Source organism: Gossypium arboreum, chromosome 8 (genome assembly GCF_025698485.1).
Source record: "Gossypium arboreum isolate Shixiya-1 chromosome 8, ASM2569848v2, whole genome shotgun sequence".
Classification (NCBI taxonomy): Eukaryota; Viridiplantae; Streptophyta; class Magnoliopsida; order Malvales; family Malvaceae; genus Gossypium; species Gossypium arboreum.
In genome coordinates this window covers 120,350,164-120,494,342 of record NC_069077.1, presented here as the reverse complement: position 1 = coordinate 120,494,342, position 144,179 = coordinate 120,350,164, and the positions used below count along the sequence as shown (strand labels likewise).

General features: G+C 34.4%; 5 protein-coding genes, 1 long non-coding RNA gene and 1 other non-coding gene across 9 annotated transcripts; 2 read left to right on the top strand and 5 right to left on the bottom strand.

Annotated features, from left to right (window-relative positions):
• The first annotated feature begins 33,902 nt into the window (after positions 1 to 33,902).
• On the top strand, positions 33,903 to 36,913 carry LOC108481921 (uncharacterized). Of its 2 annotated transcripts, none has more exons than XM_017785006.2 (2): positions 33,903 to 34,668; positions 36,548 to 36,913. In XM_017785006.2, the coding sequence occupies exons 1-2, from the start codon at positions 34,165 to 34,167 to the stop codon at positions 36,548 to 36,550; spliced, it is 507 nt and encodes a 168-aa protein (XP_017640495.1). In that variant the 5' UTR covers positions 33,903 to 34,164; the 3' UTR covers positions 36,551 to 36,913. The 2 variants fall into 2 exon arrangements, with proteins under 2 accessions (XP_017640495.1, XP_017640494.1); XM_017785005.2 differs by having other exon boundaries at positions 33,976 to 34,668; positions 36,566 to 36,913.
• Positions 36,914 to 58,276: 21,363 nt separating this feature from the next.
• On the bottom strand, positions 58,277 to 58,382 carry LOC128280354 (small nucleolar RNA R71). Its single transcript, XR_008270534.1, has one exon. It is a non-coding gene; the product is annotated as a small nucleolar RNA R71 (small nucleolar RNA).
• Positions 58,383 to 75,660: 17,278 nt separating this feature from the next.
• LOC108480683 (probable polyamine transporter At3g13620) lies at positions 75,661 to 77,320 on the top strand. Its single transcript, XM_017783758.2, has one exon. The coding sequence runs from the start codon at positions 75,838 to 75,840 to the stop codon at positions 77,227 to 77,229; it is 1,392 nt and encodes a 463-aa protein (XP_017639247.1). The 5' UTR covers positions 75,661 to 75,837; the 3' UTR covers positions 77,230 to 77,320.
• A 6,725-nt stretch (positions 77,321 to 84,045) lies between these two features.
• On the bottom strand, positions 84,046 to 113,962 carry LOC108483655 (probable CoA ligase CCL12). Its single transcript, XM_053017958.1, is given in 14 exon segments — positions 84,046 to 84,372; positions 84,750 to 84,956; positions 85,182 to 85,280; positions 85,429 to 85,554; positions 85,625 to 85,841; positions 85,925 to 86,019; positions 88,616 to 88,911; positions 89,040 to 89,167; positions 89,591 to 89,631; positions 112,303 to 112,504; positions 112,616 to 112,650; positions 112,653 to 112,883; positions 112,971 to 113,100; positions 113,506 to 113,962. Coding segments are annotated over 14 exon segments (2,235 nt in total). The 5' UTR covers positions 113,820 to 113,962; the 3' UTR covers positions 84,046 to 84,258.
• LOC128279374 (uncharacterized) lies at positions 97,928 to 99,204 on the bottom strand. Its single transcript, XR_008269424.1, has 2 exons — positions 98,904 to 99,204; positions 97,928 to 98,153 (listed from the first exon to the last, which is right to left on the bottom strand). It is a non-coding gene; the product is annotated as an uncharacterized LOC128279374 (long non-coding RNA).
• On the bottom strand, positions 109,927 to 112,272 carry LOC128279373 (uncharacterized). The gene is made up of 2 exons (XM_053017957.1): positions 110,375 to 112,272; positions 109,927 to 110,138 (listed from the first exon to the last, which is right to left on the bottom strand). The coding sequence occupies exons 1-2, from the start codon at positions 110,691 to 110,693 to the stop codon at positions 110,104 to 110,106; spliced, it is 354 nt and encodes a 117-aa protein (XP_052873917.1). The 5' UTR covers positions 110,694 to 112,272; the 3' UTR covers positions 109,927 to 110,103.
• An 8,252-nt stretch (positions 113,963 to 122,214) lies between the features above and the next one.
• LOC108480270 (glucan endo-1,3-beta-glucosidase 4-like) lies at positions 122,215 to 127,874 on the bottom strand. Of its 2 annotated transcripts, none has more exons than XM_017783199.2 (5): positions 127,412 to 127,874; positions 126,310 to 126,450; positions 124,221 to 125,468; positions 122,768 to 122,795; positions 122,215 to 122,680 (listed from the first exon to the last, which is right to left on the bottom strand). In XM_017783199.2, exons 2-5 carry the CDS (start codon positions 126,371 to 126,373, stop codon positions 122,542 to 122,544), a joined length of 1,479 nt encoding a protein of 492 aa, XP_017638688.1. In that variant the 5' UTR covers positions 126,374 to 126,450; positions 127,412 to 127,874; the 3' UTR covers positions 122,215 to 122,541. The 2 variants fall into 2 exon arrangements, with proteins under 2 accessions (XP_017638688.1, XP_052887440.1); XM_053031480.1 differs by having other exon boundaries at positions 127,309 to 127,413.
• Between the last annotated feature and the right edge of the window lie 16,305 nt (positions 127,875 to 144,179).

The window sequence follows — 144,179 nt, the reverse complement described above, 5'->3', positions numbered from 1 at the left end:
AATGAATGGATAATAATCTCCGTTTGGGGATACCAAGACGGCCCCGATTCTATTGCCCACAGCATTTGACGCCCCATCGAAGTTCAGTTTCCAGGGAAGTTCTTCCAGAGCACCTTCTTCAGTGGTAGCAATACACATTAGGTCTTCATTCGGAAAGTCGAAGTTCAAAGGCTCGTAGTCTTTCAAAGCTCTACTGGCCAGAAAATCTACTATTGCACTTCCTTTTACTGCTTTCTGGTTCACATAGACTATGTCGAATTCAAAAAGCAGAATTTGCCATCGGGCCATCCTTTCATTCAAGGTTGTTGACTCCATCATGTACTTTAAAGGGTCCAATTTTGATATGAGCCAAGTGGTGTGATACAACATATACTGCCTCAACCTTCGGGTTGTCCAAATTAGGGCACAACACAACTTCTCTATCTGTGGGTACCTTGTCTCACATTCCGTGAACTTTTTACTAAGATAGTAAATGGCCTTCTCTTTCCTTCCTGACTCATCATGCTGACCAAGTACGCATCTCATGGAATTCTCAAATACTGCCAAATACAGTATCAATGGCTTATTAGGGTTAAGTGGCATTAGTACCGGAGTGTTGGATAAGTACTGTTTGACCTTATCGAAAGCCCTTTGGCATTCTTCATCCCATTCACCTAGGTTGAGTTTCTTGAGGAGGTGGAAAATCGGGTCACATTTCTCGGTTAATTGTGAAATGAACAGAGCAATGTAATTTAATCTTCCTAGAAAGCCTCGAACTTCTTTCTGAGTGCGCGGCGAGGATAGCTCTTGTATGGCTTTAACTTTGTCTGGATCGATCTCGATCCTTTTCTCACTAACCATAAATCTGAGTAACTTTTCAGACTTGGCTACAAAGGTACATTTGGCGGGGTTGAGTTTTAGCTGAAACTTCCTCAACCTCAAGAACAATTTTCTCAAGACTTGTATGTGCTCATTCTCTGTTCAAGACTTAGCTATCATATCATCGACATAAACCTCAATTTCTTTATGCATCATGTCGTGAAAAAGGGTTATCATGGCTCTTTGATAAGTTGCCCCCGTATTCTTCAGCCCAAACGGCATCACCTTGTAGCAGAACGTGCCCTACATGGTTACAAATGTGGTTTTCTCCATATATTCAGGATGTATCTTGATCTGGTTATATTCGGAAAAACCATCCATGAATGAAAACAGTGAGTGTCCTGCAGTGTTGTCCACTAGGGTGTCGATATGAGGCAGTGAGAAATTGTCTTTCAAGCTGGCTTTATTCAAATCTCTGTAGTCCATACACATTCACACTTTTCCATCTTTCTTAGGGACGGGGATGATGTTGGCTACCCAATCTGAGTATTTTACCACCTTCAGGAATCCGGCGTCGAACTGCTTCAAACCTCTTCTTTTATTTTTAGCAAGACGTCGGGTCTCATTCTTCGGAGTTTTTGCTGAACTGGCTTACATTCTTCCTTTATAGGAAGTCGGTGTACCACGATGTCAGTGTTCAACCGGGGCATATCTTGGTATGAACATGCGAAGACATCTTTGAATTCTTGAAGTAATTCAATGAGGTTTCGCTTCATCTCCGTAATGATACATGTTCCGATCTTCACCTCTTATCCTTCTCCTAAGCTCACAATTTCAACCGGTTCTTTGTGAGGTAGGATCTATTTCTCATCTTGTTCTACCATTCTCAATAAATCAGGAAATAGGTGTGACACCCCGTACCCGATACCGTCGCCGGAGTCGGACACGAGGAGTTCACAGACTAAATTCGGTTGTCACACAGACCATTTCAACATTTCCAGACAAGCTGGCTAACTGCGTCACTGTCACCTTAAAAATCATATCTTGAGTTCCAGAACTCGAAAACCAGTTCTGTAAATTTTTCCTGAAGCTAGACTCATAATTCCATCTACACATTTTTTTCTAGAATTTTTGGTCGATCCAATTAGTACAGTTTATTAGTTAAAATCTCCCCTATTTCAGGGTTTGACTACACTGACCTTTGTGCGTTACGACTTGGATATCTTCCTGTACAGGGCTCCAAAACTTATGTCGTTTGTTTTTAATGAAAATAGACTCAAAGGGGAATCTATACATATAAGGTATGACTTCTAATTGTTTCTGGATAATTTATGATAAATTTTCAAAGTTGGAGCAGGGGATCCAGAAACCATTCTGGCCCTGTTTCGCGAAATCTTGAATATCTCTTAAAATCCGACTCATATGACCGATTTGTTTCTTCCATATGAAAGTAGGTTCATCAAGGTTCAATTACATAATTTATTCACTATTTAATTCCATTCCTACTATTTTTAGTGAATTTTTCACATCACATCACTGCTGCTGCCAGCAACTATTTTAAGGTAAACTTTACCTATTCCATGATCCTCCATGGATCAACTAAGGTTTGTCATACATTTACCCAAAAATGATCATGAATAACCATGTCAAGAGTATAACACCGAAAATAATCAGCCATGGCATATGGCCTAATGTGTGACAACCCGAATTAGGGCCTAATCGGAATAGTGGTTTCGTGACCACAAATCCGAGATAGAAATAATTGTTTTATAATTATTTTGGGGTTTATGATATGATTGCATGATTGTGTGAAAATTTCGTGATGAAATTCTATGCCTAAAGTGCTTAAATTGAAAGTAGGGACTAAATCGAATAAGTTGCAAAATTTGCATCCCGAAGTTTTAGTATGAAATTGTTTTGGAATATTAATTAGGAGGTCTTAAATAGCAATTTGACCAATTTTAAGTTCATGGACAAAATTAGGACATGGAAGGAATTTTGAAAGTTTAGTAAGGAGGGCATTTTGGTCATTTGGATATTAAATGAAATAAAATGGGAAAAATAACACAAAATTGATCATCATCCTCCTTAGTTGCTGCCGAATTCTCCTCTCTCCATAGCTAGGGTTTCTTCAATTTTCAAGCTCCATAGTAAGTGATTCCAAGCCCGCTTTTAATGTTCTTTACGTTTTTGGAATCCTTAAGCTCGATTAAGCTTATGCTAGTAATAATTTAACCTAGGGTTCACATTTGGAAAAATACCCATAGGTGAAATTTGTGTATTTTGATGTTTTATGATAGAATATGAGGTTTTAAATTATGTTAAATAACTTGTGCTACTCGGTTTTAAGTGAAAACGAGTAAAAGCAAGATAATCGGTAAAAATACCTATTGTTCATAACTATATGATAGAGTGAGAATTTGATGTTGTTGTAGAAGAGAAAATGTTCAGCATATCATAAAACATAATAATAAGGGCTGAAATTAAATTCCGAGCCTAGGGGCAAAAATGTAATTTTGTAAAGTTAGGGGCAAAATGTAATTTTTCCATGATGTGATTTTTGGATTGAAATAAATAGTATGAGTATTAAATGAGCTAAATGTGTTATTATAGATCAAGAAAGACGCGAATTGATCTCGAATCTGGGAAGGAAAAAGTTTTGGACTAAATTGCAAAATTTCTACATTTTGCACCAAGGTAAGTTTGTATGTAAATATTACAATAATTTCATGTACATTCTTATATTTCAGCCTATTATATAAATATACTAGCTGATGTTAAAATATAAATCGACTATTGGAAGAATGGAAATAAATATAGAGAGAGATCCCTGTTGAACATTCGGAGAGATCGAATGAAATAGAGGGCGTAGCTAGGTCACATGTATGATGCTGAGTGCACATCATGTGTACAAGAAAGCTACAAGACACCCTGTAGTAGCTAGGTCACATGTGTGATACGAGATGTATCCCATGTAGACAAGAGAGCTACGTGAAAGATAAATGTAGCTAGGTCGCATGCGTGATTCTAAGTGAAGGACACCATGTAGACAAGAGAGCTACGTGAAAGATAAATGTAGCTGGGTCGCATGCGTGATTCCAAGTGAAGGACACCATGTAGACAAGAGAGCTACGAGACAAATAGGCTAGGTCGCATGAGTGGTACTAAGTGTTCACCATGTGTACAAGAGAGCCGAACTAAACGAAGTATGATGGTGGGGCTGTGTGCTGAAACCATTAAATATCGAGGATTGATCCGAATTGTTCAACGGGATGGTTTTGTGGTGATATTGTGGTTTGGACCTACACTTATGGTGAATGAAATGTGGTGAAAATGATTTGTGGTATATACAAATATAAGATAAAATGAGGTTAGCATAAAGAATTTGTGAAAGAGTGAAATTAGCATTAAAACTGTTTTTAGATGGTAGCAGTGACGTGATTTTGAAAAATCACCAAAAATAGGAGGAATATAATTAGAGGTTGAATGAGATGTGAAATTAAAGTTTAATGAGTCTACTTTCATATAAAAGAAACAGAGCAAGCAAAGGAATTCTATATTTTGAGATATTTACAATTGTATGTGACTTGCTCAGGATGAATACGTGATCCCCTGTTCCAACTTTGAAAAATCATTAAAAATTGTACAAAGAAAATTAAGAAATATAGTTTACATGCCTAAATTCCTTATTGAGACTAGTTTTAAATGAAATAGACTTCAGGGTTGTTTGAATTGTGTACTGAGAGAAATTCAATTTGTAGTGAACAGAGGTCAGATCAGTCGAGCTGTGTAACAGGGAAACTTTAACTAATAAACTGTACTAATCGGCTGAACCAAAATTATAGAAAAAATTAGAAAAAATCTTTATGAGTCTAGATTCAGGAAATTTTACGGATTTGAATTTCGAGTTTTGTAACTCGAGTTATGATTTATTTAGTGAATATGACGCAGCAGAGACAGCTTAATTAAAGTGGAATGAATAGTGAAGTTAAAGTAGATGTACTTGAATTGTTGTGTAAACATGTTAGATTTTTTTAATTAGTATTTACATACTTACTTACTAAGCTATAAGCTTACTTTGTTTCTCTCTTTTGTCTTATAGTGTTCTTCGCTTGCTCGGGAGTTAAGGATCGTGAAGATCTATCCGCACTATCATACTTTAGGGTATTTGAACTAAACGTTTTGAATTATGGCATGTATAGTAGGCTTAATTATTTTGTTACGTGTCATATTTGTCTAGGTTTAAAATATTAGTTACAAGATTTCTCGACCAGCTAATTTGTACAAGCCATTAAAGTTGGCTAATATTGTTCAAGACATATTTATATTTCGGTTATGTTTAATGGTATGTGTTATGTTCGTAATACCTTGTATCTGCTCCTACGATTTATAACGGTAAGGGTGTTACATTTAGTGGTATCGAGCTATGGTTTAGTCGGTTCTCGGACTAATAAAGTGTGTGTAAAAGTCTAGCTATACATGCCATAAAAATATTGTGATAGTGTGGTGACTCTGATTATTCTAAACTGTGTTTTGTTTTAATATAGTAATGGATCCTCAAGGAACTGCGGTGATGATGTTGCTAGTAATGAGCCGGCTCCCGACAAGGAGATGAGGCTCGGATGCCTTTCTCCAAATGATGAACAATTGGTATACTGAATTTATTCGAGCAAATCCAAATGCTCAACCTCCTCCACCCCTCCTATACCTCGATTTATTCCTATATTTGCATGAATTTAGTATCCAATAAAAGTTGCTCGTTGAATTTATTGAGTTTACGATTAAAGTGTCGAACCCTTAGGCCAATATGTGCTAGTTGACAAGGTTTGCAAGAATTGCCCATTAATGATTCAAGGTCACTGCTTTTCCGCCAACTTGATGTTGTTACCATTTGGTGAGTTTGACGTTATCTTGGGAATGGACCGGTTAACATTGTATGATGCTAAGGTAGATTGTAAACAAAAGACACTAGAGTTGAAATGTGAAAATGGAGAAATTCTGTGGGTTGAAACAGATGAATCAAATAAATTGCCTATGGTGATTCCGCACATGTCTGCATAGAAATACATGAGAAAAGGGTGTGAAGCTTATCTGGCTTATGTAATGACTATTGAGTTGCCCCAACTGAAATTTGAATCAGTGCCGATAGTCTGTGAGTTTCGGATGTATTTCGGAGGAATTGCCTGAGTTGCCTCCGAATAGAGAGATAGATTTTGCTATTGATTTGTTGCTCGCACCGCACCGATCTCGATTGCTCCATATACAATGGCTCCGATGAATTAAAAGAATTGAAGGCTCGATTGCGGGAGTTAATGACAAGGGATTTGTGAGACCGAAGTTTCTCTCCCTGGGTGCTCTGTATTATTCAGAAGAAGAAGGATGGTTCAATGAGACTTTGCATTGATTACCGTCGACTTAATAAGGTGACTATAAAGAACAAGTACCCATTGCCGAGGATTGATGATTTATTCGATCGTTAAAGGGGCCACAGTGTTTTCAAAGATTGATTTGAGGTCCGGTTACTACCACCGAGAGTTAAGGAGTCGATGTGCGAAACCGCCTTTAGGACAAGGTATGGACATTATGAGTTTCTTGTGATGCCTTTCGCTTAACAAATGCTCCACTATATTTATGGACTTAATGAATCGGATCTTCCGCCATATTTGGATAAGTTTGTAGTAGTGTTTATAGATGACATTTTAATTTATTCTCGAGATGAGTCCGAACATGCCGAACACTTGAGAACTATATTGCAAATCTTGAGAGAAAAGAAACTGCTTGCCAAGTTTAGTAAAAGTGAGTTCGGCTTCGTGAAGTCGGATTTTGGGGCATATAGTCTCGGTGATGGTATTCGGTGGATCCAAGTAAGATTTCTGCGATCGTTGATTGAAACCGCCAAGAATGTATCCGAGGTTAGAAGCTTTTAGGCTTAGCCGGGTATTATAGACGTTTTGTTGAAGGATTTTCGATGATTGCCTCTCCTATGACTAAGTTGTTGCAAAAGAATGTTAAGTTTGAATGGATTGATAAATGTCAACAAAGTTTTGAAAAGTTGAAAGCACGATTGATGAAGCACCAATTTTAGTACAAATTTTGAGTCGGAAAGGAGTTCAGTAATTTATAGTGATGCATCATTGATGTGCCTTGGATGTGTGTTGATGCAAGAGGGTAAAGTGGTAGCTTATGCTTCGAGACAGCTTAAAACCGCATGAGAAGAACTATCCTACACATGATTTGGAACCGTCATTGTTGTTTTTGCCTTGAAGATTTGGCGACATTATTTGTACGGTGAAAATGCCGAATTTTTACCGATCACAAAAGTTTGAAGTACTTGATGAATCAAAAGGATCTCAATCTGCGGCAATAAGATGGCTTGAATTATTAAAGGATTATGATCTAGTAATTGATTATCATCCGGAAAAGCAAATGTAGTTCTTGACGCCTTGAGCGTAAAATTTCTTTTTACTTTGAGAGCCATGAACACGGGTTAGCATTGTCTCGATGATGGGTCAATCTTAGCGTAAATGAGAGCTAAACCGTTATTTCTCCAGCTTGATTTGTGATGCTCAAAAGAATGATAGTGAGTTGCGGATCAAGAGAACTCAATGCGAATCGAGTTACAACTCGATTTTCGAGTTGGACCGATGATTGTTTGATGTTTCGAGACAGGATATGTGTGCCAAAAACGATAAATTGATTCGAAAATATTACATGAGGTGCACAATGGTCATTTATCGCTTCATCCCGGTAGCACAAAATGTATAATAATTTAAAGAAGTCAGATTGGTGGCGTGTATGAAAAGGACATTTCAATTTGTAACCAAGTGTTTGATCTGTCAACAAGTAAAAGTTGAACATCAAGTGCCTTCGTGATTACTTCAACCGTAATGGTGCCCGAGTGGAAATGGGACAAGATTACCATGGATTTTGTAACCGGTTTGCCTTTAACTCCTAAAAAGAAGGATGCTGTTTGGGTAGTGGTTGATAGATTAACAAAGTCAGCCCACTTTATACCAAGACGCACTGATTACTCACTTGATAAATTAGCCAATTATATGTTGCTGAAATTGTGAAGTTGCACGGAGTACCTATGTCTATAATATCGATAGAGATCCAAGATTTACCTCGAGATTTAGGAAAAAGTTACAAGAAGCTTTGGGTACAAAATTGAACTTTAGTACCACATTTCATCCACAAACAGATGGTCAAACAGAAAGAGTAATCCGGTACTCAAGATATGCTTAGATGTCGTGTTTTAGAATTTGGAGGTAGTTGGGAGAAATATCTATCTTTGATTGAGTTTGCCTACAATAACAGCTTATCAATCAAGTATACAAATGGCACCGTCACGAAGCCTTGTATGGTCGTAAGTGTCGGACTCCTTTATATTGGACCGAGCTTAGTGAGAAATGATTCATGGAGTTGATCTAGTTAAAGAAACCAAGAGAAAATAAAAGTAATTCGGATTGCTTGAAAGTCGCTTCAGATCGACAAAAGTCATATGCGATTTAAAAGAAAAGAGATTGAATTTCGTGGGTGATAAAGTGTTCTTGAAGGTGTCACCATGGAAAAAGATTCGAGATTTAGTCGAAAAGGCAAGTTGAGTCCGCGTTTTATTGGGCCGCATTTGAGATTCTTGAGAGAATTGGACCAATGGCATATCGGTTGGCCTTACCGCAGAGTTAGAAAGAATTCATAACGTGTTTCATGTATCAATGTTGCGATGTTATCGTTCGATCCTTCACATGTGATTTCCCAACGAAATTGAGATTCGATCGGATATGACCTATGAGGAGAAACCAATAAAGATTTTGGCTCGAGAGGTTAAACAGTTAAGAAATAAAAGTATAGCTTTAGTGAAAGTATTGTGGCACGACATGGGATAGAAGAGGCTACGTGGGAACCCGAGGAAACTATGAGGAAACAAGACCCAAACCTCTTTCTGGTAAGATTTTCGGGACGAAAATCTCAAAAGGGGGAGAATTGTGACAACCCGAATTAGGGCCTAATCGGAATAGTGGTTTCGTGACCACAAATCCGAGATAGAAATAATTGTTTTATAATTATTTTGGGGTTTATGATATGATTGCATGATTGTGTGAAAATTTCGTGATGAAATTCTATGCCTAAAGTGCTTAAATTGAAAGTAGGGACTAAATCGAATAAGTTGCAAAATTTGCATCCCGAAGTTTTTAGTATGAAATTGTTTTGGAATATTAATTAGGAGGTCTTAAATAGCAATTTGACCAATTTTAAGTTCATGGACAAAATTAGGACATGGAAGGAATTTTGAAAGTTTAGTAAGGAGGGCATTTTGGTCATTTGGATATTAAATGAAATAAAATGGGAAAAATAACACAAAATTGATCATCATCCTCCTTAGTTGCTGCCGAATTCTCCCTCTCTCCATAGCTAGGGTTTCTTCAATTTTCAAGCTCCATAGTAAGTGATTCCAAGCCCGCTTTTAATGTTCTTTACGTTTTTGGAATCCTTAAGCTCGATTAAGCTTATGCTAGTAATAATTTAACCTAGGGTTCACATTTGGAAAAAATACCCATAGGTGAAATTTGTGTATTTTGATGTTTTATGATAGAATATGAGGTTTTAAATTATGTTAAATAACTTGTGCTACTCGGTTTTAAGTGAAAACGAGTAAAAGCAGATAATCCAGAAAATACCTATTGTTCATAACTATATGATAGAGTGAGAATTTGATGTTGTTGTAGAAGAGAAAATGTTCAGCATATCATAAAACATAAGAATAAGGGCTGAAATTAAATTCCGAGCCTAGGGGCAAAAATGTAATTTTGTAAAGTTAGGGGCAAAATGTAATTTTTCCATGATGTGATTTTTGGATTGAAATAAATAGTATGAGTATTAAATGAGCTAAATGTGTTATTATAGATCAAGAAAGACGCGAATTGATCTCGAATCGGGGAAGGAAAAGTTTTGGACTAAATTGCAAAATTTCTACATTTTGCACCAAGGTAAGTTTGTATGTAAATATTACAATAATTTCATGTACATTCTTATATTTCAGCCTATTATATAAATATACTAGCTGATGTTAAAATATAAATCGACTATTGGAAGAATGGAAATAAATATAGAGAGAGATCCTGTTGAACATTCGAGAGATCGAATGAAATAGAGGGAGCGTAGCTAGGTCACATGTATGATGCTGAGTGCACATCATGTGTACAAGAAAGCTACGAGACACCCTGTAGTAGCTAGGTCACATGTGTGATACGAGATGTATCCCATGTAGACAAGAGAGCTACGTGAAAGATAAATGTAGCTAGGTCGCATGCGTGATTCCAAGTGAAGGACACCATGTAGACAAGAGAGCTACGTGAAAGATAAATGTAGCTGGGTCGCATGCGTGATTCCAAGTGAAGGACACCATGTAGACAAGAGAGCTACGAGACAAATCGGCTAGGTCGCATGAGTGGTACTAAGTGTTCACCATGTGTACAAGAGAGCCGAACTAAACGAAGTATGATGGTGGGGCTGTGTGCTGAAACCATTAAATATCGAGGATTGATCCGAATTGTTCAACGGGATGGTTTTGTGGTGATATTGTGGTTTGGACCTACACTTATGGTGAATGAAATGTGGTGAAAATGATTTGTGGTATATACAAATATAAGATAAAATGAGGTTAGCATAAAGAATTTGTGAAAGAGTGAAATTAGCATTAAAACTGTTTTTAGATGGTAGCAGTGACGTGATTTTGAAAATCACCAAAATAGGAGGAATATAATTAGAGGTTGAATGAGATGTGAAATTAAATTTTAATGAGTCTACTTTCATATAAAAGAAACAGAGCAAGCAAAGGAATTCTATATTTTGAGATATTTACAATTGTATGTGACTTGCTCAGGATGAATACGTGATCCCTGTTCCAACTTTGAAAAATCATTAAAATTGTACAAAGAAAATTAAGAAATATAGTTTACATGCCTAAATTCCTTATTGAGACTAGTTTTAAATGAAACAGACTTCAGGGTTGTTTGAATTGTGTACTGAGAGAAATTCAATTTGTAGTGAACAGAGGTCAGATCAGTCGAGCTGTGTAACAGGGAAACTTTAAGTAATAAACTGTACTAATAGGCTGAACCAAAATTATAGAAAAAATTAGCAAAAAGCTTTATGAGTCTAGATTCAGGGAAATTTTACGGATTTGAATTTTGAGTTTTGTAACTCGAGTTATGATTTATTTAGTGAATATGACGCAGCAAAGACAGCTTAATCAAAGTGGAATGAATAGTGAAGTTAAAGTAGATGTACTTGAATTGTTGTGTAAACATGTTAGATTTTTTTAATTAGTATTTACATACTTACTTACTAAGCTATAAGCTTACTTTGTTTCTCTCTTTGTCTTATAGTGTTCTTCGGCTTGCTCAGAGTTAAGGATCGTGAAGATCTATCCGCACTATCATACTTTAGGTATTTGAACTAAACGTTTTGAATTATGGCATGTATAGTAGGCTTAATTATTTTTTACGTGTCATATTTGTCTAGGTTTAAAATATTAGTTACAAGATTTCGACCAGCTAATTTGTACAAGCCATTAAAGTTGGCTAATATTGTTCAAGACATATTTATATTTCGGTTATGTTTAATGGTATGTGTTATGTTCTGGTAATACCTTGTATCCTGTTCCGGCGACGGTAACGGGTAAGGGGTGTTACATAATGATCAATTAAACCCCAACTATTCCTCATCCAAAACCGAACATTTATGCCATTTTCGCATGGCTAAAAGGTTACATATCAAATTTCAAACAAACATAATAACCTATACATGCCGAAATGTTCTCCTAAACCAACTAAGAAGAAAGTACCAAAAGTTGCTAGCCGGTGTGATGACTTCGACGACGGTCCCGAGCACACAAAATGGATCAAGAACCTAAAAAGCAACAAGTAAGCACACCAAATGAGTACATAACTCAGTAAGTCATAAGCATTACTCTACCGTCCAACAATAATACTCATAAGGGAAAAACGAATAATACGAAAATCAAATTTTTGCAACCATAGCGAACGATGCTAAAATCTCTTAAATTTCTTTTTGGTTCGATCTCATGCCAAGTCAGCCCCAATCGATTTAGATCCATTACCTCAAATTGGGACACACGATGCACTAGATGAATTTATGCATTCACCGCACAACATCCATTTCGAAATTTGGATAGTAGCTCAATCACTTACCTCGTTCATGCACAATTTATATCGACAACCGAATGTTGCACACATCGTGCTTATTATGTTCGCACACATAGTGCCATAATAAATCGCACACATAGTGCCATAGTAAATCGCACACATAGTGCAATTGAGATTCCCTCATGCTTCAATCTCCCAATCGGCACACCTAGTGCCTCATAAAGTTGAGCTCGCACACTTAGTGCCATACATCTCAAGTTTGCACACTTAGTGCCAATCTCGTCACCGTACTCACTTATTGCTCGCACACTTAGTGCCGAACCAAACTCTTTACACATTTCACTACCCCTTTTTCATTCAACAATATCATCTTTCCATACACATACATTTGTATACATTTCATCTCATTAAACACATTTGCATAGGTATTTCGATCATTTAATCAATACCAAATATATGCTTAATGACTTACCTTGTGTTGGGCAAATAATTCCAAGTCGGCGACTCAATGACCTTCGATTTCCCTTGTTGGACGCCTCCTTTAGGATCTTGAGCTTAAACAAATAAAGGAACTCATTCAACCGCTTTGGTACATACATTGGTATCCACATTTTAATGATCTTATGACATACGGAACAACATGGTAAAATTTTTATCTTGCTACCTTATGTTCTTGGCTATTCGGCTAATAGCCTTATGCAATTACCATGCTATCAAAAATCCAATCACACATATACAGATACATATTCGTATATTAGGTAACCACCCTTACTAACTACCCATTTTAGTTGATTTTATACAATCAAAGGCAATATCATAAATGGGTATACATATATAGCCGAATGTGCTAAAATTGATCTAACATCACCTATACCCTTGATTGAATGGCCGAATACCTATACTATCAATTATAGTATCATTTTTATTCTTTCAAACACATAGTTCCCCCTCATGAACACTTGGCCGAATTTTCTTTTCTCTTCTAGCATAGCTTTAATATTTCATACACCCCATTCGGCCCTAACCATTCACTTAACTTATGTGTACAAATTCCATCTCAAAATTAAGAGTTGCAACAACAACTAGGTTACAACAATGCTCATCAATGACCGAATGTCTAAGCACAACTATACTACAAATTTATCCAACATCATTTAACTTTGCCCCTCACTATTTTTTTTCTAAACATCAAATACAAAGTGATTTACATATATATTAAACCAACCTTGCTAGCACACAATATTCCTTAACCGAATGTCATAAACCCGAGCCACATATATCGTTCATCAAGGCCCTTCATTGGCCACATTCGGCACCCCCCCTTATGAACAAACCAATTTCAACCTTCAAGAAAAGTATATGTACCAAGAGCTTCAACTACTTTGCCAAATACCAAACCTCCAAACAATCAAATTTAATCCATGGAATGAATAGAACTTGAACTAATCACCTCATTTATATCTAAATTTCCAAGGATTTCAAAGTGCTTACCTCTTCCTAAGCATCAACCAAGCCGAATCATGCACAAAAATTTTCCCTTCTTCTTCCTCCTTCAAGTCACGGCAATGGAGAATAGAATGAGCATTTCTTCTCTTTTTTTTTTCCTCTTTCACTAACATTATTTTATCTCCAATAACCCAATATTTAATATAATATCTAATTAAGCATGTATATTGCCCATCAATATTCCTTCTTGGCCGGCCACTATAAATAAATTGGGCAATTTGACATGCAAGTCCACCTTTGAGTTAACATGCACTATTAAGCCATTTAAAATTAGCCTATCATATTTCACCATGTTTCACATTGATCCCTATTTAATAATTTCTCATACAATTGGTAAAATTAGAGAATGAAACTTCCACATGTGCATGTACACACAAAATAAGTATAGAATATAACAATCAATTATTTTTTTATGACTCGATTTTGTGGTCCCAAAACCACTTTCCGACTAGGGTCATATTAGGGCTGTCACAACTCTCCCCCACTTAAGAAATTTTCATCCCCGAAAATCTTACCGGTAAATAGGTTTGGGTATCGCTCTCTCATAGAGTTCCCGGGTTCCCAAGTAGCTTCTTCGATCCCGTGTTTGAGCCATAACACTTTCACTAACGGAACCCTTTTGTTTCGCAACTCTTTCACTTCACGAGCTAGGATACAAATCGGTTCTTCTTCATAACTCATATCGGCTTGAATTTCGACCTCAGACGGAGTGATTACGTGTGACGGGTCGGACCTATATCGTCGAAGCATCGAGACATGGAAAATGTTGTGAATCTTTTTAAGCTCAGGGGGTAAAATTAATCGGTACGCTACTGGTCCAACTCGTTCGGACACTTCATACGGACCGATGAACCTCGGACTCAATTTGCCCTTACGGCCAAATCTAAGCACCTTCTTCCAGGGTGAGACCTTGAGAAATACCTTGTCTCCAACCTGATATTCAATGTCTTTTCTTTTCAAATCCGCATACGACTTTTGGCGATCCAAAGCAGCTTTCAAACTTTCACGAATTACTCGAACTTTTTGCTCGGCATCTTTAACCAAATCAACCCCGAAGATTTTACTTTCACTAAGTTCAGTCCAGAATAATGGGGTACGGCATTTACGACCGTATAAAGCCTCGTAAGGCGCCATCTTAATACTTGATTGAAAACTATTGTTATAAGCGAATTCAATCAAAGGTAAATACCGTTCCCATAAACCACTAAACTCAAGGATGCAACATCTCAACATATCCTCGAGGATCTAAATTATCCGTTCGGATTGACCATCGGTTTGGGGATGAAAAGCAGTGCTGAAATGCAGCTTGGTACCCAAAGCCTCTTGCAATTTCTTCCAAAATCACGATGTAAATCTTGGGTCTCTATCCGACACGATAGAAGTAGGTACCCCATGCAATCGAACAATTTGGGAGATGTATAATTCTGCCAATTTATCTAGCGAAAAATCCGTGCGTATGGGGATAAAGTGAGCTGACTTAGTCAGTCTATCCACAACAACCCAAATCGCATCTTTCTTACTTGCCGACACTGGTAACCCAGATACAAAATCCATTGTCACTCGTTCCCATTTCCATTCAGGTATCATGATTAGCTGAAGTAATCCCGATGGCACTTGATGTTCCGCTTTCACTTGTTGACATATCAGACACCTTGAAACAAATTCAGAAATGTCTCGTTTCATACCGGGCCACCAAAATTGGCATTTCAGGTCATTGTACATTTTAGTACTACCCGGGTGGACTGACATTCGACTATTGTGAGCCTCGTCCAGAATCTTCGAAACAAGTTCCGAATCCATTGGAATACATAATCGACACTTGAACGTCAAGCAATCATTATCGTCAATCTGAAATTTCGATTCCTCATTCGAAACACATTCGACTCGTTTAGCGACCAATTCAGCGTTGACCTTCTGAGATCCAAGTATTTGATGAATCAATAACGGTTTGGCCTCTAATTCGACTACTAGCACCTCATCGGGTGAAACGGATAGGTGAGCATCTATCACTCTCAAAGCAACCAGTGCTTTGTGACTTAAAGCATCGGCCACCACGTTGGCCTTTCCCGGGTGATAATCAATGATAAGTTCATAGTCTTTCAACAACTCAAGCCAACGTCTTTGTCGCAGATTTAAATCTCTTTGAGTCATCAAATATTTAAGACTCTTGTGGTCCGAATAAATATGACACCTTTGTCCAAACAAGTAATGTCGCCATATTTTTAAGGCAAACACTATGGCTGCTAGTCAAGGTCATGGGTCGGATAGTTTCTCTCATGCGGCTTTAGTTGTCTCGACGCGTAAGCCACAACTCGACCTTCTTGCATCAACACACAACCCAGCCCACGTAAGGATGCGTCACTATAAATGACAAACTCTTTGCCGGACTCCGGCTGTACTAGCACTGGGGCCTCGGTTAAATAGGTTTTTAGTCGATCGAAACTTTCTTGACAGCGTTCTGACCACTCGAACTTAACATCTTTTTGAAGTAGTTTCGTCATCGGTGCAGCTATCATCGAAAAACCTTTCACAAATCGTCGATAGTATCCGCAAGCCCCAAAAGCTCCTAACTTTGGTAACATTCCTTGAGGTTTCCAATCGACTATGGTCAAATTTTGTTCGGTCCACCTCGACACCGATGCGGACAAAGACGTGCCCCAAAAAGCTAACCTCTCTCAACCAAAATTCACATTTATTGAACTTTGCGATAATCGCTTATCTCGTAAAATTTGCAACACTAGCCTCGGTGTTCAAAGATGTTCGTTTCATCTCTCGAATAGACCAAAATGTCATCGATAAACACAACTACGAGCCGATCCAAGTATGGCCTGAAAATTCTATTCATTAAATCCATAAATACCGCAGGGACATTAGTGAGCCCAAACGGCATCACTAAGAATTCGTAGTGACCGTACCTCGTTCTAAAAGCAGTTTTGGGTATGTCCGATTCTCGAACCCTCAACTGATAGTAACCCGATCTCAAATCTATCTTTGAAAACACTGAGGCTCCCTTTAATTGATCAAACAAATCGTCAATTCGTGGCAACGGATATTTATTCTTTATCGCCACTTTATTCAACTGACGATAGTCGATGCACAATCTCATGGTTCCATCCTTCTTCTTCACAAACAACACTGGTGCGCCCCATGGAGAAAAGCTCGGTCGAGCGAAACTTCTATCCGTCAATTCTTGCAATTGAACCTTCAATTCCTTTAATTCCGTTAATGCCATACGATACGGGCTATTGAGATCGGCGTAGTACCCGTACAACCGATGTCAATTCCACTTCTCGAACCGGTGGCAATCCGGTAACTCCCGGAAAAACATCCAATACTCACAAACCACTGGTACTGATTCAAGTTTCCTTTCCGTCTCTTTACTCTCAAACACATACGCAAGGTATGTTTCACACCCCTTTTTCACATATCTCCGAGCGGTCATAGAAGATATTATCGCTGGCACTCCTTTTAAATCAGTAGACTCGACTCGGACTACCTCATTATTTGCACTCCTCAAATCAATGGTTTTCCTTTTGCGATCCACCATCGCATCATGTACGGTCACCAATCCATACCAAGAATAACATCGAATTCATCAAATGGTAGAAGCATCGATCGACCGGAAAAGGATTCTCGAATTATTAGGGGCATCTCTTGCACACTTTATCAACGAATACGTATTGACCCAAAGGGTTTGACACTCGAATTACGAACTCGAGAGACTCAACGGTAGAGTCTTCTTCGGATGCTAAGGTTTCACATACATATGAATGAGTAGAGCCAGGTCAATCAATGCAATCACACTAGTATTAAAGAGAGTAAAAGTACCAGTGATAACGTCAAGGGAGGATGCCTCCTCTCGTGCGCGGATGGCATATGTTCTAGCAGGAGCACGGGTCTCGGATCGAACAACCGTATCAGATGCTCCTTTCTGATTACCACCCCTACCTCCAGAAATTCTCGGGGGCCTACCTCTAGCCGTCGTTCCACTAGGTCTTGCACCTTGCATCTTATTCTTCTCATCTAGCTTTGTGCAATCTCTAATGAAGTGGTCTTTTAAACCGCATCCATAACAGGCCCTGTTAACAGACTTACCCCAACATTCACCTAGGTGTCGTCTTCCACATTGGGGGCATTCAGGTTTCTCTTGACGATTATTGCCCACACTAGCTACCGAAGTGGCTCGGGAGTCCGTCAATGGTCGGGCTCTGATGGAAATTCCCGCAGTCGCCCTCGACTTACTAGTGTCCTCCCTGAACTTCTTTACAGCCGAGAACAGAGCTTTACTCGTCGATCTTTTACGATAATCTCTTTCTTCAAATTCAGCCTTCTTCTTCTCCTTTCCAAGTTCTTCCGCCTTGCAGGCTCGTTCGACTAGTGTTACGAACTCCTTTATCTCCAAAATACCCACTAGTAGCTTTAAATCTTCATTCAATCCTTCTTCAAATCTTTTGCACATAGCAACCTCATCAGCCACACACTCCCGAGCATACCGAATAAGTCTTACGAACTCATGTTCGGATTCAGACATCTTGTCATACGGCCTTGCTTGAGCTCCAAGAATTCCTTACACTTCGATCGATGAACCGTTGACTAATATATTTCTTCCAAATTCGTTTGAAAGAAATCCCAAGTAACTTGTTCCTTTGGGACTATGGAAATTAAGGTCCTCCACCAATAGTAGGTGAGTCTCGCAACAAGGATATAGCACACTTAAGACACTCATCGGGTGTGCATGATTTCATCAAACATTCAATGGTGTTATCAAGCGAACTCGCCCTTTCGGCATCATCAAGAACTATGGCCTTGAACTCCTCGGCCGCTTCTTAATCAAGTCCACAGGTGGTTTACTCACCTCACAGGATCAAGAATCAAGGCATTATGGGCTCTTGGGGTGGAGTATTTAAATTCGGGAATGGTTGGACAGTAGGATTGGTTCGGGCATATTATGCGACCCACTCATTCATCATGGTGAAGAAAGCTTGTTTCGCCCCTTCATCTTGATTATTCGCGGATGACTGAGGCTCAACAGGTGGTGTCCCTTGCGTAGGAGTAGCCGCTACACTTTCAACGTCATCCGCCAAGGGTCTCTCTACCCCGGGTTCCATTTGCTAATCAAAACAAAAATTTCAACCGTCAGAAGTCATCACACATTTAAACATTAACATTCGGCATGTATAGCTAGACTCATACGCACTATGGTAGTCCTAGAACCGACTAAACCATAGCTATGATACCAATAAAATTGAGACACCCCGTACCCGATACCGTCGCCGGAGTCGGACACGAGGAGTTCACAGACTAAATTCGGTTGTCACACAGACCATTTCAACATTTCCAGACAAGCTGGCTAACTGCGTCACTGTCACCTTAAAAATCATATCTTGGGTTTCAGAACTTGAAAACCAGTTCCGTAAATTTTTCCTGAAGCTAGACCCATAATTCCATCTACATATTTTTTTCTAGAATTTTTGGTCGAGCCAATTAGTACAGTTTATTAGTTAAAGTCTCCCTGTTTCAGGGTTCGACTACACTGACCTTTGTGTGTTACGACTTGGATATCTTCCTGTACAGGGCTCCAACACTTATGCCGTTTGTTTCTAATGAAACTATACTCAAAGGGGAATCTATAAATATAAGGTATGACTTATAATTGTTTCTGGATAATTTATGGTAAATTTTCAAAGTTGGAGTAGGGGATCCAGAAACCGTTCTGGCCCTATTTCGCGAAATCTTGAATATCTCTTAAAATCCGACTCATATGACCGATTCGTTTCTTCCATATGAAAGTAGGTTCATCAAGGTTAAATTACATAATTTATTCACTATTTAATTTCATTCCTACTATTTTTAGTGAATTTTTCACATCCACATCACTGCTGTTGCCAGCAACTATTTTAAGGTAAACTTTACCTATTCCATGATCCTCCATGGATCAACTAAGGTTTGTCATACATTTACCCAAAAATGATCATGAATAACCATGTCAAGAGTATAACACCGAAAATAATCAGCCATGGCATATGGCCTAATGATCAATTAAACCCCAACTATTCCTCATCCAAAACTGAACATTTATGCCATTTTTGCATGGCTAAAAGGTTACATACCAAATTTCAAACAAACATAATAACCTATACATGCCGAAATGTTCTCCTAAATCAACTAAGAAGAAAGTACCAAAAGTTGCTAGCCGGTGTGATGACTTTGACGACGGTCCCGAGCACACAAAATGGATCAAGAACCTAAAAAGCAACAAGTAAGCACACCAAATAAGTACATAACTCAGTAAGTCATAAGCATTACTCTACCGTCCAACAATAATACTCATAAGGGAAAAACGAATAATACGAAAATCAAATTTTTGCAACCATAGCGAACGATGCTAAAATCTCTTAAATTTCTTTTTGGTTTGATCTCATGCCAAGTCAGCCCCAATCGATTTAGATCCATTACCTCAAATTGGGACACACGATGCACTAGATGAATTTATGCATTCACCGCACAACATCCATTTCGAAATTTGGATAGTAGCTCAATCACTTACCTCGTTCATGCACAATTTATATCGACAACCGAATGTTGCACACATCGTGCTTATTATGTTCGCACACATAGTGCCATAATAAATCGCACACATAGTGCCATAGTAAATCGCACACATAGTGCAATTGAGATTCCTCATGCTTCAATCTCCCAATCGGCACACCTAGTGCCTCATAAAGTTGAGCTCGCACACTTAGTGCCATACATCTCAAGTTTGCACACTTAGTGCCAATCTCGTCACCAGACTCACTTATTGGTCGCACACTTAGTGCCGAACCAAACTCTCTACACATTTCACTACCCTTTTCATTCAACAATATCATCTTTCCATACACATACATTTGTATACATTTCATCTCATTAAACACATTTGCATAGGTATTTCGATCATTTAATCAATACCAAATATATGCTTAATGACTTACCTTGTGTTGGGCAAATAATTCCAAGTCGGCTACTCAATGACCTTCGATTTCCCCTTGTTGGACGCCTCTCCTTTAGGATCTTGAGCTTAAACAAATAAAGGAACTCATTCAACCGCTTTGGTACATACATTGGTATCCACATTTTAATGATCTTATGACATACGAACAACATGGTAAAATTTTTATCTTGCTACCTTATGTTCTTGGCTATTCGCTAATAGCCTTATGCAATTACCATGCTATCAAAATCCAATCACACATATACATATACATATTCGTATATTAGGTAACCACCCTTACTAACTACCCATTTTAGTTGATTTTATACAATCAAAGGCAATATCATAAATGGGTATACATATATAGCCGAATGTGCTAAAATTGATCTAACATCACCTATACCCTTGATTGAATGGCTGAATACCTATACTATCAATTATAGTATCATTTTTATTCTTTCAAACACATAGTTCCCTCCCATGAACACTTGGCCGAATTTTCTTTTCTCTTCTAGCATAGCTTTAATATTTCATACACCCCATTCGGCCCTAACCATTCACTTAACTTATGTGTACAAATTCCATCTCAAAATTAAGAGTTCCAACAACAACTAGGTTACAACAATGCTCATCAATGACCAAATGTCTAAGCACAACTATACTACAAATTTATCCAACATCATTTAACTTTGCCCCTCACTATTTTTTCTAAACATCAAATACAAAGTGATTTACATATATATTAAACCAACCTTGCTAACACACAATATTCCTTAACCGAATGTCATAAACCCGAGCCACATATATCGTTCATCAAGGCCCTTCATTGGCCACATTCGGCACCCCCCCTTATGAACAAACCAATTTCAACCTTCAAGAAAAGTATATGTACCAAGAGCTTCAACTACTTTGCCAAATACCAAACCTCCAAACAATCAAATTTAATCCATGGAATGAATAGAACTTGAACTAATCATCTCATTTATATCTAAATTTCCAAGGATTTCAAAGTGCTTACCTCTTCCTAAGCATCAACCAAGCCGAATCATGCACAAAAATTTTCCCTCCTTCTTCCTCCTTCAAGTCACGGCAATGGAGAATAGAATGAGCATTTCTTCTCTTTTTTTTTTTTTTCCTCTTTCACTAACATTATTTTATCTCCAATAACCCAATATTTAATATAATATCTAATTAAGCATGTATATTGCCCATCAATATTCCTTCTTGGCCGGCCACTATAAATAAATTGGGCAATTTGACATGCAAGTCCACCTTTGAGTTAACATGCACTATTAAGCCATTTAAAATTAGCCTATCATATTTCACCATGTTTCACATTGATCCCTATTTAATAATTTCTCATACAATTGGTAAAATTAGAGAATGAAACTTCCACATGTGCATGTACACACAAAATAAGTATAGAATATAACAATCAATTATTTTTTTATGACTCGGTTTTGTGGTCCCGAAACCACTTTCCGACTAGGGTCATATTAGGGCTGTCACAATAGGTTACAGCCTTGGTCATCTTTAAAATCCCAAGGATCTTCCATACACACATCTCACTCAAAAGGAAATTCTAAGTCGCTAGCAATGTCACTCATATCATTAATATCTGGGGACCTGTTATAAGGATGAAGGCAGATACAAAGAATCAAAAGAATTCGAAACATTTATTTATGTGGTATGATTATGAATGACGAATGAAAGAATATTTAGAAGAATGTTTAAAGAATAAAAGAATCTGAAAGTAATCATTTGTATGGTTATGAATGAAATTGAAAGGATGAGAGAATATTTGCTCAAAAATGATAATAACCGTACATTTTATTGAAATAACATTTTTAAACATCGGCCTATTTCACAAAAGATTCTTATTACTCCTAGGCCTAGAGCAATAAGTGTGTTTTGGACATTACTCTGAATCCGTTCTAAAAACTACAAGAATCTCTTTCGCAGTCCAGTTGTCCAGAACACTTCCAGGTGTGTAGGGGCAAATACCCGACAAATTTTCTCTTCCAGTCTCCTCTTCGTACATGACGTTGATGTCCAAGCTTTCTAGCCTTTCTTCTATACCTCTCGTCATTGACGTGTCTTTCTCGGGACGAATGATTCCCCCGGACACAAATGTTTTCGATATATGGGGGAATGTCATTGGTTCCCATTTGATTTCCTCCCCCGTTAACCGTGCTCTCCTTCTTTCTTGCTTCTTTTCTAGCTCCTCCTTTATTTCACATCCGGCTTAAATCCTAAGCCGAAGCGGTCTCTCTTGCCCTTTAGCATTGGCGTTTCAACCCTTTCTTGCAGATGTCTCCCAAGTCCTCTTCCGGGTAGGGCCCATTTTCCAATCGTCAACTGGAGGCTCATCCTTGTGGTTTTGGACAATTTTGGCACCAGAATCTTGCTTCCCTCGGTGATGAAGGTCACGTTAACAAATTCCAAAGATCGAAATGAACATTCGATTGCTTCGTCATCTGTCTCCAAATGGGGCGTGTTATTGCTCACAATTGCAATGATATCCTCCTCAACCTTGATCGTTGTCAACCTCCCCTCCGATACTAGCTTCAATTTTTGATGCAACAAGGAAGGAACTGCCCCAGCTGAATGTATCCAGGGCCTCCCCAACAAGCAATTGTATGAGGGCTTGATATCCATTACGAGGAAATCCATCTCATACGTGTTTGGCCTGATCTGAAGAGGTACCTCAATTCTTCCCATCACCTTCCTCTCTGTGCCATCAAATGCTTTCACGATGTTCTGGTACTCCTTCATGTGAGAGCTGTCTATAGGTAACCTATTCAACGTGGTCAATGGCAGGACGTTCAAAGCCGACCCATTGTCAATCAGTACGCCTGGCAGCGTATACCCTTTACAGCGCATGGTGATATGCAAAGCTTTAGTCAGCCCCATGCCCCCGAGTGGTATCTCATCGTCATTGAAAAAGATATAGTTGTTGGCACTGATGTTGCTAACCAAGCGGTCCAACTTGTTAAAGGAGATATCATTGGCAACGTATGTTTCATTCAAGACCTTTATCAGTGCGCTACGATGAACTTCCGAGCTTAGAAGTAAGGCCAGCACCGAGATACGGGCTGTTTGTTTACATAGTTGTTCTACCATACTGTATTCGCTATACTTTAGGAATTTTAAAAACTCCTTGGCCTCCTCTTCGTTAACTGGCTCGTTAATAGGCTTGGTTGCTTTTTCCTTCATTTCCTCGACCACTGGGGCTTTTCCTTTTGTGGGTTATGCCTCCTCATTTTCTGTATCATAACGTCTCCCGCTATGTGTATAGGAGCCCCTATCTTGGTTCCCTCTTGAAATGTTGATCGGGCTCTCCTTTCCCGACATCGTCACACTGCATTCATAATTCCATGGGACCTTTTTGCTGTCTTTGTAGGGGAAGACTGCAGGTCTTTGGATTATGACCCTTGGTGGCATTTGTACTCCAGCTTCACTATTTTTGGGTCTTGATATGATGACCACGAGGTAGTTAGCTGTTTGATTCTACGCCTTCGATTCTTCCTATGATGCGCATATATCTCCCTCTACGGGGTTTTTGGCTTCTTCATAAAATTCAATTTCCTTATTGTTCATCATGTTTTGCACTAAGGCTTTGAACTCCTTGCAATCTTGGATTTCATGCCCCACCTCGTCGTGAAACTCACAGTAGTTTCTCTCTTCTTCGGATTCTTCCCTAGAATCCAACGCGATCAATCCTCTCTTGGCCATCTCCTTCCATACCCGCCTCAACGGGGTCCTAACTTCTACCACCTCATACTTGGTCTTTTTGTTCCTACCTTCATTTATCCCATTCACTCCTTGGTCAATATGATTAGGGAGTGGGTTTCCTGCTACATTGGGTGTGGCTGGGTCGTCAAATCTCACAATCCCCATCTTAATGAGTCTTTCGACTACTTTCTTAAACGCAGCGTAGTTTTCGATAGAGTGCCCGGTTATTCCCGTGTGGTATTCACATTGGGCGTTTGTGTCATACCATTTGGGATACGAGGGCTGCAGTGGCTTCAGGTAGAAAGGGGACACCACATGAGCTTTGAATAGGTTCTGGTACAACTCCCTATACGTCATGGGTATAGGGGTGAATTGTGGCCTTTCTGTGTTCTCCCTCGCGTTGGATTCTTGTCTTATAGAGCTTTGCTGATTGGTGGTCACCGTCTTGGGTTGATTTACGGTGAGTGACTTGGACTGACCCTTGTTGAATGTGCTCATGTTGTTCACTTCACTGTCTCTTTTCCTCGGGGCCGACTTCCTGGCACTCTCTCCTAATTCTATCTTGCCGCTTCTCGCAGCATTTTCGATCATTTCCCCCGTCATCACTATGTCAGAGAAGCTTTTTGTGGTGCTTCCCAACATATGAGTGATAAAAGGGGCTTTCAAGGTGTTAATATCTCTTTTTCTAGAAGTGGCGGCTAAACTTGTATGGCAACCTCTCTCCACCTTTGTGCATACTGTCTGAAGCTTTCATTTGACTTTTTTTCCATATTCTGGAGAGTGATTCTGTCGGGGGTCATGTCTGTCACATGATTGTATTGCTTCATAAAGGCCTGAGCCAGGTCCTCCCACGAGTTAATTTTAGCTCGGCTCAGTTTGTTATACCACTTAGACGCCGCCCCGACCAGACTATCTTGAAAACAGTGGATTAATAGCTGGTCATTGTTAAAATATCCCATCATTCGCCTGCAAAACATTATGATGTGGGCTTCAGGGCAGCTTGTTCCATTGTATTTCTCGAATTCGGGCATTTTGAATTTAGAGGGAAGGGCTAAATCTGGGACCAAACTCAGGTCCTTGGCATCAATCCCTTGATGATGATCCGCGCTCTCCATGGCTTTGAATTTCTCCTCAAGCCATCTACACCACTCTTCCAATTGTTTTTGTGAATCCATCCTCGCCTTTTCTTCTTCAGCAATTTCATCCAAATTGGGAACGGGCGGATAGTTCGGGTTGTTGACAAAGTTAGAGCCTGAGCCGGCTTGGAAGTTCATCGGAATTGAAGCTCTGGCCTGAACTTGCTGGGGCATGATTGTGACAGATGGTTTTTGTAGGTTAATCTCGAGATTCATCGGTATATATGTCAGAGCAAAGCCAGGGGGTACTGGAGATCCTCATTAGTTTCCTCAGCTTTGTCTATGGGGCCCTTTCCCTTATCCATTCCTCCCAACATCAATTTGGATAACTGGGACATCATTTCGCTTTGGGACTCAATCATTTGTTCCTTCATCTCTCGCTGAATCTTGGCTAGCTGCTCTTGCATCTGAGACTGCATTTCTTCTTGCATGTCCTTTTGCATTTGCTCCAATTTCTCGAGTCTCTTATCTATTGATTTTTTCCTTATATCGTAGGGGTGCGTGGTTGGTTGGTTTTTGTTGGTTTCCAGGTTACTGAAATAATTTTTGATTAATTAATTAGAAAACTCTTATAGCCTTTAATGCATAATGATATGATGTAATGCAAATGCATGAATGCAAAGGAGGCATTAATTTTGATTCAATTGCCCTTAGAAAATTTCACTTGAAAATAAACTCTTTTACATAAAGTTGAGTTACAAATAAAATTTCACTCTAACACTCAAAGTCCTAATTTTTCTAAGTAACGAGGCCATCTCTTGTCCGCGATCCGACTCCAACTCATATTTCACGCTCAGTGTGTCTGCCTGAACCGCTAAAGTTTACAAGTAGTCTGCTACCTCCCGAATTTGGGTTATGGCTTCCCCCATAAGGTAATCTCTGTTTCTGACTTAGTCTTGTGCATGGTGAAGCTGCTCTTTCTAACGATCCTCGTTTGCCTCGAAAAACTGGATCCGCATCTCACAGTTTTACAGTGACGCCTCTAACTCTTCTATTCTTCTTTTCATTTCTTCTATCTTGCTCAAGCTTGCCCTCAATTCTATTGTGGTGTTGCGGTTTCGGTACTGATGCAGAGACTTCTCGAGTTCTGCCACTCTAGCCCTTAATTCACCTCGCTCATTTCTGCTCTCCGACAGCCTCTTTTCCAAATCTTCGTTTCGTGCTTGAGCTTCTCGAAATTTCCTTTCCCACCGGTCGGTATTGGCCTTTTCTTCTCGAATTTCATTGTGCCATTGTTCGAAAGTCTTACCTAAACCCGCAGTCCTCATAGATAGGTACAGCTTCTTGTAGTCCGTCTTCAAGCTATCTAGATCCTCTTCAGCCTTAGTTTTTCCTTTTCTCCACTTCTCAGCCTCTGACCTCTGAACATCAGCATCTAATCTCAGGTGTATCTTCTCTTCCTCCAATTGTTCGATCTTCTTCCTAAGCTCCAAACTCTTCTTCTCAAAATCTTGCCTTATAATCTCCAATTCTGATGGGGCGACTTGTAATTGTTCCCCGATAGGTCGAGTATTCTCCAAGCTTGGCCTAGGAATATTATCATTAACCCTTTTTTTAAACCACTCGTTATACTCGGGCGTTATCATGAAACTTACGGCTAACCTCTTCATCCAAAAAGTTTGCTTCCAAGCATCCGATAACTCCTGAACTCTCTTCTTGTAGTGAGCGCCCTTGAAAGAGAATTCACTCTGAGCAAGTCTGTAGGTCGTGGGTACAAACTGCCTTGACTTATATTGCCTCAAGGCTAGTAATGGACTATACCCAGTAGCTCCCCAAATTCCTAACAATGGCACCCAATCAAAGTTACCACATCGGTATATGATCTCATCAGGAACCATCCAATAAGCTCTCCACTCGATATCTCCCTCTTTGAGGTTCTAAAGAATGTCCATCCACTTCTCCTCTGAGATATTCTCTCTTCTTTGTATAGCTGCCTTTTCTTTTAATGGGGAACAACCTTCGAAAAAGACCCGATAGGAAACCTTGTCTACCTTCCAAAAGTGCTCGTGAAACCATGCCATCAACAACTATGCACATCCAATAAACCGCCCCTCGCCTGTCTTCCGACATGAGCTCAAAGATCTGAACGTTTCTGCCAATATCGCTGGTACCGGAGTGATTCCTTTCTCAAGTCAATCGAATAAGTCAATGACTGCCTCATCCATGTGCCTCAAAGCCTTAGGAAAAATTACCAATCCGTAGATGCTTAAGGCGAAGATGTCGACCCTCTTTCTTTTGTCTAGATGCATCAAGATCAAATCTCGTAAATTATCCCAAGGGATATATTTATTGTCTCCTTTTTGCTGAATCCGAGCAGTAACCCAAGGCTCGCTCATCCCAGAAATGCTCATCAATTTCTTCACGAAGGTCTGACTACTAAAAACCTGGGCATATGTCTTCCGGACCTGAATCTTTGGACACCTAAGCAGCGTAGTGTATTCCTCTATGGTAGGTACCAAATCCACTTCTCCAAAAGTGAAACACTTGTACGCAGAATTCCAAAACTGCACCAAGACTCGGAACAAATGCTTATCCATTCTAATGTCTAGCAGGTAGGATATGTCACCATAGCTTTGGTAAAATAACTGCTTGATCCCTTCATCCCAACTAGCCCAAATGTCTCTCAACTCTTGCAGCTCATTCTGTACTACATTGACGCGAGTGAAATCCTGCAACTCCGATACATACCCTTCTGCCAAGCTATCCCCTCTCTCTGATTGTAGCCTCTTCGACTATGCATGAACGGCCGCATTATCCTCGACTTTACTAAGATATTCATTCTCCATGTCAGACTTTTTAACTTAGAAATTGAATACGGATTAACACCTCCTTTAATATGCAATGTCAGGCAACAAAAAAAAAGACAATCAAAACAAAACACAGGTTAGTACCAAATATTATCGATAAAATGCAAGCACATAAACGATAATCACAACGCATATACGGTAAGTACTAAGGCTCGACGTGGCTCCACCCAAGGATAGCTTCTGAGGTTCACTATATGTGGTTTAGTTCTAGGTATAAGGGTACCCGAACCACCAGATTCCTCAATCTTCACCCGTTATAGGCTCATATAGATCGAGTTCGGTTCGGGGGGATACATTTCCCTATGACCATGCGGAGATGAAAATCTCACGAAATCATAGGTACGGATGTACCCCGGAAGCAATCCACTAGCCCATGCGGAGGTGAAAACCTCACGAAAGCGTAGCTTCTTACTCCCACTTAGAAGGTGTGACCACAGCAGTCATGCAATGAAATGCAGTACTATTCTATGAGACCCGCACCAAAACGATCATATAATCAAATGCAATCGAAAGATACATGATTTTTTCAAAATAAATTTTTCGTCTTTGACAAAAGGACAGTAAATAATCGATTTTTATGGCTCGACTCTCAACCAATCCCTAGTGGAGTCGCCAAGCTGTCGAAACCACCCTTTTTATTTAAAAAAATTTAGGTTTAATGAAAATACGGGGGAATCGACTTTTTGAAAAATAGAAATATGGAGTCGCCACTAATCTTTTTGTTTTGGTGTGATCGGGTCACCTAAGAATTTGGTTATTTTAATAAAACATTTTTGGTTTACTAAAACATCGATTGTGGTCTACGAAAATTTTAGAAAATGGGCTCAGGAGTCGGTTACGTATGAAGAAGGGTTAGCACCCTCACTACGCCCAAAATTGGTACCAAATCGATTAAATATTGTCCTTATGTCTAAAATTAACAATGTTTTTGAAATGTTGTTCCTTTTTAATAACATTTGAATAACCCGAGTTGATTGCCAAAATCTTCTTGTTTCGACGTCCGAAAATTTATAATTTGAAAATCACAAAAGGATGCCCAACTATTTGGTCCAACGAAAAACCGAAACCCAGCAAAATAGGGCACGATTCCTCGAATTTTCGAACATTGAACATTGCCTCACCTTAGAAAATACGAGTGAAATTCTGAAGGGATCTTCAATTATTTTGAGCAAATGAAAAAGCGCAACCCAGCAAGATAGGGCTCGATTCTCAAATCGCCAAACATCGAACATCGCCTTCGTTTTGCAAGGTTTTTAATAAACATGAATCAAAACCTAAAGGAATATTCGATTGTTTTGAACAAACGAGAAATCACAACCCAGCACGATAGGGCATGATTCCCGAATTGTCAAACACCGAGTATTGCCTTCGTTTTAAAGGACTTTTAGAAGACACGAGTGAAACTTTGAAGGGATATTCGATTATTTTGAGCAAACGCAAAATTGCAACCCAACACGTTAGGGCACGATTCCGCGAATTGCCAAATATCGAATCTCATCTTCGTTTTAAAGAATTTTAAAAAAATTGTGAAACTAGCTTAAAACGCATCGATTCGATTTGAAATAAGACGACATTGATCACGAAATTTGGGTTTTATAAAACCACATTTCAAAAATCAAGTGGAAAACATTGAATGGGGTAATATGTGTATGCATAAAAATACGACAATGAAAAAAATGAAGGTAATACAATCAACTACAAGAACTTAAATGAATAAGCATAACTAGTTTGGAAATATAACTCAATTTCAACCATGCATGAAGAATAATTAACAAGGCCATATGAAACAATGAATAAATAAAATGCAACGGCAGTATATATGGCATAATAAAATTATTAGAGGCACAAAATAAAATGCAAATCAAAGAAGCAACATGGGATAAAACTATTTCACAATAATAACGAATAAATGGACGTATAAAATATAAGTTGACCAACTACATGATGATTTAAATAATGTAATATAAAAGAATGAGAATGAAGATATATGACAAGACTTAATACACAAAATAGATTTATAAAACATATGTACCTGCAAGTTTGTTATAAAAGGAACATAAGATTAATAATAAGATATATATATTTTAACATAGTCTAAAAAAAATTATACATATCCTTATATCAAAACGCGTTTAAAATAATAGACTACACAAACACCTAAGCGATATAATATATAGATCTACTCAAAGATAATAATTTTATAATTACAAAAAAATGAAGTTTCTAAAATTATTTCATATATGTATATTGAAAATACTTGATAAATCACAAAGCAAAAAGGGTTTTAAAAATAGAAAAATCCATTAAAGTAGTGAATGTATTAATATATATATACATAAATTTAAAAGTAATTACATGTAAATTTGTATAGAAAATGATAATACGTATAGGTTAAAAAATGTATGTAAGTCAAATATATATGCTATTATAGGTAAGTATAAAATAATTTATATAGAACATATATACAAAAGATATTATCATAGCAAAAATACACATTAAAATACTTGGGTCTAATAATATATAGACCAAATATAGATAACGATAAAAATATATATAATAATAATTTAAAAGATATGTTATGTAAGATTATATAATAAAAGACGAGAATAAATTTAAAAGACTATATCGTAAAATAATATAGAATTAATAAGATGCATAGAATAAAATAATTTTACTATAAAGTATGTATACATATGTATAATAGCGTATATATAAAAAAAATAAAACATTACAATAGTGGTTTTAAAATGAAATAAAATTATTAAAATAATTTATAAAATAAAAAAATAGGGGCAAATTATAAAGGGAATGAACTATTTAGATAAAAGGGGGATCTAATCAAAATACAATTACAATGAATGGGCTAATTTATAAATAAAGTAATCAAAAAGGGGACCAAAGTGCGAAACGCACAAATGCGTAGGGGCCCAGAATGGAATTAATCTATGCCTTAAAACGCTGCGCTCAAGCGCTGACTTGATTGCGAAATAGAGCAAATTATAGGAAGAAATTAAAAAGCAAAAAGAAGCGCAGATGGGCTGGTTTAAACGCAGGGCAAAAGGGGAGGGATTTAATATGAAATTAACCCCTCACCGCGAAAACACGCGGATCCCAGGGGCTCTCGGGTCGGGTCGTCGGGCATAGTGTCAAACGACGTCGTTTTCTGGCCATTACATTTGGCCCAAACGGCGTCGTTTTTGCTCCTTTAAAAGGCTAAATAAGGATTCATTAAGCCGAACCCTAGCAGGACATTAGCCTCCCCCCTTTTTCTTCTCATTTGACAAACCCTAGATCCCCTTTCCTCCATTGATTCCCATTCCCCGGACAATCACCTGCACATCATGCCTAGAGGACGAGATTTTTAGCCTCTAGGTCTCCCCCTGACTTCGATTTCAACAAAGTAGAGGGTGACCCATGATGCACGTACCAGGTAAGCCCCTTTTCCTCCTTTCTTTCTCTTATTTTCTTTCACATATAAGAACCACAAATAAAAAAAAAAAGGAAACTAAAGAAAATAAAGCATTTAGAGATCTCTTAATCGGAAATCACCTTCTGTTTTTGCTTTCTATTTCTTCTGTATGCTTGAGTAAAAAAGAACCCTTATACAATATAAACTCATCGGCTTTATAGCCGAATGTTCAAAAAAAAGAAATAAAAGAATACAATTTTGTTCTTTTTTGTATTGGCCATTGTTGCTGTTGTCATTTTGTCTATTTCTTTGCAGTCTGGTCTTGTTGGCGTCGGAGAGAGCTGTCTTTGGCGTCGAGGATCTGTTGACGTGGAGGCACGAACGTTGTACGGCGCCTGGAGGCTGCTGGGGGTGTTGCGGCGCAAGCCAAGGCTGCTAGGGTTTCTGTCTTGGCTCTTGCTTTAGACATTAGGCCTATTGGGCCTGTATTTGGGTCTTGGATTTTTTAAAAATAGGTCTAGGTTATGTAATTAGGTTTGGGCTATGTAATTGGACTTTAATCATTTAATGGACTGTTATAATTTTATTTATTTTTATTTTTGGTTTGTTTTTTTGTTTTTATATAGGTCAGGCAAATTTGACCTACTACAATGATTATGATATTAATTGAATTATTTAATTGACTTTTTAAATGTATAAATAAATCTAGAGCATGAATTATGATTGTTGTGAAAAACAAAATTAAGAATTGCAATATTAGATTTTTAAGATGATGTTATTTTATTTTACAAAGCCTAAATTTAATAAAAAACTGACCAATTGAATTCAACCATAATTATCACTTTAGACATTATCAATTTCAAAAGTAAAAAAACCAAATAAAACAATTTAATTCAAACAAACCCGAATTGAATACACCCCTACATATCAACAACAGCACATGAGAGAGCTAAAAGAGCAAACCCAACAACAATACAATTTCATTATCCTTCTTTTAATATTCAACTAGTTTTGGGCTATTCTCTAAAACTAAAAGTTGTAACGGTGGAAAGGTGAGGCTTAACAACAACATTTAAGGCCTAAGCCCAATCTATTTTTTTAAGTTTGTAATGTTTTATATTATATTATTTTTATACATTATATAATTTATAACACATAAAAATTAAATATATAATAATATATAATGTTACTATAATGTAAATATTAAAAATGTTAATATGATTATATATAAAATTTTAATAAATAAAATTATTAAATTATTAAATAATATAAATACATATTATTTATTCTTTAAAAATAATATAGACGAGTCTAAAATGAGTGTGGTTAAATATTTACAAATATGAATTAAAATAAAATTTTAAACTCTTATATCGATCAAAATAAATTTAAACAAATATAAAATATGTTAATATTATACTTCAATCTCCAACTAAGCGGGATCCTACATTGAGATATAAAGTAGATAAATAAGGAAGGAGGAAGTATTGTCTTCAACTTTTGTTTGAAACGAAAAGAAAAAGAAAATAATGGAAGCGCTTGTTTATATTATAATATAAAAATGAAATTTATAATTTGTTATAATTTTAATAATTTTAAGCGCTTGTTTATATTTTTAATATTTTTATAATATTATAAATTTATTTATATTTGTTGACGTGGTTGGTTAGTGCAATCAACTTCAATGTATAAGTTTAATTGATTAAGTTGTCCTCTTTTTATAATTTTGTCATCAATTGGGATCAAATTGAAAATAATTAAAACCACGTCAATGTGGATTACACAGCAATACTGTACAGAAACAAGAAGGCCTTATAAACCACAAAAGAGCCAAACCTTCCTAAAAGAACCTAACACACAACAACACTTTAAAAAATAAATCCATCAATTTGTATTTTGCCTCTTTTACTTAAGAATGGATAAATTAATTCGCATACATTAGATTAAAAGAGTAAATTAATTTTTTATTAAAAATTTCATCTATTTCTATTGTTAAAAATTAGCATGATTAATAGAATAATCATGCATCATGCTAACGATATATTTATCTTTTAATCTTATATATAGAAACTAATTTATTAATTTTTTTATAAAAAATATTACATCTAATTTAACTTTTATTACAATAACTTACGTGATACTTTTGCTCAAAACTATAAAAAAACATGGGGGCCAGCATGCAACTCAATTCATTACCAATTAAGCCAAATCTTTGGACCACCAATATTATGTGAATGTTTTTAGTCAATGAGTGAAATTCGATATATGAGAAAAAAAATTATAATAGCTCTAATTCATAAAAACTTAAGTGGAAGCAGGTGATCCTAAGCTTTAGTATTTTATAAAATGGAAATCCTATGTCAGTTTACTATAGAAAAAAGTAATTTTATCAATGTGGCACACCACCAGCTGTGCAAAGGCAGATTTTTCTGCCTCTTTAGAAATCTTACGCCGGCTTCAACCAGCATATGAGATGGGCTTGCGGAATGTAGCCGCAACACTTGTTACCATGCTACGGTCTTCGTTAATAGATTTAATCTCTATTAGGCTCTATATTAGATGAAAAGGATATACAGAGACCGCAGACTCAAATATCTTCACTAAACTTTCATTTCTTTTCTTCCATCTTCCATCCATGGCGGCTAACCACTTCAACTCCCATCTGGGTTTAGCTCTAGCCTATCTAATCTTCCTCATTTCAATCCCCAAATCTCTATCAGTCCTTGAGCCTCAGCCTGCTCCTCCCTCTGTCTGGGATATCCTTCCTAAATTCGGTCTCCCCAGTGGGCTTCTACCAAGCACTGTCACCGATTATGTCCTCCACGATGATGAGAGGTTCATCGTCATGTTGGACAGCCCTTGCTACATTCAATTCGAGTACTTGGTCTACTACGAAAAGACCATCACTGGAAAACTGGGTTATGGCTCCATTACCGATTTGGAAGGCATCCAGGTGCAGCGGTTCTTCTTGTGGTTCGATGTGAATGAGATCAAGGTCGATTTGCCACCCTCCGACTCCATATATTTCCAAGTTGGATTCATCAACAAAAAGCTCGACGTTGACCAGTTCAAAACCATCCATTCTTGCCGTGATGAGGTTACGGGCTCTTGTAAATATTCTTCGGAATCACTTCTTCAGGTATACTCTAATTTTTTTTAGTTTGTTTTCTGTATCTGGATTCTTATAGTTAGGCATGTTTCAGCCAAACTTCCCCACTCACTCTTAGATTCCTTTCCTTTCTTATGGGAGTTAGTTGAAGGTGTTGCAGAAGTATTGGGAGGATTCCTTACTTTTTTTGCTTTAGTCCAAAGACTATCTTCTTGTTAGTATTAGTTCAATCTCCGACTAAGGCAACCCTATAATTAGTATTTATCTTGTTTCATTTGTCATATTTACAGCAAAGTAAATAAGGAAAAAAAAAACATTTCCCCAAAAATAAGCAGCCCCTCAAAACTCTGTAAGATCAGCTGTAGGGTGATACTATGTTTCAAATTTTTCTAAAGTTTTTCTATCTACCAGGAGGGTTTTTGAAGGTGATATTGATATATCCATGTCATCAAGTGTTGAGTGCAATATTAAGAGACATTGCATTCTCAAAGAGGTGACATATGTTCGGGAGCAGTCACCAACTCCAAATATGGAAAGTAAAACAGACATGAAAGATGAAAAAAAAAAAAAAACCAAATCACGTCGTCCCCTTTAACCCCTTTCTGTCTTTGCTAATGCGATTTTATTTCATTGAACTACTTAAAATGGCATGGCTTATTACATAACAATTTTACAAGCATTTACTCCTTCTGAGTAATCAAATTGTTGGGAACTTTAGTTTTCCCTATCTCTACTTCTTGGAGGAAAGTAAGGGGAACTTGAGGTAGGCAAAGAATAAAAGTATTTCGTTGAGTGAGTTGGTGTCCCGTATGCTTTATAGTCTACAGTATGAGTAAATGATTGGTCACCTGCCTGGTGAGCTGCCAGGCAGTATTAAAATGTGTCGAAGATACGCTAAAAGAAGATGAGTTTTAAAGTATTTTAGTCCTTCAAGTCTTTCATCAAACTATCTTATTAGGATTAAAATTTAATTGTATACTGGAGGCTCCTTAGATGGAGGACCCATCATCCAAGTCCAACTAAATGTGGCTATCTAATTTAAGATTCAAAATTCTTTTTCTATGTAGCTTCATGAAGATACAAGGAAAATTTTACCTGAATTCAAGTTACCAGTTCTTTCTGGAGTTGTATCATAATGGGACATTAAAGTCAAAATCCTCATCCTTTTATTTCTTTTCCTTGTATCTATGGAATATGATTCATTGTTCACATCTACAAAAAGCTATTTGGTTGCCAATTTTATGTCTTGAAACTTCTTTTGCTCCTGGATGTTTTATCTATGTCGTCAGTAGATATACGAGATGATTATGCCCCATGAATCATGGACAAATTAAGAATGTTGACATGAAAAAAGTGTATATTTTAGCATATATTCTTAATGTGGTATTAGTCATGCATGAACAAGATAAGAATGGAGATGAAAGAAGTGTTAAAATGGCAGTCAATTTCTTCAAATATTTATCTACATATACTTGATGCTTGGTAACCCACCAATAAAGGTCATCATGCTATGCGCAATCTGCATGCATTAATCTAGATTCAAATGCTTCTCTATTGTGTAATTTGATAACTTTGATTTCCTCCTTTTTGCTTGAAACACCATTCACTAGTCCACACTTTAATGAAGGTGTTTAATTTGGAACTCAAGACATCAAGCATTTCATCATAATCTTAATTACTTATTTGTGTTCACAGGGCAGCTCAGGCCATGATTATGGGCATTTAAGGGAAAACATTAGTTGTAAACTATACTCAGTTTAATGCTGATAAATCAATTAATACCTTTTCTTTCTTTTCTTTTTCTTTTTTTTCCCTTTATGCTCCTAAGAGTTCCTTTCGGACTCTGTTTTTTGTTATTTGTATGCTCCAGAGGCTTGAGATTTGAGTTTCCTTGTGGTTTAATGTCCAGTGACGTTTGTAATTTCAGCTTCCAACGCCTAGAAACGAAATTGAGGAGCTAATTACGGAGTAGGTGCCATGGAGTGGTGTATTGGCATGGAATGGAGAGAGGTACTGTGCAGACTCCAAAAGGATGGGTCTGGCATCAGAATGTGTTATAAGTAGATTTTGTAAATAATGGACGTACATATTTTAACTATAGTTTTAATGTGTGAGATCTATATTTCTTTGCCTCAATTCGCTAGGCATATAAATGGGGTTTCAGTTTTACGATGTGACCCTTGTTTGAATTGGACCAGTTGGTTAGATATCAATTTGGATAATGGTTTTGAATTATTCAGATTGAAAATTGATAAAGGATTGAACCTGTTAAAAATGTTATTTGTTTAAATTTAATTTTTTAAAATTTTTAATAATTTTTTAATTGAATCAGTTAGACCAACGAATGGACAATCTAACCAATTTGATTGTTAATCCAATTTAAAAATATTAATTTTATAAATTCTATCGAACTTAAAATTATTATTTAATTAAAATTTAAATGCATAACCGTTAGTGAGATAAACTTTCATCCCTCTCCAGAAGATCTAAATTTTTAGGGTATTGATATCCTGATAATTGAATAGCTAGTACGCTTTAACTCCTTTAATCTTTATGTTTTTGGCTCGAGTTAGTCTTAATATTTTATGAGATAAAAAATATTATAAATATTATATGTCAAAGAAAAAAGTTATGAATATGATAAGGTAAATAAAATTATATAAAATTTATTAAGCCAAAGGTTTAAAAGTTATCGTAAAAAATAAAAATAATAATAATAACTGACTTCTTATAATTAAAAATTTTAATTAACTCTTTTAGAAATTATTAGTTAATTGGTTTAACTGTTAATAATATTAACGTGGCTTATAGAGCTAACACGTAAAATACTATGTTAATAAGTTCTTGATGTGGTGTGTTATACCAACATATATTTTAAAAATTATATAAAAGACCTTAAAATTATAAAAAAATTACTAAAATTTTACTTTGAATGAATTTAGACAGCTATTGTTCCAAATTTATTTTGGACGTAAATTTCGAATATTACAAAAAAATATTAAAATGGTAAAAATTGTAAAAATCATAAATAATTATTAAAAATTTAAAAAGTACAAAACTATAAAAATCCTTAAAATTTTAAAGAAATTACTATTTTACACATCTAGAATGGACCTAGAAATTACTATTCAAAAACTTAATAAAAATTTAAAATTTGAATTAAATAGTTCAAGTTATTCAAGTTAATCGAGTTATTTGAATAAACTCAAATAAAAAAAATTAAATTTTTCAGTTTAACTCAAATATGAATTGCGCAATTCGAGTTATCTGAAAATCTAGATAAAAAAAAGGTAAAACTATGTCTTTTTCATAAATATTTATATTATCTAATGTTAAAAATCAAAACCATTAACTCGTCAGCCTTACTTTGCTTATACACTTCCCTTCCTTTCCTTCCTGAATCCCTATATCATACTTTTAATATATCATTTTGTTATCTTGTATATAGGATAGTTGTTGACGCATAATTATGCATTATCTTGACCCAAAAATAATTATTTATACATATAATTGCGGATTGTTGTATACGTTTCCTTATTGCTATAAACCACCCATACGGTAGGTAGAATAAGATTTTTGATGTGTGTCAAGTCCTTATAGGGAAAAACATTGTATATTTAGATAATCTGAAATTAGAGAAGGGGAGTTTTTCCTCTCTTTTTAAAAAAGTATTTCTTTGGTCTAGATCTAAAGCAGTCGAGAGTGCTTCGTGCTAATCTGGATCTTTACCTATGGGTGGTTCATGCCAAGGTAAAATCCAAGATCTTCCATGATATGTTTTATAAGAATAAGTTCATTCTTTCGGGTAAGGTTAATGACATAAGGCTCTATTTAAGGGTTTATGGCTAGACCTTAATGGGTTTCCTGTTCTGTAGTAGTGATTGAAACTAACCGTTAGAAAAAGGCCTAGATCCAGAATTTGGAGCTGTAAAGGAGGCATAAGTCAGGTGAGTCCTTAAACTGACTCTCGCATTTATAATATGCCTTCTAGAAATTTCTATGCTAGGTGATAAAATGATGAAAATGAAACTAATAATGTAACACCCTTAACTCGTATCTGTCACTAGATTAAGGTTATGAGGTATTACCGATTAAACTATTATTCATAGAAACGTCGTTTATAAATTATAAATCAAAATTCAGATCACATATAAGCTCATAACTCAATTCATTATCAAATCTTAAAATAAATTTAAGATATAGAATACATCACAAATAATGTATAATCTAAAATGTACATACAAAATTTAAATGTTTACTTCATACACGAAACATGGAACACATCTATGGCATCATTATTAATCATTTGGCTTAATGGATACATATGTCACGTGTATGTACAGGTTATCTCATTATTATTTCTTTGTTTTATCTATTTATATGGCATTACTACTTTAACTATTATGTTATTCATAAGTCATACGTTAAGGCAGTCTATTTCACTTTTTATGTACTTATAAACATATAAGTAATTATAACTGATCATGACCAAACAAAACTATAAGGCAAATTAAAATGTTAAATTAATAAATCATTATCGCATTAAGAATGCAATATTTATTACCAAACTCAACCGCATTTTTTTTTTTTACCATTTAGCATAAGTCCCTAAAAGAGCCCTAATGATAATTTAATATATTATCATGCAAAAATTCATTAACTTATCAAACTGGAGATAAATTGCTAATAACAATCCTTGCACACACTTCATTTAAGCGCACATGTCAAATAAATAATCAAAACAATTTTAACATGTATTTACTACTTGTTACCTTTCATCACCGAATGGTAGTACCCAAATCTAGGCTTACTATGAATTATGTCCATGCATTTACGAATCTAAAGTAAAGCATAAAAACAAATTCACATATGTATATTTCACCTTATCTCGAACAAATCCAAATTAATATAGCAAGCTTATGATCGAACTTATCCTGTCACTTACTAAATTATAATCCAACTTTGTTACTCAATCATATAGCATCACTTATAAATGTTTATAAGTTACAGCATATTTCTCCCTACCTCATGCAAAGTCACTAACCTAATTCAACATTTCAATACACAACCCATACTATATTCATCCATGGCACACAACATATGAATCAAAATGAACTTATACCATTATCAATCTAAAACCGAACATAAGAAAAGAAACAACCACAACCAAAGCACAATCAAAAACCAACGTAAGTAATTTAGCCATTTTCGCATGGCTTGTATATACATTCGTTTCCAAAATATTTAACTCCAAAACCAGCCTATACATGCCATAATTCAAGTTTAGTTCAAAGGTACCACAGCTGTAGAAAGTGTGATGATCTTGACTGTCGATCCCCGAACTTGTAGCTTGACTTCAAAATCTATAAAACAGAGTAACATATTACACAAAGTAAGCTACCACAGCTTAGTAAGTCATAAGCAATAAACAACTCAATAACATATTTCGTTCATATTAACTAAATGAAATGTATTTTTAACCATCTAAGCCGAATACTATTAATTAATCAATTATAAATCATCTTCCAACTAATAGCCAAAATAACCGCACATCCATTTACTCTTTTATACAACTTAAGAATCATCAAATGTCATCCAATGTTTATATGATAACTAAGTAGCCGAATACACGATTTATATGTACACCTGTTAAGTAACATTTCAATGATTCACATATCATTCGTTCACAAGCCAAATACATATACCAAACGCACAAATTCTTCATTAACATTACACATGATTTGTAACAAAGGTTCATAGTATTATCATACCTTAGCTCAAGTGGATATCAAGTTAATTCATACCTGGCCATTTAACTCGTAATACACATCCGTACACAATTTACCGTTGCCCAATGAACCATTCAGAATCGGATAGAACACTCAGATTATCACTCATATCGTACAATGCCAACGTCCCAGACGTGGTCTTACATGTAGCCACATATCGATGCCACTGTCCCAGACAGGGTCTTACTCATAAACACTTATCGAAAATACAAATCGATGCCATGGACTTACTCGCACACATATATCAGAATCCTATGTCATGACATATGTATCCTAGCTATTCCTAAGGTTCATACGGGGTTTTCGGACGTCGTAACTCAGTCGAATCGAATTTAGAGACGAAGTAATCAAGCCTTTCCATATTCGGCTATATCAAATATAAACTTCAACATTTCATAACAGCATGTATTTTTAATATCTAACTACAATTAAACACGCCTATTTTCTTATAAACTTACCTTGGATGTCGTAGAATGGGACGGGGCTGCTAATCGACAACTTTCGTTTTTCCCCAGTCCAAGTCCGATTTCTTTAGTTCTTGATCTAAACATATTAAAATTAATCTCATTCAAACATATTTTCATTCAATTTATCCCAAAAACACGTAAATAGGCAAATTACCATTTTACCCCTAACATTTATAATTTTTACAATTTAGTCCCTATTGCATAAAACACAAAATTTCACAACACCCATGTTAGGCCGAATAGTACCCATGCTCATAAAAGTCCCTATATTTTATCAATTTCACATTTTAATCCCTCAAATTTTTATTTTTACAGTTAAGTCCTAATTACTCAAAATCATCAAAAACTCCAATACAAAATATGTTAATCTAAAACATATCTTCCATTTTTCATCATCAAATAACAAAAATCACAAGCTATCAACAATGGCACAACTCAAAATATTCATCAAAATAAAAAATTAAAGCATGGGCCTTGAAGGTTACTAAGCAACGATCTCAAAAACGTAGAAATTATCAAAAACCGAGCTAGATACATACCTTGATTAAGCTTGAATATTGCCGAACCTAGGTTTCTTTTCTTTTCTTTGGTTATTTTGATATCCGGCTATGAGGAAATATGAGCACATTATGTTTTATCTTATTATTTTATGATATATCTTATATTATAACATTTTATTTCATAAGTTACTATTTTAACCTTAACATAAACTATTTATAATTCACCTACTCTTGACCGAATGTGTCCATGCAACATTTCAAGGGTTTATTTGCATTATAAGTACCTCCACTAATAAAGACAACAACAATTAGGCACTTTCACATTTAACCATTAAATTTTTATTTTACGCGATTAAGTTCTTTTATTTAATCGGACACCTAAACGACGAAATTAAATCACGAAAATTTCACAGATATAAATTCACTCAAAATAAACACAAAAAATAATAATTTTTTTTATATTTTTCTGACTCGGATTGTGGTCTCGAAATCACCGTTCCGGTTAGGGTCTAAAATGGGTTGTTACAAGTAAAGTATGATGTAATAACTCTAATGCGAAATGAAAGGTTTATGATCTTGCATGTATGGATTGTATGAAGTTTGATGGACCAAGTAGAGGACATGAATTTGAATAAGTATGGTATGTATATGAGTCAGAAGTATGGATATGTCTGTCATGAGCATGCCATTGTATGATGGGTCAATGCATGGTGAATCTGTGTCTGTCTCCAAAGTCGTTTAAAGGGGCCTGTTGGGACTAAAAACACGAATCTCTGAAAGGACAAGCCCATGGCACCTAAATGATCATACCATGTAAGACTATAGTTGTGTTATAGCATTATGTGAAAAGACTAAAGGAAGGTTATTACCTAATGTGGTTTTTTGCATGTCCTAGGACAATGAGGGGCAAACCTCATGAAATGTGAGCCTAGGCAAATCCTTGTTGCCTAAAACACCAGTGAAAGAAATGTCTTCATGGCAAAACTCTTGAAAGGCAAGACTTTATGGCAAACTTATTAAAAGGACAACCTTTGTAGAAAAACTCTAGAAAGGTAAGCCTTCATGACAAACCTATTAAAAGACGTCTTTGTGGCGAGAGTATGAAAGGAATGGCGAGTACTTAATGAAAAGGAAACTTTTGTGGCAATCTCTAGATTAGGAAGCCTTTGTGGCTATCTCTGAAAAGGAAGATATTCGTGGTGCCATCTAAAGAATGACCCTTGTGGCAACCATTTGAAAGAAATGCCTATATGATGAACTCTGAATGAAAAGAAAGGAACTCATAGCGGACTCTTGTAAAACGGTGTGTGAAGTCTTCTAAAGGATCAATAAGTATGGTGAACTCTAAAAGAAAAGATCAGTAAGAAGTGTTATGGCTAACCCAGTACAGTAACATGGTAAAAACAACGAGACTAGAGTGCGCCAGCATGAGTGGCGAACCAAAGGTATTTTGTTTGTAAGGCCCTTTGTAACATGAATGGTTAAGAAATTACGAAAGAACAAAATAAAGAATTGATAAACCGTAATTTATACATATTTTTACCCCATGGTTAAAACATTTTATGGATAATTTTTCCTTAGAATTGGTGAATTCGATGCTCTTAATGCCTTAATTTCATATTTTATACTTAGGCGAGTATAGGAGAGTGAAAGGAACGAGAAACGAGCCAAAAACGGGAAAATGGGCCAATGTACAAAATCAACACTGCCTGGACTTCCTCACACGGGTAGAACACACGCCCGTGCCATTCTAACAGGCTCGAGCATGGCCTGAAGTAATCGCACATGGGCATGTCACACGGGCATGTCCCTGCCGAGCCTAAGTTGAGTCCAATTCAGAAAAGGCCAATTTTGAAGGTTCTTAGGCATTCCAAAGCTTATAAATACACCCTAGTGGATAAAAAAAGGACACACAAGGAAGGAGGTAGGAAAATGCTCAAAGAAAGCCGATTGATCCATCTCAGAAGTCGGATTCATCATCAAGACTGAAGATCTCCCCTCAATTTCCCTTCAGGAGTTTTGGGTTTTCTTTATGTTTTGTATTCATTATTCTTCTGAGATGTTTTCCTTTTTAGTTATGAACTAAATCCCCTAAATACCTAAGGGGAATGAAACCTAAGACGAATCTTGTTATTATTTTCTAAATTGTATGATAAATATTTGACTTGTTCTTAATTATGTGTTCTTAATTCTTGTTTTGATATTCCAGGATATTGATTCAAGTTAAGCTCTTATTCATAGGAGGAATAGACCCTGTCTAAGAGTACATTTGTCATAATTAAGCAAAGTTGGTTGTGCACCTAGAGATAGGGTGACAAGATTTTGCCGGATTAGGATGAAACCTAATAAAGGGATCCATAGATCGAGTTAATGCAATCTTAGGGAGTTAATTAGAAAGAGATTTCAATTATTCAACCTAGGGTTAGATGTTGTTAGTCTCGAGAGGGATAATAATATAACTTAGGGATTTCTACGGATCAAGTCAAATGAATAAATCGCCCAATTCAGAGTCAAATAACAAGTGAAGTCTAGGTGGATTTTTCCTTAGGTATTGTCTCAATCAATCGAGTTTTCCAAAAGTAATTCCCCAATTCTATTTTCTGTGATTTCTTAGTTTAGTTAATTTGTTAGTTAAAACAAACCCCATTATTCTTAGGCTAGATAATAAGAAAACAGTCATTATTAGTACTTTTAGTTCCTCTGGGTTCGACAATTCGGTTTTGCTAAAGCTATACTACTGTTCGATAGGTACACTTACCTTCATCATGATAATAGTTAGTTTCAAGAACGATTCATTATAAATTTAGAAAACTTATCACACGAATATCACGATCAAGTTTTTGGCACTTGTGCCGAGGAACTAAGATATTAGGAACACTCAATTTTTATTGCTTTAGCCATTTATTTTTTTCTTGCAAGTTAATTTTATTTTATTTTTTTTATTATTTGTTAATTTCCTTTCTCTTTCTCTTGGCAGGTTTTTATAGTTTATGACTAGAAGAAACCCGTCAGGACCACTACTTTTTGAAAAAGAAATCAATCGCACAGTTCGCAGAAACCAAAGAGAAATAAGGCGAAGCTTAAGATACACAGAGAACGAGCAAGAGGATAATATTCAAACGCCAACCGAGGAGATGGCTGAAAACCAAGAAAATTCGCTACCTCCTGTGATTGCTGTTAATTAGAATCCTGCTCCGCGTACTATATATAATTATGCTAAACCTATTTTAACAGGAACTGAGTCAAGTATAGTTAGGCCTGCTATTGCTGCGAATAATTTTGAACTAAAACCTAACACTAATCAAATGATACAGCAATTTGTTCAGTTTAATGGTTTGCAAGATGAGGATCCAAACACTCACTTGGCAAATTTTCTAGAATTCTGTGATACATTTAAAATTAATGGCATTTCTGACGATGCCATTCGTCTTCGGTTATTCCTTTTTTCATTGAGGAATAAAGCTAAATAGTGATTGAACTCGTTACCACGAGTGTAGCACCCCAAACCATGCCTAGACGTTATGACCGGATCCGACATGCCACATCGAAGCGTTCAAAACATTTTATATTGTTGATACAGAAAAACTTACTTAGTGTTTTAAAAGATAATTTCATTATAGGTTAAAGTGGATGGAAGCTGTGCACCAGGTAGGAAACCGGAAAAGAGGTGGTGAGTCCATCGGACTGCTTAAGTACCAAGCTCCCTTTGGATCCAATCCTAGACATGCATACCGCCATTGCCACACCTTAACGTCATGGATATTTCTAGGAAACCGATTTGATTAAGTCATTTTTAGGAAAAGTGATTAATTTTGGAAAATACTTTCATTGCGGAAGCTTTGCTTGTTGTCGTGTTATTTTGAAATCAATTGTTGTTTTTGAAAACGCGCCCTAAAGCTATCCAATTTCAACAGTTAAAATAAGTAATACCTATCTTAGTAATACATATTAAAACCATCAAAAATAATTAAGCGGCCTTATTACATTTAAAACCCAAAACTTCAAACGTAAATAAAAGGATGTCCAGTTCACCGAAGAAAATCAAACTTTCGAGCGGGTAGCCACTTGAATTCCCTCACGCTCCAAGCCCACTATGGTTGGGGATTTCTGCGTGGATGAAAATAAAAGGGTGAGTTTGGGAAAACTCGGTGTGTAAGGAAAACCCATTCAAAGCCCAAGTCGGCTTAAGCCTATTGGGCCTAAGCCCATTCAGTAACAAAGTGGTACTGGACCGAGCCCTTTTAGATTACAATAAACCGGGCCTTAGCCCTTATTAAGATAACAAGATGGCCCATAGGCCCATTTCAAAATACATGCAACATCAATAACATATGCAAGCCCATTTGGGAGACTACTCAACCCACCAACCACTACACTCCACCTGCATGCACCCTACACTCCATGTGGGGAATAGCTCAACCCACCCAAATTTCAACACTCCACAGATTCTGACCTTTGCAGCTCATTATCGATAATTGAGGCAAAGCCTCCAAGATCGTGGACAAGCCACTTTCAGTACTTCCTCCGTCAATATCCCAATCCCATGCATCGATAATAACAACATGGCATGCAAGAAATAACAACATCAAACATGCATTTAGGTCAATTTAACCCTAGGGGTATTTCGATAATTTATCTACTAGGGGTAAAATTGTAAATTTTCACTTTTAAAGGTATTTCAAGAATTTATCTATTTTAGGGTTTTTCATGCATATTCCTACTTTTCACGTACTAACGAATCACGTCGAGGGTTCTTCTTGAATTGGGTCCTTTGGCCCATCATTCCAATTTTGGCCCATTAAGCCCAAAAATATCGAGGCATAGAAATCATGCACTTTGCAGTCCAAATTTTGCAGCTTACCAAAAACATTAATCGATTTACCTCACGAGCATTCGCACACTTGCAAATCTACAAAATACCGATTTTCGGCATTTTGACATTTCGACTTTTGCCGATCCAGACTAAGAAAGAGGGTGTTAGTTACACACCTGTTTGCGACGATATGCTGACGAGATCCACACACGAACTGCCTACAATTGGATTACTAACACGTTAATCTAACTATTCAAATACGAACTACGTATTAACCCCTTACAATATTCGGCCAACCACACCTACAGATCATAGTAAGCTTATAAGAAATCAATAAGCAACTCATTAACAAATTTTTGTCAATGTTCACCACATAATCATAATTTCACTGCAAGCTATCTTCTTGAGCAACAGTCACTAAATTATTTATAACTAGAGCTACGAAACTCAAAATAAAGTGCCGTTCATTTTCCCTGAAAATAGACTCATATATCTTCTATCCATAAAATTTTCAGAATTTTTGGTATGACCAATCAATACCAGAGTTTTCTTAAAGTTTCCCATGTTTCACTGTTTAACTAATCTGACCACTCCTCATTACGAATCAAATTTCTCATTGTACAGAATACAAAATATGTTCTCGTTTGTTCCATTTAAAACTAGACTCATTAAGGTTTAATTACATAATTTATGCAGCTTCTAACTCATCTCCCACAATTTATGGTGATTTTCCAAAAATCACGTTACTGCTGCTGTCCCCAGCAGATTTATTACCAAATCACTCTTTCACACCTAACTTGCATGCTTGTTATTTAAACATGTATATCACCAATCAATCATCACATATCTATGATTTTACTTAAGTATAATCTCCATTTCATCATTTTAAAGCACAACATGTTAGCCGATTTTTCCCCTTAGCATCTAAGGCACATGCATGCTCATTTGTTTGGCTCAACTTCACTTATCTTCCATTTTTCATCAAAAGTGTAACAACCCGAATTAGGGCCTAAACGGAATAGTGGTTTCATGACCACAAATCCGAGATAGAAATAATTGTTTTATAATTATTTTGGGGTTTATGATATGATTGCATGATTTTGTGAAAATTTCGTGATGAAATTCTATGCCTAAAGTGCTTAAATTGAAAGTAGGGACTAAATCGAATAAGTTGCAAAATTTGCATCCCAGAAGTTTTTACTATGAAATTGTTTTGGAATATTAATTAGGAGGTCTTAAATAGCAATTTGACCAATTTTAAGTTCATGGACAAAATTAGGACATGGAAGGAATTTTTGAAAGTTTAGTAAGGAGGGCATTTTGGTCATTTGGATATTAAATGAAATAAAATGGGAAAAATAACACAAAATTGATCATCATCCTCCTTAGTTGCTGCCGAATTCTCCTCTCTCCATAGCTAGGGTTTCTTCAATTTTCAAGCTCCATAGTAAGTGATTCCAAGCCCGCTTTTAATGTTCTTTACGTTTTTGGAATCCGGAAGCTCGATTAAGCTTATGCTAGTAATAATTTAACCTAGGGTTCATATTTGGAAAAATACCCATAGGTGAAATTTGTGTATTTTGATGTTTTATGATAGAATATGAGGTTTTAAATTATGTTAAATAACTTGTGCTACTCGGTTTTAAGTGAAAACGAGTAAAAGCAAAGATAATCGGTAAAAATACCTATTGTTCATAACTATATGATAGAGTGAGAATTTGATGTTGTTGTAGAAGAGAAAATGTTCAGCATATCATAAAACATAAGAATAAGGGATGAAATTAAATTCCGAGCCTAGGGGCAAAATTGTAATTTTGTAAAGTTAGGGGCAAAATGTAATTTTTCCATGATGTGATTTTTGGATTGAAATAAATAGTATGAGTATTAAATGAGCTAAATGTGTTATTATAGATCAAGAAAGACGCGAATTGATCTCGAGCAGGGAAGGAAAAAGTTTTGGACTAAATTGCAAAATTTCCACATTTTGCACCAAGGTAAGTTTGTATGTAAATATTACAATAATTTCATGTACATTCTTATATTTCAGCCTATTATATAAATATACTAGCTGATGTTAAAATGTAAATCGACTATTGGAAGAATGGAAATAAATATAGAGAGAGATCCGGTTGAACAATCTGGAGATCGAATGAAATAGAGGGCGTAGCTAGGTCACATGTATGATGCTGAGTGCTCATCATGTGTACAAGAAAGCTACGAGACACCTGTAGTAGCTAGGTCACATGTGTGATACGAGATGTATCCCATGTAGACAAGAGAGCTACGTGAAAGATAAATGTAGCTAGGTCGCATGCGTGATTCCAAGTGAAGGACACCATGTAGACAAGAGAGCTACGTGAAAGATAAATGTAGCTAGGTCGCATGCGTGATTTCAAGTGAAGGACACCATGTAGAAAAGAGAGCTACGAGACAAATCGGTTAGGTCGCATGAGTGGTACTAAGTGTTCACCATGTGTACAAGAGAGCCGAACTAAACGAAGTATGATGGTGGGGCTGTGTGCTGAAACCATTAAATATCGAGGATTCATCCAAATTGTTCAACGGGATGGTTTTATGGTGATATTGTGGTTTGGACCTACACTTATGGTGAATGAAATATGGTGAAAATGATTTGTGGTATATACATATATAAGATAAAATGAGGTTAGCATAAAGAATGTGTGAAAGAGTGAAACTAGCATTAAAACTGTTTTTAGATGGTAGCAGTGACGTGATTTTGAAAAATCACCAAAAATAGGAGGAATATAATTAGAGGTTTAATGAGATGTGAAATTAAAGTTTAATGAGTCTACTTTCATATAAAAGAAACAGAGCAAGCAAAGGAATTCTATATTTTGAGATATTTACAATTGTATGTGACTTGCTCAGGATGAATACGTGATCCCCTGTTCCAACTTTGAAAAATCATTAAACATTGTACAAAGAAAATTAAGAAATATAGTTTGCATGCCTAAATTCCTTATTGAGACTAGTTTTAAATGAAATAGACTTCAGGGTTGTTTGAATTGTGTACTGAGAAAAATTCAATTCGTAGTGAACAGAGGTCAGATCAGTAGAGCTGTGTAACAGGGGAAACTTTAACTAATAAACTGTACTAATCGGCTGAACCAAAAATTATAGAAAAAAAATTAGCAAAAAGCTTTATGAGTCTAGATTCAGGTAAATTTTACGGATTTGAATTTCGAGTTTTGTAACTTGAGTTATGATTTATTTAGTGAATATGACGCAGTAGAGACAGCTTAATCAAAGTGGAATGAATAGTGAAGTTAAAGTAGATATACTTGAATTGTTGTGTAAACATGTTAGATTCTTTAATTAGTATTTACATACTTACTTACTAAGCTATAAGCTTACTTTGTTTCTCTCTTTTGTCTTATAGTGTCCTTGACTTGCTCAGAGTTAAGGATCGTGAAGATCTACCGCACTATCATACTTTAGGGTATTTGAACTAAACGTTTTGAATTATGGCATGTATAGTAGGCTTAATTATTTTGTTACGTGTCATATTTGTCTAGGTTTAAAATATTAGTTACAAGATTTCGACCACTACTTTGTACAAGCCATTAAAGTTGGCTAATATTGTTCAAGACATATGTTATATGATGCACTATCAAATTGGATGACATATTTATATCTCGGTTATGCTTAATGGTATGTGTTATGTTCCTGTAATACCTTGTATCATGTTCCTATGACAGTAACGGTAAGGGTGTTACATTTAGTGGTATCGAGCTATGGTTTAGTCAGGTTCTCGGACTAATAAAGTGTGTGTAAAAGTCTAGCTATACATGCCATAAAAATATTGTGATAGTGTGGTGACTCTGATTATTCTAAATTGTGTTTTATTTTAATATAGTAATGGATCCTGAAGGAACTGCGGTGATGATGTTTAGTAATGCGCCGGCTCCTTTGAAGGACCGCACTGTGGAAAGTAGACACGAGACATTGAGACAAGGAGATGAGGCTCGGGATGCTTTTCTCCAAATGATGAACAATTGGTATCTTGAATTTATTCGAGCAAATCCAAATGCTCAACCTCCTCCACCCTCCTATACCTCGGGCGATTCTGTCAGAGTCTGCTCAAGGTATAGATTTGGTAAGAATGAACAAGCCTCCGGTTGACAAGATTCAAAACAAGGGGAAGAGTTTAGAGCAAAGGTCGATGATGATCCCGAGAAAGCGGAATTCGGCTTGAAAATTCTACCCGTGTATTTGATGAGCTCTCATGTACACCGAGGAATGCTTAAAGTGTCTTGTATCACTTTTGAGAGATTCGACACCACCGGTGGAAGACTTTGGTTGCATGGTGCCAAAAGAAAAAGTTACTTGGGATTTCTTCTAGGAAGAATTTAGAAAGAAATACATAAGTCAGCGATTTATTGATCAAAACGGAAGGAGTTCCTTGAATTGAAGCGAGGGAAAATGTCCATAGCAGTATGAGCGCGAATTTGTAAGACTCAGCAAGTATGCCCGGAATGTGTGTCTACCGAGGCCATTATGTGTAGAAGATTTGAAGATGGGCTGAATGAGGACATTAAAGTGCTTGTAGGAATTTTGGAGTTGAAAGAATTTGTAATATTTGTTGATCAAGCTCTTAAAGTCAAGAATTGAACAAAGAAAGAAGAAAAGTCGCTATTGAGGCCCGAGATGTCGAAAAAGACAGATAAGCAAGCCATTTCAATCTCAACCAAAGAGGTCCAAAGAGACAAACCCTCGAATGACAGGTTTCAATTGGGGATTCACACAGAGATCGTGGTAGAGCATATTCGGGTCTAAAGCTCAAGCTACTTGATGGCAAGTGTGGGTAATGTGCGACCTAAAAAGCCCGAGTGTCGAAGAATGTGGCGAGCAACATTATGGTGAGTGTTGGGGGACCGAGCGAGCTTGTTTCAAAGCGGTTCTCGTGAGCATTTTATTAGAGATTGTCCGGAGAAAGTTAAAGAAGAAAGATTTGAGTGCTAGGCGAATACCACCGCTAGTAGAGGTAGACCACCGAGAAATCTGGAGGTGGGACTAGTAGTAAACTGTGATGAAAGATTTAACGGCAAGATCGAAGCTAGAGCACTGCTAGAGCTTATGCTATACGTGCCGAGAAGATGCATCATCTTCCGATGTCATTCTTGGTACATTTTCTCTATGATACTATTGTTATTGCATTGATTGATCCCGGTCCACTCATTCCTATATTTGCATGAATTTAGTATCCAATAAAAAGTTGCTGTTGAATTTCTTGAGTTTACGATTAAAGTGTCGAACCCTTAGGCCAATATGTGCTAGTTGACAAGGTTTGCAAGAATTGCCCATTAATGATTCAAGGTCACTGTTTTCCTACCAACTTGATGTCATTACCATTTGGTGAGTTTGACGTTATCTTGGGAATGGACCGGTTAACATTGTATGATGCTAAGGTAGATTGTAAACAAAAGACACTAGAGTTGAAATGTGAAAATGGAGAAATTCGTGGGTTGAAACAGATGAATCAAATAAATTGCCTATGGTGATTTCGCACATGTCTGCATGAAATACATGAGAAAATGGTGTGAAGCTTATCCGCTTATGTAATGAATATTGAGTTGCTCGAATGAAATTTGAATCGATCGATAGTCTGTGAGTTTCGGATGTATTTCGGAGGAATTGCCAGGGTTGCCTCCGAACGAGAGATAGATTTTGCCATTGATTTGTTGCTTGCATCTGCACCGATCTCGATTGCTCTATATAGAATGGCTCCGATGAATTAAAAGAATTGAAGGCTCGATTGCGAGTTAACGGACAAGGGATTTGTGAGACCGAGTTTCTCTCCCGGGTGCTCTGTATTATTCGTAAGAAGAAGGATGGTTCAATGAGACTTTGCATTGATTACCGTCGACTTAATAAGGTGACTATAAAGAACAAGTACCCATTGCCGAGGATTGATGATTTATTCGATCAGTTAAAGGAGGCCACAGTGTTTTCAAAGATTGATTTGAGGTTTGGTTACTACCAACTGAGAGTTAAGGAGTCAGATGTGCCGAAAACCGCCTTTAGGACAAGGTATGGACATTATGAGTTTCTTGTGATGCCTTTCGCAACAAATGCTCCACTATATTTATGGACTTAATGAATCGGATCTTCCTACCATATTTGGATAAGTTTGTAGTAGTGTTTATAGATGACATTTTAATTTATTCTCGAGATGAGTCTGAACATGCCGAACACTTGAGAACTATATTGCAGATCTTGAGAGAAAAGAAACTGTTTGCCAAGTTTAGTAAAAGTGAGTTCTGGCTTCGTGAAGTCGATTTTTGGGGCATATAGTCTCGGTGATGGTATTCGGTGGATCCAAGCAAGATTTCTGCGATCGTTGATTGAAACCGCCAAGAATGTATCCGAGGTTAGAAGCTTTTTAGGCTTAGCGGGTATTATAGACGTTTTGTTGAAGGATTTTCGATGATTGCCTCTCCTATGACTAAGTTGTTGCAAAAGAATGTTAAGTTTGAATGGACTGATAAATGTCAACAAAGTTTTGAAAAGTTGAAAGCACGATTGACTGAAGCACCAATTTTAGTACTGACCGAGTCGGGGAAGGAGTTCGTAATTTATAGTGATGCATCATTGATGTGCCTTGGATGTGTGTTGATGCAAGAGGGTAAAGTGGTAGCTTATGCTTGAGACAGTTAAAACCGTATGAGAAGAACTATCCTACCCATGATTTGGAACCGGCATTGTTGTTTTTGCCTTGAAGATTTGGCGACATTATTTGTACGGTGAAAAATGCCGAATTTTCTTGATCACAAAAGTTTGAAGTACTTGATGAATCAAAAGGATCTGAATCTGCGACAAATAAGATGGCTTGAATTATTAAAGGATTATGATCTAGTGATTGATTATCATCCGGAAAAGCAAATGTAGTTCTTGACACCTTGAGCGAAAATTTCTTTTTACTTTGAGAGCCATGAACACGGGTTAGCATTGTCGATGATGGGTCAATCTTAGCGAGATGAGAGCTAAACCGTTATTTCTCCAGTTGATTTGTGATGCTCAAAAGAATGATAGTGAGTTGCGGATCAAGAGAACTCAATGCGAATCGAGTTACGACTCAGATTTTCGAGTTGGACCGGATGACTGCTTGATGTTTCGAGACAGGATATGTGTGTTGAAAAACGATAAATTGATTCGTAAAATATTACATGAGGCGCACAATGGTCATTTATCAATTCATCCTGGTAGCACAAAAATGTATAATGATTTAAAGAAGTCAGTATTGGTGGCGGTATGAAAAGGGACATTTCGAATTTGTAACCAAGTGTTTGATCATCAACAAGTAAAAGTTGAACATCAAGTGCCTTGAGATTACTTCAACCGGTAATGGTGCACGAGTGGAAATGGGACAAGATTACCATGGATTTTGTAACCGGTTTGCCTTTAACTCCTAAAAAGAAGGATGTTGTTTGGGTAGTGGTTGATAGATTAACAAAGTCAGCCCACTTTATACCAGTACGTACCGATTACTCACTTGATAAATTAGCGAATTATATATTGCTGAAATTGTGAAGTTGCACGAGTACCTATGTCTATAATATCGATAGAGATCCAAGATTTACCTCGAGATTTTGGAAAAAGTTACAAGAAGCTTTGGGTACAAAATTGAACTTTAGTACCGCATTTCATCCACAAACAGATGGTCAAACGGAAAGAGTAATCCGGTACTCAAGATATGCTTAGATCTTGTGTTTTAGAATTTGGAGGTAGTTGGGAGAAATATCTATCTTTGATTGAGTTTGCCTACAATAACAGCTTATCAATCAAGTATACAAATGGCACCGTCTGAAGCCTTATATGGTCGTAAGTGTCGACTCCTTTATATTGGACCGAGCTTAGTGAGAAACAGATTCATGGAGTTGATCTAGTTAAAGAAACCGAACAGAAAATAAAAGTAATTCGGGATTGCTTGAAAGTCGCTTCGGATCGACAAAAGTCATATGCGATTTAAAAGAAAAGAGATTGAATTTCGGTGGGTGATAAAGTGTTCTTGAAGGTGTCACCATGGAAAAGATTCGAGATTTAGTCGAAAAGGCAAGTTGAGTCCGCGTTTTATTGGGCCGCATGAGATTCTTGAGAGAATTGGACCATGGCATATCGGTTGGCCTTACCTGCAGAGTTAGAAAGAATTCATAACGTGTTTCATGTATCAATGTTGCGATGTTATCGTTCTGATCCTTCACATGTGATTTCCCCAACAGAAATTGAGATTCGATCGGATATGACCTATAAGGAGGAACCAATAAAGATTTTGGCTCGAGAGGTTAAACAGTTAAGAAATAAAAGTATAGCTTTAGTGAAAGTATTGTGGCACAGACATGGGATAGAAGAGGCTACGTGGGAACCTGAGGAAGCTATGAGGAAACAGTACCCAAACCTCTTTACCGGTAAGATTTTCGGGGACGAAAATCTCAAAAGGGGGGAGAATTGTGACAACCCGAATTAGGGCCTAATCGGAATAGTGGTTTCATGACCACAAATCCGAGATAGAAATAATTGTTTTATAATTATTTTGGGGTTTATGATATGATTGCATGATTTTGTGAAAATTTCGTGATGAAATTCTATGCCTAAAGTGCTTAAATTGAAAGTAGGGACTAAATCGAATAAGTTGCAAAATTTGCATCCCGGAAGTTTTTACTATGAAATTGTTTTGGAATATTAATTAGGAGGTCTTAAATAGCAATTTGACCAATTTTAAGTTCATGGACAAAATTAGGACATGGAAGGAATTTTTGAAAGTTTAGTAAGGAGGGGCATTTTGGTCATTTGGATATTAAATGAAATAAAATGGGAAAAATAACACAAAATTGATCATCATCCTCCTTAGTTGCTGCCGAATTCTCCCTCTCTCCATAGCTAGGGTTTCTTCAATTTTCAAGCTCCATAGTAAGTGATTCCAAGCCCGCTTTTAATGTTCTTTACGTTTTGGAATCCGGAAGCTCGATTAAGCTTATGCTAGTAATAATTTAACCTAGGGTTCATATTTGGAAAAATACCCATAGGTGAAATTTGTGTATTTTGATGTTTTATGATAGAATATGAGGTTTTAAATTATGTTAAATAACTTGTGCTACTCGGTTTTAAGTGAAAACGAGTAAAAGCAAGATAATCGGTAAAAATACCTATTGTTCATAACTATATGATAGAGTGAGAATTTGATGTTGTTGTAGAAGAGAAAATGTTCAGAATATCATAAAACATAAGAATAAGGGCTGAAATTAAATTCCGAGCCTAGGGGCAAAATTGTAATTTTGTAAAGTTAGGGGCAAAATGTAATTTTTCCATGATGTGATTTTGGATTGAAATAAATAGTATTAGTATTAAATGAGCTAAATGTGTTATTATAGATCAAGAAAGACGCGAATTGATCTCGAGCGGGGAAGGAAAAAGTTTTGGACTAAATTGCAAAATTTCCACATTTTGCACCAAGGTAAGTTTGTATGTAAATATTACAATAATTTCATGTACATTCTTATATTTCAGCCTATTATATAAATATACTAGCTGATGTTAAAATGTAAATCGACTATTGGAAGAATGGAAATAAATATAGAGAGAGATATCCCGGTTGAACAATCGGAGAGATCGAATGAAATAGAGGGAGCGTAGCTAGGTCACATGTATGATGCTGAGTGCACATCATGTGTACAAGAAAGCTACGAGACACCTGTAGTAGCTAGGTCACATGTGTGATACGAGATGTATCCCATGTAGACAAGAGAGCTACGTGAAAGATAAATGTAGCTAGGTCGCATGCGTGATTCCAAGTGAAGGACACCATGTAGACAAGAGAGCTACGTGAAAGATAAATGTAGCTAGGTCGCATGCGTGATTCCAAGTGAAGGACACCATGTAGACAAGAGAGCTACGAGACAAATCGGTTAGGTCGCATGAGTGGTACTAAGTGTTCACCATGTGTACAAGAGAGCCGAACTAAACGAAGTATGATGGTGGGGTGTGTCTTTGAAACCATTAAATATCGAGGATTGATCCGAATTGTTCAACGGGATGGTTTTGTGGTGATATTGTGGTTTGGACCTACACTTATGGTGAATGAAATGTGGTGAAAATGATTTGTGGTATATACATATATAAGATAAAATGAGGTTAGCATAAAGAATGTGTGAAAGAGTGAAACTAGCATTAAAACTGTTTTTAGATGGTATCAGTGACGTGATTTTGAAAAATCACCAAAAATAGGAGGAATATAATTAGAGGTTTAATGAGATGTGAAATTAAATTTTAATGAGTCTACTTTCATATAAAAGAAATAGAGCAAGCAAAGGAATTCTATATTTTGAGATATTTACAATTGTATGTGACTTGCTCAGGATGAATACGTGATCCCCTGTTCCAACTTTGAAAAATCATTAAAAATTTTACAAAGAAAATTAAGAAATATAGTTTACATGCCTAAATTCCTTATTGAGACTAGTTTTAAATGAAACAGACTTCAGGGTTGTTTGAATTGTGTACTGAGAGAAATTCAATTCGTAGTGAACAGAGGTCAGATCAGTCGAGCTGTGTAACAGGGGAAACTTTAACTAATAAACTGTACTAATCGGCTGAACCAAAAATTATAGAAAAAAAATTAGCAAAAAATTTTATGAGTCTAGATTCAGGGAAATTTTACGGATTTGAATTTTGAGTTTTGTAACTCGAGTTATGATTTATTTAGTGAATATGACGCAGCAGAGACAGCTTAATCAAAGTGGAATGAATAGTGAAGTTAAAGTAGATATACTTGAATTGTTGTGTAAACATGTTAGATTCTTTAATTAGTATTTACATACTTACTTACTAAGCTATAAGCTTACTTTGTTTCTCTCTTTTGTCTTATAGTGTCCTTCGGCTTGCTCAGGAGTTAAGGATCGTGAAGATCTACCCGCACTATCATACTTTAGGGTATTTGAACTAAACGTTTTGAATTATGGCATGTATAGTAGGCTTAATTATTTTGTTACGTGTCATATTTGTCTAGGTTTAAAATATTAGTTACAATACTCGACCAGCTACTTTGTACAAGCCATTAAAGTTGGCTAATATTGTTCAAGACATATGTTATACGATGCACTATCAAATTGGATGACATATTTAATCTCGGTTATGCTTAATGGTATGTGTTATGTTCTGGTAATACCTTGTATCCTGTTCCGGCGACGGTAACGGGTAAGGGGTGTTACAAAAAGAACATGAAACAACAACCATTTCCTTCATTTTAATTCATGACTAAATGCTCACAACACAACTAAAAACCAAAATATGCTTCAAGAGTTAAGGTAGAATCAAGAAGAACTCATGAACATCAAGATAGAAGCAAGCTACCATGAACTTACCTTCAATTTTCTTCCCCAAGTGACCGAACATTTAAGAGCTTTCTCCTCTCCTTTCTCTTCTCTAACTTTAGGCTATGATGAACAAAAATGGACAAAACTTTGTTCTTTTCACCCCTTTTTCTTTTAATAAAATTTCATATTTCATCCATTTAATTCTTTAATACAAAAGACATGAAATTCCAATCATGGAACATTTACCTAACCCATTATCATGGAACATTTACCTAACCCATTATCATGAAACATTTACCTAACCCATTATCATGGAACATTTACTTAACTCATTATCAATTTGTACCATGAATTATGGATATCAAGTGCTCATATTGTCTACAACAACATGATGGCTGGCCACTTCATGTAAAATGGGAGGTTTGTCATGCAAATCCTCCTATTTTGCACTCCTATTTATTTGGCCACTTCAATTTAGCCTATAGCATTTTCAAACATTTTCACATAGGTTCTATTTTATAATTTCACCCCCCTTTTTCTTATGGAACAAAAATTAACTAAAATTGGCGGGTTCTATCTTAAGCTTGGGCCTTCTAAAGGCCCACTAACATAATTAAACCTATGCCAACATTCACAGAATTTCCGAAAATTGGGGCGTTACAACGAGGTTCAATTACTACTTGGGAACAAATGACCGAAAAATTTTTATTAAAATAATTTCCACCAGCTAAAACAGCCAAATTACGTAATGATATCTCTTCGTTTGTACATATGGACTTAGAAACTTTTTGCGATGCATGGGAGAGATACAAGGACCTACTGTGAAGGTGTCCTCACCATGGATTACCTCTATAGTTGCAAGTTCAAACATTCTACAATGGTGTGAACCCTTCGACAAGACAGATGATTGATGCAGCAGCCGGGGGAACCATCAATAACAAAACACTTGAAGAGGCTTACGAATTTATTGAAGAGATGTCACTAAATAACTATCAGTGGCAAGTCATGAAGACTAAGTCAACTAAAACGGAAGGCGTTTATAACGTCGATTCGGTTACTATGCTATCAAACCAGGTAGAACTTCTAAATAAAAAGATTGATGGTTTACTTGGTTCTTTGTAGGTACATCCAGTGATGATGTAACACCTCTAACCCGTATCCGTCGCCAGAATAGGGTTACAATATGTTACCGAAGTTTATAGAATTATTATACATAATTTCAAAAATTTTCCTATGTTCATAACAAAACTGTCCACCTGAGTCATAGTCATTAAATTATTTATATCTTGAGCTACAGAACTCCAAATTGAGAACCACTAATTTTCCCTAAAACTAGATTCACATATCTTTTTTCCATAAAATTTTCAGAATTTTTGGTCTAGCCAATAAGTACAGATTATTCTTTAAATTCACCCTTGTTTCACTATCCAATAGTCCTGACCCCTCTTCACAAAAATTTTATTATCTCTTAGAAAAAATTTGAATGATGTTCTTGTTTATTTATTTTGAAAATATACTAATCAAGGATTCTAATCATATAAATTATAACTCATAATTATTTTTTACAATTTTAATGATTTTCTAAATTTAGAACAGGATTTCAAAATCATCCTGACTCTGTCTTACACAAATTCAAATATCTCTTAATATGAAATTCTTTTGCTTACAAAGTTTTCTTTATATGAAACTAGACTCAATAGGATTTAATTTCATATTTAATTTAACCTATAATTCAATTTTCACAATTTTTGGTGGATTTTCAAAGTCAGACTACAGCTATTATGTAAGACTGTTTTAGTGCAAAATATTAATGACTAAGTTTATAACACCTTTATTTCCTTTCACTACAATATTTCCTATCATTCCCTTTTTATTTTCCTTCACTATCATAATATGAACATAGTTCCTCATGTAAGAAAACTCTACTTTAACATCACAAATACCTATTACGTAATATCATATATCCTTAATTAATATACCATATGGCACATCAATATGCATATTTTTCCTTACCATACTTATACTATTTCATCCATGTGTGTATGAGAACCATTTATAACCTTATGAACTCATATGTTTATATATATATATACATCATTGCTAGCCATACCAATGGCTAACTTCCAAACATTGTGTAACATTTATTATTTCACTAATTTAGCTATACATGCCGTTTTCAAGATAAGTAAACCATTATACCAAAATTGACAGGATGATAGTGTGATGAAGTCTCCGACCCGTCTTCTACTTCTTCCGAGCTTTCAAGCACTATAAGACAAGGAAAATAAAATCTAATAAGCATATTTATGCTTAGTAAGTTCATATAACATGAATCAAACTTACCAATCATATTTAATATTTAAATCATAAAAAAGCATAATTTTCATTCATTTTGGTTATTTGCCTATTCATAAACATTTCAATCAAACACGTTAGTAACGAACGTACCAATAGGCATAGATGAGCTCATCATGCTATTGTCTCATTCCATCTCATATTTCTCATGTTTTGTTTTACTATCTCATCCGTTGAATCATTGGAATTATTGATGGATTTTCTAAGAGTACACACAAAGTGTATGTTTTCATATTTCGTCAATTCATATCCAGGATTTAGCCCTTAGGATGTTAAATCATCAAGCACTCTCTCGAGTTACATATCAAGTAACCGTAGCAAATCAGGATTATCATTTTAGGGAAAATCCTATTCACCTTGAGTTACCATAGTGAATCAGGAACAAATCCTATTCACTTTATATATTTCTAGTGAATCAGGAATAAATCCTATTCACTTTAATTTCTTTGAGTGAATCAGGAATAAATCCTATTCACTTTTAATTCTCGAGAAGGTTTGTGTCAGATTTTTCCATCCTAGCTCAATCCATTTCTGCAACACATGCAGAACCTCATATATTTCGGGAAATTTCCATTATCCATCGATCACCAATATTCAAACGGAATTTCACCCATTTATTAATTTCCAAACATGTATCATTTCTTTCATTTTACATCTATATAATTCATATATTCAATTTCATACATCATATACAATACAATACAACATTTAAATTAACATATTTACATACTCATTCAAATTATACGAACTTACCTCGATAGCAACTTGTAATCGAAATTCTTTTAATCCGATATCTTTTCTTTTCCATGATCACTTTCCTTTTTTGATCTTTCCGAGTTTATATAAATAAATTTAACATCAATTCAACATATTTCATACTCATTTGAATGCAACTCATGTTCTAGACAAAATTACTATTTTGCCCCTAAACTTTTCATAAATTCCATTTTTGTCCTTAGGCTTGGAAATTAATATCTATGCAAAATAATCCTTGTTCCAAGCCTATTTGATTTTTACATCTCACATTTACAGCACTTATATTTCATAATTCAGAATTTTTTTCTTTAAATTTCACAAGTTTACAAATTAGTCCCTTTTTACACAAAACTTTTAATTTATTCTTCAATTTAATCCTTTACCTAATTCTAACTTGAAATTCTATCAATTTAACCCCTAATTCATCAATTAATTCAACATAAACCATGTCCAAAAATCTACTAACTTTCAAAATTTCAACATATACTAAGTAGTATTTTATTCTAGGATTCCAAAAACATCAAAATTATAAGAAAAAGAACTAAATTGGCTTACCAATTGAACTTGAAACCTTAAACCCCATTTTCTCCCTTTTCTTTCTTTCCCTTTTTCTTTTCTTTCTTTCTCCCCTGTTTTTTTTTTCGTTTCTATTATGTTCTTCCCTTTTTTCTTTCTTTTGTTTCTTTTGTTTATTATATTTTAGTTATATTATTATATTATAATATCTATAATAAATAAATACATATATGTATTACAAATGTACATATGTATTTATTACACATTTACATTATTATTACCACACACTTGTCATAATTTAATTTATTTTATTTACTTTATTTAATTAATATAATATAATAATATAATAATATAATAATATTTACTTAAGTTATAAGTAAATATATAATAATTACTAATATATGTATATTATTTATACACATGGAAATTATTTTTACCACACACATGTCAATTCATGGTGTAATTTCTAATTTAGTCCCTTGAATTTTCTCTATTTTATAATTCAACTTTTACCCTATGTTCAATCTAGTCCTTCCACTCAATTGCTTCTAATTTAACAAATTCACCTATCCAAAACCTAATTAACCACACAACTAACTTCGTAATTATTTATTAAAAATATTTACGAATCCGGTTTACCAGAACGGAGTCCCGAAAATGTATTTTTATTCAATTAACTACAAAAGCAATAAAATTTTCTTATCAAAATTTTTATGCAACCTTTCTATCATAATATAGACCATGTCATAATTTTAAAATAAAATTTTCTTTTAGCTCAGATTTGTGGTCACGAAACCACTGTTCCAATTTCACTGAAAATAGGCTGTTACAAATGAAGTGCGATTCTAATGAAGGAGGAGCATGCACAGAATATCAACCCTTCAACCCTAGCATCGAGGAGGAACAAGTCCAATATATGGGTAACAATAACTCTAGATCCCAAAATAACCCATGTAATGCCCAATTTTAGCTCGGGCCCAACACTAAAAATAAACAATTTAAAAACACAAAAAGATGAAGAAGAAAACCAAAAAGATGTCCACAGTCTAGGTCTTTAGTACAAAACAGCCCAAATACACTATACAAGCCCAACATTCAAGACCCTTTTTACAAATAATAAAAAACAGCCCAAAACATTTACATTAACCCTAACCCAATACCCCATGGCCCAAAATAGAAGCATAGCCAGGAACCCTAGCAGCTTCTACTTGCGCCGCAACGACCCCAGCCCTAGCGCCACCTCCGTACGGCCTCCACGTCTTAGTACCAGCATGCCACGCTTGCAGACGGCCTTGTACCTGCAAAAGGACAAAAGAAAAGCAGCAGAAATGGTAGCAAAAAAGGACAAAAATGAATATTGTATTTTTCTTTTCGTTTCGGTTATAAAAAGAGAAATCAAAAAATTGTAAAAGGGGGACTTCCTCTAAAAAAAGGGATAAAGATACAAAAAATATATACAGAGACGATTAGCCAAAGAAACATTGTTAAAGGTGTTCCATTTTTTGCACATTTGCTATTTTTATTTATTTCTTTTTGAATCTATCGCATAAATACGTAAAATGGGAGGATTTCTACCTTGGTTTTGGTGTTGCTAATCGTTTACTTCTCCGGTTCGAAGGTGAACGGATCCTTGCGGATCCGGTTAGAGCCTCGGTGGTGGTGGAGGCGTATTACGCGCCGGTGAAACCCAACAGTCGACTGAGAATGCGGAGGGGTTGAAGAGTTTAAAGAAAAATGGGGGTTTTGAAATCTGTTTTGGAAGAACAATCAGCCAAATAAATGTTTTAGGGCAAAGTTTTAGTTTACATACATATTCAAAACGGCGTCGTTTTATGCCTGGAGTGTTGGCATTGAAACGGCATCGTTTCATGAAGAAACCCGATGACCCGCCCATGTACGATCAGACCCACGTGTTTTGGTTATTAAGGGTTATTTCACAAATGGTCCTTCCTCTTTTGCGCTAACATTTGATTAAGTCTTATTCACATTTCTATGTTTTAAATTTGCCCATGTAATTTGCATTTTGTTTCAAATAAATCCGCGTTTAAACACTGCGCTTTAGGATTTGGGACATTTTCATTTTTAATCCTCGTTTGTTCGAGCGCGTTAAGCTTTAGTCCTTCTTCTAATTGCAGTAGCTTATTTTATTTATTAATTATCTTTTTAGTTTAATCTTATTTTAATTGAGTCCTTTTGATTTGTATAATTCATTTTTTATTCTTTTTTATTTATTCAATACTTATTTTATATATGAATGTATATATATTTGAGTTATTAAGATATTCTTTAGTTTTGTATATTGTATGGTTTTAAAGATTTTGTATAATATATCTTCCAAGTTTTCTTATATACTATTAAATATATGTTGGTCATGATAAAGTTAGATTTTATTTTATATATCTTATTAATTCTATGTTACTTCACATTTATTATTTCTCTCGAATCTATTTGAATAGATATTAAAACCTTACATATATAAAACATATTTTATCATACCTTTTTTGTCCTTTTAAAAAAAACCTTTCATATTTTTTTACATTCTTTATTATGTGTGTATGGTCTATTTTGGTATTTCTTTAAAAAAACATTTTGTACATTTTTTGAATTATTATATCATATAATCATTTTAGAATTTTCTTCATGTAATTTTATGTTTAAAAGATTTATATAATATTTTATTTTCATATATCAATATTTGTATATACATATACATGATTTATATCGAATTACTTATTTGAATCCTATTTTGAATATGTTCATATTTTTAATTTTACTTATATATATTTTTATTTCTTTTAAATCCAATTTTGGTATTATATATTTTGTTTGTTTCAAATATTCTCCTATATTATTATCCTTTTGTATAAGCGTTGTTTATATTAAGCTTTTTACTTTATGGACATTAATTATTGTGGATGAATAAACCTTGTTTCAAATTATTTTTGTACAATCACTAGTTTCATATTACATAGTTAGTATTTCATATACATTCTTTTAAATATTTTTATATGGTTATACTCATATGATCTATTTGTCTTAAAACTTTCTAACATGTACTCCATTGATTCAAAAATTTATGTTGACATCCATTACTATATTTATGTATATTGTATATAATCGATAAGTTTTGGATTTAAATCTTTTAGTATAGTTTTCTTTTTAAAATGCTTCTAATAATACTCTTTTGAAATTCATTTATATATTAAAGTATACATATTACTTACTCTATATTTTTATTGTTTGATGTTCTAACTCAAATTCTTGTGCATATATACATTCCTAGTCTATATAAAATATTTGATTCTAGCACATGCTAGCTTTTATGATCAATTTATTTTATATCATGCTATATACATTATTTTGGCATATTTTTATCTATTGTTTTGTGGTGTTGTATTGTTATATTATTATTTTCTTTATTGTATTATATATCAATTATTTCCCATGCATGATTGTAGTCGGGTTATATTTTTAGGTTAATTATATTTAATTATTTATTTTGTTAGTTGATTAAATAAGACACATTATTCTTGTTCGTCGAGTATTGTATCTTACATGCGTACATTATCCCATATCATGGTTTTTCCACTCGGTTTATGAAATGGAGTTTTATAAAATCCGAATCTTTATGATTAATTTTGTCTCATTACAAGTCGCATTAATATGTTTTAAGTCATTTTTATAATTATTCATCTAAAAATTCTTTAAAACGAAGGCGATGTTCGATATTTGGCAATTCACGGAATCGTGTCCTATCGTGCTAGGTTGCGATTTCCTGTTTGTTCAAAACAATCAAATATTCTTTTGGAATTTCACCCACGTCTTTAAAAATTCTTCAAAATGAAGGCAATACTCGATGTTTGGCAAGTCGGGAATCGTGCCCTATCGTGCTGGGTTGCGATTTCCTGTTTGTTCAAAATAATCGAATATTCCTTTAGAATTTCACTCGTGTTTTCTAAGGCGAGGCAATGTTCAATGCTTAGAAATTCAAGGAATCGTGCCCTATTGTGGTGGGTTCGATTTTTCATCGGACCAAATAATTGGGCATCCTTTTGTAATTTTCAACTTATAAACTTTTCAAAGTCAAAATTTATCGTGTTTTCGAGGGTATAAAAGGACCGTGTCCTATTATGCTGGATATGATGCTATATTCCTCTGAAACAAGATAACTTTGATGACCAACTCGGGTTATTCAAATGTTATTAAAAGGAACCGCATTTCAAAAACATTTTTAAATTTCAGACATAAGGACAATATTTAATCGATTTGGTACCAATTTTGGGCGTAATGAGGGTGTTAATCCTTCCTCATACGTAACCGACTCCCGAACCTGTTTTCTCATATTTACATAGACCAAAATCGTTGTTTTAGTAAAAAGAAATATTTTATTAAAATAACCAAATCCTTAGGTGACCCGATCACACCTAAACAAAAAAGATTGGTGGCGACTCCATATTTCGTTTTTCAAAAAGTCGACCCCCCCGGTTTTTTCATTAAATTTAAAACCTTTGAAAAAAGATGGTTTCGACAACCCATATAGTAACACTTATAATGCGGGTTGGAGGAACCATCCCAATTTCTCGTAGGGCGGTCAAGGAATCAAAGGCCACAACATCCTCCGGGTTTTCAACAACCACCCTATCAACAGGAAAAGAAACCGAACCTTGAAGAGATGCTATCTAAATTTATTTTGGTGTCAGAAACTTGTTTTCAGAACACCGAGATAGCACTTAAAAATCAACAAGCGTCGATCCAAGGGCTCAAAACTCATATAGGCCAGCTGTCCAAACTAATCTCTGAACGACCATAAGGTAGCTTGCCAAGTAATACTGAACCCAACCCAAGGGAAGAAGGATTCGTTGAGCCTGAGCTAGAACCAAGGCAAGAAACTAAGATAAGCAAAGGTAAAGGTGAGGTAGACCACAATGAGCAAAAATCGGTAAGTACAGAATACAAACCTCGTGTGCCATACCCTAATGCGACAAGGAAAGACCGCTCAGAAGAACAATTTGGTAAATTCCTAAAACTCTTAAAAAAATTACATATTAACTTACCGTTTATTGAAGCTCTATCGCAGATGTCAAACGCAATGAAATTTTTAAAGGAGCTTTTAGCAAATAAGCACAAGTTGGATGAGGCGTCGCATGTGGAGCTAAACACAGTTTGCTCAGCTATTCTGCAAAATAAGCTACCCAAAAAATTAAAAGATCCAGGAAGTTTTACAATTCCTTGCTTAATTGGTAGTTTAGATGTTAATAATACATTAGCTGATTTAGGGGCTAGTAGTAACGTCATGTCCTACAAAATGTTTAAACAACTAGGTCTTGGGAAACCCAAACAGACTAGGATGAGCATTCAATTAGCAGATAAAACTATAAGATTTCCTAAGGGTATTATTGAAGATGTGCTAGTTAAAATCGATAAATTTATATTTCCCGTTGACTTCATTATTCTAGACATAGAGAATGATAGCAACATTCCTTTGATTTTAGGAAGGCCCTTTTTAGCAACTGCTAGAACGATTATTGATGTTGGCACAGGTGAGCTCACACTTCACGTGGGAGACGAAACAATCACCCTTCAAGCTCGTAATTCCGGCAACACATCAAAAATTAAAGGTGATTGTCTAAACCACTCTACTAAAACTGACAATATGGTGCAACCTACTTTGCAGGAAATGAGTTTGAATGAAGTACATAAGCCATTTTCAAGCAATAGTAGATGCCTTATTCATGAAGAATGAAGGCTACACATAAAGGAGCTAGATGAATGGCGGACGTATAAATCAAGAACAAACGATAAAACAAAACTACGCCAGGATGAGCTCAATACCTTTCCAAATCAACTTAAGGTTGGAAATAAAGTTTTATTAGATGCCGCAGATCCTCACATTGTCACTACCAAACAGAATGAAGAAATCTCTCTTATGGTACTTAGCATTTTTCCATTCGGTACAGTCGAGGTAAATCATCCTAAGTTCGGCACTTTTAAGGTAAACAATACCCGCCTAAAACCTTATTTTGATGAGATTCACAGCAGGAATAAGGAGTATAAACTCCTCGAACCACCATGACCATTCAATGGAAAGGTAAGTCAAGCTTAGACTATAAATAAGCGCTTCTCGGGAGGCAAACCGAGCACTAACTGTATTAACTTCTTTAAAATATTAGTGTTTAACACCTAACTTACTAATGAAGCTCTTGAATACAAGTTTCCCACACAGACATGGCCTAGCACATGGGCGTGCTTTATGCCGTGTGAAAATAGGGCAAAAAAGTTTTCCCCAACACGGGGTGCGATAAGTAGCCACGGCCGTGCAACATAACTGTGGGCGAAACTGCCAAAATAACACGGGTATGCGACATGCCCATGTTTGGAAACCGTGGGTAAACCTGTCAATTTAACATGGGCGTGCATCTTCATACACGGGCGTGAGAGAAGCAAACGGAGATTAACACGGTCGTGCAACATGGCCGTGTACACCAATGCGCCTAATTTCGAAAATCACGACAAGCACGGGCCAAGCTTAGAGCACACGGGCGTGCCCCACGGCCGTGTACCCCAATTTCTCTATAAACACTTATTATTTATTTTATTTTATTTTTATCCCTATATTTTGAAATTATTTTTTTATTTTATTTCCTTTTAATACTATTTTATCCTAAGTTTTTACAATTTTTATTCTTCGGCTATGTCATTACGAGTAATTATGCTTCAGTATACCTCTTAAAGAGTTCCTGATTTTATCACAATTATAAAGAGCTCCTCAGCTCATCATCACATAGGACTCGAAACTCCACTAGGAAAGGTTTTTCACGACTGCCATGTCCTACTCGACCACGACCATAACCAACTTCAGATATAATATTCTTTTGGCGCAGGACTTATGGACTAATGAACCTCTACCACCGCCGGAGTATCCTCCTCCACCCTCACGCCGATTGTTCTCCAAACCTCCAGTTCAAGGAAATTCATTCATCACTCAGGAAGTTTCACTTCTCTCCCTATCTTATTTTTATATTCTCTTCTATAGATCTATCTTTGTACATTGAGGGCAATGTACATCTTAAGTGTGGGGGGTATTCATTTTTATATCAGAAAAATCCCTGAATGATTGCCTTGTTTTCTTGAAAAGCTCTCATATCATGTTTAGGATAAATTTTGATTGATTTATGATTTTTATTGTTATATCTTAAATTAAAACATAGGCATTCATGCATTGATTATTTAAACTTTAAGACATTACAGAATTAAGCATGATAAGTTGATTTTTAAGAATTTAAAATTTTAGGTTGTTTCCCCAAGGTTAGGTATTATCTTGAATTGGAATTCACAAGTTTAAACATCAAAAAAAAAAAACCATAATTTTTGTGAGATCTTGAGCCTTTAGAGCATTTATTATTTCTTTCATGCTCACTTTCATTATAAGTGCGTCAGTATTGAACTGTTATTCTAGAATTTGCTTGATTATGCATGTCAATACCACACTATTTGATTTGATATGTCAAAATGAAAAAGGCATTTAGGATTAACCCACTCATGCCATGAAAAGCCTACCTCTACGATTAACCCTTAGTAAACTCCGTTGAGCTAACAAGTCATTTCTTGTATTACCTTTAATATTAACCCATAACTTATTATTGTTGAAATCCCCTAAATTAATTTGATCCCTATTTTTGTCGAGATTTGAGTTGGAATAATTGCTTCGCTATGTTTTATTCTTCTTTTTTGTAATTTGACTTGTTCTAAAAAAAAATTTGTATACATATTAGTAGTAGTGATCCTCTGAGCTAAAGAAGTTAAATTTCATATTCCGAGAAAAAAGCTTTGTTGTACGCAATTGTTGACTAGTCATTTTTCTAGTTAGGCAATTTTTCAATTCAATCTCGATTCTAACCATTTCTTTCAGCTTATGGCCACACCCCCTAACCAAGCCTCGTTACAACCCTCTAAAGACCTTTTGATTGATGTTTCATCTCAATTTATAGTGGTGGAGATTTGATTTTCATGCAAGCCTATGGTAATGACTTTTCATTATTGACTATTAAGTGCTTCATTTATTGTCCTTAAACACCTCAAGTGATTTTAGTGAATCTTTAGTGAGGATGTGAAACTCTGTGACATTTTGAATCAAAGGTAATTACTTAGACAAGGGGAGACACCTATGTTTTCATGATAAAATACTCAACTTGGAATGTTTGAAACTTTGATGTTCGTTTAGTTGAATTTTCAATGTATGATTACCTATGGATTATTTTGAGATATTATCGATAGAAATTATAAGTTGAAAAGAATTTATTTTGATTATGAGTTAAGGATTTTGCTTGAGGACAAGCAAATGCTTAAGTGTGGGGATATTTGATAAACCGTAATTTATACATATTTTTACCCCATGCTTAACACATTTTATGGATGATTTTTCCTTAGAATTGGTGAATTTGATGCTCCTAATGCCTTAATTTCATGTTTTATACTTAGACAAGCATAGAAGAGCGAAAGGAACGAGAAACGGGCCAAAAACGGAGAAAATGGGCCAACATACGAAATCAACACGGCCTGGACTTCCTCACACGAGTAGAACACACGCCTGTGCCATTCTAACAGGCTCGAGCACGACCTGAAGTAATCGCACACAGGCGTGCCACACGGGCGTGTCCCTGCCAAGCCCAAGTTGAGTCCAATTCAGGAAAAGGCCAATTTTGAGGGTTCTTAGGCATTCCAAAGCCTATAAATACACCCTAGAGGACAAAAAAAAGACACACAGGGAAGGAGGCAGGGAACTACTCAAGGAAAGTCGATTGATCCATCTCAGAAATCAGATTCATCATCAAGACTGAAGATCTCCCCTCAATTTCCCTTCAGGAGTTTTGGGTTTTCTTTATGTTTTGTATTTATTATTCTTCTGAGATGTTTTCTTTTTTAGTTATGAACTAAATCCCCTAAATACCTAAGGGGAATGAAACCTAAGACGAATCTTATTATTATTTTCTAAATTGTATGATAAATATTTGACTTGTTCTTAATTATGTGTTCTTAATTCTTGTTTTGATATTCCAGGATATTGATTCAAGCTAATCTCTTATTCAGAGGAGGAATAGACCCTGTCTAAGAGTACATTTGTCACAATTAAGCAGAGTTGGTTGCGCGCCTAGAGATAGGGTGACAAGATTTTATCAGATTAGGATGAAACTTAATAAGGGGATCCATAGATTGAGTTAATGCAATCCTAGGGAGTTAATTAGAAAGAGATTTCAATTATTCAACCTAAGGTTAGACGTTGTTAGTCTCGAGAGGGATAATAATATAACTTAGGGATTTCTACGAATCAAGTCAAATGAATAAACCGTCCGATTCAGAGTCAAATAACAAGTGAAGTCTAGGTGGATTTTTCCTTAGGTATTGTCTCAATCAATCGAGTTTTAACAAAAGTAATTCCCCAATTCTATTTTCTGTGATTTCTTAGTTTAGTTAACTAGTTAGTTAAAACAAACCGCATTATTCTTAGGCTAGATAATAAGAAGACAGTCATTACTAGTACTTTTAGTTCCTTTGGGTTCCACAATCCGGTCTTGCTAAAGCTATACTACTGTTCGATAGGTACACTAGCCTTCATCGTGATAATAGTTAGTTTCAAGAACGATTCATTATGATTTTATAAAACTTATCACATGAATATCACGATCAAGAATTTAAGGTAAAAATGATAGGAATAGAAAGTTATAATATCATAATGAAGCGTGATACGGGGCAATATGGAATCTTAAGGATGTAATCGCTTGAGTCAAGGGAAGGATAAGAGTAAAGGAGATGAATAAAGAATTCTCAAGTATGAATCAAGTAAAGAAAGATTTGCTCATTTAGTTCTCATGAACTTACCTTTGTGTCTTTTATGTCACAGGTAAGCCGATTTGATGCTATGCTAGGAGGGACAACACCAGGGCTACGCTAGAGGAATTGTGAGATGGGATGTTATGCATAAAGAGTGAGCTTGAGGTGACGTGATCAAGTCTGACAGAAAGCATTATAAATAATCTATTTAGAAACCTCGTAATGAGAATAGAATGTGTTTTCCAAATAAGTGTAATATATATACTTGTAAACCCTCGCTGAATGAAGAGGCATGTTTAATGTTTGTAATTAGTTACTGTATGCCCAGACGTGATCTAGCAAAGCAGTCCTATTAAATAAGATGTATTTTGTTGAAAGTTTAAACGTTTAGACATGAATAAGTTTATAATAGGAACTGTAACACCCGAGATTTGGATCCGACGAATCGGATTGGGTTAAGGCGTTACAAGCATCCTAAGGTGCATTGACTAAAACTTGTTGATTTATCGTAGAACATCAATTGGATCTAAGATTAGTTGTGTGTCATGAGTTAACTCATATCTTAACAAGTTTAAGATTCGTTCAATTGTTAAAGAGAAATGATAAAGAATGAGGCAGATGAATGCAGAAGCGGATCGTAAAGTTTGTCAAATTCACGGATTTGACTTAGGGCTTTAGATGTTTGAAAGAAACTTAGATTTTGAAACAACCTGAAACGCAAATGAATCCAAGTCAGATAAAAAAATAAAGAGAAAAATTAAAAATAAATAATCAATATGAATAAAATAGAATAATAAGACCAAATATTAGAATAATAAAAAAGAAAATAAAGAAGATAAATGGAAAAGATAGAACGTGACTTGTAGAAGTCCTAAGAAGCCTTCGAAACAAGAAGAATCTACAACCCCCTTCAAGCGGCTCTAATTTCCCTTCCACTATAGAAACTTGGCAAGAAAAAGTTTGAAAATGATTCCCACAATCTGAAAAGATTGTTAAAACTCTTTTAAAAGAAACTCAAGAGAAACTATTGAAAACAAAACTCAAAGAAAACTCAAAGAGAATTTATTAACTCAAAAGAGAAGTTGAATAATAATAAATTATTTGCTTTGTGTATAATGCAAAGGCCTATATATAGGCTAGCTAAATAAATCTAAATAAAACTCTTAAGTATACTAGAACTCTAATTAATCTAAATAAGAAGTAGTTTTAAACTAAACTTTCCTATTAATATAAAAGTCTTAAATAAATTAAACTACTTAATAATTATTAAAAATTTGGAATAATAAAGTAATAAGAGCTGATAAATACAATATTGGGCTCATATATAATAAAAATTAAGCCCAAAATTCGAATCCAATATGATTTAAACTCGAATTAAAAGCTCGAAACTCGTAATTCCTATCATAATCACATCCAAAAATTATGCTCACTCAGTCTTAATTAAAATGGTCATAAGTTGAGCTCCTAAACTTAAAATAGAGTTATTAAAAGTGAATTCGAAGCTAAGAGATAGATCTTCGAACGTCATAAAGACATCTCAACCTAGAAACGCCTGGATCCCATCCAAAAAGTCATCGCAAGTTTGAGATTTCTTAAATTTGAAAATTGGTAGTTTTGGTGAATGGAATTTAATAAATTTCACCCCCATTTGTGCATGTATCATTCACCCTTTCCTCGAAAAGATTCATTCTCGAATCTTGTTTTTAATCGAATCCTGATTTGATTTGCTTGGCCTTTGACATTATTTTTGGGCCATAAAATAGTGTGAGCCCATCACATCAATAGGTTTGAAATTGGGCTTTGAGACTCGCATAAAGAAGAATCACTCATTTCACTATGTATTAGTTCAAATTCACAAGATATTAGTGTTTAAGCAACTAAGTTCGTTATTGCTCTTCTCACGTTTTAACCGAAAAACCTCTACTCTTTCTGATGTTTACAAAAATTTCAAATTACTTTGCATTAATGGAGGATTGTTGGTAATGCAAAGGGTTGTGGGTAAATGGGTATATCCCACATTAGTTATGTATAGGCTTTTAAGAAGGTTTATATATAGCCATACTTCTCACTCTCATTGAGTAATTGGGCTATAGGCCTAACACACGTATGTTGTCGCCTGTCTGGCCCGATTCCTATCCACATGTGTCTTCGACAAGTATCGCGTGTGTTTCTTTTTGGATAAAATTCTTATATTATTTTCTAGAAAAATAATTGATTTAAAATAGATTTACTTTTTCTTGTTTTTTACTCTTACAAAAAATCTAAAACAGAAATATTTTTTGATTGTTGTGTGGAAATGGTGGGTCAATTTTGTAACTAGCCCTACGATCTTTACTCTTTTGCCCTTGCATATTTACTATTTACCCTTCTGTTACTAGTATAAATAGAGAGATGTTTTTCCTCATTTTTCACAACAGAAAGAAAAATGCAACAATCAACAACTCTTTTCTCTCTCGCGTCTTTTTCATTCCCTTTTAAATTATGTCGTTTTTCCTTAAATCACATTAGAGAAAATTTTGTCTAGGAGTTTGGGTTTTAAGCAGGACCAACTGTGACCCCTCCAAACTTTATTGGGAATTAATCCTACTGTGATTTTCTTGAGAAGAGCAATACCAATTGAGTTCCACCTTCCTTATTCAGGTGTACGAATATTGAAGCATTGTGTTAACCTTGAGGGACAACATCCATTGCACGATTACACTGATCAGGGCGAATTCGTTTCTAAGGTAGTGGTTTTTCTGTGGCGCAGTAAATTTTGATTTCTTAATTCTTGATTTATTTTTCCATTCAGTGTTAACAAATTTGTTTTGCAGTAGTATATTTTTCTAACAAATATCAGCAGATTGGTATTTGCCGTGGCGTAACAATGTTGCGGCCATTATTTTGACGACATCATCCGTCACTGCTAAAGACCTTAAAGAGGAAAAGATGAGTGAATTGAACTGGACGGAGCAGCTCGACAATGTTTAGTGGAAATTTTACAAAAAAAAAAAAAAAGAAGAGCAACTTGGGCTGAGGGAGTAAGAAAAAAGAAGAAGAAACAACAGAAAAAACAAAAGAAAAGAAAATTAATTAAAGGGAACAAAAAAATTGGGGGAGAAAAGTCAAAAAGAAAAAGAAAAGTAAGTTTTTTTTTAAAATTTTTTATATTATGACATCATCATGACATCATTTATGTCACGTATGACAATATTATTTCGTTACCTGTCTTGAACTTAATGGCGTTAGGCTCAAGTATCAATTAGGGGTGTTCAATTGGTTAACCGACACAAAATAACATTAACTGACCTTTCAAAATTTTTAACCGTTAACCGAACCAAAATTTTTTCAAAAAATTTAACTGAACCAAAAATTTTTCGATTAATTCGGTCGGTTAATCGAATTAACCGAAAATTATATGTTTTTTAATTTTTGGTTAAAATAAGTATAAAATTAACCGAATTAACCAAATTTATCGAATTAACCGAATTACCCGAATTAACCGAATTAACCGAATTATTTGTATAAAATTATATGTTTTTTATTTTTATTTTTAGTTTTAGTTTTAGATTTTTATTTTTATTTATTAAATTATTTGTAATTTTTATGATTGAGTTGGGTAATTGGGTTGGGTTGGGTAATTGGGTTAATATATATTAAATTGGGTATTTGGGTTTATGTTTGATTGGATTTGAGTGAATAGTGGGCTATTTATATATTATAATTTTTTTATTAATTTTTACGGTTAACCGAATTTTTTCGGTTAACCGACCAGTTTCAAACCTAATTAACAGTTAACCGAAAACTCAAAAAAAATTTAACCGAACCCCAACCGAATTAATTCAATTAACCGACCGATTAACCGAATTCGGTCGGTTAACCGAATTTTTTCAATCTTACTCGAATTTTGTACACCCCTAGTATCAATTTAGTTGACGAAAAAAAAAGTTCAAGTATCAATTTAGAACAAAAAACCATAAATACTAATTTGGGAGAAGTAAACAAGTTCGGGTACCAAATTTATATTTAATCTAATAATTTTGATTGATTATTGGGTTGAAACATTCTTTTTCAAATTATTTTATTATTTTAATAGAAAGGAATATATAAAGCATGCGGAGCTTCTGTAGCTCCAATCATCATGGAGGAGAGATAAAATAGGATGTGGGCTTTGTGCCTTATCAGATGTTATTACTTTGCCTTCTCCCTCAAATATTAAAAAAGGGTTTCCTCAGTATATTAAATTTTTTATAGTTATATAAAAGTTGATATAAGGAAAATCCAGTTATAGTTTAAAAAAAAAGTTTTTACAGACCATGAATCTCTTATTTATTAATGTTTTAATATGGAAAAAAGTACATAGATATTTGGAAAAAGTGGATCACATGTGACTCCCAACTTGGTGGCCCTGCCCCAGTTGCAAAATCAACCCTTCCAAATATTAAAAGTGATAAGGAATGGTGGTTATAGATATTGGTAGTTTATTCTATCTTTTAATTGTATAATTTACTTTCGATTATGAGAAAAAAGATATATTTTATTGTCAATCATACCTAAAATGAGGCAATTAATTATTATTACTAAATGAATTTTTATTTTAAATAAGGAAATACTAATAAGGGGATAGTAGGTTTCTGTCAGTTTTTTTGTCCTACCATTTCTACATCTTAAAACATAAAGAATCTAGTTCCTTCATCAATTGGCAGGGGAAAAAAGACAAAAAAAGGTTGGGCCAAGCTTGGTTAGCAAAAAGCAAATGGCAGCCATTGTTTGTCCTACTATCACAATTATATAACTCAACAACAATGAATATTCAAGATTCAAGAATCCAAACCCAATCCCACAAAAATTGAAATTTCTCTTATCATGTTGGAAGACTCCGCCCAAGACTACCTCCTCAACCAGGAAGAAACTCTTCCAACCACTACCGCCTCCATCCATAATCCCAAAAAGCTATCCATCATCCCCCTCATCTTCCTCATCTACTTCGAGGTATCCGGGGGTGCTTATGGCGAGGAGGCTGCTGTGGGTGCCGCTGGTCCCCTTTGGGCCATACTTGGTTTCCTTATTTTCCCTTTCATCTGGAGCATACCTGAGGCCTTGGTCACGGCTGAGCTGGCCACCGCCTTCCCTGGTAACGGTGGCTACGTTATCTGGGCTCACAGGGCTTTTGGGCCATTCTGGGGTTCACTTATGGGCTCTTGGAAATTCCTCAGTGGGGTTATCAACTTAGCCTCCTACCCAGTTCTTTGTGTCGATTATATCAAGTTAGTTTTCCCACTTCTCTCTTCGGGGCTGCCTCGCTATGCTGCTATACTCTTCTCTACTTTGTTCCTTTCTTTCTTGAACTACACAGGTTTGGTCATAGTGGGTTATACTGCCGTGTGTTTAGGTCTTATTTCACTCATCCCATTCCTATTATTGGCTTTGTTTTCAATTCCCATGATTGATCCTAGCAGATGGATTAGTTTGGGTAATCAAGGTGTAGAAAAAAATTGGTCATTGTTTTTCAATACCCTCTTTTGGAACCTCAACTTCTGGGATAATGCCAGTACTTTGGCAGGTGAAGTTGAGCAACCCCAAAAGACATTCCCTAAAGCCCTTTTCTCAGCTGGTTTGCTCACTTGTTTAGCTTACTTAGTGCCTCTTTTAGCTGCTACTGGGGCTACACCACTCAATCAACAAGCTTGGGTTGAAGGGTATTTTGCTGATGTGGCTCAAATCATCGCAGGCAAATGGTTAAAAGTGTTTCTTGAAATTGGTGCTGTTTTATCCATCATTGGACTATATGAAGCACAGTTGAGCAGCTGTGTTTATCAGCTTCTAGGAATGGCTGAATTAGGTTTTTTGCCACAATGTTTCTCGGTAAGATCTAAGTGGTTTAACACACCTTGGGTGGGAATTCTGGTCTCAACTTCCATAACTATTGGAGTTTCTTTTATGAACTTTACTACCTTAATTTCTTCAGTTAATTTCTTATATAGTTTAGGGATGTTGCTTGAATTTGCATCATTCCTGTGGTTGAGGAGAAAGTTGCCAACAATGAAAAGACCATTTAAAGTGCCGATGAAGTTGCCTGGTTTGGTAGTGATGTGCTTGATCCCTTCAGGGTTTTTGGTCTATATCATGTCAGTGGCTACTGGAACTGTGTTTTCAGTGAGTTGTCTGGTTACACTTGTTACAATCGTATGGTACTTTGTAATGAATTTCTGCAAATCCAAGAGGCTGACCAATGTTGAGGATGAAGATTTGGAATAGCTAGGGTGACTAGTGATTATTATAACTTATATCCCTATTCTTTTTTTGCTGATGTAAAAATTAGTTTATTATCAATTATTATGTTAAAGAATATGATTATATCCCTATTCTTTTAATTGTTGCTTATGTAAAAAAATGTGTCTACGAAAGCTACGAGTAGAAGTGAAAATATTTACACCATAGAGGTAACGATTCAAAGTTGTGAATTAAGAGGGGCTTAACTTTTTCTTTCTTCTTTTCATAATGAATGCCTTGTATTAATGTGGGACCAAAATAAAGTTGATGAGTGACGCATCAAACAACTCAATAATTGACTTTCTCACACCTTTGCTTCTGCCAATGGACAACTTATTTTTTTGTCTTCTCTTTAGGATATATCAAGTTGAAGTAAAGATAGCTAAAGCTTCAGAATCAAACAAAACAAAGGGTTTATGGAAATTTTCTTCATTTTTATTTTCACTTTTAGAAAATAATTTTTATCTTCAAAAAAAAAAAACTATGGCAAATAGAAATTAAAATGATGAAAAAACCCCCCTTAGGTATGTGTCAATCTCCGTTTTGGAGAAATGTATCCATCTAAAAACTAATTGAATTCATCTACTTTTTGTTCACTATTTCCATTAATACATGTAATGTGTTTAGTTATAATTGGTTGGATTTAAATAATATAAAAAATTATGAAAATTTTCTAAAAATATAAAAATAATAAAATTTTGAAAAATAAATTCTTAAAGATCTTTTTTTTAAAAAAAATAATAAAATCACAAAAATATTTAAAATTTACAATATCGTTTAAAATTAATAACTTTTTCAAAGCTCCATAAAATATTACCATAATTGAAAAAAATTAATATTGTATAAAAAATTCCAAAAATTATAAAATCATCTCTTCTTCGGCCTTCAAAGTTCTCATTTGAATATTTGCTATTATCACTAACGGCCACTCCGCCTGAGCTCGCACCCCAAGTTTTGTGGCGAATGTCGCGCCCTCCACTCATCAAGGCCTGGCCCTTGCCTTGACAGCCGGGTATAGGTCTTGTGCTTAAGCGCCGTCTATTTTTGGGGCTAGTTGATTCGGTAGGTGAGTTGTTACACACTCCTTAGCGGATTTCAACTTCCATGACCACCATCTTGCTGTCTTAGGCTTCCTTTAGTTCTCCATTTAGCATCAGTACAATGTGTTTTCTATTGATTTTTGTGCAATCCCAGCACAAAGCTCCCTTTGGATGACCAAATTCTAGTGCGGTGGAAGGGAATAGATCTCGTCACACCCTAAAATTTTCACTGCTCCATTTATGTCCAATTGAAAATTCAAAGTTGTTTTTGTTCTTTTTCATATATTAATAAATTGAATAAAGAAAAGTAAAAAAAAACACTTTGATGGTTAAAGCAAAAATAATAAACATTTTCCCCATTATTTTATAACAAACTAATATACGTTATTATCAAAAGAAATTTTAATTTACTATTCCTTGAATTAACTACTTTTAGATTATTTATTTTAATTCTTAATTATTTTAATTTAAAATATTAAAATTTCCATTTTATATAATAAAATATCGAAGATATATTTTAATATTTTATTAAATGAATTTATAAATTCACATATTTTTAATGATTTCGTAAAAGTAAAATAATTTTAAAAACTTCTATTATATATTATTTCTAATATAATGTCATTGATAGTTATTTTCTATTATTATCTTACCACTACAGATGCATTTGAATCCAAACACATACTCTACCGTTGTTTTTAATCTCACCGCTACAATATCTAATCTCATCGCATCAGTAACTAATCTCACTACTACCGCTGTTTTTAATCTCACTGGACGTAAACATACTATGCATCCAAACTAAGCCTTAATCGACCAACACCTTTTGTGGGTTCTAGGTTAGCGCACAGTTAGGCATCGTAACTCGGTTTTCGGTTCATCTCGCATCGTCAGTTCTGCTTACCAAAAATGGCCCACTCAAAGCTATTGATTCCGTGGTGTGGCTCAACGAAGCAGCCGTGCCATCCTACCTTTGAGAATAGGTCAAAGGCATTGCGCCCCTGATGCCTCTAATCATTGGCTTTACCTGATAGAACTCGCTAAAGACTCTAACTATCCATATTTGCAAAAAGCTAACCCAAGCCCATTTTAGGTCTATCAATATTTTTAAAAATAAAATAATATATTTATATTATTTTAATTCAATATTTATTAATTTTATAAATTTTAATTTATTAAAATATTATAAATAATTATCTTAACATTTTTAATGTTTATATCATAGTAGTATTATATTTTACTATAGATTTAATTTATGTGTTATAAATTACATAATATAAAATATTACAAACTTTAAAAATCAAGCTGGGAAATGCTAGGCTTAGGTCTTGAATGTTCAAGTCCGATCCCGACTCATATTTTAAACAGGTTTAATTTTTTATTCGATCACTTTTTTTCAAGTCTAATACTTTTGTTCAAAATCTCTTAAAATTTAAATGGATAGCGCAGTCCACAATAATTAGATTAGAAAGATATCATGGAATTTAGAAACCTACAAATTTTGAAACTTAGAAGCAACTTCATGAACTAATAAATACTTGAGGACGAAACCATGGATCACCTATTCTGCATATGCTCTTTCACCAGAGCCATATAGTTTGGAAGTATCCACCTGAGTGTTAGCGTTTGTTCTTTATATTTACATGTTTTAATATTAAAATTGTTATTATCCAATTTTTAATTTTATATTTATCTTTACTCTATTTTAATCCATAAATATAATTAATTATTATTATATTTGAAAAATATAATCTTAATTTGATAAATTTTATTAATGTGTCTTTTAAAAAATTATATTTTAAGCTTAACAAATTAATATTCATTAAATTTAATATTATAACATTAAAAGTTAATTCAATTAAGTAAATATTAAAATAAAAATAAATTTATTTAAAATCAACTTTATATTTAACATATAAAAATATTAAACAAAATGTAAGAAATAACTTAAAAGAATTAAAATGTATGGAATAAAATAATAATTTACCCAAATTGTAAAGAAGCACTTCAAATAGATAATGTCATGTGTAAAAAAACTATAATGTGAACATAATTATTTATTTATTTTATTTCCTTTTCTTTATCCTCATATTACTATATTATATATATCACTTTCAAGTACAATTACTCAATTACTCAGGGAGACTAATTTGTCCAAAATAAAAATATTGATAAGGACTTGAGAGGGTGTTTTACAAATAAAATTTTGTTTCCAAAATAAAAATATGAAACTACGTTTGTTTAACTTTTTTCACATAGTGGAATAATGAGAAATAACATAATTTCTACATTTAAATGTATTTAAAGCCTACTAGAAATTTGATATTTTGTGTTTGTGTCAATTCATCAACGTTAAAATTATTGTTTTAATTTTTTAATTTTACAAAATAATTTTAATGAAGGCAATTAAAGTATTTTTTAAATTTTCTAATTTTAAAAAAATCAATTAAACATGTTCGCTCTAATTTTTTTATTTTCTATAGAAAAATAAAAATATCTCTATTTCATAAAATTATCCCTTTAAGGGTACCGTACACTTATTGAAAATGACACTTGCAAGTGGATGGCATTCATTTGAACAAAAATAATTTGGGTGTCATCCCCACATTAACTTTCTACATGACCTGGCATCCCACTTGTGGGTGCCGTACGCAATTATTACCTATAGTTCATAACTGATTATAAAAGCAATCTCAAAGCTATGGGATTGCTTGATTTGAACTGGTGAGCTACGGTATTATTTAAATAAATTGAGATTTGGTGTGCGGAATTATTTCTTTTAGGTAGTGTATTTTTTAAAAGAAAATGTCGATGATTATAGTTATGGTTGAATGATATTTAGATAATTGAAATTAAATCGTAAATTAATATTTTAAATAAGAGGTCAATAAATTAGTTTATGCGCAACCCCATTGGTCCATCGATGAGGCTATTGAAAAAATGATAAAACTAAACCAATAATTAGGTCATACAAAGACGAATCCAAGGTACTACTATTAAGCTGAATAACAATAGTTGAACAATCCAAGTCAATAATGATGTGGTGATAATCAAGCTCTTGCGATCTTTAAGACTCCAATAATGGCAAGCGCCTTGGCCGAATGTGTAAAGGCTCCATCTAGATGTATGGTGAAAACTGCTTGAACCATGCCCTTTGAAACTCGAACCATTGCACCATAGGTTGCCAAGTGCTCCCTAGCCAGCCAAGCCGTATCAACATTAATCTTGAGCTGCTCTCCACGCGAGATTTCCCTTCACAACCCTCGGCCTCCTAAGCAAAATGGGTGTACGAATAAGGTTGTGAACGCTCAAGTCTCTATAAAAGGTTCGAACACGAATTACAGCATCTTGCGGGGTCATTGCCTTTCCTTGAGTAATATCAACGTTCCTAACATTTCAAAAATGCTAAAAGACCACCAAAAGGCTTGTAAAGGCCTCTTTGTCGAGCTTCCTCATGGAGAACTCCAACCAACCAATGGCCCTACAAAAAGTAACATTTAATAAGCTATCATCAATAGGCAATAGCACATAAAATCAGTACCTTTTTTGAGAAAGGGTAATCCCAAATGGAATGCATCATATACTTTTTTGAACCACTGCATCTTCTACATTGAGGGCCATTTGACGATGAAAAAATAACATTTAATAGTAGTGGCCAGGATGAATGACCAAATCTCCACCCAACCATCTTGATCTTGGAAAGTATCTTTAACTTTTAAATTCCATTCCAATAAACACAATGCGGTCCATATCCCAATGAGTTAAGAAGTAGCCAATTGTATCCGAACCTAGTAAAATAAACCCCATTAGGCGCATGGCCCCAAATCAAAATATCATTCACCTCATTACCGTAAGTAGGAAGAGCCAAAATCTTGTTCGTGTGGTCTTTGGCAAATAATGCCCTAACCAAATCCTCAATCCATCTATTATTATTATCCACACTTTTAAATATTTTAATTTAGGAAGATAATTCTTCTATAAAATAAAAAAAAGTATTTTATTAGTTTTCTTATAAGAATTTTAATTTTCAAATTATATAAATATAAGATAGTTTCTTACCGACCTTTTCAAGTAAAAGCATATACAATTTCTTTATTTGTTTGAACTCTTTTATTCATAATAGGTTTTGAATTTAAATATTTTAAGAAAAATATATTTTAATCTTGCTAGCACAACTACAATCAATTTATATTTACATCATAACCTAATTCTAGTAAACTTAGAATAAGAGTAACAAACAACGCAAAGAAGTGAGTCACAACAGACAATATTAAATTTTAAATACTAAATCTTTTAGATAGAATATTTAGTAAACTTATGTTTATATATTTTCATAAAAAATCATTAGTATTAGAAAGTAAACCAAGTTGTTGTGTCCTAATCTTAGCATGTCAAAAATCATTAAGTAAAATAAATACATTTAACTAACATGCTCGTGCAAATCTCAATAACATAAACATAGTGAATAAGAGTTCTTATATATGGTTTCATGCAGTATCCAATTAGTATACATCAGTTAATACCCTTTGCATGCTATCACTAAGCAATATTAATTAACTAATCATGTAATTACAAAATTAATAATCATGTAATTTATGCAAATACAAAGGGTTAGAAATAATATCCAAGTTAAAAATCCCTTATAATACCCTTTTTTTTTCAAGTTAAAAGCTACTTTAACAAATGAATTAAAAATATTATTTGTACCAAGTTTTTTTTTTTTTTAGGTTGTTTCCTTTCGAAACCAAAGTTAAAAAACAATTACTTGATAGTTGTCAGACCATTTAAATCTGATACTTGAAACTTGGTGTTGTTGTATTGTGCAGTGTCTACATTAAACCCAGCTACTAAAATCATGGAGACTACCTCTCATTTGCTGCCAATAGAGAATAATAGTTTTTGTTGGCATTGTGAATGGTTAGTATGAGAATTCGAGCTTCTTTGTTTTCTTCCATCAAGTCTGCAGTATGTGGGCAAGGGGAACACCTGAGGCATGTTGGACACATCAACGGTAGCGGTAGAGAGGACAACATCATAAATTATCCTTCATATTGTTCCAAAAATTGAATGAATCAAGAAATTGAAGATCCGAACGTTTAATCTTGAGACATGTTGGATATGGTTCTTAAAGATAAGTCACCCTACATCGTAGGATAGGAGCAGAAACAGCCCAAAGCAACAAGAAAAGAATACTCGGCAAGGGAGAATGAGAGGAAGACAAATCAAGGAAATCAAATAGAGTAAATCATGATCAGAGACCAAATCAAATATGATTTTTAATATAAGATCAAAGAATTAAAAAAAAAAATACTCCAAAAACATAAAAAGGCTGCATTTTTATCTAACTAATTATGATTTACAAATACTATAGAGCATTATGATTTATATACAAAAAGTTAAGAAATTTATTTAAATGATCCGAGATAGATTCTTTTGAAATATCCTTTTATTTACAAAACATACTTAAAATATATCATATTATAAATTAACGTCACATCATTTAATTAATTACTCGTTTTCTATCATACAGGGATCTTTGTCAGTGTCCAACATGCACGCTTCACACTTGTATAAGACATCCACCTTTCATTGTCGTATAAAATTACAAAGAGACGCAGGTGAAGACCATTGGGTTCCTTGATGCTGTACAAAAAGTGGAAAATGGTCCCAATAATGTTCAAAAATGCTGTAAAATTTGTTACTAATTTAGATTTGACAATTGACTTATTAGCTAGGCCATATTCATTTAACAATCTATAGCTGTTTTAACAACGCCTATATTTATTTATACGTACACATGATATCAAGTACCATCAAAGTGCATAATTCCAGGAACTGGAATGGAGCCATTGTTATAATACATGATGATCTCTGTTTACCTTATTTCATGTTACAAAACATAACTCGGGAGGAAGAAAATCCATATTTGGGTGTTGTTGGGTTGAGTAATATTAAACCACCACCTAAGTTTCCATTAAATTCTGCTTCGAGGGGACAGCTCCTGCTTAACTTGATCCCTCAAAACTCTTCTCAATAGTTTGTTTGAAGCAGTTCGAGGAAACTCCGGAACTATCTTAACAAAGCTCACCTGTTATCGTCAAAAACCAAAAGAGATTTAGAACATGACACGGTGGTATGGTAGCAAAGCCAAAAATAGGCTGCCTTCCTTCAAAATCGAGTCCTTAAGACCCTTGTGGTAAAATGCCACTAAAATCCAGTTCTCTTCACCTGAAATCCAGCTAATGATGTCATCTAAAACTACTTCTGCATTTAAAAACGAAAAAGAAAAACAAGCTAGACCACTTGGGAGAAGTGAAACGACATGTTCAGTAAACACTTAGATAAAATGGGGATTAACTTGGTAATTTTTAAATTTTATGGAGTTTAAATATGATATTATTAGGGTAGGTTAGGTCCCCAGACACTATAAAAATGAAAAAGATATTTTATGTCTTGTAGCCTAACCTTAAATAAAGGGTTGAGGTTGCTTTGAATAGCTCTTGAGAATAATATCTTCAACTTCTCAGGCTGATGACTATATTCTTTCTTTGGCACCACAAACATGATCAACTGTTCTGGACCACCACCCAGTGGAGCTACACTGATAGCAGCAGTCTCCAAGATGCTTTCATCAGCTCCGTCACATACACGCTCGATTTCAACAGAACTTGTCTGCATATCAGGAATGACTTGCATTTCATGCTAAAGTTGCTTTTGAGTTTACAACATTAAGGGACCGAAAGTACAGTTTCATCGATGGTAAAAGAAATGCTTCTTGAAATTCCTGGGAAGCAGACTCCAAAATGCTTGCAAAGTGTAGGTCATGAAGCAGGCCTATAGTTTAAAGACCTTCAATTTGAATCGTTATCAGATAACTAAATAGAGAGAACGCTGTACCTTTATGCCACCAAGATTCATGGTGTCATCAGCCCTGCCCTGTACGATCAAATAGCCACCAACAGTTCTTTTAAGGACATCCCCGTGCCTCCTTAGGCGCTGCCGGTGCATACATCAAAATCACGAGAATGTACAATTAAGGTGCTCCATGATCATTCGTAGTTTGTATGTTTTTTACCTTCATTGAGTATATTGAATTCTTTACTAAAAAAATTATATATCCTAAGAATGATGCATATGACCTTACCATTCCATTATGCATTGGCATTCCCTTGAAATAGACTTTCTCATGATCAGCATTAAGCAATCTATTGGTTGCTCCTAAGTAGAGAGGAAGTAAACCCACTTCACCAACACAAGCTTTGTCATCTGGCTGTCACAAAGATGAAAGTAAATGTAGTAATATACACAACAGAAAGAAACAAGACAGAATATGCTCTTACATAAGGCTGCCCATGTTCATCCAAGATGACAAAGCCTGCTGTCATTGCTGCAGTACTAAAGGTTCCGAAAGCCTGTGGCTGCAGCAAACTCCCTTGAATATACGCGGATGAAAGCTCTGTGCCTCCACAACATTCCAGAACAGGCTTGTAGTAAGACTTTGAAGAGAGCCAAAGGTCGTCGTCAACGTTGGAGGCTTCTCCAGTGGTAGCAAAGCATCTAAACATATTTATTTCTTAGTCCATTTTGTTGAGATTCCAAGTCATGAAACAACATTTATGCTTGAAATTTAAAAGAATTACTTAATCTTTGTCCAGTCTAAGCCTTCCAAACAGTTTGAACTTTTCCAAGTTTTTACTAAGCTTGGAACCGTGCCCAGAACAGTTACTCCAGCATCCTGAGCAAGAGAACAACATTAAAACCAGGTGAGTTAAGATATTAAACAGTAGTATCCAGTATTTTTTTACTACTTGTAGCATGTACCCAACATTTTTACTATAAATATCAACTTAAACCGTCAGCTACATTTCCCTATGAAGGCCTGTCCTTATCTCACCAAAACCAAGGGAAGTTCTCATAGTCTCCTGCCGCATAGCAAAAGAAACTTATTGATTTCGGCAGTCACCAAGCTGTAGCAAACTACCGGAGGTTGGAGGTTAGAGTGGACTAAACTTGTAATGTTATCCTCATAGTACAATTAGTCGGGGGGTTTGGGGATTAAGGTTACCTAAAAGTTCCGCTGTGCCAATTTGAGCTTGTAACAATTTCGGGATAAAAGAAAAATTCAATCTAACAGATTTTGAGTTTAAGAAAGATTAAAATCCATAAGAATTTAAGTTCGAAATCAATTTGGCCCAAATTCAAAATAAATTCAATCTAAAGTTTAAAAAATTGAATTTATAGCTCAACAATCATAATATATATTAATAATTAATATAATTTTATAATTATTTAATGAAAAATAAAAATAAATGGTAGTTATTTATTTTATGAAAATGTATTCATAAATATTACATATTAATATTAAAATTTTATTAAAAGGAAAAAATTAATAATAATTTTATGTTAAATTATAAAGTGAAATAAATTTTTAAAAGTTAATTGAATATAAAATATTTTTAATACTATAATTATATATATAGTAAATAATATAATTAATCACTATTAAAATCTATAAAATTTAAATTTAATTATAATATAAAATATATAATGACATAATCTACACATGATACTTTTATTGTGTTCAAATGTATTATGTATACATGAAACTTTAATTTTGATTCAATCATACACATTTAAAGAAATAAATAACTCAATTTACTTTTATATCGGGTAAATATAATTATTTGTGTATGTATATATAAACAGAAAATGATGCCATATCAATAATTATGTTGATAATTTGTGAGAATTGGATAAATCAAAATGTTATTTATAAAATTGCACATTAAACTAAAATTTTGAGATTTATTCATATATATTATAATAAAAGATGTAGTATCAATAGTTATATGTAATTTAGTATATTGCAATGCATGTGTACAATTAACAAAGCATGAAATGATATCTTAATAAAATATTATTTTATTAAATTAGATTTTAAATTGAGTTTTAACTTTTATAAATTATATTTGAATATCGGGTTTAATTTTTTTATTTTAAACTTCACATTTGGACTATAATTAGTTTATTTTGACTTTAGGCAATAATGGGTATATTATTTAGGTTTAGACAGTGAATATCAAGTTTATAAATTTAATAAAAAATATAAAAAATAATTCAATTATCAGTATAATATAATATAATATAATATAATATAATAAATAATAAAATATATTTCATCAATTAATATACATATCATATAATAAATTTTACACATAATTAACAGTTTAATTATTTTATATAAAAGAATTTTATTAAATATATATAATTTATGCCTTTTATAAGGTAAATTTGAATTGCTTTGTCATCGTATAAAAGTAAAATTAATTATTGCATTCGAAATTGAAATATTTAAAACTTAGAATATCCAAAAGTAGTTTAATTTGTTAGAGCCCTCCTGGTTCAATCCGAGCTTGAATCCAAAAAAATCCAACCCCAAAAATCTGAATCCAAAAAGGCTCAAGCTTGAGAAAATCTGAGCAAAAGGTGAGTAAAACTCGATTTGATTTGAATTTTTTTTTTGAATTTTAGGTTAATTGAATTGAGTTATTCATTTTTCTTAATTAGCTTGAATAAATAATTCGATTTTTAGAGTTTGAGTCAAGTTGAATTTTACAACTTAAATGACAAGATGATGTAAATACCCCTCGAGTCCCTAATAGTTTTGAAAATGTGCAAATTGGTCCTAAAAAACAAAAGTAGAAAATATTTATAAAAAGATTTCCTCAAATTTTATGAATATATATAAATTCAAAAGTAAAATTTATTAAAAATCTTAAATATATATATAAATACTAAACAAGTAAATTATGAAACCAAAATTAAGTTTATATATTTTAAACCTGAAATTTATCCATTTCTTTTTCAAGTGGAATAAGTGAATCAGTCAAAAGAAAAAAAAAATCCAAAACCGAATACATTTAGTTAAGGTAGAGTGGTAATCAGAAAAAGGAAAAGAAAAGAAACCCCTATCCAGACCAGTTGAGAGGACGTCTTGTGTGGGTAAAGCAGCATCATTTTATTTTTCTCTGCTAATTGTTGTGTAGAACTAGAATCTATATCGTCAGAAACATATTAGAGCTTGTGGTTTTTTTGTGTTTCATATAAGGCTATGATAGACCCAGGATTACTTAACTTCAGTTTTAATCTTCCTCAGTTGTATAATATTAGCAAGATTGCTCCTAAGATTTGCAATGCCAAATTCTGTTGTTTCGAATGAATCATTTTTTTCTTCAGATGCTATATGATATGCATATTGAAAATCAGAATTGCTTTTAGAAGATCCCTTCATAGTATTTAGTGTTTAGTGGAAAGAGAAATATAAGTATTACCTAGATAAATTTCCCAAAACCACGCCCCAAAGGAGATCCATGATACAGAGCTAGTGTTGCACCATTTAAAAAAGATGTGAAGAGTACAACTGGACCCATCACCCATCCTAAATTTGTTGGCCAGCAGTAAACATCTCCAGCTCTTATATCATTGTGAGCCCACCCATCCGCAGAACATCGTATTGGGGAAAGTTGTGTCCACGGGATGGCTTTTGGTTCACCTGTGGTTCCGGATGAAAATAGAATATTGAAGGTAGAGTCTATTGGTCGATTAACTGGAGAGTAATGATTGGATCACACACACCAAAAAAAAAAAAAAAAGGTAAACTAGTGTTTAGTTGTGTTAACCATTTTGAATGAAGGAGAATGGTAGAGATCCTTTCATTCCAAAACTTCATCCATCTAATAATATCCTAAGAATACCTTGGACGTTGACTGGCACTGGACAGGAATTCTTTCCATGATACATCTTGTTTTCTTAATTCAACGCCTACGCTGTTCCCGCTTACAGGGAGCACAATAGCTTTAAATGGATCAGCTTCCACAACGCGACTGCATAAGAAAGATTACGTGTTGAACCTCATTTCATACCTTCAAAGATGCATGGAATCTATCACTCATACACAAAGTAACTTTTAGCTGTTATTTGAAGAATTCAATGAGGAGAATGTGACCAAAGCAAGCAAGCTCACATGAATAGGTATTATATAGCTCCTTGCCCCATAGGACAAAATGCTCCCTAAAGGAACATCCCACGTAGCGAGGGTAGAAAGCTATGTTGCTCTGACTCCGAAACATGGATGCGAGAACATGACCTACAAACATCTACTATCTTAGACAAAATCTAACCATAACCGTCTTGGCTCTCTTACATGAGTCCAAGCAACATACATAGAAAAACAAAGACATGGATTTTCCACCGGCTAAAACTTGAGAGAAGAAATTGCGACATCTAAGCATGGGAAAGGAGTTTACCTGTATAGAGAAAACTTTCGACCTCCTCTTAGTATAAAATCCTAGATTGAAAGTAAGAAATTGTATCATTTCCAATACAAAGCCAAATAAAAAAAGTTTAAGCAAAGCCAGTGGGCCTATTATACATCCACCATAGCATGAGTCAAAAGAAAGTGAAATAGAAAGCTAATCACCATAAGAGCTACGCACTTAACCTTGCCTTTATCTGTCAATTCAAAATACATAAGAAATGGGGAAAACATTGGCACCTCAAGACAAAGTAAAACTAGGAAAGGAAGTTCATTGGACAGCATATAGGAAGAAGATTACATAATCCTGCATAAAAACTTTATAAAGAATGGGAGGGTTAAAATTTTTTGAGTTCAAGTTTCCAAGTGGTGCAACAATTGACGTTTCTAGTCGCAAATCAATTTGAGGTTTGTAGGGAATTTGTCCAATCATTGATATTTCTAATCACTAGTGTTGCTATAGGGTTTAATTGGACAATTTCTACCCTTTAATTTTCTTTCTTAATTGTGGAATTCTCAATGAGATAGTTAAAGGTTTTTTTTTTTTCTATGATTTGATTTTCTTATTTTTGCTATGTTGTAACAAAGAGAATCTTGGTATATATATATATGCTAGATCTCTCCTTTATTTCCTTTTTCCTTAGTGGAGGATTTTCCTTCATTATGCCCTAGTTTGGGCTTGTATATGTAATATAAATCATTGAGAAATGCAAGAAAAAATCCCTTAATATCTTCATTATTTTTTTATTCTAGTTTAATTAATTTGTTCATTTCTTTTTAGGCAAAATTAGTGGTAAAAGCCAATAAAAAAATAGTGAATTAAACCATTTATTACTTTATTTAAAAAATAAACGAACAAAAAGCTTATTCCATAAAATACGTTTTTAGGATACCAAAGTGCTTTTATTTGTAATATAGATGATTTGGTTGGATGGTTAAATGCCTATATTTCTACTCAACTTCCTTGATTATTTGGTTTTTTCCTAATATATGTTGTTTCAAGTTTCTTATTTTATTTTTAAAAATTCTTAATTAATAAGCATGATTTTTCAATTTTTAATTAACAAACATGGCGTTTAAGTTATTTTATTTTATTTTTAATTAATAATTTCTTTTTATATATACTTCGTATTTGTTTTACGGTCTATGTTCGGAGTTTGTGGCTACTCCTCCTAATAATGTCATCTCCAAAGTTCAAACATGGGTCCTATACTTCTTTATTTATATAGACAAAAAACAATAATTATGTAATTATGTAATGAAAATATTATTTTTTGGGAAAGAATCCATTTACACGGAGTAAAACGTGTAAAACTATAGCTGTTTTACACCATTTCAAATCTCTTTGTATGGTTAATATTTTAATGATCAAATCATTGAATCAATCCGATATTTTTATCATATTAATCTACAATACTCAATATATTAATGTATATTTAACGACTGAATATTTTTACATAAATTAAATAGTTTAATTTCATCAAATTTTATATGCATGATCTATATGAATAAAATACTAAATTCAACAGTTAGATCATTAAAATATTAATAGTACAAAAAGATAAAAAAGGGTGTAAAACAGACTTTTGTTTTGAAAACATAATTATCCCTCCTTAATTTATATATATAATTTTGTTAAATATATTTTATTTTTAAAAATATCAGTTAATTTTTATATAAATTTTATATGTTAAATATTTATTTTTCGTGTACATTATGAGTATGGTAAATCCTAATATAAAAATCAATGAATTACTTCAAAAATCGTTAATTTTAGTAAATATAATTTTTATATGTGAAATATTTTTCCACATACATTGTGGGTATGATAGATTCTAATATTATAAAATCAAATAATTACTTCAAATATCATTATTATTTTTATATGTAAAATATTTCAAAACAAAATTTTCTTTTAAATATCATTCATTTTATATGTGAAATATTTCAAATACACATACAAAAATATATAATACTAAAACTTGTCACACTATAGAAAAACAAATATTTCACATATAAAATTTATATTTACTAAAAATAATGATATTTGAAATAATAAATTGATTTTCTATATTAGAATCTACTATACCTACAATGACCAAAAAATAATAAATATTTGACATATAAAATTATATATAAAGAAAAATAAATTTAAAAATCAATTGATGCTTTTAAAAATAAAATATATTTAACATAATGATATATAAAAAATTATTTTCATGGTATTATTCTATCTATATGAAAAATAAATTAAAAACTTAAAAGCAAGTTTATTAATTAAAAACTTGAAAATAATATGTTTAATAATTAAAAACATTAATTAAAAAAAAAAGGTGACCGCAAGGAGGGGCAAAAAGTTGGTAGGGCTACGAAGAAAGTTCGGCTATGGGAAGAAAACCCTCTTGACCAGGATAATGTTATTATGGAAGTAGCTGGGATGGACAAAATGTTCTTTTGAGACAAAATCCTAAACCAATATGGGGAGAGCAAACTGTTGGGTGAGAGCCTTGAGAAGGATATTGAATTGATGAAGGGTGATGTTACTAATAATAATGGAGGAATTCCTTCAATTAATTTTTCTAATCAGGTGCATTAACTTATGGGCAATAGCATGTCAAAGACTGTGATCATTAAACTTTTAGGCCAGGACATTGGTTTCAACACCCTTTTTAGCAAGACTTTCATCTTGTGGAAACCAACTCAGACGTTTCAACTAATGGATCTTGAAAATGGCCAAATTTAGATTTGTTGAAGATTATATAAAAGTTTTATTTGGGCACTGGGTGATTTTTTTTCAGTTTTTGATAGTACAACCATGGACTCTAAACTTTAGCACTATGCAAGAGTACCCCTTCAATATGGTTGCTAGGATTCGCTTACCGGATCTTCTTGGTGTGATGTATAAAAAAAAAGTATTTGGCTCGCAATTGGGGAGGTGATTAAGAATGTTATTCGTATTGATTATAATACAGATAATGGGACGAGAGTTCAATTCGCTCACATGGCTGTCGATGTTGAATTGAGGCTCTCTTTGATTTCCAATATCTGAATTGATGGCCAACTTCAAAAGGTTGAATAAGAGTCCCTCCCTACTTATGCTTTCAATGTGGGCACTATGGTCATCTAAAGGAGAGATGTCTTGCGCTTGGTATGAGGAACAATGAGGTAGAATTTGTTGAAAGAAAGAAACTATTGGTGGTGAATATTAAAAATAGGGTAGAGGAGGAGAGTTACGGCTCTTGGATGTGGTAAGCGTAGGACAAAAAAACTACCCCAAAATAGGTAACTCTTCAGGCGTCGAAAATCAAGGCACCAAATCCGGGAAATTTAATTTTGATGTGCTATCTACAATTTAAGAGGATGTTTCGGAAGATATTTTAGGAAAAAATAGGAGTAAAACATGAAATTTTGTGTTTGGGCAAAACTTGCCTTTTATTGGGAAATCGAAAGAGATGTCAAAATCTGGGCTTAAAGCTATGAATAAGAAACAAACAGGCATTAGGTAAAGAGAAGTAAAGTACGGGGTTAGAGATGCATAAATTGCATCTTAAAGGGCCTGGTGAGAGTAGTACATCAGTGGGCTTTGGGTTAAAAGTCCAAGGTGATATTTAGGGTCCAAAGGGTGCTACTGTGGTCTTTAATGGTCTGGACTCTAGGCTTGTTGGAGAAAGGGAAAGAGATTTTGAACCCAACCTTTTGCATCACCAAGCTAGACGAGATATTCATCTCTTGATCAATCTTGTCATTGTGTTATTTCTGTAGAGGAAAACACTCACCCTAATATTATTGGTAATGAAGGGAAGGTTCCAGATGGAGCAAGTGAAGGATTCATGATGGATGCTACCATTTTTCCGTCCAAGGAAAATGAAAATATTATTAAATGGAGAGAAGCTAAAAGAGAAGTTCAAGGGGAAGGGGTTAAATTTCGATTGGGTCTCGTAAGGATATTCTAGTCAAGGATGCAATGAGTGGTATTGTGGAAGGAATTGATTCTAAACCGGATCACAAGGCGAATGAGGTAGGAAGTTCAAGTACTACTTATGAGGAGTCGGCGGTCGATGTTGACTCAATTTTAGTCAATTGAAGTATGGGTATCCTTTTACTTACATTTGGGATCTTTCCTATGAATTGTAAGTTCTCTATTTGGAATTGTCAAGGTACGGGTCATATTCGATTTCATCGTACTCTTGCTGAATATGTCTGAGATTTTAGTCCATCATTGGTAGCGTTGCTTGGACCTCGACTGAGTGGTCGGCAAGCAGATTGTGTGATTTTGAAAATTGGGTTTTCGTTTTCACACTGAATTGAAGCAAAAATTTTCGTTGGCAACATCTGGATTTTATGGAAGGACTCTATTTCTGTTGAAGTTTTGTTCAACCATACACAATTTGTTCATCTAAAGATTTCATCTATAATTTTTTATTACTAGTTTATTGTGACAGTTTGCTATGGTAACCCAAACCTTACTAAATGAATGTTTTTGTGGGAGGGATTAACCTTTATTGCATATAGAACTCTACCAATCGTCGTTGTCACAATCAAATTCAGACTCTCTGATTAGATGGGGCTAATTGGTGCTATAACGATAAAATCATTAAATCTATTGCCATTTCCTTTTTTTATAAGTTGTATTTTGTTGAAGGAGATGTTGAGAGGGGTTTTCCCAAAGATTGGGCAGTATGAATTTGATCTTTTGAAGTCCCCGGATACTAATGATGAGATTTGAAGGTCAATATGCCCCTTTGGAGGCACCTGGTGTTAATGGATCCCATACGCAATTCTATCAAACTTAATGGGGTGTTGTGGGTTCCTCGGTTTATTCCATGATTTGGGATTTTTTTAGGGAGGAGTATTGGATCTGTTTTTGGAATCAAACACTTATTGTCCTTATCCCAAAAATAGTCTATTTTGAGAATTTGTATCTTATCGCCCTATTATCCTTTGCACAATGCCTTATAAAATTTTGACTAAGGTGATTGTGAATAGATTGAAGCCAATTATGTCAAATATTGTGGCCTCTAACCAAGTCAGCTTTGTGTTGGGTCGTTATATCACTGACAACATTATTATTGCGCAAAAAGTCGTCCGCTCAATGAAAATTCACAAAAGTAAAAAAGGATGGATGGCGATCAAGGTTGATTTAGAAAAAGCCTATGATCATGTTCGATGGGACTTTATACAAGATTTTTTGGTTGATGTTAGAATACCAATTGAATTAATTTGTATTATTATGCACTATATATCTTATTCTATGTAGATTCTGTGGAATGGCTCATTCACTGAATTTTTTCAACCTACGCAAGGAATTCGCCATCACCTTATATGTTTGCGATTTGTATGGAAAAATTGGGTTAACTAATTCATGGTGTAGTTCAAGATAAGTCCTGGAAGTCAGTACAACTTTTTAGGGGAAGTCCAATGGTATCACACCTCTTCTTCATCGGCGACCTTATACTTTTCTGTGAAGCACATATGGAGTAGGCCTATCTGGTTAGCTCAATTCTCGATAAGTTCAGTTACTTTTTTGGGCACCGTATTAATTCCTAGAAGATGAAGGTTTACTTCTTTTCAAATGTCGACCATGAAGATGTGAATTTATTAAATCATCTTATGGGATTCCAAGTTGTCGAGGATCTTGGAACATATTTGGGGATGTCGCTTTTACACAAAAGGGTAACACATATCACATTTCAATTCGTTGTGGACAAGGTTCATAATAAACTTAATTCCTATGATGCAAGACTACTTTCCATGGCAGGGAGGGTAATATTAGCCAAAGCTATCCTTTTAGCCATTCTAAATTATTTTATACAGACTTGCATGATTCCTGTGGGTATGTGTAATGAAATTGATAAAATTACTCGGCATTTCATTTGAGGTTCACATTAGTGCGATGGAACTCTGTTCGTGAACATGTGGAGAATGGAGGCCTTGGATTAAGGCGATTATGTGATCAAAACAAGTCTTTTCTTTTCAAATTAGAGATTGGCATTTTCACCAAAGATAATGAGCTATGGGTCCAAGTCCTCAAAAGCAAATATCACCTTAAATGTGGTTGCCCCTTTATTGGTAGAAGTAACCACTCTTATGTTTGGCACTCACTTTTGAAGGTCTGAGGGTTGTTTCAAAGTAACATTAGCTGGGCATTAGGTAATGGGAGAAGTGTGAGATTTTGGCTGGATGTTTGGTTGCGTAATATAAGTCCTTTAATAAGCAAAAATAAAATAGAGAGGCCAGTGGTTTAAAAAATGTTTGGGTTTCAAATGGGTTTCAAATATAGTGGATAGCTATGGGAACTAGAGATGGGATTCAGCTGCCCATGTGTTGGACCAATCAATTACTTTACAAGTTGCTTCAGTCCTTGCATGAACTAACACTGTTGGAGTTGACAAATGTGTGTGTGAAAGAGGTCTAAGGTTAGAAAGTTAACTATTTTAGATTAAAAACACTCAATGGATGGCTGATTGGAACCAAAAGATACACTTTAGTCTATTTTATGAAAACTATCAATCCTCTAGAGAATAAAAAAAATTTTATAGTTCCTATGGAAAGGCAAACTTCTTACTAACGTTGAAAGGTGTTGACTGAGAGTATGATACATGTGTTGAGAGATTAAACATTTGATCATGCAGTTTGGACTAGGATATTTCCTGGAACCTTGCATGAAAGCTTTTCTTCTAATGTGTATTCTTGGTTGCTTAATTGTTTTGATAATGGTTCAATGACTTAGTGTAAAGGGCTGAGTGGAAGACATTGTTTGTAGTCAATTTTTGGTGGCTTTAGAAGAAATGTAATTCAGGGATTTTTCAAAGAGAGAACTATAGCGCGAATGATACTATTGATTGTTACTGAAGTTAGGCCTTACCGATTTCTAGAAATTATGCCCTAGCATAATGTCAAATTCGTAGTGATATGAGGATTGATCGATGGCAATTGCCACCTCCAAATTGGGTTAATCTAAATTGTGATGAAGCTGTCACTAACGGTGTGCAAAATTCGGGTAAAATCGAAAAAATTCGGTTAACTGACCGAATTCGGTTAATCGGTCGGTTAATCGAATTAATTCGGTCAGTGGTCGGTTAATAATTTTTTGAATTTTTGGTTAACGGTTAATTCGATTCGAAATTGGTCGATTAACCGAATTTTTTTGGTTTAACCGAAAAAATTAATAAATAAAATTATAATATATAAATAGCCCACTATTCACTCAAAACCAATCCAACATAAACCCAAATACCCAATCTAATATATATTAACCCAAGTACCCAACCCAACCCAATCATAAAAATTAAAAATAATTTAATAAATAAAAATAAAAATCTAAAACTAAAAATAAAAATAAAAAATATAATTTTATACAAATAATTCGATTAATTCGGTTAATTCAGGTAATTCGGGTAATTCGGTTAATTCGATTAATTCGGTTAATTTTATACTTATTTTAACCAAAAATTAAAAAAACATATAATTTTCGGTTAATTCGGTTAACTGACCGAATTAACCGAAAAATTTTGTGTTCGGTTAATTTTTTTGAAAAAATTTCGACTCGGTTAACGGTTAAAAATTTTGAAAGGTCGGTTAATTCAATTAATGTTATTTCGGGTCGGTTAACCGATTGAAACCCTTAGCTGTTGCTTTAAATAGCTCTTGAGTAGTAGTAGGAAGACTAATAGTTGGATATGGGTGGCGATTGGAAATTGCTTTAATACTTGAGGCAAAGTTGTGGGCAATCAGTCATAGACTTTCAATTGCTTTGGATAAAGGATTGAAGAAAGTTATGGTGGAGAGCGACAACAATTTGGTTGTTCGATTCTAAATGATGATATGGTTGATAGTAGATTATTAGCGTTGGTTTAGATCATTAATGATCTTGCTATCAGGAATGGGAAGTATGAATGTCTCATATTAGTCGAGAAGCGAATCGAGCTATTGATTTTTGGCTAAATATAACTTTGACAACTTTGAATCTAATCTGCAACTCCATATGTTTGATAAACCTTTGCCTGGTGTTGGTACCTTTTAAGTTAGGATGCTTTGATCACAAGAACTAGTTAGTTGTTGAGTTTTGTTTTCTTCATTTCATAAAAAAAATGAAATAAACTTAAAAAAGTATTCAAACCTAAGCCATATGAGTGAAAAATGCAAGCATTTAATGTAATACCCCCTACCCGTATTCATTGCTGGAATAGGGTACGAGGTATTACCGGAGTTTACGAAATTTTTTTTATTTTTTTTTAGGAAAACTCAATATAATCCCTTTACAGATATCTAACCTTCTCTGCAATACTACATCGAGACCAATCCAAATCAACCAATCCAATTCAACATATTTCAAGATAAATTCATGCATATTTATAAAATAACGTCATCACATACCCAAAACCAGGTTTGTTAACCATACCAATGGCTAACTCTACATTCATTTCACAGAATCATTTACTTTATTAGCTTATACATGCCATTGATTTCCAAAGTAAAGTTTCTTTATATACTGAAGTCCTGAGGTTGATAGTGTGATGTGTCTCCGACCAAATCTGACCTCCGAGCTCTTAACACTACAAAACAGGGAAAAAGGAAACGGGGTAAGCACTTTGTGCTTAGTAACCTCATGTAACAAGAATTATACTTACCTAATATTTTCAATACAATACAATAAACATTCCTATATCCGTTCAATGCATTATTACCCTAATATGCACAAACTCAACATTCAAGTTAGTACAATAATTTCCATGTACCAATAATATATACTATGATTGATGAGCTCGTCAATACCATGATTTCCATTTCCTTGTTATTTTTCCATATTTATCCCGTTAAATTTATCAGAATTTCAATGGATTTTCAGAGGTACACATTTATTGTACAATTCCAGGTCCGTCAATTCATATTCATGTGCGACATATCCATTTCGGAGAGCACACTCCTGAACCTCAACCTTGCGGTGGGATTACGGTCGAAGCTAAATCCCAGCGACAATTACTCTAATGAGCTTGGATCCGAATTACCAGTCAAAGCTAAATTGAGACCTAAGTCGGATTACCGTCCGGCTAAATCCATTTTACACATATTCTTGGGAGGGCTATATTAGGATAGGATCACCCGTCCGAGCTAAATCCTTTTTACCGTCAATTCCTTTACAGAGATCCATCGAATTTTCCTTTCATTCAAACGGGATTTCTTCCCATTTTATCAAATATATCAATGTTTCATAAATTTCCATATAATGAACATTCAAATCATATTCATATACAAAACATGCATTTCAAGCATTTAAGAATATAATTCAAGTTACACGAACTTACCTTGATACTTGTTTGTAAACAAAAAAAATCTACTAATCCCGAACTTTTTCCTTTCCTCGATCTAGCTTCAGTATTTGAATCTTACGGATCTAAATAAATAAATTTAATTATCAATTTAATACATTTCATGTTCATATGCAACATTCTCTATAATTCAACTATTATTTATAATTCATTCAAAGTTGTCTACTTAAGTCATAGTCACTAAATTATTTATAACTTGAGCTACGGAACTCCAAATTAATATCCGTTAATTTTTCCTGAAACTAGACTCATATATATTTTTACCATAAAATTTTAAGAATTTTGGTTTAGCCAATAAGTACAGTTTATTCTTTAAAGTCACCCCTGTTCTGCTGTTTACAGTTCGACCCTTTTCACTAAAATTAATTATCTCTTCATACGAATTCAAATAATGTTCTCGTTTGTTTCTATTAAAAATAGACTCATTAAGGATTCTAGAAATATAAATTTAAGCCCATAATTATTTTTATTAAATTTTTATGATTTTTAAAAGTCAAAATAGGGAAACCCGAATTCATTCTGACATTGTCTCACAAAATTCATTATATCTCAAAATTTACAAATCTATTGCTTACACTATTTCTTCTATGAGAAACTTGACTCAATAAGCTTTAATTCTATATTTTTTTCATCTTCTAATTCGATTTCTAAAATTTATGGTGATTTTTCAAAGTTAGTCTACTGCTGCTGTCCAAACTGTTTTTGTGCAAGCTGTTTATTACCATTTTTCCCCTAAGCTTTTAATAAATGATAATTTCGTCCCTACTCAATTAGCCTCTCAATTGAGCTGATTTTTCTCAATTAACATTTTATTCTATCACCTTAAACTAGTTTACAACCTTTAGGAATCAGAATTTCAGCAATAGACTTTAATTCCAAGCATTTTTACAATTAGGTCCTAAAAATTAATTTCTATTGAAATTACCTAATAAAATCATCTCATAAACAAATTAAAGCTTTAATTTCATTCTATTTCATCATAATCTTACAAAACTCAACCATGGTGACCTTCAATTTCATCCATGAAATCAAAAACTAATGAATTTAATAGTAGGACCTAGTTGTAAAAGTCATAGAAACACAAAAATTACTAGAAAAAGGCAAGGATTAACTCACTTGGTGCAAAAAGTATGGAATACCAGCTTAGAGAACCCTCCTATGGCGTTTTTAGCTGCTGGAATTGAAGAGAAATGAAGAGAAATCTAGATATTTCCTATTTAGTCCTAGCTTTATTTAGTTAATTTTGCAATATTCTAATTTTACCCTTAATTTATCAATTTTTCTGCTGATTTCATACCCTTTACGTCCAGCCCAAATAACTTTTGGGTCTAATTGCCTTTTAAATCCTTTCTCATTAGACTCTTAAGCTATTTAATCACTCTAGCAACTTTTACACCTATTACAATTTAGTCCTTTTCATTTAATTGACTACCCAAACATTAAAATTTCCTAACGAAATTTTAATATCACACTAATAACATTTCATAAATATTTATAAAATTATTTTCGACTCGGTTTTACAAGATAGAGGTCCCGATAACTTATTTTTACCCAATTTCTTCAATAATTTCTTTTTCTAACTAACCACTAAATCGGTAAAATTTTTCTATCAATATTTTCATATGATTTTCCTATCATATCAATTTTCATGCAAAAATATTGAAATAAATTTCTCTATAAATCGGATTTGTGATTACGAAACCACTGTTCCGATAACCTTAAATTTAGGCCATTACATTTAATGTTGGATCTAGTTCCCTAAGTGTAATATATTCGTTTGTATACTTGTAATTTTTTCCGAACAAATTGATTTTATAAAATTATCCATGAATTATATTAATACCCTTAAAATTATTCATGAATTACATTAAATGGAAGCAAATATTAGTTTTTTGGTTATCTAATGAATAACAAATACTAAGCGATATTACGTGGTTGAATTGTAATATGGAAAAATAATTTTTTTTGGTAAATGAACCTAAACATGTTCTTAGTCTAATCAGAAATGAGAAAACTAATTGAAAGATGTATGTCATGTATCAAGTCTAATTGGGAAGATGTTTTATCTTGAGCATCGGAGAAAATGACTCCTAGAAGATAGATATATAGTTGTGACTGATTGGACTAACAATACATCAAACAGGACCTAGGTAGAATAGATCCTGAATTTATTTTTGTGTTTATTCACTTGCGATATTCATAGTGTGACATATCTTAATCCTGAGTGCATGATGGGCTATGTATGCGTGAGTCATATGCTTTGATTTAAGTGAAAACCTAAGTTCAAATAGATAAAGAATCGAAAGCTGATGTGTTAGGTATACGACTTCTGCAGTATATAGCACCATTCGCAATAGTGAAATTCATAGCCCAATAAATAGGTAAATAATATCCTTTCATTAGAATTATATGATAGATGAAAAGTAAATATGTTCACGGGTAATTTGTTTTTATGATGAATGGCTTAATTACTATTCGATAGTAATTGACTCTTCATGAAAGAAGATGTAATGGTTACCATGAGATAAAATAGGATCATATTGAAAGCGGTTTTATCCCAAAGAGATTAAGGATATCCTATAAAGGTAACAGAATTATGACAATGTTATTAGATGAGTACAGATCAAGTAGCTTTCGTAAAGATATTTAATTGGCGAGAACTCGGTCATGATACTATAAATGAATGACTTCATGAATAAATGAGTTTATAATTAATATGCGATGTCACACTCCAAATTTGGAATATTCGAGAAAAAAAGCGTGTAGACATGAATGTTGCCTGTTTTGACGAACTTTGGCAGTGTAGTTCACCAATCTACAAACTTTTGGTGAACTAAAGTTGGCGCAAAAGGTATTTGCTCATACAAGTATCTAAGGACTTCATCTTGGGATATTATTCGATTTAAGAAAGAGTACGGAAAATGAAGGTTATGCCTCAGAGTGTTGGCTAAACGTGAAGCGCCTACTAAGTATTTGTGAAAGTTGTAAGGGACTAAAGTGTCTTTAAGACCACGTCATACGCGAGTCACCACCTAGGTATAATACACCCAGTTGCTTTAAAATTGTGCAAAGTAGGTTTGTAACAAGATCTGGTTAAGAGCCAACTGAATTGATTGGTCAACTAGCACTGACACATAAATCTCTTTTATAACTCTTTTGGTTTTTGTAGGCCATTTAAGGGACAATTTCTGTATGCATGTAACCTTTGTCAATATCCACTGAGGAGAATTAAGTATATATATATGGTAAGAAAGGAACCCTGAAACGACATTTCTTCTTTCTGTTTTACATTCAGGTTCTTCTTCTTAAACCTAAGCATTCTTTCCTTCTTCATTAAACTAGAAGCTAAGGATTTTAGGATAATTTGTGGATATTTCAACCTCTTGGTAAGTCTAATAGCTCTACATATTACGATTTTGAAAAAGTAAGGATGTAAAGAAACATAAAATAATAGATTATAATTAAGAGGTTATGCATAAGGGTCTTTTGTAATTGAGATGTCAATAAACTATCTGTAAATGAGTTTTAAAATGAAGTTTCTGGTTCTTTTAAGCAATTGTTGCTGCTATTTCGGGAAAGACGATTAGATTTAGAACTCTGAGCTATAGTGAAGGTGAGTTTCATGTAAGTTTTTATTTTGACTCATATATGTTAGATTACAATGAAAATTAGTATGTTGATGTCATTTAATATAACTGATGGGTGTAAGTGTGTACGTGAAGTATTGTAAAGATTTTATATGTGTAAGGATGATACGTGTGAGTTGTTTGAATAAGAAGTTGAATGGTAAGTATGCATGTAAAATTCTGATATGAAAGCGTATGAATTAGTCAGGTGTGTGAAGAAATCTAGGCAAGTGAATTCTGAGTAAAACATCCATTTGTGATGCCTTTGGTAGGGCAGTTGTATTGCTAACCATATTGGTCGATCACAAAATGAAAACATGTGTAAGTCCATGTGGTAGAGACCTATGACATTATATAGCAAAAAAAAAAAAATACTCATGGTGTAGCCTCTGGTAAAATGTAAACTAGACTGGCAGAACACGGTATAAAGATGTGTAAGACCATGTGACGAAGACCTATGACATTATATAACAATAAAAATACTCATAGTGATGCCTCTAGTGATATGTAGACTAAACTGACAAATCACGACATGAAAATATGTATAAGACCGTGTAGGAGAAACCCCATGACACCATTTGATTTAATCCAATGGAACAATAAACATGTAATCCTCTATAAAGCCTGCATCGCATATACTGTCATATTTGTGTGACTTATTATGTAACATCCTTGAAGTGAAATCTAGTCAAACGCTTTTGTTTCGTGATGTAGGTAAGCTTTAAGACTTCTCTTCTAGCTAATGATATGATAAAAAACTGGTAAGTGTAAAAGTATCTCTACTTTTGATAGACTTATGGCAGAAATTAATTATGACTTGAAGACATTTCTTGAAAGAATTCTCTGAAAGGCAAATCTGCCACAGTAGTATGTCAATATGGGTAATTTGACGTATTCGAAATCATGAGTAGTCTAATAGATGTCAGATTTGAATTTGCTTATGATATGTAAGGAAGTAATCTGAATTATCTAGTATTTGTCAAATATAAGTAATCTACGTGTCAAGTATAGAGGTTATCTGGAGTCTATTTGTATCATGGTTGTTTGGGATTCCTTGGAATGATTTAAAATGTATCATCTATCAGAACAAGATGTGATTTGACTAGTAATTTAATAATTGTCAATTTATTTTAAGAATCGGTATGAAGTTTATCTTAAAAATCAGCTAGTATGAGTATCCACCAAGAGTAATATCTGTAAGTGCACCATTCTGGAATAAGTGTTTAACGACCATCTGAGTGACAATTTGCAGAAGGTAAGTTTGTATAGGTATTGCTATGAGAAATGCAACTGGTTGTCATAACAGAAATAAGATTCATATTGAGTAGTGAATCCAGAAATATTCCTATGAGTTGATTTGTGTATAAAATGATCAAGTATGGAAGTTGGCGTATAGCATGCATCTGATATTGGAAAGGTATTTGCCGAAGACAGAAAGGAAATCCAAAATAATCAAAATAAGGATATCAACAATAATTGCTTCAAGGTGATTTGTGTATAAGGCGATCAAGTTTGGTTATGTTGCAAATTCCACTTAAGAGTGGGTACGTCTAGAGGGACCAGCTAGAAATGCACTAGAATAGCAATGCGAGTTGCAATATTATGCATACAGAGGGCATTCTGAAGAATAGGCATTCATTACACTACGCTTTAAAAGTCTTTCCTTGGCAAAGTTTCTAAGTTGTAATGTCATATATTGATTTTAAAAGTTTGATGTATTATTAGACATTTCCTTTAATTCTTTTATTATGAAGACTCTTAATAAAATAATAAGAAGTGTTATAGGAAAAGGGTTACATGTCAATTGTTTTAAATTCTTGCTACGTGTTCATGTGTTGTAACATCTGATATCTCGACTCAGTGATTCGGGTTGGGTATAGGGTGTTACAGGCAAAAACTTGGAACTTAATTATAAATCATTTGAGCCTTAGTTACATATGTTCAATTGATCTCTTTGCTAGCTCGTTGAAACCAGAAACAAATTGCATTTAGAATCAAATGAAACAAAAGTTGATAGATATGATAAAGTTAGAGAAATGTATTACATTCGGAAATGAATGTGATTTTTCAATAAGTATAGAAATAACTTGAGAATTAATTTAATTTTTTCAATTTTATTTAATAATTGAAGTTTGAAAATGAAATTAAATTTATTGGTTATTGTGAATATGTTGAATATGAAAATTAAATATATTTTCTCATAAATTCTTTTACAATAAAGTTGCTTTAACTTTAACGAAATTAGAATTGGGTTGAGAAAATTATTTAATTAAAATTAATTAATTTAATAAATAATATTTATTTTGGGAAATTAAAAAACATATATTGGGTTGGATTAAATTATAAAGTGTCGAGTTAAAAGTTCAATAAGCATGTATAATTGGACCTTATATAGGAGAGGTCCAAAACCCCTCATAATGTGTATGAGGGGTTGCAACCTTAGTATAATTAACTAAGGTTAGTCGCCCTTCTCTCCTAGTAGAATAAGATGACTTGTTTTTGTATTAAATAAGTATTATTTGTATTCTACTAATTCAACCAAAATTCTTCAATGTCTTCCTATAAATAGATGGAACTGGCAGAGATAAACACATATATTTTGAGATATTGTTATTTTGTCCTAAAATATTCAGATTTTATCTTCTAAGTATAAATTCAATTTTCTAGGAAAAACAATTCTATCAATTTCTATAAAGAGAGATTTACTTTCCTACTGAAAATAATAAAATTATTCTTGGCTTTGTATTTGATTCGTGATTGTTCGAGACCACACTCAAAGCTATTTTTGGTAAGAGAATAATGGAGAAGATCATTCGGTTGAAAGTCAAGAATGTCTAGGATTAGTCTCATACAAAATACAAGTACTTTTTAGGAAAAATTTATTGCTATAAATATCACAAAATAGTTAAGTTTTCAAATTTTTACTTTTCTGTTGTGATAAAAAATCGCTTTTAAACCAATTTTTTTCCAACATTTAAACCATCTAATCAAGAAAGCTAAATTGTCAAGGAAAAAACGCGTTTGATATAAGATGAAAAATAATCTAATTTGTTTTTCTTTTCTTTTCTTTTTTAAAAAAAAGTGGCCTTTAACATTAATTTTGCCTTTTATTTTAAATTTGATAATTAGGATTTTATCGAAGGTGGTTCAAATTCCCAAAATTTTTATTTTCAACTATTTTATATAACAAAATAAATTTTAAAATCTATTAATCAAATTTGTAAAATTTATTTTAATAACTTTAAAAATTAGTGTTCTTAAAATCAAAAGAAATTTCTAAATGACTTAGAAAATATAAGAAATATTTTTGAGTGACCTTTGAAAATGTTCTTAAGTGTTTTAAGCAATTTTGAGACTATGTATTAGTACAAGCTTGAGATATATCAATACAACTAAGTTTGTAATCAAAATTGCATAGAAGGGGAGAATTATATTGATTCATGGCGTATTGATACATCTAAGGACATCATGGACGTATTGATACAACTCTTAATGTATCAATAAATGTCTTTAGATGCATCGATTTGTCCATGGTTGTATTGATACAATGCTCCCATTCTATGTAATTTTGATTATTGACTTAGTTATATTGATAAGCTTATACTGCTTACATAACCTTAAAATTGCTTAAGAATACTTAGAAACATTTTTAAAATAATTTTGTATATTTTTCAAGTCATTTAAAAACTTGTTTTTAAGTTTATAAACATTTCAAAATAATTTACAAATTTTAAAGGATTTTAAATTTATATTGTTTTCCATACCTATAATCAAACATTATGCAATCCAAACTCGTTTTTCATTCACAAAAGGCATTGAATGAAAATTTAATTGACCATCTATGTAACAAGTTGGACATGATCAATATCTATATATATTTTTTGGTTTCTAAAAAAATCTATTGGAGTGAGCCCAATAATTAATCTTCTGTGTTTTGTAGGCCCATTAAGAAGTAGGCACTGGTCATGAGTTTTAAAGCTACTTCATACCTAAGGCGAGAAGCCCATTAAAGGGGGAGACATTGGCCACAAGGTTTAGAGCAGTTCCATATTCAAGGCTAAGGTCCGACCTTCAACCACTAGTTAATATACGATAAACTCTTACTATCTCACCTAATTTCATGGTTACCAATATCTATACATTAGTTTTAGGGAAAGTGTTAGTTGTATATAGTTGGCAAATTTGTAGGAATCAATTGGGATTGTAACTCTTACCTCTGTCTAAACAATGTTCTCTTAATTTCCTTTCTCTTTTACAAATCTTGGGTTCTAAATAAAAAGTAGAACTACAATTATTGCCTCCTCATGAACATTTTTGTCCTTCGGATAGAAGACAAATCAACAACAAGATAATTACTAGCATGATACATAGAAGTATCATGAAAGTCCCTGAAGAAACTTAGAAAAAGATTATTTTATTATTCTGCTAATTAGTTTACACCTATAAAGAGAGGAATTCACACAAACAAGGAAAACAATCCCTAAAAAAAAGTAACTTCCTAAGAATCAGTGACTGAGATTAGTTTCTATTTACAAAAGAACTCCTAGTAATAAGGTAAGTTTTATGTCCTTAATCTTAGGAATTCCAACACTCCCCCTCAAGTTGGAGTGTAGATGTTTATCAAACCCAGCTTGCCAATAACTTCTTCAAACATGTTTCTGTTCAAACTTTTAGTTAATACGTCTGCAACTTGTTGTCTAGTAGGTAGGTAAGTGATGCACACTTCTCCTGAGTGTATTTTTTCTTTTATAAAGTGGCGATCTATTTGCACATGTTTGGTGCGATCATGATGCAGGATTATGTGCTATCTTGACAATTTGCTGGTTGTTACAAAGACATTTTCATAGGCACGTGTAAGGCACTTTTAGTTCCCCATAAGTCTTTGTATCCAAACTCCTTAACATATACCATGAGATAGTGCTCGATACTCGCCTCTGCCTTCTGCGTGCTACAACAGACTATTTTGCTTCTCCACATCACGAGGTTACCCCAAACATAACTACAATAGCCACTTATAGGCGTCTATCATTATCAGAACACCTTGATGCGCATCGGTGTAGACTTCCACATTCTGTTGGCGCTTTTCTTGAAATGCGAGCCTTTACCAGAGTCCCTTTCGATACCTTAATATTCTATATGCGACTTCTAGGTGCTTCTCCTTGAGGGCATGCATGTCTTGTTGATAACACTTACATCAAGAAGGCTATGTGCGGGCGGGGAGTGAGATAGGTAGATGAGTCTTCCTACTAGTCGTTGATATCTCCCCCTGTCGATTTCTTCTCCATCCTTATCAGTTCCCAATTTAAGGTTAAATTCCATAGAAGTTTCGGTTGGTTTGCAGCCCATCAAACCAACTTCTGACAGTAGATCAAGAACATATTTCCTTTGGGAGATGGAAATACCTATTTGGGACCTTGCTACCTCCATACCAAGAAAGTATTTAAGATTCCCCAAGTCTTTAAGCCCGAACTCTGTACCAATGAATTTTTTCAACCTCACAATTTCGCTTGAGTCATCTCCTGTTAATATTATATCGTCCACATAAAAGATGAGGATGCAGCATTTTCCCTTTTATGAGTGCTTGTAGAACATGGTGTGGTCTGTCTGCCCTTGAGTATAATTTCTGCTGGTCATAGCTTTTACAAATCGGCTGAACCACGCCCGTGGAGATTGTTTCAGCCCATACAAGGATTTCTTCAACTTACACACTTGGCCCTTACTTTCTTCAAACCCGGGTGGGAAATCTATGTACATTTCCTCACTTAATTCTCCGTTGAGGAAAGCATTTTTTACATCCAATTGAGTCAAGTGCCAATCAAGGTTGGCAGCAAGAGATAGGAGGACTCGAATGGTGTTTAGCTTGGCAACCGGTGCAAACGTCTCGTCATAGTCAAGACCATAAGTTTGAGTGAAGCCTTTAGCCACAAGTCGAGCCTTGTATTGGTCAATACGGCCATCGGGTTTAAATTTCGTAGTGAAGATCCATTTGTGTCCTACTGTTTTTTTCCCTTAGGTAGATTCGAAACTTCCCATGTTTCATTGTTTTTGAGGGCCTTCATTTCTTCCATCACAGCTTGTCTCCACTTAGCTGATTCAAGAGCCTCTTCTATATTTTTTGGAGTTTTTACAGAATCAATATTAGTAACAAAAGCTTTGTAAGACTTAGATAAATTTCCATAGGATACAAACCGAGAAATAGGGTGTTGAGTGCAGCTCCTTGTGCCCTTCGAACCGAAATTGGAAGATAGATAGATGGTGACGGAGGTGAGACTTCTTTGAGCAGTCCTCGGTTGGGGATGCAATTGGCACTTCTTTATGTCGGTTTCGGAGATCGATTCTTTTGAGAGTAAACTCATATTTGAACTGTTTTTTTGTTTTCCTTGATCGGTAATGCTTGATTGGTAGTATTGTTATTGGGAAGGATCGGGCTAATTTCTTGCTGCACAAGGGAAACAGTCTCTAAATCTGGGATTACCATAGCACCTTGGTTGTTAGGCTTGTTTGTGATAGTAGTTGTAGGATCATGAGGTATAATGAGGAGAGTATTAAGGGTCTCATCTTCATTGAAAGTCTCCCCCTGAAGATGAGATGCTGTAAAGTATGGTTCATTTTCAAAAAAGGTAACATCCCGAGATACAAACATTCGGCGCAAGGTTGGTGAGTAACACTTATAGCCTTTTTGTGTGGGGGAATATCCAATGAAGATGCAGGTGTGGGCTCGAGGATCAAGTTTGGATTGATTTGGTTGATTGTTATGGACAAAAACTTTGGAACCGAATATTTTGGCTGGAAGATTAGGAACATGAAATAGAGGAAAGGACTTTAGAAGGGTATTTAGAGGTGTTTGGAAATTGAAGACCTTTGATGGCATTCGGTTTATGAGATAGCAGGCAGTGAGGACAGCCTCTCCCCATAAGTATTTTGGAACATTCATGGTGAACATTATGGCTCGAGCTACAGCAAGGAGATGACGATTTTTTCTCTCGAAGATCCCGTTTTGTTGAGGAGTGTCAGAACAAGAGCTTTGGTGTATGATGTCTTGGTCAGAAAGGTATGGGCCTAGGACAGAGTTAAAGTATTCTCTCCCATTGTCAGTGTGGAGAGTATGTATGGTAGAGTTGAACTGGGTTCGAACCATTGAATGAAAATTTTAGAATACTTTGGGTGTTTCAGATTTTTCTTTGAGGAGATAGACCCAACATACCCTAGTGTGATCATCAATGAATATTATAAACCACCTAGCCCTTGTAATAATTTTCACTCGGCTGGCTCCCCATAGGTCACTGTGGATTAATGAAAATGGTTGGGACTGGATATATGGTTTTAATGGGAATGGCACATGGGTATGTTTGGATAATTGGCAAATTTCACACTTCAAGGAATTAATACTTTTATTTCGAAATAACAGCGGAAGATGTTTCTTCAAATACAAAAAATTTGGATGCCCTAACCTACGGTGCCATAACATAATTGTGTCCTCTTTTGAAGTGGATAGAGCCAATCCTCCTTGTGTGCTGTCTTTATTCCAAACATATAGTCCATCATCAACTTTAGTAGTGCCAATCATCCTCCCCAATTTCTGTTCCTATATCACACAACCAATTGCAAAAAATTTAGCAAGAACTTTTTCATCCTTAGTAAGTTTACTGATTGAAAGTAAATTGCAGGACAAGTTTGGCACATATAAGACTTTATCGAGAGAAAAACTCTCTGTTATTTGTTTTTCTTTTACTCCAGCCACAGGTGAGTAAGAACCATTAGCTATGCAGATTCGGGACTTGTTATGATAAGGGGTGTAGGTATGAAACAAAGTGGAGTTACCTGTCATGTGATCGGAGGCACCCGAATCGAGTATCCAAGAGGATTGATTATTAGATTCAAAGGCAATATTGAGGCCAATACCTTGGGTGGCTAGAGATCCATGAGCAGTGGAAGTACCAAGTATCTTATGGAGAGTCTCAAATTGGGTTTTGGTTAAGCGAACATCGAGACCATCATCTGCAGCAGTGGAGGATAACAGGGCAGTCTTATTTCCTTCTTTTTTTTTTTTTACGATAGCCATGGAGTTTGAAGCACTTTTCTTTTGTATAACCAACACGGTTGCAGTGATTACACCATGGTCTGGTTGATCCAGAATCATTTCCAGCACGTGGTTTTTGTGGCTGTGGACCTCTGAAGATGAGGGCAGAGGTCTCAGTAGGCCGGTTGCCAAGAGGTGTCAGAGGTTTAGGTTCCTTTGAGTCTCCCATCATGACAAGACGGCGCTTTTCTTCTTTTCTAACTTCTGCAAATGCTTCACCGATGGTTGGTAGAGGTGATCTGCCCAGAATTCAGCCACGGACCTCATCTAACTCACGATTCAGTCCTGCTAGAAACTCATAAAGACGTTCATTGTTGAGGTGAGTCATAAACTTGGTGTGTTCCAATCCTTCACTCTAATCTGCCTCATAGTACATATCCAGTTCCTGCCACAAAATTTTCAGATTGTTGTAGTAGTGAGTTACTTCGAGTGTCCCTTGTCGGATATACTTTAACTTAAGCTTGATCTCAAATACTTGGGAGGCGTTTCCAAGATCCGAGTAGTTTTCTTTGACTGCATCCCACATGTCTTTTGCAGTTTTGAAAAAAAATAGATGCGGCTTATATGGCCTTCCATCGAATTAATTAGCCAAGCCATTACAATCGAGTTGTTGAGTTCCCAAGTGGCATAAGTCGGGTCAGTTGTGGTTGGTCGTGGAATTTCTCCATTGATGTATCCTAATTTGCCACGACCACGAATCACCATAAGGACCGATTGAGACTATTGTAAGAAGTTCTTCCCATTTAGCCGATGATTGGTGATTATAAGGGAGGAATTAAGTTCACATTGAGTGATTCCCTGATTGACATTCTGAGTTATTTGTGAAGTCTCGGTTTAAATGAGTTTCATTGGCGTTACCCATGAGAGGAGGACTAAACCGGAGGGATTTTTAGGAAGGGAGATTAGAGACGAATGAGTAGGATCGAATGAATCCTAAAGTTCTGATACCATGAAGAAACTTAGAAAAAGATTATTTTATTATTCTGCTAATTAGTTTACACCTATAAAGAGAGGAATTCACACAAACAAGGAAAATAATCCCTAAAAAACAGTAACTTCCTAAGAATCAGTGACTGAGATTAGTTTCTATTTACAAGAGAACTCCTAGTAATAAGGTAAGTTTTATGTCCTTAATCTTAGGAATTCCAACAGTCCCTACATTAGGTGTTAGATTGTATTTTACCCATTCTACTAAAAAAATAGAGATATTAGTCCCTATACATTAGATCAAAGAGCGAATTGGTCATTCTATTAAAAATTTTATCTATTTCTACCGCTAAAAATTGATCCATGCACGTCAAAATGAGGTATGCATAGCATGCCACGTGTTACCGACTAATTATTCAATCAGCTACGTCAATTTTTAACAGTACAAATGGATAAATTTTTTAACAGAAAGGATCAATTTGCTCTTTGATAATATACAGGAACTAATTTATCTATTTTTTTAATTGAATGAGCAAAATACAATCTTACTACTCCTAATGCAGGGAATGATACTTTTACCTTACTAGCTCCTACAACTAATATGCATCAAATGTCATATTATAAAAACATGTCAGCCAATGCAAAAAAAAGCACTGGAAAGCAGAAAGTTGTAGGATGGCTTGGTTCATACTCTTTGGCAATTACATCCCTTTTAAAGAAAAATTGATAGCCAGAAATATACCTGAGTGAAGATAGCCTTGGCATTAGAGACACGCAAACGAGTCGCAATTTCTTTGGCCGCGAAACTGTCAGCTATGGACACCGCAACACATCCAGCTAATATAATTCCCAGATATATAACAACAGCACTCACTGTCATTCGCATGTCAATGGCAATTGCATCACCCTTTGAGAATGTGGCATCCACTGCATTCGCAACCACCCTGTGGTTCATTTTTCAAAATCTAGGCGTTCACATATATTAATGCAACACAGAAAAAGAAAGCAGCCCACAAGAGCATACAATCTGATTGCAAACTGTGACAGGATCATACGTTACTTGTTCACGAAGTTCCTTTAATGTATTAATGTCATGCGATTCACATCCAAATCATCACGGCCTTCTTCTCTCCACACAAGAGCACAACTGTTATCCTCTTTTGTAGGGTGAGTAGAGGGCAATAAACAACATTCAGCTATATTCAAAACTGCACCAGGAAGCCATGCTCCACTAGGTTTCAGCTTGTTACTGTTATCTAGAATGCAACTTGGGGATTTGTGGAATACAACTGAAAGCTCTTCAAGAACGATAGACCAGTAAGTCTGAAATCATTCAAAGACCCCCTTTAACTTTATATATTAGATGATCATTTACCTCACAATGTACAAAGGAAAAAAAAAAGTGCTTACCTCAGGATGCTGGACAGAAAATTTCAGAAAGAGGCTAAAACTTTCAATAGGGTCTTTGTATGAAGTCCCAAAAAGCTTTGGGCCATGAATCTCCATTATTCGTCCCAGGTTTGTAATTTTGGACTCATCTCTGAAAAAGAAAAGGCTAGCTTAGTAGAAGATATACTAGATTCAACTCATTGAACTCACAGCAAATAATGTAGGAAATCGGAAACCTGTATTATCTGAACTTTTCGACATATCCCAACTTAAAATTGTGCCTTATGCCTTATAAATAACGGTTTAATGAAATGTGAAAATTGAATCAAAATTAAATTTGATGTGTATAAATACATCAAATTAAAATTAATGTATCAAAATTGATATATAATTTTGATATTTACCTCTCAAAACTACCAACTCCTAAAATTGAAAAATATTTATATAATCCCTCAAATATACGAGTAAAACATAAATTCAGCATAGATGTTCTTCACTTGGAGAAGTTTTAAATTTGAATAAATTCATAACGATTGGAGCCTGAAAGCTGACTCACACAACGGAAATAGCAAATGAGGAAAGAAGGAAGAGAGAATGCAGGGAAGGAAACCAGTAAAGAGGAGGGCCATTGATGGAGACATCCCAGATGGCATAGACAGAATAGTAGACCAACTGATGCAGGTGATGAGGGTGCCATGGCTTTAACACTCTCCTACTCACCACCTCTTTCCACACCCGTCTTGGGTCAGGGTCAGAGGCTTTGCTTGCTGCTATGGCTTGGTAAATGTGGGTGGCTTCCTCTATGCTTATGGTTGACCCGCCTGCTTTGTACAAATCTTCTAACGCCACTTCACCTAGCCTCTTCGCCATCTGCTCAACACTGAAACCCAAGTCTGAGTGTTCCAATAATAGCCGCTAGTGGGAGTTAGGTGCAAGAAAAGACGGTGAGCCACCTAATCAACTTATCTTAAATGTGAAACTAATTGTATTAATTTTAATTCCCATCTACCTTGAAACTCATTTGTATTAATAAAAAACCAATGATTTAACGTTAAATTTTAACCATAATTATTTGGTTAAAATTCTCTTCCGTCCTTGTACTTTAACAAGATTTGAAAATTGGTGTTTATTCTTAAAACTTACAATTAATTCATTTTAATATTTCAATCTAAAAATTTCACTCTAATCAATAATATGCCAATTTGCCTGTCCAAAAATATTAATCAATTTTGATGAAAACTATTAATATAATTGGAATATGATTTTAAATTTTAAAAAGTTTATTTTTTAATCTTTAAAGTATAGGATTTCTTCTCTAATTATGTAAAAGTAAAGGGATAACAATATATTTTAACAAAAAAATTACAATTTAATTCCAAACAAAATATTTAACTTGCAAAATTATAAAAGTTTTAAAATATTAATTTTGCTAAAAATTAAATTATTAATGTTTTAATTTATTTAATTCTTTTAATAATATAAAGATTAAATTGATGTATTAATTTGTATCGGTATATATAATAAAAAGATTTGTCAAGTAAGCATAAACAAGGCCTGAGGGAGGCAAATGCAACCCTCCATTGCAATCTTATGTATACATTAAGCATAATAACTTATTTTACCCTCCAATTTTACAAAAAATAAAAATAAAAATAATTTTAGTTCTTTATTTAAGGTTTTTTAGATAGCACAGTGCAATAGTAATTACACTCTATTCTAATTACAAAGAATTGTAATTCTTAAACGTGTTTGGGCGACCATTTGTAATTACCTCATAATTCCTTATGTCATGTTCGGTAGTACAAACTGTAATTACACATTTATATAATTTATATTTAAAAAGTACTAATTACTATAAAATGATTAGTATGATAAGAAATAATTTCTAAACAAGTAAAAAAAATTAAAATCAAGCCATCATATGTATTATGTTAATATAAAAAATATTTGATAATATGATTACTAATAAAATAATAAGAAAATACATATCATATACAATTTTATCAAATTGTTTTGGTGCATATTTGTAGAGTTATTCCATTTTAATATTTAACATATGCTCTTTATTATTATTTATTGGTCCTTAACCAAGTTCAACCATCATTAAAATCATTAAGATCTTATTCTTTCATGCACTATTCAAGTATGAATTTTCTCAATTTCACCTATAATTCAAATTATGAAATGTGCAACATGCTAGTATGATCCAACCTTGTTTTTTATTTATGCTATACTAAGAGGATATTGTTAATATGGAAAATATTTCTTTAAAACAAAAATATTTTCTAATAAATACATTATAACACTTTTATAACATAAAAATTATAATAATTTTTAGCCGTAAAATTAGAATTTTTTAGGTTTTAAATATTATAATCTTTTGCTATAATTTTATAAAATACATAAAATATTTTTATAAAATAAATTTTTAAGATTTTAATTTAATATATTTTTTTGTCATAACTATCTTAAACACTTATACATGTTCAAGTTTATAATATAATTTTTATAACTTGTATAAAAATAATTTTTAAAATTGAATTTGAGTGTAATTGCATGTGTAATTACTCTAATTCTCACCCTCCCATTGAATTGAAAAGTGTAATTGGGTGCTCCAATTATACCCAATTCAATGAGACCCACCAATTATAATGGTTAACTTGCGCTGTTTGTCAAATCACTCCAAAATGAATAAAAAATTAAAATATATTAACTTTGCTAACGTGACATACACATGCATGCCATGTTAGCAATTAATGAATTTTTAAATATATAAATTCCAAAAATATATAAATTATTAATTTTTTAAAAATAAAAAAACTATTTTTTTAATATTTAAAAATTAATTAATTTCTCCACGTGGATGTCACGCTAGCAAAGTTAACCGACGTTAACTTTTCTATTCATTTCGAAGTGATTTGACAATAAGTTCAAAGGCCAAAAAAAAGAAAGCTAAAATGACATTTTTTGTAAAGTTGGAGGACCAAATAAGTCATTATGCATATATGTTAAGGCTAGAACCAAAACATAAGAAAAAAATGAAAATTGCCCTAATAATACGACGGTTTGATATTCGTTTGATTGAGTTAATATCGTTCATTAATCAGGTTTCAATTTAGTTGCAAAACTATCAAAAGTACATTCATTTTATAAAGCAACAAATATTATTTTGGAGGTAATTATATATTTTTATATTTTGGTAAATTTTAAAAAAATTACGTGCACATTATAAGAATAATGGTATTTGGACCCAAAGTGTAACAGCTCAGTTTAGACCCTAGTCGGAACAGTATTTTCGGGACCACAAATTCGAGTCAGAAAAATATTTTTAATATTATTTTTCGTGTTTACAGTATGATATTTGATATGTGTGAAAGTTTCGTATGAAAATTTTATCGATTGTGTGTTTGATTTGATAAAAGGACCTAATTACAAAAAAAAACAAAAGATGTGTTCTATTTGCTAAAGTGCTGAATTGCTTTGGTTTATTAAATACGAGGCCCTTATTATGTTATTAGACCATTTGATATATTAAATGGACATTGTTGGACATCCATTATAAGTTTAAATGTTTATTATATTAAGGCTAAATTGGTAAAATGGCTATTATAATGTTTATAATAAAACATAATCAAATTCAAGCTTTATTTTCACTTGTTTTTGCCAAAAATAAGAAAAGAAAAAGGAGTCATCTTCAAGCTTAGGGTTCGACACTCATTTTGCTTGATTGAGGTATGTAATTAGCTTGGTTTTTGATGATTTCTACGTTTTTGTGATCGTTGCTTTGTATTTTATCAAGCCCATGCTTAAATTTCAGAATTTGATGATGATTTTGAATTATTCCATTGATGCTTTTGAGAGCTTTGTGATGATAGTAGATGGAAAATGAAAGATATGTGTTGGATTAATATGTTTTGTGTTTGGATTTTTGATGAATTTGAGTATTTTGGGCTAATTTGTAAAAATGAGAAATTGAAGGGTTAAAATGTGAAATAAATGAAATATGTGGGCTTATATGATCTAAGGGAAAATTCGGCTAAGCATGTGTATATAGAAATTTTGTATATTTTGTGATTTTTGTGATTAAGGACTAAAGTATTAAAATGTGAAAATATGAAGGCTAATTTTTAAAATTCCCTAAATATGTGTTATGGATTGATTTGAATGAATGTGAGGTTGAATAAGTCAAATTTGAATGTGTTTAGATCAAGAACCAAAGAAAACGAAATTAGATCAGGGGAAAACGAAAGTAGTTGAATAGTCGTTCGTTTCCGTTCATTCCAGTACAAGGTAAGTCGATATACAAATAAATGTGTTTGAATTGAATTATTATTGCTTATATGTTAATGATTAGTGATGAATGGCTATTGGAGTTGAATATGAGAAATTCGAGAAAGTTTCAATAATGTGACGACGTCCGAAAAGTCTCGTACGAACCATAGGAATAGTTAGAATACATATGCCATGACATAGGAATCCGATATGTGATTTCGTGTAAGACCACATTTGGGACGTTGGCATCGATTTGAGATTTACGTGTACGACCATGTTTGGGACATCGACATCATATTTGATTTCGTGTAAGACCCTGTCTGGGACAGTGGCATCAATATTTGATTACATGTAAGACCACGTTTGAGATGTTGGCATTTGACAAGCTTTCCGAGCTATTCGCATATCCTATTTAATTTCATACGGTTCAATGGGCATTTTGAGAAATACGCGATTGAATGAATGAATAACCGATTCAGGTATGTGGAGATGTGTTCAACATTTGTTAATGAGAAGTAAGTATATGTTCAAGTGATGATATGTGATATAAGTATGAGAAAATATGCTATATGTGCAAATGAATTCGGAATATGTGAAATGTATATGAACCAAGTGGTTTGTGATAGTATTTGGCTATGAAGTATATATATTTTATGATGTTTATATGCTTAAAATGATAAGTTTATTTGTATATGGCTTACTAAGCTTTTAAAAGCTTACTTTGTGTGTGTTTGCATTGTGTTATAGATATTGAAGCTACTGGAAGCTTCGGGATCATCGAAGATCATCACCACACTATCAAATATTATTTTGGTACCTTTTGAAAATATATATATCAAAGTATGGAATGTATAGGCTAGAATTAATGTGGTATGTTTTGAGATGGGTATATCATGCCATGAGATATGGCTTGATTATGGTTGAACTTATGGTTTGATTTTGGTATATGATATGTGATGAAAAATGGTAAATTTGGTGTATATATATGGCCTAGTGAAATGGTCTTTTTGGTAAGTTAGTTTTGTGGTTAAAATGGTTATAAATGTGATATGAATCATGTGTTCAAGGTATGAATTAGTTACATGGAATTAGTATGTTTAAGTTGGAATTATGTATGGAAATGATTAGTAATATTGAAGTATGAGTGATGCTTGTTTTAGAAATGTTTTGGTTGCATATTAGGTTATGAAATGTGGTTTTAAAAGCTTATGTATATAGGGTGGCAAAATGGCTTTTCAAGTAGCCTATTTTTGTCCACACAGGCGTGTGTCTCAGCCGTGTGTGACACACGGTCATGTTACACGGCCGTGTGTCCCCTAGGGTAGTCCTACAATTTAAAGTCAGTCTCGAGCACTACCTAGACACACGGGCATGTCTGAAGGCCGTATGAGGCATACAGCCTTGGCACATGAGCGTGTGTGGCCATTTCGAAGGGTACACGGGCTAGACACAAGGGCGTATGGTCAGCCGTGTGACCTAAGTTAGTTTTGACCATGGCCAAGACACACAGGTATGTCTCCGGCTGTGGTATAAGTTAGTATGTATGCCCTGTTTTCATACGGCCTACACCACGGGCGTGTTTGGTGGTTGTGTAAGGCACACGGCCTGTTCACACGGGCGTGTGACCTGTGTTTCCATGAATTTTTTCTAAGTGTTTGGAAATTTTTATTCGAGATTCTGGAAATTTTTATACGAGATCGGTTTAGTCTGAACCTTCTCCAAAGTATGTTTAAGGTCTCGTTGACCTTAGAAAGGGACTTTATGTTGATATTTGACTATGATATGACAATGTATGACTTTTTATTGTGAAATGATTGCGAAATGTTCTGATATGTCTGGTAATGCCTTTTAACCCTAGTCCGGCAACAGATACGGGTTAGGGGTGTTACACAAAGTTTCAGATATAACATAATTATACGACACAAATATAAAATGAGAAAAAAATTAAAAACATAACATAAAAATATGATTTTGTCTGCCGAAACCAGAAGGCCTACTCGAAAAGTGAGAGGGTATGGGCAAAAACATTGTAACACCCCAAAATTTGAATGTTTAATTGTAGAATTCTATAGTAATTAAGTCTTTGTATCTATGGTTATGTGTTCTATTTATGTGCTTAAAGTTAGGAGTTCAAGCTGTGTCTTAAGAAAGTTTTTGCTATTTTATTCTAAACTAACCTCTATCCTTGACTTGTTGGCTTAAGCTCAATTCTGTGAAAATTAATATTAAGGATGAGTTTGTTGGTTCAGTGGTTAAGTATATGCCCCCTTATTAGTCTTGTGTTTGAGTCGCGATGTACGCAATATAGAAATATTTTTCTTAATTGTTAGAATTCTGATTGGTAGTTTTAAAATAGGAATTAAACGTTCTTCTTTCCTTCTTCTTTTGATTTTATTTCATTTTCCTTTTTTTCTCTTTTTTTTTTGTTTTTATTCTTCTTCTCTTCTTTCCTTTTTCCTCTTTGTTGTCGACTTAGATTCGTACTTTTTATTTGCTACTACTATTGGGTAAGTTCCTTTCCATTCATTTTGTAAGTTTGGTTGTTCAATTTCTGAAATCGTTGTTGATTGTTGGCACTGTGGAAAAATATTTGACTTCTTAGTTAAACTGTTTGAATCCTTTGTTTATAAGTTCGATTATTGTTCTTTAAGAGAGGCCTAGATGATAATGATCCCTTTAATGTCCTAGATTAGTGATTGCGGTGGTGCGGAGGTAATTACTACGTGATTTAGGACTTTCTTGTGTCGAAACAATTCGACGGAGTTGGTTGTGTGACAATCTTAGTGTTGTTTCGAATTTTTTCTTAATTGGTTATGAATTGTTCATTTTAGGTCTTGGGAATCTTATACATTGTTCCGGCTTCGAAACTTCTTCAGGTGTGCACTGAAAGCTCTAGTTTTTAAGAATTTCGGATGCTGAAAAACATGGCTGTCACTGCCACATGGCTATGTAACTCACTGTTCACCAAGTAAGAGCCACACGGGTAAGGGACACGGGTGTGTGTTCAGACCATGTGTGGCCTTGATGGTGCAAGGTTCACATGGGCCAAGGACACAGGCATGTGTCCAGGCCGTTTAGCTTACAGTTTGCAAAAGAAAGATCACACGGATGGAAGACACAGCCGTGTGGAGCCACACAAGCTAATTACCCAAGCTATGTAAAACCACACGGGCGTGTGGGTCAGTTTACGAAATTTTGCCATATCCTGAACATAGCTCGAACTGAATACAAGCCTTCTGTAAGGCCGTTTGAACTGAATTAAACTGTATAAACTGATATTTTGTTATCTGAAACCTAAGTATTGATTATCAGTGTGTATTATGTTTGATTAATGTTAATGAAAGTAATTTACTGCATTTGAGTATGAACGATATTTGAGTATTTGCATAAAACTCTATACTAACTATCATGTAAAGTCTGCATATGCATTGGGTGAGAATTGAATTAGTAGGAAGTATCCTGTTCTGGAATAGTGGATAGCTCATTGGTATCTATGTTCTGATTTGGCAGCTAGACTGCATTCTTTGAAATGTTTCAAACTGACACTGTGTGGTGTGTAGGGTTGGAAGGGTAATAAATACCCTATTTGGTGTGTTGGGTGGGTCAGAGATGGTGTCTAGCGACTGGTATTAAATAATTGCATCTATTTTGTTATCTGTCTGTATGATTCTAAATCAACATTTGCACTTGGATATCTTAGTTTTTACCGGTACCTTATTGAATATGTAAATAGTTGGTTCCTTTATGATATATTAATTTAATTATTGTTGAATGGATTTCAAGTAAATCACAGGTTTGAACAGGTTGGCGGATGGAGAGCTCGGTTATGCATTTTATATCGTTTAGTATTATTAATAATGTTAATTGTTTCGTTGTTTCAGTTAGTTGGATGATAATAATGAAGTACTGATTTATCTTTATTAAAACTTTATATGACTTTAATAGAGTTTGAATATAACTTGTAGAGTGTGTTTTGATTGTCATTCATTGTAACTCTTCAGGCTTGGCCTTATCGTCTAGGTCAGTTATGGGGTATTACAAATATAGGCCCAAAAAATAGGTTTGGACAAAAAAGTAATGCTCATTTTCTAAATAGGCTAGATTTTTTGTAAGATTTTTTTGACTTAGGCCTATACCAACCAAAATTTGGCTAAAAAAAATTTCGCCGTTGTTGTTTATTGCTATTTTGCTGCCATTTTACTATTATATTGCTACAATTTTGTTATTATTGTTTGAATATTGTATAATTCTTGTTTTATTATTAATTATGCTACTATTTTAGAGACATTTGTTTGCTAATTTGTAACTATCTTAGTATTATTTGAGTATAATTTGTTTTATTGTATTTTTAATTTGTTGGGAAATATTTATTTTTATTTTAATGTTTTTAGTGTATTTGATGTCTTATATTTTTAAATTTGTTTTATATAAAAAATTTAATACGAGATGGATCTAGCTGGGCTCGAGTATAGCAGTTTTTATCTGGACCGAACTTAAACAAAATTTTAAGTCTTTTCTCAAGCCAAATTAGGCCTGAGCCTAGAAAATGAACCTAAAATTTTGCACCGATTCAACCTAAACTCAATCCATAATCAGGTTTAAAATTATGTCTCATTTTTATTCTTTTGCATTTCAACTCAAGACATTTAGAAATATTGCTTTAAAATTTAGGAGAATCTCTTCGGTTTACATGGAGCTCCTCATTGGTGATTGCTTTCTTCGCGAGAAAGGAAAAAGAAAACGACGTGAGAAAAAAAAAATTGCTCAAACGTTTAAAAAAGCATAGTTACTAACGGTATAATTTAACTTAAAATTTTCATTTGAAATAATGATATAACATATCATGTTAGCTTATCGTTACACTGTTAGTTGCAATTAACAAATTAGTAATCAAAATATAACAAAGCAATAAAGTTAGTGACCATATTGTAAGGTTTTAAAGTTCAGTGACCATAATGCAACTTAAATAAAATATAAGTAACTAAATTAGTAGTTTACCCACTAACAAATCCAAGTTTTCTCATTTCCTGTCCCAAAAATTCAATGCTACAATGGCTACTACCACTTCAAGATCATTACAATGCAATGCAATGCAAATGTAATAAAATACCACAAGGCAACTGATAAGTAAAACCGATGAACTAGCTTGGAATCAAAAGCGGTAAGGATGAACATGTGAACACCGCCCCGAAAGAAATAACCATCGGTCATCATTGAACTTATGTGGATTTCATTACATTCTCTATCACACTTAATCTTGCCTATCAAATGGGATGATTCATCGCAGTTTTGAGTCCACCACCTAGGCGTAAATCGAGTGTCACAGCAAGACTACAAGAAGACAAGTTGCTGAGATTAGAAATTGAATCTTGGACAGCGGAAGCTTTGTACTCCCTCCGGGACTTATTGGACCAAGTGCTGTAGGAGGCAAAGACTCTCTACCCGTGCTCGAATTAGAACTGTTTAAAGGGGAAAAAACAATGTCATGATTCTAAGCAAAACACTGTTACTACGAATCACATACAGTAAAAGATTTGAAACCCCACCTTCCGGTAAATATGCAGGATCCATAACCTGCACAAGTTATCCACCAGTGCAGTAATTAGCCATTCAAAATGATTAAGCTGGATATCAATCTAAAAAATAGAAAATATGGGAAGAATACATAACAATTACATAATAAGATAGCAATGAAATGCAATATGAGGGCTTATAGAAAAGAATTTGAGCATATTTTCACATAAATAACACTTGGAAGGAAACAATCTTGATCTATGTTACTCAGGCTTGGTGTCAGTAGGATATGTGTCCAAGTGGGTGTATTCAATTTTTTCCATGTATTTGGAGGGTTCTTGGAGAATCATATCCCTATATCCATGTTCGAAAACATGTAGGAAACTAGTATTTTTAAAACAAATGAAAAGTCAAAGCAATATAGATCTTTCATGGGGGAAAAAACCTCAAAAGACACTCGGCACACAGAAAACATGTAATAACTATTCATAGATGCATGCATACAACTTCTAACTATGATTTCCCCTACAATGTAATATGGTTACCAAACCGAAACATACTTCAAAAAAAAAAAAAAAAATCCAACCAAGGCACAGGCAATGTACATCCATGGATCCGAAATTAGTCTTGAGAATACTGTTAACATACCAATTCCAACAATAGCTAATGGCTGATGCCCAAAGGCAAATCAGCTTAGTTGGTAGAAAGTTAATGCCCTGATTAGATCTAAAGTATCCTAAATTTTTTCAATCAAGAATGTAAAGTCTGATGTTTTTGGAATGTCCGTATTACTATCCATGTTCGGGGTTCGTAGCAGCACCTCCCAACATTATCATCTCCAAAGTTCGAACCTACATTCTTTTTTTGGGGAGTGCAATGTGACTTACCATTACACCCAACACTTTGTTGGTATGCAAAGTATTATTTTGATCAACTTTAGAATCTTGCTAATCTATATTTGTCTAATGAAGAAAAGATAATACAATGTAATGATAAGTGACAACTCAACAAAAATGCCATGTCGACAATGACTGTATATACATTTTCAACAAATTGTAGTGGTCGTGCATACCGGCAATTATTAAATTCCCTAACAGTTTCCCTTTATTATAAAATCTAGAAAGCTAAAACCTCAAAACTGATCAACACCTAAAGATAAAATGATTAAGAAAAAGGGGAGGGGGGCAAGCTAGGTGGCAAAGCAACCAAAATAAATTAAACAAATAAAACAAGTGGTGTTATATTCAAGTCGGACTTCACTAGCCATTGCAATTGGTTTTAGGTCGAATAACAAAATAAACAATTGGTTTTATTAAAGAACCATCAACTATTTAAACAAAACCTGGAGTTTGAAACAGCAGCATATAAGCATGCTAGCAAAATTTTCTCACTAGATTGAAAGTTAAAATTCTACTTAAGCATTTTAACAGATAAATATTGCAGATAATTAAGAGCATAATGAAGAGAAAACTTGTGCGAACTTACTTGGGTCGATCGTAGTAGTTGTGGCTGTACCATCAAAATCACATGTCCCACCAACAGTATGCATTTTTTGATAATAATCATTGTAAGCATAAGATGCGTGGTTCTTGATGTTATTCGGGAGATAGCACGGCTGCCCTGATTGTATAGCACTGCAATTGGCCTGGCCTTGCCCACATGCCCAGTTAAGCCCATCTCGCAACTTATCTTCACTAGCATCATCTTTTGCCACACAGAAAACTGCAGTAGAATTTCCAGTGATCTGACTAGGACCACCTAAACTCAGAGGGAAAACGGCAGTGCCGTTTGTGAAAAGTAACCCCCAGTTTTTCTCAGAGATAGGACCCGGTCTCTTGTCTTCATTAAACAATTCATAAATGTATGTGTTGATAGGAATAGTTGGTTGACTAGGTGGACCAGAATTATTGGAAACTCGCTGGATCAATTTATTAATGAAGGTCTCAGCATTTTCCACGGTAGCATCAGGTTCATTGGATCCACCTTGCCAAGGCCATCCAGTTTCTGTGACAACGATAGGGATCACAGAAAAATTGAGAGCATCCATAGAATAATAGGTTGCATCAACCATTGCATCAAACATGCTGTTATAGTGGAACAAAGTGTTTGGATCAACAATTTGTTTGACAGAGGGAAGAGGTTTGAAAAGAGCATAATCAATTGGAAAAATGCCATTTCCATTAGTGTAACCATAATACGGATAGGCATTTAACATGTAATAGGAGTTCGTGTTCTTCAAAAACTGAAGAAGCTGGTATATTGTAGAGTTCCAAGAGGAATTAAAGGTAGAAGTAGACGGGGGAAAAGGCTTGGGGATGATGTCCATGGATTGCGGGGTTGAAACTTTAATCTGAAAATTGAGATCAGCAGCTACAAGAGCCTTGTGCAGGTTATTCATAGCTGTAACTAAAACTGGGGCAGCATGCGGGACTGAGGTAAGAACCTCACTGCCAACAGCAATGGCTGTAATGTTGGTGGAAGGCATGTAAGCGGCAACATTTTTGTTGATCCATGCTGCAGCAGCTGAGGCGGATTCTCCAATTCCTAGGACTTCCTCATTTGTCACTCCAACTGTTACTTCAATCCCACTTCCAGCAAGGGCTTTCAGCATGTGAGGGTCAGCATCATAAAGTCGTATATGAGTAATTTGATGGGCTTTGACAATAGCAACCACATCTGAAGCTGGCGGCATGCTGGAAACATCAGTACCTATGTTTACCCCAACAAATGCACCTATATAATCAAGAATCTAGTCAGTAAGAATCTACAAGAAACACTATTACATGACCTTTTAATGTAGATTACCCATTTGCTTTTGCTTCAATCTATTCTTGAAAAGTAGTAAATAAAGGAACCATTGGTTGATTACTTTTATAATGTTCAATGAACTACCTACCATAGCTATAAAAGCCTCAATATTTCACCATCATTCTGAAAAAAACAAGCACCTAGTAATGCATAACACAAGAAAAGCTCAAAACAAGTTGAAGGCATGACCTTTTAATGTAGATTACCCATTTGCTTTTGCTTCAATCTATTCTTGAAAAGTAGTAAATAAAGGAACCATTGGTTGATTACTTTTATAATATTCAATGAACTACCTACCCTAGCTATAAAAGCCTCAATATTTCACCATCATTCTCCATAATTCTGAAAAAAACAAGCACCTAGTAATGCATAACACAAGAAAAGCTCAAAACAAGTTGAGGCCAAAAAAAAGACCTTTGATCTCAATGGTCCCTAGATCTTTGACAGCATGTCTGATAGGTACCTTTTAAATACTAGGAAAATAAAATTGAATCTTAAACCGATTTGAAGTACTTATTACCAGGAACTTCACAACTAGCATGGTTTCAATTTTTCAAAGACTTTCAACAGCAGTATTTGAGCCATTAGAAGTACAAACAGTTATTACTATTAGAATAAGTAAAATCAAAACACAATCTCATTGACTAGAAAAATCAATTATAACGATTATCATTTTTTACAACTGATGCCTCAAACTGTACAGATTCAACATCCCATATAGAAACTGACCAAAAAAAGGAAACCCTCAACAAATTTGCTAAATTACCTAGCACATTGGAGAGCATGCTTAGAACCAGGAGCATGCTTCCAAGACATCTTTCAAGAATCATTTGATTGTTAAAAAGCTTCAATCTAAATAGCCAGTCTCGCACTGTTTGTTCTCAGCAGCGCTTAAATGCCACGTGTTCTGCAAACAAAAGCAGAATCAGATAGTTTAATTCAGATAAAAGTTGAAACGTACTAACCAGGTAGATGACATCAAATTCAACTGCACAAGGCTAACGTTACATATAACAATTCAAGGAACATTACAAAGAATCTTCATTCATGTATTACAGGACAGCAAAAGCAGATGTGGACCTATTTTGGCTCCTTGCAAATAAATGGTTAAACTACCGGCAGGTCCCTGTACTATAGGCTGAAAAGCAAATTGATCTCTTCACCATAAAAGTGAGTAATTTCATCCTTGTGCATTTATTTTTGAAGCAAAAGGCTAAACTTGTAAACATGAAAATGATAAAAGTGCTCATTTTTTGTTCAGATCACTTTAAAACACGAGAAATCAACATTCATCAATTCTTAACCGTACCATCATTTATAATTTCACATACTTGCTTCCGTATTGAATGTGCAAGGTCTAAATTGTCCATTTTTACAATAGAGAGACTAATTTGCTACTAAGCCTAAAGTACACGGACTGGGCACATAGTTTAACCCAAATAAACGAACAAGACATTGCATAACATTCATTCATCAAATGCATCATCTCTTCAGCGAGGAAGCAGAAATCCCAGTACTAGCAAGATTCATTGTACCCAAAGCGGTATTGGTGTTTAAGGACAGTAATTTTTTTTTTCGTAATTTATGTACACCATTTTGTATGCTTTTGCTGAAACAGAGAGTCCCAGAAAGCGGTATAACAGAACAAGAGAACATCCATAGTTGGAAGTGGATAAGAAGAGTAGATAATATCAACTGAAAAAACTCTAATTCAAAGCACATTAATGAAAATACAGAGTGCAGGAAAACAGTAATTCCAAAATACCCAGAACTAAAAACATTGCATATTCAAACAACATGGAAGCCAAACTTGAAATAATAAAGGGAAAGAAGGTCCCCCAGTGGAAGAAGTGAAGAGAAGGAAGTACCTGATCCAAGTTGCAGAAAAAGGGAAAAAGAAGACACTAAATTAATAATCCAGTGCAAAGAATACTTGGAGAAAAAACAGCAGAAAGAAGTTCAAAAGCCCCACAGGAACTTTCTGTACATAAATGTGGAAGCCAGAACAGCAGGGAAAGGAAAGTAGAAAACGCGGTTGAAGCTTCACTAAATACACCCACTGTTTCACTTTAATTCAAATTAATTATTTCTTCCTTCTTATGGTAATAAAATAAACAAAACATGTGTTTTTTTATTACAGTATCCTTAAAAAAACAATGAAATATTTTAATAAATTACTGAATATTCTTTAAAAATCATGAAAAATAGAATATTATTTATTTAATATGCGATCTTTTATAATTCATTTCAGTATTTAATTAATGTTAACAACGGAAGATTTAGAAATATTTTGGTATTCAGAGTTAAGGAAACCTAAGCTTGACTGTGTTTGATTGTCTGAACGCTACTGAATAAATGTCTGAACCCAGAGACTTCTTTGTAACTTTTTGCTGTTTTTCTTTCTTGCAGTATTTTACATTAGGTTTTGTTTGTCCTAATCTACCTTTTCCTTTAAAAGTTAATTAATTTTCATCTCCGCCGCCCCCAAATTTCTCCCTTTACTTAAAAAAGAGAAGCTAAAAGTTCTTTAATTTATTATTAATTATTATAATATTTATGAAATAATTACATAAACGAAAATTTTCAGTGGTGAAAAATTAGAAGCCATTAGTAATAAAATAAACATTTTATGAAAATTAGTGCATCTAGTTATGACTCAAAACAAAATCAATTGTCTCCCTTTATTAATGAAAAATTTTATTAATCAATTTAATCATTACAAATCATTGACGTGACAGATAGAACCCATTAGATATTGACATGTAACATGTCATATAAATAATTATATTGACTCATATTTATAAAAAATTGAAAAATTGAAAAATTTATTTAAAAATTAATAAAATATGTATCCAAAATTAATAAGGATAAATAAACGTTTACATCACTTGAATCTAGACATTTATCTATCCAAATTAATTTTATACGAGTATGAAATTATAAAAAATTATAACAATATAAAAATAATTATTAAAAATTTAGAAATTATATGTATATAATTTTTATAATCTTTACCATTCTGGACAAATCAATTGATTATATTCATTCTAAACTTGCATTTTAATTAATTTTTAAAATTTTAAAATTAATAATTTTATAGTTTTTTTTTGTAGTTTTACATTCATTCAAAATAAATTTGATCAAATACATATCTAGATTCAAAGAAATATGGACAATCATTTATTCAAGTTCATTCTAATGCATTTTATTAATTTTAATAACTTTTTAGAATGTTTATTTATTTTTAAAATGCTACTATGACATGACACATCAACATACATATTCACGTGGCATGGCACATGTCAACTCCTCGTAGCTTTCATTTGCTACGTTAGCAGCGTAATGATTAAACTGATCAATGATAGTATAATTTTAATTTTAATTGATTTTTTTATAATTGAAGGCTGAATTGAGTGTAGCGTGAATTGATTTTCTATTTTTTTATTAAATTTTTGTTTACTAAGCGATTAGGTTTTGCTGCTTTTATGATTTTTAATATTCGGTCATATATTTTTATAATAATATTTTGTTACATACAATTTTTACTCCATTTATTAATTTTAATTTATTATGTATGTCAAGATATAATTATATGAACAAAATAATTTTAAAACAATGTTAATAAAATTGGTCTAATTCTAAATTTCATCCCTTTAATTTATGAAATTTGATAAGTTAGTCCCTTTATTTATCAAAGGTTGATCTTTGTGCTTTAAGAAAATTGAAAAGTTAATCCAATTGAGTAATATTGTTAAGCCTTGTTGTTAAATCTCAAACCTGAAAATTCAACAATTCAATCATTTAAAATAAATAATCCAGCAATCTATATGCAACAAACTAGCAAAAATCAACAATTTAAGCTTACTAGTTTATCAAAAGTTGAACTAACTTGACAATTTTCATAAAATATAAGGGCCAAATTATGATAAATCAAAATAGAGTGATTAATATCTCAATTTTATAAAGTAAAGGGATGAAATGCACAATTGGATCCAACAAAATTTATTAGGAATGCACATTGGTTTGATAAATTGATTGTTCCATACGGTAAATTTTCAAAAAATTTATTTTCGATCCTAGAATTTTATATTCTTTGAATTTTTTTTTTGGGTTTGGACTTTTGAAATATCTTCAATGCATATTATGAGGCATTCACAGTGTTCTAGGCTTAATTGAATAAAAATGCGACTCATTGAAGGTATTTTTGTCATTTGGCATGTAACATCTTGAATTAGGGTCTAGACGGAATAGTGGTCTCGAGACCATGAATCCAAAGTAGAAATAATTATTTTGTGATTTTTATGAGGTCTATGATATGACTACATGCTTGTATGAAAAATTCATGAAGAAATTTTATGTGTAAAGTGTCCAATTTAACCTTAGGAACTAAATTGCAAAAGTTGCAAAATTAAAAATTCTAGAAGCTTTAAGTATGAAATGGTTTTAGATTAGTAATTAGAGGTCCTTAACTAGCAATTTTCCCAATTTCTATTTTTATGGACAAAAATTGGCATGCATGGGTAAAATTTTAAAGGAAGGCCTTAAGGGCATTTTTGTCTTTTGGTAAATAAAAGAATAAAAAGGGAAAATAAAGTCAAAATGTCTTCATCTTTCCCATGCTTTTGCCAAATTTGAAGAGTCACCATAACTAGGGTTTCTTTAACCTTTCAAGCTTGATAGTAAGTACATCGTAGCCCCTTTTTTTATGTTCTTTATGTTTTTGAGATCTTTGAAACATGAACTAGCTAATTCTGCCCTTGTTTTAAGTTAGGGTTCATGTTAAAAAATTTACCCATATGTTTCATGCATGTATTTTGATGATTTACGAAGGAATATGAAAGTTTAGTCTTAGATAAACATCTTTTTCTAGGTGATTTTTCATTAAAACACCAAAAAGGACTTATTTGTAAAACATGCAAAAATAAGTGTCAAAAATTTGATTTGATGAAAAATATGGGCTGCTATAAGAAGAAATATAAATTGGCCAGGCTTGGGTAACAAAGAAATTAAACACATTTCATTTTACAAGCTTAGGTACAAAAGTGTAAATATGTCAAAGTTTAAGGGCAAAAGTGTAATTTTTTCATAGTATAATTTTTAGACTAAATTAAATAATGTGGATATTAAATAAGTAAAATTTGCTATTATAGATCAAGAAAAATGGAGTCTGGGCCTAGACCGGGGAAAGAGCAAGATCTTGGACTAAATAGAAGTAATTGTCCACATTTTGTACCGAGGTAAGTTTGTGTGTAATTAATATAACATTTTATTATGTGCTTATTATTTGATGTTATACGAATGGTTTAATTCTCTTGGTGAATTTCATTGATGTTTTTTGTTAAAGAATTGTGGCAACATAAGCCGATTGAACCTCGAGAATACTTAAGGTATCATCATGTTGATATTTGAGTGGATGAGCTCCCGTATAAGACCATATCTGGGATATGGCTTCGGCAGTGACATGTGATCCCATGTAAGACCATGTTTGGGACATGGCTTTGTCATATTTAGTGATCCCACGTAAGACCATGTTCGGGACATGGCATTGGCATCATAATGGGACATCGTATAAGACCATAACTGGGCTATCGGCTTCGATATGTGTGATCCCATGTAAAACCGTGTTTGGGACATGACATTGGCATCATTATGTGGTCTCATGTAAGACCATATTTGGGCTATGACATTGGCACTCTACCTTGTGTAGATGATATCCGGAATAACCCTTAGTATTCCAAGCGGTTCAACAGGTAGTCCCAGAATGTGTCAAAAGAATGACGAGGTATAACTATCTTGAGTGGGTACAGGTAAGTACGCTAAACTCGTAGTTATCGAGAATACAGAATGATATAATTTTGGTATGATTAAAATGGAGAAATCATGATTTTGAGTTCTATGAGGCATTGTGAGATTTGAACGAGATAGGATATGGTAATAGTGATTATGGAGAATGTAATGAATTAAGTGATGTTATGTATGTGTTGGAGTTACATATTTTCATTGTTTATTATTTACATATAAACTTACTAAGCTTTATGCTTACTCCCTCTCTTTCCTTTTTCTTATAGTTTCACCAAGCTAGTTTGGGGATCAAAGGGCGTCTGAGACTCGATCACACTATCAATCGGATCTTTTAGGTATAATTAGTCTCTTTATTTTGAGTATGGCATGTATAGGAACTTGGTTGTTTTGTTACATGTCATATTTGTTTAGCCAATGTATTGGCTTATGAGTGTGTTATGATTCATTTTGTATAAGGCCATGAGATATGACTTATAATGACTATTGGGTTGTAAACCAATTTACTTATGCATGTATGAGCCAATTCCATTATGACATGGGTCTAGTGTATGATGGTTGAATGATGAAGATCACTGTATGTGTATATGGGTTGATATAAAAATGCATGCATGCTAATTTAATAATTATTGCTCATGGATACATGTGTGTTTGGTACAATAGAGTTGTTATGATATAGAGTCTTAATCTAGTCTAAAGTGCTGAGAACTTGAATACACAAACTAGATTCATGAGAAAGTTTAAGTACCTTTGGAACCATGAATGTGTTGTGTAAATAAGAGTGGCAAATGGCTTGAAATATGACCTTAAATTTGTCTACATGGGCAGACACACGAGCATGTGTTTAAATCGTCTGTGACACAGGGCTCGCCCCATAGGCGTGTACTTTGGCCGTGTGTCCCCTACACCCTAATTAATACAAACAGAATGCCCAGTAGTAAACACACGGGCTGAGACACGGCCGTGTGATAGACACGGCTATAGGACATATGCATGTACCCTGGCCGTGTAAAGTCTGCACCTATTTATGGAAAAATTATGAAATTTAATTGTCCACACGGCCTAAGCACATGGGCGTATGCCTTGGCCGGATGATCACATTTTGTTCATAAATAGAGAGTTACACAGATTAGGGACACGGGCGTGTCCCAAGCCACGAGGCCGTGTGGCCTACCCACACGGGCGTGTGACCCTCCAAAATAGGAAAAATTTCTAAGTATTGTATAAGTTCCGAAAGTTCTTAGTTTAGTCCCGAACAACACCCAATGTATGTTTTAGACCTCGAAGGCCCACATAAGGGACGATATGCATGTGAATAAAAAGTTTTTAAATTTGGGTAAAATTTTATGGCCCGTTTTTGTATGATTGTGTGAGTTTATGTCCGGTAATGCCTCGTACCCTATTCTGGCATCAAATACGGGAAAGAGGTGTTACATTTAGTGGTATCAGAGCTATGGTTTAGTCGATTCTTGAACTAACGTAGCATGTGTACGAGTTTAACTATACATGCCATATATATATTGTGATAGTGTGACGACTCCTGACAATTTTTAATTGTGTTCTCATATAGTAAATGGATCCCAATCGGGCTGTGGCAGATGATGTAGAAAGTAACGCATCGACTCTTACTGTAGGGACCGTGCCAACTGATACCCAACCTCCCACGGTTAGTCAGGGAGGAGGAGAAGGGGCTGGAGAAGCCTTTCTCCACATAATGGATACTTGGTACAAGGAGTTCATTCGAGCGAACCCGAATGCTCAACCTCCTTCACCCCCGCTTATTCCTCAACCTATTTCAGTGGCACCCTAAGGTATGGATTTTATAAGACTGAATAAACCCTCGGTTGATAAAATTCGGAAACAAGGAGCTGAAGAATTTCGAGCTAGTATAAACGATGATTTGAAACGGGCAGAATTTTGGCTCGAAAACACCATCTAGGTTTTTGAAGAATTGTCATGCACACTGAAAGAGTACATGAAATGTGCGGTATCACTACCTAGAGATTTGACTTAACATTGGTGGAAGACATTTGTCTCGGTAGTACCGAGGGAGAGGGTGACATGGGAATTTTTCCAAGAGGAGTTTTGGAAAAAGTATATCAATCAGAGATTTAAGGATCAGAAGAGAATGAGTTACTTTAGTTGAAGCAAGATAGAATGATAGTAACTGAGTACGAGCGTAAGTTTGTGAAGCTCAGCAAATACGCTCGAGAATGTGTGTCGACTGAAGCCATTATGTGCAAGAGGTATAAGAACGGATTAAACGAAGACATTCAGATGTTCGTTGGTATGCTTGAGCTAAAAGAGTTTGTGGTACTCATCGAAAGAACTTATAAGGTGAGGAATTGGCCAAAGAGAAGAGGAAGGCTGAGTCAGAGACTGGGGACTCAAGGAAAAGGCCTATGAGCAAGTCATTTCAGTCCACATCGAGGAAGTCAAGGGATTTCAATTTTCGCTCTTATGCTTTTGTTGGGTTCCTTAATAGAAATAAAGATAAACATTACTCGGGTACTAAGGCCCAGACCACCTCGATTGCTAGTGCGGGTAATACTCGGCCAAGTAGGTCGAAATGTCCATAGTGTGGTAGACGTCACTCTGATGAATGTCGTAGAAGTGACAGGACCTATTTCAAGTGTGGTTCTCCAGACCACTTTATTAGAGAGTGCCCCGAGATGACAGAAAATTAGAGATATCAAAGTTCCAAATCAGGTAACATTGCTGGTCGTGGTAAACCCAAAAAAATCCGGGTAATGGAGTGAGCAGTAAGAGTGCACCTAAAGAGTCCACTGTGAAACTCGAACGCAGAGCTCCTGCAAGGACGTACGCCATTCGCACTCGCAAAGAGGCTTCATCCCTAGATGTGATTATAGGTACATTTTCTATCTATGATGCTACTGTTATTGCTTTGATTGATCCGGGATCTACCTATTCCTATATTTGTATGAAATTGGTGTCTAGTATGAGCATGCTTGTTGAGCCTACTGAATTTATAATAAAATTGTCAAACCCGTTAGGCAAATGTGTACAAGTTGATAAAGTATGTAGGAATTTCCTTTTGATGATTAGAGGACACTATTTTCCGGCTAACCTCATACTTTTTCCATTTGATGAATTCGATGTAATTCTTAGTATGGACTGGTTAACTGCTCATGATGTAGTAGTAAACTGTGGGAGAAAATTTATCAAACTGAAATATAAAAGTGGTGATATTCTCCGGGTTGAATCAGATGAGTCGGATAGCTTGCTTGCAGTGATTTCTTCTATGGTAGCTTAGAAATGTGTAAGGAAGGGTTATGAGGCTTACCTTGCCTTTGTGTTGAATACAAAAGAATCAGAGTTAAGAATTGAGTCAGTACCAGTAGTACGTGAGTATTCAAACGTATTCTTAGAAGAGTTGCCTGGATTGCTCCTGATTAGAGAAGTGGAATTCAACGTTAATCTAGTTCTAGGTACAACACTCATTTCATTTGTTCCGTATAGGATGGCTCCAACTGAGTTGAAGGAGTTGAAAGCCCAATTGCAAGAATTGACGGATAAAGGTTTCGCGAGACCTAGTTACTCACCGTGGGGTGCACCAGTTTTATTTGTGAAGAAGAAAGATGGTTCGATGAGGTTATGTATTGATTACCGATAACTCAACAAAGTGTCGGTAAAGTATAAGTATCCATTGCTGAGGATAGATGATTTATTTGATTAACTGAAGGGAGCTACAATGTTTTTCACGATAGATTTAAGGTCCGGCTACTATCAGTTAAGAGTTAAGGACTCAGACGTGCCGAAAACCGCATTCCGAATGAGGTATAGTCACTATGAATTTTTGGTAATGCCTTTTGGCCTAACGAATGCTCTTGCAATTTTCATGGATTTAATGAATCGAATTTTCCGACCTTATTTGGATAAATTTTTCGTGGTATTTATTGATGATATCCTGATTTATTCTCATGACGAATTTGAACATGCTGATCATTTGAGGATTATCTTGCAAACTTTGGGAGATAAGTAATTGTATGCAAAGTTTAGCAAAAGCGAGTTTTGGCTTAGAGAAGTCAGATTTTTGGGGCATGTTATGTCGGGTGATGGGATCTTAGTTGACCCGAGTAAGATTTCGACCATTATTGATTGGAAACCATCGCGGAACGTATCTGAAGTTTGAAGCTTTTTGGGCCTAGCCGGCTATTACAAGAGGTTCGTTAAAGGATTTTCTATGATTGCCTCTTCGATGACAAAATTGTTGCAAAAAGATACCAAGTTCGAATGGTCAGAAAAGTGCCAGCAATGTTTTGATAAATTAGAGGCATTGTTGATTGAGGCTCTGGTAAGTATTAGTGCAACCCGAGCCAGGAAAAGAATTTATTGTTTATAATGATGCATCCTTAAATGGATTGGGTTAAAGATTATCCGATCTAGAGCTAGCTGCTATTATGTTTGCATTAAAGATTTAAAGACATCACTTGTATGGTGAGAGGTGTCAGGTATTCACCGATCACAAAATTCTAAAGTACTTGATGACTCATAAAGATCTAAATTTACGGCAACGGAGGTGGCTAGAGTTGATAAAGGATTATGAATTGGTGATTGTCTATCACCCGGGTAAGGCGAACGTGGTCACCGATGCCTTGAATAGGAAATCCTTATTTACCTTGAGAGCTATGAACACTCAAATAACAGTGTCCGATGATGGTTCGATACTAGCAGAGTTAAGAGTTAGACTGATATTTCTCCAAGAAATCTGTGAATCTCAGAAAGGTGACAATGGTTTGCAAACCAAGAGAGTTCAACGTGAGTCGGGTGTTGAATCAGATTTTTGGATTGGTACTGATGGTTGTTTGATGTTTCAGGATAGGGTCTGTGTACTTAGGGATGATGAGCTTATCGGGAAAATTCTTCACGAGGCACATAGTAGTTGTATGTCAATCCATTTGGGTAGCACCAAGATGTATAATGACTTGAAGAGATTGTATTGGTTGCTGGGCATGAAAAGAGACATCTCAGAATTTGTTTCGAAATGTATAATATGTCAGCAAGTGAAAGCAGCACCAAGTACCTTCGGGTTTACTGTAACCTGTGACGGTTCTCGAGTGGAAATGGGACTGGATTACTATGGATTTTGTGACGGGACTTCCGTTTTCACCGAAAAAGAAAGATGCCATTTGGGTCATAGTGGATCGACTGACGAAATCAACTCACTTTATTCTAGTATGTACCGACTACTCAGTCTATAAGCTAGCCAAGTTGTATGTTTCTTAAATTGTGAGACTACATGGAGTACATTTGTCGATCATTTTGGATAGGGATCCGAGATTCACATCGCAGTTTTGGGAAATGCTACAGGAAGCTTTAGGTACAAAGCTAAATTTTAGTACCGCTTTCCATCCGCAAACTGATGGTCAGATAGAGAGAGTAATACGATACAGGAAGATATGCTCTAGTGTTGTATTCTCGAACTTCAGGGCAGCTGGGAAAAATATTTTCCATAGGTGGAATTTGCCTATAATAATAGTTTCTAGACGAGCTTGAAAATGACGCCTTATGAGGCTTTGCATAGGCGCAAGTTCTGAACACGATTATATTGGACCAAACTCAAAAAGAATCACATTCATGGGGTCGACTTAGTACGAGAAATCGAAGAGAAAGTAAAAGTGATTCGAGAGGTTTGAAAGCGACTTCGGATAGACAGAAATCCTACGAAGATTTGAAATTGAAAGAAATTGAGTTTCAAGTCGGTGATAAGATATTTTCAAAAGTGTCCCCATGGAAAAAAGTTCTCAGATTTGGCAAGAAAGGGAAATTGAGTCTGCGTTTTATTGGACCATATGAGGTGACTGAAAGAATAGGACCGGTGGCTTATCGATTAGCCTTACCATCCAAATTAGAAATGATTCACGATGTGTTCCATATGTCTATGTTGCGCCGTTACCATTCTGACCCTTTACACGTGATTTCACCTACAGAGGTGGAGATACGACTGAATATAACTTATGGTGAGGAACCGGTTAAAATCTTAGCTCGGAATTTTCAATCACTTTTTAATTTCAGTAACTTTTTTTATTTTGGTATGCATGTGTATTTCTGAAAAAAAGAAGAAGATCCCCCATTTACATCGTTTACATTCGGTTTTATAGCCAAAAATGAGTAAATAAAATACAAAAATCCTTCTTGTAGTCTGTTATTGTTTGTTGTCATTTGCTATTGTGGTTTTCGTTTGTTGTAGGTGTACATGGCGTGGAGGAGTTATTTGCGAACATGGCACGAGTGGAAGAATCAACTAAAGGTCATGCGGTGGTGAAGCTTCTAAGGTTTCTGCTGAAAATTCCCTAGGTGTTTTGGGCTTTGGGTATTTTGGGTTATTTAGGCTAGTTGGATTAAGTTTAATAATTTGAACCCATTATTTTGGTTACTGGACTATGTAAGAAATGGACATTGGACTATTATTTATATATTTTTTAGTTTTATTTTTTTTGTTTTGGTTTTGGTGTAAGCTCGGGCATAAATTGGGTCTTACAGCTGCCCCTCTTTGCTCATTGACGTGTAACGAGAATAGAGCAAAGACTTTAAATAGGGCCAATTTTGCCCGGTTTTGCTGAATCTTGACTGTAACTTTAGAGAAATAGAACTGGTGACTTAAATCTGCCCCATTGCCAATACATGGAGATAAGATTCGCCATCTTCAATCTGCTCCGCAACTGCTTTAGGGAAATAGATCTTCAATCTTTAGTTTGCTTCCTTGCTACCTCAGGAAGATAAGACTACAATTTTCAACCTGCTCTCTTGCTACCTCAGAGAGATAAGGTCTTGAGGCTTAAATCTGCTCCATTGTCAGTACATGGTGATAATATTTGCGTCCTTCAATCTTCAATCTTCAATCTTCAGTCTGCTTCCTTGCTACCTCAGTAAGATAAGACTACAATCGCTGCTCTTTTGCTACCTCAGAGAGATAAAGTCAGTGGCTAAAATCTACTCCATCGCCAATACATGGAGATAATATTCACCATCTACAAAGATCTGCTCTGCTACAATCTCAGGGAGATAAAATCTTCAATTCTCAGTATGTTTCCTTGCTACCTCAGGAAGATAAGACTCATTCTTCAACCTGCTCTCTTGCTACTTCAGAGAGATAAGGCTGGTGGCTAAACTCTGCCCCATTACCGATACATGGAGATAAAATTCACCATCTGCAATTTGTTCTGCTGCAACTTCAGGAAAATAAATCTTGGGGCTTAAATCTATTCCATTACCGATACATGAAGATAAGATTCGCCTTTTTCGATCTACTCTACTTCTGTTGAGAGAAATAAGATCTTTCACATTTAGTCTGCTTTCTTGCTACCTCAGGAAGATAAGACTCATTCTTCAACCTGCCCTCTTGCTACCTCAGAGAGATAAGTTGGTGGTAAAATCTGTTCCATTGCCGATACATGGAGATAAGATTCACCATCTTTGATCTGCTCCGCTACTGCTTAGGGAGATAAGATCTTGGGGCTTAAACCTGCTCCATTACCGATATATGGATATAAGATTTGCCTCTTTCGATCTACCCCACTTCTGTTCAGGGAAATAAAATCTTCAATCTTTAGTCTGCTTCCTTGCTACCTCAGGAAGACAAGACTACAATCGCCAACCTGCTCTCTTGCTACCTCAGAGAGATAAGGTCAATAGTTAAAATCTACTCCATTGCCGATACATGGAGATAAGATCTGTAAATTCCAGTCTGCTTCCTTGCTACCTCAGGGAGATAAGACTACTATCGTCAATCTGCTCCATTGCCGATACATGGAGATAAGATTTGTCTTTTCCAATCTTTAATCTTCAGTCACTTTCTTACTGCCTCAGAAAGATAAGACTCATTCTTCAACCTACCCTCTTGCTACCTCAGAGAGATAAGGTTGGTGGTAAAATCTGCTCTATTGCCGATACATGGAGATAAGATTCACCATCTTTGATCTGCTCCGCTACTGCTTAGGGAGATAAGATCTTCAATCTTTAGTCTGCTCCACTGCAACTTTAGGGAGATAAGACTTGTATATTGAGACTGTTTTACTGCAACTGACATTTCAACCTGCTCCACTGCAACTTCAGGGAGGTAAGGTTTGCAATCTTCGATCTATTCCTCTGCAACTTCAGGGATATAATGTCTGACTTCACCGATGTTACTACACCGTCTTCTCGAACCTGTCCTGTAGACTCGATTTCATGTATCATGTTTATGCCAAATAATTAGGATGTTATGATCAAAATAAATCAAATGCTCCTAACTAGATGTGATACTTATGTCAACTAATTAGAATGTTATGATCAAAATGAATCAAATGCACCTAACTAGATGTGATGCTTATGTCAAATAATTAGGATGCTATGATTAAAATGAATCAAATGCACCTAATTAGATGTGATGAATGATATATGAATGCAAAAAATGAAAATGATCTTTTTTTTAATGATCTTTTCTTTTTTCTTTTTCTTGGTAAAAATGCTTAAGGCATCATTGCTCATTGTTCACCAGAGCATTATCACTGATTTATTATGTCGCTATCCTGTTCGGCTAGCATTCTTGACAGAAAACCCAAAGAAACAATCGCATACTACTCAGCAAGCTTGCCCCGCTGTAATTTCAAAGTCCCTTACACTGTAGCTTCTGGGACATAAAGTTTGAACTTCCCACTGCAGCTTCAAGGGAATAATCATTTGATTTCTCCTATCCATCCTGCTATAACTCAGAGGTATAGGATCTTCAATTAATTTGATCTGTTACACCATTCCCTAGGTATAATGAACAGATGTATATGTCTGATATCTATATGAATACAGAATACCATTTTCTTTTCTCAAGAATAATTCCATTGCTCACTCTTTGCCAGGATCATAACACCAATTAATAGTTTTGACAGAAAATCCAATGAGATAATCTCAATTTGGGCTTAAATACTTCCCACCCTTAAGCTTAGTGAGTTTTAAACAATAGTCCTATTTCAGGCTCCTATATTATTCAGAAACTCTCCAAAGTAATACACGAAACTTCCTTTATGAAAGTATTATTAGTCCAAAAATCGTTATTTCAATGCAAAATGCTTGAAAAAGATCATAACCATGGACAAGAAAGGAATTAATTGAGAACATAGCTTGAAACAAACAAGCAAATGCAACCAAGAAAGAAATCTTTTAGGACGTGACCTGAAAAGAACAAGGTAATCAAAGATAACAAAAAATGGGTAAAAATGGAAAGCTAGGTGCCCCAGATATCGCAGCTTGATCTTCTCTGTACCAACTTCTTGAGGACCATTCTGAGCTCAATCTGTGTTTATGGGATCTGGGGTACTTTGTCAATGCCCCAAGACGTAACATTCTTCTTTCATTGTTAGTTCAGGCCTAGCAAGACTATTGTATGCCCTATTTTAATCCAAATCTGAGCCGCCCTTTTCGGGTTTTCAACTTAAATCCTCTTTGGTCTCAAAGTGCCCTTTGCGAGTTTTCACTTTGGCCTCTCCTTTTTCTTTCTTTTTCAATTTCTTTGATTGATTCTTTCTTTCTTTTTTTTGATTTTTTTCTTTTTATTTATCTTTTTTATTCTGATTTTTTTTAAGGTCTCAAGGCGCCCTTTGCGGGTTTTCACCTTGGCCTCTTCTATAGAACACTCTTTGACTGCATTTTGAATTCCCCGAACTGGGCAAATCCTTTCAATCAAAAACAGGCCTTCTTTACATAAGGTCCCTTTTAGTTTGGCATATTTCTTCCTTTAAAGTCCTTTTGTATAGGAAGGATCTTCTTCAATAACAAACTCCCCTTATGGAATTCTCGAGGATAAACCTGCATCATCCGATTGCGATGGCTATCCTTTAAATTTGACTGACCATATCAGGATTGAACCCATTCTAATTCATCCAACTTTAGTTGTGCCAAGACTCGAAGAAAAAGAACCTCGTCTTCAAAAACTGTTTCAGTCCTATAAATCAATGTGTTGCCCCGGTGAAGGTTTCGGCCTACGTTCAATAAACATAGAGGGTAAATGATAACTTCTTTATGCCAATCCTTACAACACTCAGTCATTTTTCACTATGACTTTTGTTCTATTATTTGCTTTTCCTTTTTTTCTATTTTTGAACTTTTGTTTTTCTTTTTGAATGCCTTTGCTGCACAGTGATATATTGTTTGATCTTTGAACAGATTGCATACTTTTGACATTGGGCAGTTGTATTTGAAAGTAATCCTTTCTGACATTACTTATTAGCAACCTTTTTCTTTTTCTTTTTTGTTATTTTTTTTTGTTTTTGTTTTTATTTTTTTTTTGTTTTTGTTTTTGGAATTTGATGACTATTAGTCTTGTAATATTGACATATGAAGCGACCTTCACCCTCTTCATGAAGTAATCAATGATTGCCAAGATGAATCGATGTATATTAGACGAGAATGGTCTGATAACATCCTTGCCCCACATAGAGAAAGTCTGTGAAGAAAGACACATGAATCTTGTCTCACTAAATACAGCCCAACTAATGCGATCCCCTTCCATGGTGAATCAACAGTACCCAAACCTCATGATTAACGTGGCTACCATAAAACCATCTACATGTGTCCTTCTGACGCCATTTAGACATTTTGTATTATCCACAGATCTTAGTATCCCAGGTATATCTTGACATGATCATGCAAAAACATCTTTGAATTCTTAAAGTAACTCAAAGATAATTCATTTTGTCCCTGTGGTGACTCAGGTTTCAATCTTTGCCCCTTGTTCACAATGTCCGTTGACCCTTCGTAAAGTAGGATCTTTTTTTCATCTTGTTCTACCGTCCTTAACAAATCAGGAAATAAGTCACAATCTCTGTCATCTTCAAAGTCCTGAGATCCGATTAAACACCTATCTCACCCCAAAAGGGAGTCAGTTACAATGTTGCTCATGTCATTGATATCTGGGGACCTATAGTAGGTACAAAGGCAAATTCCAAGGATATTTATTTGTATGGTATGATCGTGAATGAAGAATGAAAGCATATTTAAAAAGTAAATAGTCCAAAGAACAAAAGAATATGTAAAGACTGAGAGAATATTTATTCAAAAAGCATGCATTTTATTGAAATAAAAATTTTGGACACAAGCCTATTTCACAAAAGGATTCTTATTGCCCTAGGCTTAAGGCAACAAGAGTGTTTTGAATATTGCTCTGGACTAGCTTTTAAAAATACAGGGATCTCTACCACAGTCCCATTGCTCAAAACACCCCCAAGTACATAAGAGCTTGAAAACCTTCATTCCTTGGACCTCTCTTTGGATATGTCATTCAAATTCTCTTTGATAATTGGTGGTTATAACCCTTGGCTGGCCTATGTTGACCAATTTGGAAGGCATGCTCATGATGTTCACTTCATTTTCCTTGTTTCCCGGAGTTGACCCTTTGGCACTTTCTCCCATATCTATTTTCCCATTTCTTATCGTACCTTCAATCATCTCACCGGACATTACTATATCTAAAAAGCTCAGAGTAGCACTTCCCAACATATGATTAATGAACAGGGCTTCTAGAGTATTGATGAAAAACATCGCAGTCTCCTTCTCTAAAAGAGGCGGTTGGACTTGTATTGCTACCTCTCTCCATCTTTGGGCATATTGCCTAAAGCTCTCATTTTGCTTCTTTTCCATACTTTGCAAGGTAATTCTGTCATGTGCCATGTCTGTTATGTGACTATACTGCTTCATGAAGGCTTGTGCTAAGTCTTTCCATGATTTGATTTAAGCACGACTCAATTGATTGTACCATTTAGCTGCTGACCCGATCAGACTGTCCTGGAAGCAATGAATTAATAATTGGTCATTATTAACATATCTTGTCATCCTTCGACAGAACATTGTAATGTGAACTTCAGGACAACTAGTCCCATTGTACTTTTCAAACTCTGGAGTTTTAAATTTTAGCGGAAGTACCAGATTGGGAACCAAACTTAGATCTTTAGCGTCAATCCCACAATAGAAGTCAACATTCTCCATTGCTTTTAATTTTTCCTCCAACCACCTATACCGATCCTCAAGTTGTCTTGGCAATTCCCTCTCTGTTTTTTCTATTTTATCTAGATCAGGAACTTCAAGATTAGTGGGGTTGCCCCCCGGATTGGAACCTGAACCTATCGGGTAATCTACCGGTGCCGAGTTACCAGCCTGATATTGCTGAGTTCTGATAATAGGTACACCTTGCAGACCTGTCTGAACATTTGTCGGGGTGAAACTTGGAGGGTAGAGAGGCTTCTTATTGTCCCTCCTAGTATTGATCATGGAACTTTTCTTTTCTTCAAGCTCCTTTTTCAGCAATTAAGACAACTGGTTCAACATATTCCTTTGAGACTCCAACATCAGAACTCTCATATCTTGCCTAATCTTCGCCAGTTACTCTTGCATCTGTATTTGTAATTGGTCTTGCATCTCTCTTTGAAGTTGTTCAAGTCTTTGCAATCTTTTGTCCATATCTTTTGTCTTAGCACGGGTACCGTAACGACGCTTGGTTGGTAAGTCTTTATTGGTTCCCAGATTAACTGAAATGATTTCAACTAATTAGGGACCCCTTTTATGAAAATTTAATGCAAATGATGAAATGATGCAATGTAATGCAAATGCATGGGATGGGTGCAAAAGAAAGGGAAGTGTTGATTTTCAATTTAATTCCATTAGAACAACTTTTCTAGAAAACAAATCCCTTTACATAAAACGGATTACACATACGGGCTTGCTTTCATATTCCAAGCGAAGACACCGATCCTTTTTCTTCGTGAAATCCAAATCTCGCAAGCCTCTAATAAATGCCTCATCTAGCTCTTCTTTGCTTGATCCAGGCTATGACTCATTATCCTCACTATG

Coding starts and splice junctions, on each gene's coding strand:
- LOC108480683 (XM_017783758.2), top strand. CDS start 75,838: ATGTTGGAAGACTCCGCCCAAGACTACCTCCTCAACCAGGAAGAAACT.
- LOC108481921 (XM_017785005.2), top strand. CDS start 34,165: ATGGCGGCTAACCACTTCAACTCCCATCTGGGTTTAGCTCTAGCCTAT. Junction 34,669..36,565: donor CTTCGGAATCACTTCTTCAG/GTATACTCTAAT, acceptor TTGTAATTTCAG/CTTCCAACGCCTAGAAACGA.
- LOC128279373 (XM_053017957.1), bottom strand. CDS start 110,693: ATGATTCTGGATCAACCAGACCATGGTGTAATCACTGCAACCGTGTTG. Junction 110,139..110,374: donor TGCCTCCGATCACATGACAG/GTAACTCCACTT, acceptor TGTGTGATATAG/GAACAGAAATTGGGGAGGAT.
- LOC108480270 (XM_017783199.2), bottom strand. CDS start 126,373: ATGATTCTTGAAAGATGTCTTGGAAGCATGCTCCTGGTTCTAAGCATG. Junction 125,469..126,309: donor CATGCTCTCCAATGTGCTAG/GTAATTTAGCAA, acceptor TTGATTATATAG/GTGCATTTGTTGGGGTAAAC. Junction 122,796..124,220: donor AACTACTACGATCGACCCAA/GTAAGTTCGCAC, acceptor TAACTTGTGCAG/GTTATGGATCCTGCATATTT.